The sequence below is a fragment of the Coregonus clupeaformis genome, chromosome 7 (genome assembly GCF_020615455.1).
Source record: "Coregonus clupeaformis isolate EN_2021a chromosome 7, ASM2061545v1, whole genome shotgun sequence".
NCBI lineage: Eukaryota > Metazoa > Chordata > Actinopteri > Salmoniformes > Salmonidae > Coregonus > Coregonus clupeaformis.
The window spans coordinates 72,315,291-72,454,513 of NC_059198.1; the positions used below are offsets into that span (position 1 = coordinate 72,315,291).

Below are 139,223 nucleotides of genomic sequence, written 5' to 3' on the forward strand. Positions count from 1 at the left end.
TCTCCTCTTCCATCCTGTCATCTCTTCCCTCTGCTAAATCCTTCTCCCTCCGATCTCCTGAATCTGCCTCCTCAACCCTCCTCTCCTCCCTTTCTGCATCTTTTGACTCTCTATGTCCCCTATCCTCCCGGCCGGCCGGCTCGGTCCTCCCCTCCTGCTCCGTGGCTTGACGATTCATTGCGAGCTCAAAGAAGAGGGCTCCGGGCAGCCAAGTGGAAATGGAGGAAAACTAGACTCCCTGCGGACCTGTCATCTTTTCACTCCCTCCTCTCTACATTATCTTCCTCTGTTTCCGCTGCTAAAGCCACTTTCTACCACTCTACATTTCAAGCCTCTGCCTCTAACCCTAGGAAGCTCTTTGCCACCTTCTCCTCCCTGCTGAATCCTCCTCCTCCTCCCCCTCCCTCGTCCCTCTCTGTGGATGACTTCGTCAACCATTTTGAAAAGAAGGTTGACGACATCCGATCCTCATTTATTAAGTCAAATGACACCGCTGGTCCTGCTCACACTGCCCTACCTTATTCTTTGACTTCTTTCTCCCCTCTCTCTCCAGATGAAATCTTGCGACTTGTGACGGCCGGCCGCCCAACAACCTGCCTGCTTGACCCTATCCCCTCCTCTCTTCTCCAGACCATTTCCGGAGACCTTCTCCCTTACCTCACCTCGCTCATCAACTCATCCTTGACCGCTGGCCATGTCCCTTCCGTCTTCAAGAGAGCGAGAGTTGCACCCCCTCTTAAAAAACCTACACTCGATCCCTCCAATGTCAACAACTACAGACCAGTATCCCTTCTTTCTTTTCTCTCCAAAACTCTTGAGCGTGCCGTCTCTAGCCAACTCTCCTGCTATCTCTCTCAGAATGACCTTCTTGATCCAAACCAGTCAGGTTTCAAGACTGGTCATTCAACTGAGACTGCTCTTCTCTGTGTCACAGAGGCTCTCCGCACTGCTAAAGCTAACTCTCTCTCCTCTGCTCTTATCCTTCTAGACCTATCCGCTGCCTTTGATACTGTGAACCATCAGATCCTCCTCTCCACCCTCTCCGAGTTGGGCATCTCCGGCGCTGCTCACTCTTGGATTGCGTCCTACCTGACAGGTGGCTCCTACCAGGTGGCGTGGCGAGAATCTGTCTCCGCACCACGTGCTCTCACCACTGGTGTCCCCCAGGGCTCAGTTCTAGGCCCTCTCCTATTCTCTCTATACACCAAGTCACTTGGCTCTGTCATATGCTCACATGGTCTATCCTATCATTGCTACGCAGACGACACACAATTAATTTTCTCCTTTCCCCCTTCTGATAACCAGGTGGTGAATCGCATCTCTGCATGTCTGGCAGACATATCAGTGTGGAACGTCGGATCACCACCTCAAGCTGAACCTCGGCAAGACGGAGCTGCTCTTCCTCCCTGGGAAGGACTGCCCGCTCCATGATCTCGCCATCACGGTTGACAACTCCATTGTGTCCTCCTCCCAGAGTGCAAAGAGCCTTGGCGTGACCCTGGACAACACCCTGTCGTTCTCTGCTAACATCAAAGCGGTGACCCGATCCGGCAGGTTCATGCTCTACAACATTCGCAGAGTACGACCCTACCTTACACAGAAAGCGGCACAGGTCCTAATCCAGGCACTTGTCATCTCCCGTCTGGATTACTGCAACTCGCTGTTGGCTCGGCTCCCTGCCTGTGCCATTAACAACTCAACTCATCCCTACAACTCATCCAGAACGCTGCAGCCCGTCTGGTGTTCGACCTTCCCAAGTTCTCTCATGTCACCCCGCTCCTCCGCACACTCCACTGGCTTCCAGTTGAGGCTCGCATCTACTACAAGACCATGGTGCTTGCCTACTGAGCTGTGAGGGGAACGGCACCTCCTTACCTTCAGGCTCTGGTCAGACCCTACACCCAAACGAGGGCACTACGTTCATCCACCTCTGGCCTGCTAGCTCCCCTACCTCTACAGAAGCACAGTTCCCGCTCAGCCCAGTCAAAGCTATTTGCTGCTCTGGCACCCCAATGGTGGAACAAGCTCCCCCACGACGCCAGGACAGCGGAGTCACTGACCACCTTCCGGAGACACTTGAAACCCTACCTCTTTAAGGAATACCTGGAATAGTATAAAGCAATCCTTCTACCCCCCCACCAAAAAAAAAGTAATAAAAAAAAAGAAGAAAAAAAGTGGTTGTCCCACTTGCTATCATAAGTTGAATGCACCAATTTGTAAGTCACTCGTCTAAATGATGTAAATATAGTGCATCTAACTTGGAAACACAAATGGTTGTAGTCCATTTGCTTTCTCTGACGTCAGATAGGTTTACATTATGTTTGTTGAAAATGTATCACTGCCTTTCTATGTCACCTAATGGCAGTTTACTACCGTGGGTCAGAGCATCATTCCTACAGCGTGAGCCTGAGGCGTTGTGGGAACATTAGGGAACATTAGGGTTAAGGGCCTGATGCCACTAATTGCTCCTCTGGTGTGGAGCGGGCCAGTACCCTAGATGGCCTGCCCTCTAATGAGGCACCCAGGGGTGAGAGAGTAGGTGAAGGATGAGCAGCTTCTGGAGAGTGGTGCACTGCCAGCCAGAGGGATGGAGGGGGCAGAGCTTCAGGGAAATGTCCAGGAGAAAATAGTGAATTAGGGGGGGTTTTGTGTTTCACATACTGCACATTGCTAGAACATTGTGTCACTAGACCTCTTGATGATGATTATTATACCCAAGGCTCAGTCGGGTCTTTCTTGTCACTTCACTGAAAGTATCAAGGCCGCAGAGCTTGTATCAGCAGATGTGAATAGACTAATAGGCTCTCTCTCATCTCTAGCTCTGGGTGCCTGTGCTATGGTGAATTAGCTGTGTCCACCCCTCAGGCTGCCATGTCTGTGTGTACAACCCAGAGCTGCTCAGTGTCTAATGCAGCAGGACAGGCAGGCTGGCCTTCCACACTCTCACGGCCATGTTTTACTAGACAACCATACTTTACTAGGCAAGCAAAGCATCATAACAAATTTGCAGTGACCAAAGGGTCTTTATAAACTACTGCCACTTGTTCTCTGTAGAGTCTGTTCTGGCTTTACTCAGAACACTTCAAGATACAGTATGGTTGGTAGGATGAGTTCAAAGCGACACTATGTAGTAATGCAATATGTAGCCCAAATTAAATTGAAGTAGTTTGTGTTTTTGTTGTGTGCCGGTATATGTGGATCTGCGTTGGTGTGTTGGTGTATGCGTACATGTCTCTGGAATGCAAAAGAGTGTGTGCATTTGTCTGCCTGACTGTCGGTCTGTCTGCCTGACTGTCGGTCTGTCTGCCTGACTGTCGGTCTGTGTAGACAATATTGAGAGATGGTCATGGTCATGGTTTTTCATCAGCTCTGTCGGTTGGTTGATTGCCAGGGTCAATGGCCATCTCTAAATAATGCTTCGCCCACAGGATAATTCCACTCCAGCCTTCCTGTGTGTCCCCAAATGTAATTAGCCCGAGCTACTGTTGATTCATTCCATTATCAAAGGTGATTCACTTGTTCAAACTTCAGCAGAGATTGATCTTTGCATGCCTTTGAGCATGACCTTGGGACTATAGGATATTGTACGTGTGTTTGTATAGTGGTTTATCACTTAAAATGACATTAATGTCATCCAGTTTGGTCACTGCCCTGTCTGTGGTGGTACTTGAGGTCAGCAAGGCATTTGGTTCTTTGTATTGACAATGATTTCATTCACATGATTGGTATGGTTCTAAAATATGTTTGCTCTCTCTCACACAGTCAAATCAGAGAAGATGGACAAACCAGAGAAAGAGGAGATGATGGACAACTTCGAGAAGTTGGACCAATTTGACATGTTGGATAAGCTAGACAAAGTGGAGAAGAAGGATACGACTGCGAAGACTGAGGCGTCAGTGAAGGTGCAGTATGCAGACCCACTGGACAAAGACGAGAAGATGGATCAAATGGACAAGGCAGAGAAAACAGAAAAGCTGGAGCCAACAGAAAAGGTAGACAAAGAAGAAAAACCAGAGAAGGTGGAAAAAATGGACAAGGGTGACAACACTGACAAAGTAGAGAAGATGGACAAGGTGGAAAAGCCTGAGAAGACAGAACAGAATATTGAAAAAGTGGAGAAGACCCCAGAGAAACCGGAGACAGCGGTGAAGTTGGACACATTTGACAAGATGGAAACACAGCCTGACAAGGAGAAGACAGACCATGTTGGAAAGGTAACAGTAACAGCTGAGAAAGAAACAGAAAACGTAGAGAAGCCCACAGACAAAGTGGAAAAGGAGGATAAGAAGCCGGAGAAAACAGAGCTGGCTGAGAAATTAGACAAGCAGGTTAAGGTGGAGAAATCTGAGAAAAAAGAGCTGAAAAGTCCTGAGAAAAAGACGGACAAGAAAGCAGAGACCGCTGATAAGGCCAAAAAACCTGCAAGTAAACCCTCGACCAATGGGAGCAGTGCCACACCAAGCAAGGACCTGCCCAGTCCAGACAAGAAGACCAAGGTAGGCCACAGTCGAGATTTAAAGAGGAACGTTATCAAATCATACATCACTCATGCTGCTAACGCTTTTGCTACTGCTACATTTATATCCATGTATAGCAGTGAGCTAGGACTATAAGTGGTCCATTGAAGTCAATTTAATGAAGTAATATCTGTCATAATCAGCAATATGAAGAAAAATGAAAGGATGTTGGTCTTCATTGCTTCATTGTTTCATGAGTTTTTGGTTTTGTCAAGCTGGCAGTTCCATTTGTTGGTATTCTGTTGATTATGATTAAGGCTGCTTCTGCTGCTTTCTCCTGCTGCTATCATGTGTTTTGTTCTTTTCTTTTGCTATTTGTCTGGTGTGCCGTCCATCTCGCAGCCGGTTGCCGGGGCAACCAAACAGAGCGCCGCTAAGCCACGGCCGAGCTCGGCAGCATCCACTGGTGCTGCCGCCCCCAAACGCCCCACCCCTTCCTCCACCTCCACCACCACCTCAGCCACCCTCAACAAAAAAACACCTGTGCCCAAGGCCCCTACCCCCACCGCTGGCCCCAAGCGGCCCTCGTCCACAGTCAGCCGACCCACATCCGCAGCCACCACCTCCACCACTGCGCCACGTGAGGTCAAGCCCAAGGTGAGTGCCCCTGCCCTGCTTTAGCCGCAGTCTCCTCCACCTCCATAGCCACCCCTGTGTGGTGTCTCTCTGTGTAGGGAAAACGACCTACCACCTACTTCTTCTCTCATTGCATTTCTTTCAATCTCCTACTCATCATCTTGCTGATCAGAAGAAGGAGCATGTTCAGTTCTGTTTAGCATAGGTGTTAGTTTAGCTACTATGTTAATTTCCACAGGAGCTATAGTCAAAGGCTCTGTCTGACTGCAGTGGTGCTGCTCGGAGCCTAATCTGCCTGTAATGGATCCACGTTCTAAACTTGTCTTGGCCCTGGTGCTGAGTGGCCGTCCACAGGATTACTCAGAGCAGGGTTCATAGAGGGAAGGTCGGGCTTTAGGGTAGGGGGCCAGAGGAGGGGCAGCCAGCATTCATCACTCCTCCCCTGGCATTTACTAGAGAGACCCAGGGGCAACCATCAGTCGCTCACCTTCAGCCGTCAGCGCAGCAGATACACACTACAATGTACTGTACATGATGTACAGCCACTTCTCTAACCTGCTGGTGTATTTGCCTTTAATGACATATTAAGTAGCCTTGCACGGGTCTTGGAGCCTATCTCCTGTTTCTGTAGCGTAAGGCAGCTTGATGCACAAGTACACCCCCTGGACAGGACACTAGTCTATCGCAGAGCCTTACCCCAAATCTATCTTAGTGCCAAGTAGTGATGCATCGGGTCCCATTTTTGTCAGTCTTTGGTATGTCCCAGCCGAGGATCGCACTCCCAACCTTCAAATCTCAGGGTGGACATTCTAATCACAGCTACATATTACACTGCTGTTTAATATTGGAGTAGTGTAATAAAGTCTAGGTCAAAAGGGCGGGCGACTCGAGAGATCGTAAGACACATTTGAATGAGAGAGGGAATGAATGAGGAGGCGGTGCAGAAATCAAAGCTATTTTCCAAGCAAAGCCTCCCTCGGGCGGTGTATCTATGCATGGGGATATCAGACAAACACCGCATTGGCATTCTTTTTATATCCCTGGTTCCTAGTGCAATCCTTACATCAGCGCCAAGGCAAAACACACCATATTGTGAAACCAGAGACCTATCAACAGTGGACCTCCTGTGTATTGAGGATTCTGTCGCATGCTCGTTGCTGCCTTCCAGTTTCGATGCAACACATTCCAGATGCTTCCTTGACAAAATTGTCTGGAGCCTTCATTCCTAATACTTTGATAATACTAATCTGAACTGTGCTCTCTGAGGTTATATATGGTGTTGATTCAGAACCATATCATGCCATATACTGTATATAAGGGGTGTCGAAACTCCACAATGGGCCGGTGCAGTAACACACCTGCTTTAGTTTGACTTTGAATAGTTCAATTAATCAGGTGTGTTACTGGTTGGTTGGAATAAAGGTCTGGACTAACACCAGCCCCGTACGTATGATAATGGCCACCCCTGTTGTACACCGGTTTGTGTCAAGAACTGCAACGCTGCTGAGTTTTTCACGCTCAACAGTTTCCCGTGTGTATCAAGAATGGTCCACCACCCAAAGGACATCCAACCAACTTGACACAACTGTGGGAAGCATTGGAGTCAACATGGGCCAGCATCCCTGTGGAACGCTTTAGACACCTTTTGGAGTCCATGCCCCGGCGAATTGAAACTGTTCTGAGGGCAAAAGAGGGGGTGCAACTCAATATTAGGAAGGTGTTCCTAATGTTTGGTATACTCAGTGTATGTGATTGCCCATAGTTGTTAGCGTGAACTTGGAGTTCCATATACGCTCCAGGCAGGAATGATCTGCTATTGCCCTCTAGTGGTTGCCTGATTTACTACAGGCAGCTTTTTTGGCTAAACAACACACGAGGGGAGAGGCAATCTAGTGTGCACACTCTGTTGTGAAAATACCCTATAGAGCAGTGCATTGAGGGAATGCTCTTAAACATCATGGGACCTGGCTCGGATATGATTGCAGAGGATTCTGTACAGGCTAGCCAGATGGCAGTGGCAATGAGAGCGATATCATGATAGCAATTACATTATGAGGATTTGTTGATGTTTTTGTTGTACAACGAATACTAGATAGGTAAGTGGTTTTATAAATATAACATTATCCTGCAACAAAGAGGTTCTTTGCCACAGCTTCAATTTATGAGAGCACTATGGTGCACCTTCAACCTTTTATTTGTTATTAAACTCCATTACTCCATTATTTGTAACTGAAGAGTGTAGCTCCATCCTTCCTTCCCTTATGTATCTGTTTACCACACGTCTCCCATTCCCTGTCTCTCTCTCTCTCTCTCTCCAGACGACCATAGAGAGGCGTCCTCTAGTGCCAAAGGCCACCACCGCCTCCACGGCTCGAACTGCTGCCCCCAAAAACGGCACTGCTACCATGGCAACCAGTAAACCAGCCACGGCGACCCGCACTGCCACCAGCGCACCCGCAACCAGACGCCCTCTGGGTGAGTCACTATGCTACACACTTACACATTTTTTAACACGCGTACACACAAAAACAACACACACACACACCGTGACCAATTGTTTTGGTGATTCAAAGTGTCTGACGTCTAGCCAGCAGGGTACCAAACTGTTTCTGCATTCCACAACCTGACTTCACTGCTTTGCCAAACAAACTTTGACAAGGCAATAACAGGGATCAATAGGCTGAGCTATGTTCTCTTCTGTTTTGCCTCTCAGCATCAAAGACTGACAGCAAGCCAGGAGAGGAAAAGAAGCCCAGCACTCTGAAGTCAACAACAGGTACAGAAACACTCCTCCTCTCTTCGCTTCGTCTCCATCCCTCCCTCTCTCTCTCTCTCTCTCTGCTCTCCTCCTTTGAAAGGCAGCACCAGTCCTTCAGCCAGACATCCACAGTACTGTAACTCCAGCTGAGGGATTAGGGGCAGCTGTTGCACAGAGAGAGGGAAATAAAATGAAGAGTGACAGTGTCATGCAGGAACACACAGATGAAGCATGCAGGCCGTGACAAAGAGGTGGTGAAGTTGACGAGAAAAAAATAGTATTGCTAAAAGCCGCAAAGAGTAAAAGCCTCATCACAGCACTCTGAGGATTACACTCCCCTACTGTTGACATGAGCTGCTGACACTGGCACTACATCTCAACGTTGCATAACCAGCAACGCAGGCAGAAGCCGTTCCCATATGCATAAAGAGGGGATGATTTTCTGATCCTAGCATTTCTTTCTGCTCAGAAATAAGATTTAAGTCTCAGCAGGCAGGGCACATTTAGTTCATCCTGCGATGTCAGACATTTGGGAAGTGTGGCGGTGCATATTGGGGTTTATGTAGCTCCAGAGCAGAAAGTATACCTGCCTGATTTATGTTCCCAAAAAGTTTTTCAAAGTGTTGCTGACAGCATATTAACCATTACCTGATCTTAAATTCATAGAATCGTAAGAGTATCGAAGAGAGCAGATCTATATACACTGCTCAAAAAAATAAAGGGAACACTTAAACAACTTAGGAAGCAACACTGATTGACAATAAATTTCACATGCTGTTGTGCAATTGGAATAGACAACAGGTGGAAATTATAGGCAATTAGCAAGACACCCCCAATAAAGAAGTGGTTCTGCAGTTCCTATGCTTCCTGGCTGATGTTTTGGTCACTTTTGAATGCTGGCGGTGCTTTCACTCTAGTGGTAGCATGAGATGGAGTCTACAACCCACACAAGTGGCTCAGGTAGTGCAGCTCATCCAGGATGGCACATCAATGCGAGCTGTGGCAAGAAGGTTTGCTGTGTCTGTCAGCGTAGTGTCCAGAGCATGGAGGCACTACCAGGAGACAGGCCAGTACATCAGGAGACGTGGAGGAGGCCGTAGGAGGGCAACAACCCAGCAGCAGGACCGCTACCTCCGCCTTTGTGCAAGGAGGAGCAGGAGGAGCACTGCCAGAGCCCTGCAAAATGACCTCCAGCAGGCCACAAATGTGCATGTGTCTGCTCAAACGGTCAGAAACAGACTCCATGAGGGTGGTATGAGGGCCCGACGTCCACAGGTGGGGGTTGTGCTTACAGCCCAACACCGTGTAGGACGTTTGGCATTTGCCAGAGAACACCAAGATTGGCAAATTTGCCACTGGCGCCCTGTGCTCTTCACAGATGAAAGCAGGTTCACACTGAGCACATGTGACAGACGTGACAGAGTCTGGAGACGCCGTGGAGAACGTTCTGCTGCCTGCAACATCCTCCAGCATGACCGGTTTGGCGGTGGGTCAGTCATGGTGTGGGGTGGCATTTCTTTGGGGGCCGCACAGCCCTCCATGTGCTCGCCAGAGGTAGCCTGACTGCCATTAGGTACCGAGATGAGATCCTCAGACCCCTTGTGAGACCATATGCTGGTGCGGTTGGCCCTGGGTTCCTCCTAATGCCAGACAATGCTAGACCTCATGTGGCTGGAGTGTGTCAGCAGTTCCTGCAAGAGGAAGGCATTGATGCTATGGACTGGCCCGCCCGTTCCCCAGACCTGAATCCAATTGAGCACATCTGGGACATCATGTCTCGCTCCATCCACCAACGCCACGTTGTACCACAGACTGTCCAGGAGTTGGCGGATGCTTTAGTCCAGGTCTGGGAGGAGATCCCTCAGGAGACCATCCGCCACCTCATCAGGAGCATGCCCAGGCGTTGTAGGGAGGTCATACAGGCACGTGGAGGCCACACACACTACTGAGCCTCATTTTGACTTGTTTTAATGACATTACATCAAAGTTGGATCAGCCTGTAGTGTGGTTTTCCACTTGAATTTTGAGGGTGACTCCAAATCCAGACCTCCATGGGTTGATACATTTGATTTCCATTGATCATTTTTGTGTGATTTTGTTGTCAGCACATTCAACTATGTAAAGAAAAAAAGTATTTAATAAGATTATTTCATTCATTCAGATCTAGGATGTGTTGTTTAAGTGTTCCCATTATTTTTTTGAGCAGTGTATAATTTCTCTGAACTGAGTTGAAGTATTTTTGCATTTAAACGGCTTCATTACCTGGTTGTTTATTGTGCTATTTTCTCCTCCTCCTCCCTCCGTTCTAGCGGACTCCACCCGGCCCCGGACCAGCACCACCCGCAGCTCTATAGCTAGCACCACCAGCACCACCCCCCGTGTCCGCCCCTCCACCACCAAACCAGCCCCCCCCTCCTCCTCCACAGTACCAGAGAAGAAGCCCCCTGTTCCCCGCGTCCCCCGTCCCACCTCGGGCAGTGCCAGTACCACGCGTACCACCTCCCGCCCTGGCACAGCCCCCGCACCAGACATCCGCAATGTACGCTCCAAGATCGGCTCCACGGAGAACATGAAGTACCAGCCCGGAGGGGGGAAGGTAAGGGGTCGTGCATCAGTGATGGATGGGGTGCTTTTAGGGGTTTGGGGGGTGGGGATAGTGGGTTGGACTGATATTATTTATTCTTATGCGGATACCCACTTTAATATTTCCAAGGCTTATTGGCCAGGTTGTGTTTTATACATGAGTTCTTACATGAATAAAATAGATATTCTGTTTCACAGATGGGCTTGGTTTACAGACAGTGTCATTATGATATTGTGTAGGGCTTTGTAGTCTTAGTGTTCACAGTCTAATGCAGGGGTGTCAAACATACGGCCTGGGGGTCCAATCCAGCCCTCGGGTGGTTTGAGTAAAAAAATAGTTTTTTGGGGGGGAAACTAACTCAAAATACTTTAAATTGACTGAAATGTGTAGAAATGAGAATGGACCTACATTCATACAGTTTCTTGACTGTAACCAGCTCGCCAATAATCACCATAATGAAAGCTAGACTGTGACCCTCCAGATCTGATTGAAGACCGAATGCTGCCCCCGGGGCAAAATGAGTTTGACACCCCCGATCTAATAATGGCTTCCTCAGACAGGTTATGTTCAGTAGATGAAGCCCCAGCTAACACACTATTTTCCCATAGTGCACTCCTCCTAATGCCCCATTCCATATCATAGCTTTCCCTATTAACAACCTCTCCTAGTTTCTTCCAACCTAGTAACTGGTCCCAGCTTGTCTCATATTTTACCCTTTACGATCCAAAATGGTTCCCAGTTAACTCAGTAACTACCTCCATAAATTTCCATTTGATTCAAATCACCATCTTGCATCCATGCTGACATCTCACCCCATACTCTACATCCACCTCTGCACTACTTTACCTCTCACTTCCTTTTTCCTGGCTGAGACCCCTTATAGAGTACAGGTCCTCCTAACATTATTTTTAGCCAGATATACTATGCCTTCACTTCTACTGTCAAGTGTCAACATGGTGGAATAACCAAAAAATATGGTGCCACATGTTGAGCGATGGACCCCAAACTGCATGTCAAAGAAAATTCAGAATTTCTTTGTTCTCTGAAATAAACAGAGCCTTGCTGTTTTGGAGGTAGTTCTGCATACTCCTGCTGCCCTGTGTCCTGTGTGTTGTATTGACCCAGGGTGGGGCTTGTCTCCCCAGGTCTCTGGCAGGAGCGACGCCCTGGCCAAAGGCTCCTCCTCCAAAGAGACCAGCGAGGCCAAAGTGAGTTCACCCCCATACCTCACCCTATCTCATCCAATTTCTCTCTCTTCAAATATCTGTCTCTCTCTTCCTCACCCTCTGTTTACTACTCTCACTTCCTGTCTCCCTCTTCCTCACCCTCTGTTTACTACTCTCACTTCCTGTCTCCCTCTTCCTCACCCTCTGTTTACTACTCTCACTTCCTGTCTCCCTCTTCCACACCCCCTGTTTACTACTCTCACTTCCTGTCTCCCTCTTCCTCACCCTCTGTTTACTACTCTCACTTTCTGTCTTTCTCTGTGTATATTTCTCATTATGTTGTCTCTCACCCGGTCTTTCTCTGTCAACCTCTCTCTTTCTTCTCTTCCCCTTTCTCTCTCATTCTTTGTCTCTCTATCTTCTTGTCATTTTCTTCTAAAGTGAGATACATTTCCTCCAAGCTGTTCATCTTTCCGACCTCTGTTTGTAGGTTAAAATATTGTGGTTGGACCGTTTTTTTTTTATTGCCACATTTCATTGTTCACAAAAACATACACTCACTTGTCTCTGGTTATCCCTCATTCACTGCATGGACTGACTGACAGACAGCTGTATAAAGTAGATGTTCAGGTGACTGACTGACCGACCAACCGACACCATACTGTTCCTGGGTTTTTCCATTGTGAGAATGCAGCCTGAAAAGAGCGGAATGATGACTCACTCAGGAGGAATGCACAGTGGACTGCGCTCCGGTGACTGTGTTTACAGCCAGACCGTTCTGGAGTTTCCAACATCAACGTGCGGTTTTGTGGAAGCGGACCACACCCGATGAAGAAACATGCGTTTGAAATACAATCGTTCTGATTTATGTTGTGTTTTAGGTTTCACCTCAAAAACGCTTAGTTAGGTTATTTTTTACAGTAGATATAGAAGAACGGTCAATGAGATACCAGATCGGATGGCATACCCTTGGAGGGGAGGCACACATCCGTGGTAGAGCGCTAAGCATACTAACACACTGCCTTGCTACAATCTCTCTCCTCATAGGACTTCATACAGTAACACAAGGCTAAAGCCAGACCCAGAGAGCCGGGAGTCCATGTTGTTTGACAGCAATACGAATACTGTATATCCCTGGTTTTAAAATTGGCCTGCCCTAAAGAAAAGTATTAAAGTTGGCCTACCCTGTGGCAAAGTAGTGGCTGGAGGGCTGTGATAAGTAATTGTACAGTAGTATATGTCTGCACTGTAGACGGAGGATCCAGAGGGAGAGGCTTTCTGAGTTCTGCTCCGTCACACCCTCTCCCTAATTACCAGCACATAATGATTCCCAGAGGACTCCTATGGCTGTCAAGGATCTGAGCTTAACCCTGCTACTGCCTTGTGTCTGTGTGTGTGTAAGTGTGTGTGTGTCCTTTGCTTAACTGTCAGCACAACAGTAAGGTGCAGTGATTCCTAACTAAAATGTCTAATGGACTGGATCAAGTTTTGTCATTTTCTAAATCTAACTACTGGGTTTGTGGGTTCATGGTACTAATGTCATATTGTCACTGTGTGATTGTCCGTCTATGTGCCAACAAGTATGATTGTCTCAATATGGCAGGATATCACCAAAGTTAATATTAAACGGACAGTAACTTCAGCCATTCACTTAAGCCCATTAAAAGGGCATATGCTTAGCAATATCATCATTGATGCAGTCAGACACAGTTATAGTAATTATCACTGTAACAACACAAGTTAGCACCAACATACAATACTTTACAGGTGAAACCATCTCCATGATATTACATTCACATGCCTGTTTCAATAACCTATTTTAATACCGCAGCAATTGAACATCCTCAAAGGGCAGGTGTGGATGTGGGACCCGCATGTGTGTGTCAATAGACCTCTGTGTGTGGCCTCTAGATGCATCTGCACTATTCTCTTCCTTCCTCGTCACACCCCACCCCCACCCTGACCCTCCCGCTAACCCTAACCCCCACAGTGACCCTACTCTTCCTCTCTGCCTGCTATGCTGTGTTTGTAGGTTCAGATAGTCTCCAAAAAGCTGGACTTCAGCCACGTCACCTCACGCTTGGGTTCCAAGGACAATATCAAGCATGTTCCTGGTGGAGGGAAGGTTAGTACCGGATTGCGGCTTAGCTTGAATGGCCCCCAACCCCACACGGTTGACCGCACGTCATGACCACTAAAGAGCTTGGGCGGGGGAGGGGGGTTTATTAGATATCTTCTGAAGACTCCACTGGAACAGGTCTGAGACAGGCTGAACCTCACTCATTCATAACTTCCGCACGTTTATTGTAGACTTTTCGGTCTGAGACCTTTTTCAAGACTCCGAGTGACTCGGTTCTATCATTGACAATTATGGCCAGGATTCGGTTCTAGTCTAGGAAATGCTACAGTGCTGCTCCCTTTTGGCACTGGCACGGTCATTGCCTGAAAGCATCGCTCCTGCCGAATGACACCACCGAACGCTTTTAAGACGTCACTCTTAATCACCGATTGTTTTTTTTGGGGGGGGGGGGACCTTGAAACAAGAGGCTGTTGTGTGATGTGGTTTTCGGACAGCATGGTATCTCTAGCTAACCCTCCTCCGTAGTGCTTGCTACTGCCCATGGCTTAGACCAGTGTTTTCCAACTCCAGTCCTCCAGTACCCCCAACAGCACACATTTGAATTGTAGCCCCAGAAAAACTCACCTAATGTAACTCATTGAGAGCTTGATGATTAGTTGACAAGTTAAATCAGGTGTGCTTTTCCGGGGCTACAGGAGAACTGGAGCTGGGAAACACTGGCTTAGACTCTCCCTGTCTCTGTCTCTAACTCACTCAACACCAATCAAACACCACCCTTACCTTTCTGACCTCTGACCTGCCCAGACACTCAACTCTGATTGGCTCTCCATGCAGACTTCCTCCTTTGATTGGTTGTGCTGTTGTTGCTACTGTATGCGGTGGACACATTAGTACAAGGGGCAGTACATGAGTTTTCCCAAGAACAGATGGCTAATGATAAAGCTGAATAGGTTCAACTGCATGGCGAAGAAGATGGCTGTCATGGCTCTTTGACCAGTTGTCATTCATTTCCTCTTCAGTGTGTGTAACTGGGTCTACTGTATATTTGCAGGTTCAGATACTCAACAAAAAGGTGGATCTAAGCAAAGTGACATCGAAGTGTGGCTCCAAGGCCAACATCAAACACAAGCCTGGTAAGGCCCTCTTGGGTAGACCTGTTGAGTTGCCATACTGAATGTACACAGTAAATGCATGTGTTGTGTATGTTTCTATGTGTTTTATTGACCATAGCACCTTACTGTCATTATATACTCAAGATGTTATTAAGGACCATTCAAATGTGACTACCAAAGATTATTATAAAGATTAAGCAAAACATCGGTCCATAGCTCAGTTTATCACCAACTGATCTCTGTTCTGTGGACCTGTGCAGTGTGTATTGTTTATGCTGTCCCACTGACTGTGTGTGTCCTTTAGGGGGCAGCGATGTGAAGATTGAGTCCCAGAAAGTGAACTACAAGGATCAGGCTAAGTCCAAAGTGGGCTCAATGGACAACCTCTGTCACGAGCCCGGCGGTGGCAACATCAAGGTGAGGTCACTGGACAAAGGACCTACTTGCACACACATTTCACTGTCAGACAGTGCATATGAAATGGTATAGTCCAGAAAACACACACACACAGAGAGAGAGAGAGAGAGAGAGAGAGAGAGAGAGAGAGAGAGAGAGAGAGAGAGAGAGAGAGAGAGAGAGAGAGAGAGAGAGAGAGAGAGAGAGAGAGAGAGAGAGAGAGAGAGAGAGAGAGAGAGAGAGAGAGAGAGAGAGAGAGAGAGAGAGAGAGAGAGAGAGAGAGAGAGAGAGAGAGAGAGAGAGAGAGAGAGAGAGAGAGAGAGAGAGAGAGAGAGAGAGAGAGAGAGAACCTTTCAGCTTGCACAAGCAGCATACACACACATTTAACAAAACTATCTAGCTTCCTCTGGATTTAGTCAGCTGTTTATGTACCCAGAGCTACCGTACACCTAAGCCCCTGTCTAAAGATTACTATTATTATTTTTCAGATTATTAAATATAGCTGAAGAATATATTCCACATCTAAATCTAGCTCTCATCTAATATGTTTGAGTACATATAGCTCTTTATTTTCCACTTGATTTGATACCATCAGACCACTGGTCCTGTTTTAGCTTTTATGATTTTCTACCATTTTTATTTCCAGCTTTGAAGACATCCTCAGCGCCTGCTATGTTTTGTTTCAATACGCGTGTTGTTGTTATCCCATCTGTCCTACTGTACACACGGCAACCCCTTTTTCCATTCCATTGCAATCTCCCCCCCTCCCACCCAATTGACACCCTGTTACTGTATGTGTTCTTAGGCTGAGGGGGCCCAGGAGATAGCAGAGGGAAATGGGGCTCCCCCCAGTGATACCCCAGCCACGGTGCCAGGGCAGGCAAGCAGCCCCACCCAGGAGAATGGGGTGAAGGAGGGTGCCCCCTGCGGAAGCCAGGGCCTCCATGACCCCCAGGGCTTTGACTCACGCATCCCTGAGACAAGTAAGTGTGCCCTCCAACCCGACCAGTAACCCGCCTATCCTCTCTCCCCCAGGGCTGGGTCCCACTCCTCCTCCTCCTCCTTCTCAGACTCCTATCCCTTGATGTGAGCTGATATGAGGCCTCCCAAATACTGTCTGTCCCCATGACCACCCAGCTTTCAACCCAAATATGCTTTATGAATGTCTGGTCTGGAGAGGGGCCTTATGAAGGGGCAAGTTTGGATACAAAAGGAGCAGAGAAGGGTCTCTTATCTAAATGACTTTGAGACTTTCATATTTATTTTGTGAATTATTCTTTCTTTTTTTCTCCATGAAGTCCCTGACCACCCCATTACCTTTGACTTCTTATTTTACAGGCTTCTAATTCTTCTTTGTGCTATCCCTCTACCCTCTTCATCTTAACCCCCTCAACATATCCTATGTCCACCACTCCTCTTTCTCTCTCCTTCTCTCCTCTTTCCCTTTCTTTCTGTCCCATTTCCACCCTTCCTGCTGCAGATTGAGTCTTTCAAGCTCAACTTCCGCGAGAACGCCCACTTTCGCACGGACCATGGCGCCGACATCATAACCTGGCCAGCCCCGGGCGACAGCCCCTCACCCGCAACGCAGCGTCTCTCTCAACGACTCCCTGACTTCTGCCGGCTACCGCCGCTGCCCCCCGGCTGGGACAGGGGGGCAACGGCACGCTAGCAGGACTCGGGTCATGACCCTCAATCCCACTCCCCACATCCAAACACCTCACTCATCCTATGACCTCACTCATGTATCATTGTCTTACTACGCCTGTACCTGCGCTACCTACCTACCGCTGTCCTGTGTTCCCATTGGATGAGCTGACATTGTACATACAGTAGACCAAGCTTCAGGCAGGTTGGGATAACATTGGGAGGGGAACGGAGGCTTGCCATGTTCACTGTGATTTCTCTGGTTGTGTTAACCTTGTATTAACGTACTCTGATGGCTCTCCGGAGATCATGGTTTCCATTGCTACCTCTGGTCAGGTGATGGGAGGGGCGATGGGCTGTGTTGTATATGAACCTTTCCCTTCCGCGCCTCTGACAACAGCGATAATTTTAGATCATGTTTCCTCACCTCTCCAAGAGCATAGCATGGCAGTTGCAGTGTACAGTAGCAAAAGTTAGTCTTAACCAGTATTACAGTACGTCCTAGTGCCGTTTTAGTGAGAGTAATCTACCAGGCAACGTCAGCTCTGAACACACCTGTTTGCTTCACACAGACACCCCCATAGACACTACCCAATGGGAAACCCTCCTAGACTCACCTGTGGGTTATGTACGCAGACTAATATGTGTGTAGAACCCTTTTACTTGTGAGCATGTAGGGCTGTGGTGTGTTCCCAATAACCATTGATTAATTTACTCACTATTCACTAACCATCGACTCACTCACTGCCTCAACTCCCTCCTCTCTCATATCCATGTACCCAGAGTCCAGACCCCTCTTTTTCACTGTCCAAGGGTTAAATATTTTTTTTTTTAAAGAGCACTCACTAAATAATAGGAAACTAGTAGACTGTACTTGAACAGTAGGCTATTTAACTCTCTTTAAACTGTGTGTTTGTGATGGTGTGTTTGAGTGAATAATACTGTAACAATGAGCTGTGGTGTTCTGTTTACTTTTACATTAGTTTATTTTCCTCATCGGCTTCGTTTTAAGGTTTGTTTCATTGTTTTCTTCTTTAGTTTAATTTCTCATGCAACCAATACGGTGGATGGTCTCTTTGCCAATAGGGCTCAGAAATCCTCTTGAATACACGCACACATATTTTTCTCGAAACAAAGGCACACAGTCATGAAGATGCAACTCCGTTTAGGGCTTTGAGTCTGAGAAAGCATGTCAGGGGTGTGACAAGGGAGATGAAGACAAAAACAGATCAACAGGGAGACGTAGTGACGTAAAGACCTGTCCCCTTCAGTATGTTAAGACAACAATGTGATGTGTCAGAATAGTACTGTCTGGGAAAGTTCAAGAGAGTAATAGAGTGTGAAGATGAATTATGTGAAGGAAAGTGTCTTGGAGGTTGGTGGAGCTGTGTGTCTTGTACTGTACGTGCCTCCTGTCCTGCTTACCTGAAACCGGAATGGGACTCGGGCTGGAAGCTCAAGCTGATGGACCCTTGTCCCTGGAGCGACACAGACAGAATGGCATAGTTGAAAATGATACCGCCAAGCTGCGTGGTGGCACTGTAGTTTGAATAGGATTTAGAATCATTGTATTTTGTGACCGGTCCTGCTTGTTGTCCCATTTCAGCTGTTTTCTGAGGGTTCTGGTAAAGTGTTATTGACAGTTATAAGAGGACTTGCTGAAGGACTTGTTGGAACATTATTAGAGGTTCTGCTGAAGGACTTGTTTTGTCAGGCTGTTGGCAGTGGAACATTCGATGTGGCTTATTTTACTCGTAGCAATGTATCCAACAATTGCCTCCAATTGCCTTTTTAGTGCATGGCCAGGTAATATCATGCCCAGAGCAGAAAGCCTATGTGCATTATGACTTGCAGTGTTGTGGTTCAGTATATTTGTCCTTTGGGGCAAATAGTCAGTGGTGTATCTTTCTTAATTTTTTTAATAGTGGGCTGGAATAAAATTGGGGGCTGTCATTTTGATTCTAAATTCTATTGCAGTTTGGTATGTTATATAATTCAGTTTGTCGTGTTTTTTTAATGTGTTGTACTCAAAATGAGGACAGTACACCAGGTACTCTTTTTGAGGAATGATCCGTTCCCCAGAGATATGGAAACTATTTAAATTACCTTAAATGTTTGAAAATATTAAAGCGGGTTCACCGTGATGGAAATTTGTATTTCATAAAAGGTAGAGCTATCTCTGCACACACTGATGGCCTCCCATTTTGTTCCTAGGATATTAATGAAATATTGTTTGAGGTTGTAATAATGTTTTTAAATTAAATTAATCACAATCTATTGAGATGTGAGTAATAGGCCTAATCCCCAGAGCCAATAAAAGTAGATTAAAATGTTTTAAGAAAATGTCCAATACATTCTATTGTTATCAACAAGATGTTATTTTAAAATTGGAGAGGTTTGTAGATATTGATATTTGAGCGGTTTTGTAGTGCAGCAGTGAATGTTGTGAGAGGAGCGGCTGCTGAGATGGATCGTCGCCTCTGGTGCCACGGTCCTCATCTGATGGTGAAATTTCTCCTTGTGCCTGTCCACAGCCACTTTTAACTATCAATATTCCCCCTGATCTTGACTTACCACACTCACTGATATGTTCTCTCTGAGATTGCATACGGTTGGATATAAATAGATCTTTCACTGTTTATACACTTTCGCCACAGAAAAAAAAAACAATAAGGGGGTAATAAGGATGTTAAGTACAGATTTTATGTTAATCTACCTTTAACGATTTTAATGGTAAAGGGTATCATTATCATTATTGTTATTGAGCAAGTCTGCCTTTTTTCCAAGAAAAGGGCTGCTGAAGTGAACAAATGTTATTGAGATATAATGTGCTATAGATGCAACACTTTTGTTTTTCTATTTATCTTGTGTTCCCGTAGCGACATGGTGGTTGTGTCAGTGGGGAGTGTTTGAGGGGTTATATGCATGGGAGACATAATGAGGTCTGGTCCAGTTTGTGGATTGCTGTCTATTGAACAGTCTTTCTTTCACAAATTGTAAGAGTTTTGTTAACTTTCACATAACCTTTGTCCATCCCCACAACCCCAGTCTTAAGAAATTAAAATAGTGTTATTTACAGGAAGACATTTAGATGTGATTTTGACATTGTAGGATACAGTGAACTTCTTGCGTTGATTTGAAAACAAGATACATGTAACATGGAAGGGATTGAAACTAAAGTGTAGAATTGCACTGTATAACACCCCATTGTGGTGCAGGGGCATCCTGTTAAAGCAGGAAGTGGGATTAGAAGTCAGGTCATATCTGTCATTTAGGTATATTGTTGCCCTCGCCCTCCACGCACACACACACACACAGTCCTGGAGTGTCATGGAGACGTCCGCACCCTAACACACCCTTGTGGAAGACTAACAGTAGCTGTCAGGTTTGGCTTGTGTTACTTAGAGCGCTCCAGTAATGCTACAATGAGCTCCATAGATCTGCTTCTACTGCTAGCGTACACCCAATGTGCAAGTGTACTCATAGAAAACACCTATTTAAGAGCATGCAGAAACAAATGGAATGTGTTCGGTAGACTTGTCATTCGCAGAATTAGTTTTTTGTTTTTCATTCATTTTGAATTTAAATTTTTGGTTTGAAATAAGTGTTTATTGTGGTTAATTGTTAATTAGTGATGTGATTATTAAACATGAAAAAAAAAAAGTGTGCTAGTCTTGATTAATTACGTTATCCTCTCTGTCCTCTTTTAGACATAATATAAGCCACATAGCCTATAAGCCAGGTAACTGCCAAAATAACTGAATCACTTGAGTAAATGAGGTATACAAAGTATACTGAACAAAAATATAAACACAACATGTAAAGTGTTGGTCCCATGTTTCATGAGCTGAAATAAAAGATCCCAGAAATGTTCCATATGCACAAAAAGCTTATTTCTCTCAAATTCTGCACACACATTTGTTTACATCCCTGTTAGTGAGCATTTCTCCTTTGCCAAGATAATCCATTCACCTGACAGGTGTGGCATCTCAAGAAGCTGATTAAACAGCATGATCATTACGCAGGTGCACCTTGTGCTGGGGACAATAAAATACCAGTTGTGCAGTTTTGTCACACAACACAATGCCATAGATGTCTGATGTGTTGAGGGAGTGTGCAATTGGCATGCTGACTGTAGGAATGTTCACCAGAGCTGTTGCCAGATAAACTTCGTTTTAGAGAATTTGGCAGTATGTCCAAAAGGCCTCACAACCGCAGACCACGTGTAACCACGCCTGCCCAGGACCTCCACATCCGGCTGCTTCACCTGCGGGATCGTCTGCGACCAAGCCACCCGGACAGCTGATGAAACTGAGGAGTATTTCTGTCTGTAATAAAGCCCTTTTGTGGGGAAAAACTCATTCTGATTGGCTGGGCCTGGCTTCCAAGTGGGTGGACCTATGCCCTCCCAGGCCAAACCATGGCTGTGCCCTTGCCTAGTCATGTGAAATCCATAGATTAGGTCGTAATTTATTTATTTCAATTTTATTTCAAATCAGTCAATTGAAATTTATTTATTTCAATTGACTGATTTCCTTATATGAACTGTAACATTTTTGTTCAGTATAAATCAAATCAAATCAAATCAAATTTTATTGGCCACATGCGCCGAATACAACAGGTGCAGACATTACAGTGAAATGCTTACTTACAGCCCTTAACCAACAGTGCATTTATTTTTAATAAAAAAGTAAAATAAAACAACAAAAAAGTGTTGAGAAAAAAAGAGCAGAAGTAAAATAAAATAACAGTAGGGAGGCTATATATACAGGGGGGTACCGGTGCAGAGTCAATGTGCGGGGGCACCGGCTAGTTGAGGTAGTTGAAGTAATATGTACATGTGGGTAGAGTTAAAGTGACTATGCATAAATAATGAACAGAGTAGCAGCAGCGTAAAAAGATGGGGTGGGGGGGCAGTGCAAATAGTCCGGGTAGCCATGATTAGCTGTTCAGGAGTCTTATGGCTTGGGGGTAGAAGCTGTTGAGAAGTCTTTTGGACCTAGACTTGGCACTCCGGTACCGCTTGCCGTGCGGTAGCAGAGAGAACAGTCTATGACTAGGGTGGCTGGAGTCTTTGACAATTTTGAGGGCCTTCCTCTGACACCGCCTGGTATAGAGGTCCTGGATGGCAGGAAGCTTGGCCCCAGTATATATTGAAAGCAGGTGCTTCCACACAGGCGTGGTTCCTGAGCAGTGGCGATTTTAGCATGTAAATCTTGGTGGGGCAAACTCAACTTAAATGCATGCCAGCAAAGCCCCTACACAACATTTTATTAATTTATTAGGCCAATGTGGTCTAAAAAGGAAGGAAAATACAATCATGAGGATCCACTTTTATAGACAATATACCAATGCACAGACAGCGTATTGCGCAAACAAAACAACCCTCGCAATGTCAACTGGAATTACATGGGTATATTACTGAACTTTTTGTTGACAAAACATATTTGAATGGGAAGGGCTGTCACTGGCAAACACGGTTACAGACACAACAACATTATATAGTATCCCCTCCTCGTGAAGAAAAGCACATGAGCTAATTATAATACACAAAGCAAAACAATGAAATCATTCCAACATTGCCTAAAATGATTAATAAGATACTAATGAGATAGACCTATATAACAATTGAGATGTACAAACTATGGCATAAGGGAATGATGAGCAGATAAGAGGCAAACCTTAATTTAGATTAAGGCATTAATGAGCGAGTAGTCGATAACTATTTGTTCAGCACTTTTGAAATGTACAGCGACAGAATTCAGAACATGGGCCGTTCTTCCAGTATTCTCCCTGTACACCAAGTCAGAACCGTAGGATAAATAATGGGGGCAAATAAGCAGACAATGAAAGCTCTTACAATATTCGATAATGACATTTCTCTAAAACAGGCTATAGGCTACATGTGCACCACCAAGAACAGTAGGCTATGTTCTGAGGGGGAGAGGGACCACATTTTTAGGGCTACTAACAGCTACACAATATACATTCAGTATAACTTTCTTAGCTACTGTATACATATTTTCCTGCCATATTACATAATTTATGCAGCAGTATACAATACATATTTTTGGACTCGCCATTGTTGTGCTGTGCTCACGTGAAAGTGGCGCAGCGGCAGTGCTGGAAAAAGTACCCACTTGTCATACTTGAGTAAAAGTAAAGATACATTAATTGAAAATGACTCAAGTGAAAGTAACCCAGTAAAATACTACTTGAGTAAAAGTCTAAAAGTATTTGGTTAAATATACTTAAGTATCAAAAGTAAATGTAGTTGCTAAAATATACTTAAGTATCAAAAGTAAAAGTATGAATAATTAAAAATTCCTTATATTAAGCAAACCAGACGGCACAATTGTCTTGTTTTTTTTATTTACATTTAGCCAGGGTCACACTCCAACACTCAGACATAATTTACAAACAAAGCATTTGTGTTTAGTGAGTCCGCCAGATCAGAGGCAGTAGGGATGACCTGGGATGTTTTCATGATAAGTGTGTGAATTGGACCATTTTCTGTCCTGCTAAGCATTCAAAATGTAACAAGTACTTTTGGGTAACAGAGAAAATGTATGGAGTAAAAAGTACATAATTTTCTTTAGGAATGTAGTGAAGTAAAAGTAACAGTTGTCAAAAATATCAATAGTAAAGTAAAGTACAGATACCCCCCCAAAAAACTACTTAAGTAGTACTTTAAAGTATTTTTACTTAAGTACTTTACACCACTGCACGGCGGTCCTCCTTGTGGGCAAGCTTTGTCATCAAACTTTGTCATCAAAGTCTGGCATTCTCTGGATTTATGGTGCTTTCAAGACAACTGGAAACTCTGAAAAAAACAAGGTGGAATCATGGCGTCAGTGATCGTCAGGTCGGAGCTCTAAAAAGAGGCCTGAGTTCTCGACTTGGAATTCCGAGTTGGCTCATCATTCAGAACGTATTTTCCCAGTCCGAGCTCGTTTTTTTCACGTGTTCCCAGTTGTCTTGAACCACTGAAGTCTGAGATTTCACAGTTCCAAGTTTACAGTTGTTTTGAAAGCGGCAGAAGTCATGCTGGATTGACAGCATGGCCAATGTATTAAATCTTTTGAATTCCTGCCCTGAATGACGGGTCGTCACTGTTCCTGAGGTAATTAAGCAATTAACATCCATAATGCTTAGGGTAATGTATAAAAATGCTGGGCAGGCCATTATTTTAGCTATCATGGCTATGCCCCCATAGGATGACAATGCCCCCATCCACAGAGTGGTCACTGAATGGTTTGATGAGCATGAAAACAATGTAAACCATTTGCCACGGCCGTCTCAGTCACCAGATCTCAACCCAGCTGAACATTTATGGGAGATTCTAGAGCAGTGCCTGAGACAGCGTTTTCCACCACCATCAACAAAACACAAAATTATGGAATTTATCGTGGAAGAATGGTGTCGCATCCCTCCAATAGAGTTCCAGACACTTGTAGAATCTATGACAAGGTCTATTGAAGCTGTTCTGTAAATTTAATCTTGGGGGAATTTGGCTTGTTTTCATCATGTCTGAGGCATTTCTAGGACAGTGAGATGTGTTTCACACATAATTGCCCTGGGGGAAGGCAGGTCAGGGCTTTTAATGCTGAATGATACACCATATGACGGCTTCCGGTGTATTGATGGGGGGTTCCAGTGTATTGATGCTTTGTGGCATTTTGTTAAGGCTCTATGTTATACTGATCGCACTATACGTTTTTGTGTATAGTATGGTTGTCCTTGTTCAATAGAGCCATTGGACATCTTTCAGCTATGTTCCTATTGGCTGATTAATTGCTAAATATACAAGCAGACATTTTTTCCAGTCCCTTAAAGACTACAACTTGTGTTGGGTGGTGCTTTGTGCTCTGGCACCTGTCCCTCCCCCAAGGTGGGCTTTTTGAAAAGGAGGCGGACACTAACAACAATCCTTTGGGCAAAACTGAAAGAACTGATCAGACACAATGGCTTCAAGTGATTGCTCTCATCAACATGAATTTGACGATGGAGCATCTATTAGCTACATGGTGACATTCAACCATAGATGTGTCAACCGGAATATAGCAAAGAGGATTCGAAACAAAGTGTTGGATTTAGCTAACGTTAGAATCTTGGCTACAGTCGATGTCAGCACCAAGAGGGCAGATGACAAATATGGTGCCTAGCTAAGTTATTTTTTCCTGCAAGCCACCTAGCTAGCTAGCTAACTACTGAAACTCATATTGTGTAATACTGGTTAACATACTACTGTGTTACAGTGGGGGGAAATATAATAATTGTTCTGTTTGCTAACTAAGTTAGCTAGCTAAACAACTACCGGTAGCCATATCTATGACAAAAAATAGAAGAGGTTTTACAATTGGAGATCTTTTGTATCTCGATTGTAAATCCTCTTCTCTTCTTAGTCGTAGCTATGGCTAGCTGCTAAACAGCAAGCTACAATGTTACAACCAACCACCTAAAGCTAGGTTTACCAGCAAACATTGGCACATGACTGGAGTTGGATAGCTAGTTAGCCTGGTGCCTGCTAACTTGTTATGCGCCATGTCTCACATTTGTAACTTGTTAGCAAACGTGTAACATCAGCAACTGTAAATAATTTTACTAGCTAGCTATGTAACATAATTGACGAGGGTTGACATTGGTTATGATTATGACCATGGATGCATTTCATTCTCACAAAATTATAGGCATGACGCAAAATAGGATTCCAAACAGATGTAAATAACAAGTATTGCTTATCAAGCAAGCTAGCTAGCTCAGTCTACTAGCAAACAGTGAGGAGAAACAATAATACAACAATTTACTGTTGTAAATCTCTAAAACTGAAGCTGGTTTTACTATAAAAATATTTTGCCTAAGCATGCCTGATAGACATGGATGTAGGTAGATACTGTCTGCCTACCTACCAAGGCTAATTTGTACGGTCTGGTCACTGTGCAAAGGTTGAGGGTTATAACATATGTATTTCTATTAGGCTGGATATTGTTGTAAATGTAATCTCTGTGCATGTGCACATGTATGCATGTTCAACTAGTCTACCCAAATGTTGATGTTATGCTGGCACAGTTCAACTATTGTTCAAACTGTACAATAGAGTATAATTTATTTCGTTTTTTATCTTACAGAAAATACCATGTGGTGCCTGGGCTTCTTCCTGGAGTGATACAGAAACATAATTCCTTTTGCCTGCATGTGTCAATGTAGCAGAACTGTATCCTGTGAACTGTATCCCTCTCCAGGGATTAGACATTATGCTGGATTTCAAGCAGATGACTCATGAGGAGCTGACTGGCAGTTTGATCATGACAACACTCCTCCCACAGCTTTACAAGTATTCCCTGACCTTACTGTACTTACTGTATGACCACCTCTCCCATCATCTGCTGATCACCAGTTCTCTTAGCTACAGATTGTTACACCAGATAATGTGATTTAACCAAAGATTGTTGGTATCCATTACTGGGAGTTACAGGATAGGTACTGTTTGGTGTAGAAAATAGAATTTTCGACCAACATTAGCGATGCCGTCTTTGTTCTCGATTCGGGGAAACAGGAGTCTCATAAAATGTCCGTGTCCAGTTGCAGGGGGTCAAGTTTGAATTTAAAAAATGCTCTGTTTTTTTACTCCATAAAGTAATATGTGCACCGCTATTGTGTCTATTTCAAGTCTTGATCGAGACAGGTCTCTGTCATCATGACATGCAGCACTTTGGGGTGGACACCCACCTTTCTCGATCAATGAGAGAAGACTTGAAATAGACAAGATGTTGGCAAAAATCTTTGGGTAAATCACATGATCTGGTGTAACAATCTGTAGCTACAGTTCTCCGCACTTGTGTGTCTCTACACCTGATACACACTCAGACACATTGAACTGTACTACACTGTTCATACTTTTTTTTAATGTTACTTTTACCATATAACAAATAAACAAACATTCTTTGGATATCTGAATGTCTAGCATCTGTTTGATGCTACAGAGCCCTGTAAAGCATATACATATATTCTGTGAATCCATAAGGGCAGACACATTTTGAAGATTGATAGAAAATATCCATATTTATTTTATGGTGGTTCTACATCAGGGATCTCTAACCCTGTTCCTGGAGAGCTAACGTCCTGTAGGTTTTCACTCCACCCTAATCTAGCACACCTGATTCTAATAACTAGCTGGTTGATAAGCTAAACCAGGTTAGTTACAACTTGGGTTGGAGTGAAAACCTACAGAAGGGTAGCTCTCCAGGAACAGGGTTGGAGACCCCTGTTTTTCATGGTCTTATGCTGAGCCACACTGGCTGCATTTACACAGGCAGCCCAATTCTGATAATTTTTAAACACATCACATCTTTTTCAGAACTGATCTGATTGATCAAAAGACCAATTAGTCCTTTATCCGACTTCGGTACACTGGCAATGGTGTTCGGCAAAGTGGGCTGGGGAAGCGGAGACTCTTTGTGCTGATGGCGATGGGCTTGTTCTGTCTGCGGTTAACGGCCAGCTGGATAAGACTCTGCCGAAAGTGGTGTAGGGTTTCTTAACCACTAACTGTTTGGTCCTCTTGCAGAAGATTTGCTGGTACTCCAGGTCTCCTGGAAAGACATGGTTGTGGTGTTAGCATGTTATACTTTTTGTGGAAGGGACATAGGGCAACATGCCTTTGTTGGTAAAGGTATCAACCGAATAAGACCGGCTAGCGTATTGTTCAGGGACAATGAGGGGACATTGTGAGCAGCTTTTGAGACTAAAGATCAGTCAACAAAGTGAATAGGCTGGGGGGCTAAAGAAGGTGTGAAAAGTCTTAGGAAGGCAGTTCTAACGCAGTATGAATTGTTGTGTATAGGAGATTGAGGAGAAATCGCACCTCAATCGCTCTCATACACAACAATACATTTACTGTCTAAGCACAAACAAAACCCCCTTCATCTCAAATTACTGTCTGTAAACCTCCCCCAGCCCATTGACTTTGACAGATCATTTTTGTCAATAGTAGCCCTTTGCAGGGGCTTTTTGTAGACATGTCTTTGTATTGTGTTTTGAGAATCTGCAGAGAGAATAATGAGGTGGTTGTGTCATTACTGTTGTAGTCTTGATTTCATACCTTTCAGTGTCCCTTGCCGGTTTCTGTCCCACAATCTTGTTGTGCTCCATAACTGCAAGGTGTGTCCACTCCCTTATGCTTGTGTACCCAAATGCCCCCGCTTTGGGTTATTTTTCAGCAGGGCACTGTAGAATGACTCCAGATAACCTTTTACAAAAATAAAAGGTAAAAAGAGAAGAGGGGTAGACTAAAGCGATTACATGGTCTGGAAGGTACTCCGTGGTCCTCAGGCTACCTCTAACCACTTGTAATCCCATAACACAAACACAAACACCACCCATTTCATGTTTCTACCATGCTTACTGTAAATGCAGCTATCTTAGCTGTCAGCTTGTAAATATTTTGCTAACTTACAGAGATAGGGGTTGGAGGCGCATGGTGGAATCACTAACACTTATCACCTGATCTCTATTAGACTGGCTAGCTAAGCATACCTAACATGGACATTTCAATATTTGTCAGCTTGCTGTTAGCTAACTAAGTCACTAAATTGGCAGCAAGATTTCTAGCCAGCTGAGAATCAACTAACCAACCATAGACAATTTACAGTGCATTCTGAAAGTTTCAGACCCCTTCACTTTTTCCACATTTTATTACATTACAGCCTTATTTGAACATTTTTTTTATGTTTTATCCTCATCAGTCTACCATAATGACGAAGCAAAAACAGGTTAAATATCACATTTACATAAGTATTCAGACCCTTTACTCAGTATTTTGTTGATGCACCTTTGGCAGCGATTACAGCCTCGAGGCTTCTTTGGTATGAAGCTACAAGGTTGGCACACCTGTATTTGGGGAGTTTCTCCCATTCTTCTCTGCAGATCCTCTCAAGCTCTGTCAGGTTGGTGGGGAGCGTCGCTGCATAGCTGTTTTCAGGTCTCTCCAGAGATGTTCGATCGGGTTCAAGTCTGGGCTCTGGCTGGGCCACTCAAGGACATTCAGAGACTTGTCTCGAAGGCACTCCTTTGTTGTCTTGGCTGTGTGCTTAGGGTCGTTGTCTTGTTGGAAAGTGAACCTTCGCCCCAGTCTGAGGTCCTGAGCGCTCTGGAGCAGGTTTTCATAAAGGATCTCTCTGTCCTTTGCTCCATTCATCTTTCCCTCGATCCTGACTAGTCTCCTAGTTCCTGTCGCTGAAAAACATCCCCACAGCATGATGCTGCCACCACCATGCTTCACCGTAGGGTTACATTGGTGTCAGAAGTGGGATGGAGCCTGTGAGGCCATCGGAGAGGCATGTACACGTGAGGGACTTCGTATTGAAAAGCATTTGGACATGCTCTCCCGAAGTAAGGGGGTACAGTAGTGACCTTAACCCAACACCTAGAAATTCCATACAATGGTTAAGGTGTTGGCTTGACATTCGGTGGACCCGGGTTCGAGTCCCTAACCTATCATTTTTTCTGTCATCAACATGAGGACCTTTTTGAATGTTGCATGCATGAAACATTCATTGTCGGATCAACCAATCTGAGCTTCGCTTAGCCAAATTATTTAAACGAGAAGCAGCCGTTCTGGAACCAAGAGATCCCGGACTCCCATATCTGGTTAAGAGAAGCCAGATATGTTCAGGGAATTGTGAATTTGTTAAACCATCTTTCTGGAATACCCCCCTGTAGTTGTCTTCATCAGTCGCATGTTTTCGTCGTCAGACATATTTGTAAGTTATTGTTTACTTTGTAAAACTAATGTGTAACATTGTCTTTAGTTCTCAGCCGAAAATAAACGTACATAGCAGCGATTCCCCCGATGGTGCACAAGCGCAGTTGTTACCCATCTCATAAAACAATGATATAAAATAATCGCAAATGTTTTAAGTGGAAAAGTACACATTTCCTGACTCAAAACTGATACTTTTGACAAAAATAGTTCATTCGGCCGTACGCTTTCAATAAAACAACAAATTTGTCCACACTATTTCTGAATCATGAATTCACTGGCAACGGAGCAGAGTGAGGCCTTCATCCAGCAACGTCATGAGTCACTTGACCCGTTTTTGCAACTTTTTCAGTACAGCACTACAGGGAGAGGGCAAACTCCACTGAACTAGTTTCAATGTATGGAATCACTTAGGAGTTTCTGGAGTTTTCATTGAAGTACCTTACTGTAATAGTTTTCCATTAAAATTGTACAACTTTCTCAAGCAAGAATTTTGCTAGGACTGACTGGGAGTGGTCTGTGGGGTGGGGAAAACATAAAACTAGCTGTTATTGGCAGAGAGGTTTAGAAGTCTCTTTGTTATTGGTCTATTAACCAATTTACCGCCTGGTGATGTCATCAGGCAAGCCGAAACTCCCACCCATGCAAACAGGCTGATTAGAAGGTCCTGTGTAGATTGTATTTTCAACTAGCAACTATGAGGAAATAACACAGATCAAATGTTTTCACACTTTTACAGTGTTGGTTTCATCAGCTGTTAAAATGAACACCAAAACTAGCTGCAACTGAGCTGCCACCAACTTCAAGATGAAAACTTTGCTGGAGTGTTGAAACACATCATCCTGAGACGTTTTGAAACATTACATGGTGTGTTGTAACACCACTTAATCAAGTATTGTGCAACACCTTGCCAGGGACTGGGAGCACTTACAGTTTAGTGCATAATTAGATACCTTCTCTTTTGGTGTTGTTTCCTCACTTCTAAAGCTTCTAAACACCATTATGGAATATGTCAATGTTTAACATATTTGATAATTTGCCATTATATACAGTTTTGGCAGACATTGTCAAGCACAGTGTCTTCCATTAATAATACTGAATGTGGGGATGTGTGCTGTCCTCATTGAACATCAATTTGATATCCGTTCATCATGATCCATTACACCTCATGGCACAACAAGCTTAATACTAATATAGAAATATAATTTTCTTTCTTCAAACATGCATAAAACATTGTGTGAAAGAATCATAAAGTCCAAACATTTTGAATTACCCACAATCGTTTAAAAACAGAATCACGTGACGAGATAGGAAATGCAAGGAGATTAAAACCAAACCAATCACTCCATTGTCTCTCTCTTTTGTTATCCTCGTGAAATATACTTACATTTTGAGCAACATATTAAGCTGGATTTACGTTCTTTTTGGTAAAATGAAATTAACAAATCATTGAAACAGCTAGCATACATATTTTTAAAGATATTTTGGGGGTATTTTCACACTTTATTGACATAATTATGAAATGACAGAGGGGATACAGATAGGTGGGAGAAACAGATTGAATGGTTGGAGTGGGAAATGTAACCCTGGTCTTCGGTGGGGAGAGGGGTGACCTGTCTAAACCGGGTGTGTTACCGCTAGACCACAGGCTCTGCAAAACTTGCATTCATTTTTATTAAGTATATGCTGGTTGTTCTTTTTTTGTGTCAATTTCAATTCACCGCAGAGTAATTTCTTAATGTGTGGTTGAGTGGGTACAATGTATATGAAATGTACCATCTTACTGCTTTGAACCATTTGCATTTCTAAACCATTGATTGTATGAGAAACACAGTTTTTGTGTTTTGATGCTGCCTTTTACATGCACTGAACCCCCAAAAAGTGTTTTCACAACGCTCTCTTAAAACACCAATATTCAGGTTGAAGAACCAGGTGTTTCAGAGTACTACATTTCTGTCTTAAAACACATTCTGTGTATTAAAATACTTACATTGGGTTTACATTCAAACGCCCTCCAACTAGTGATCTAGTTGTGACCTGCCTGGTGACATCCCCAGGTGGTAAATTAGTTAATAGACCAATAAGAAAGAGAGTTCCAAACCTCTCAGCTAGTTTTCAGTTTTCCCCTCCACATTCAGACAGTCCTAGCAAAATTCTTGCTTGAGAAATTGCTCTTTGCTAAGAAGCTATTTTTGTTTATTTTTGACCATTTTAATTCAATCACAGTAACGTACTTAATTGTTACCCAGAAATGATTTGATATTGAGATAAAAACAGCTGAATTGGACCTTTAACTAAAACCATTACATGGTTGTTCATTTTTGTCCAGGTATAGGCTAACGACTACAGTTTGTAGTGTTTTAGAGACCACCCTAGAAGAGATCTGGTAGTCAACATTTACATAAGAAGAATTGATTCAAGTCACACGCCGACATTGAACAAATGCATCCTCCAATTGCAACGTCTGCTTATACCCACACATATTGTCTCAAGAAATGTTTATATTTTTTATATCCTCAAATCACCAAGTTAGGAATACCTCATTTCAAAATAAGCCATCATAACTGTAAATCGTAAATTATAATTATTCACGTTTTACTAGTGAAAGGTCGAAACTGCATCTGCATGCCAATCATTTGATTGATCTCAATCATTTCATGGGAAAATCAATATGCATTTAGATCTTCTTGAATTAGAGCAGATACAGTGGGGAGAACAAGTATTTGATACACTGCCGATTTTGCAGGTATTCCTACTTACAAAGCATGTAGAGGTCTGTAATTTTTATCATAGGTACACTTAAACTGTGAGAGACGGAATCTAAAACAAAAATCCAGAAAATCACATTGTATAATTTTTAAGTAATTAATTTGCATTTTATTGCATGACATAAGTATTTGATCACCTACCAACCAGTAAGAATTCCAGCTCTCACAGACCTGTTAGTTTTTCTTTAAGAAGCCCTCCTGTTCTCCACTCATTACCTGTATTAACTGCACCTGTTTGAACTCATTACCTGTATAAAAGACACCTATCCACACACTCAATCAAACAGACTCCAACCTCTCCACAATGGCCAAGACCAGAGAGCTGTGTAAGGACATCAGGGATAACATTGTAGACCTGCACAAGGCTGGGATGGGCTACAGGACAATAGGCAAGCAGCTTGGTGAGAAGGCAACAACTGTTGGCGCAATTATTAGAAAATGGAAGAAGTTCAAGATGATGGTCAATCACCCTCGGTCTGGGGCTCCATGCAAGATCTCACCTCGTGGGGCATCAATGATCATGGGGAAGGTGAGGATCAGCCCAGAACTACACGGCAGGACCTGGTCAATGACCTGAAGAGAGCTGGGACCACAGTCTCAAAGAAAACCATTAGTAACACACTACGCCGTCATGGATTAAAATCCTGCAGCGCACACAAAGTCCCCCTGCTCAAGCCAGCGCATGTCCAGGCCCGTCTGAAGTTTGCCAATGACCATCTGGATGATCCAGAGGAGGAATGGGAGAAGGTCATGTGGTCTGATGAGACAAAAATACAGCTTTTTTGTCTAAACTCCACTCTCCGTGTTTGGAGGAAGAAGAAGGATGAGTACAACCCCAAGAACACCATCCCAACTGTGAAGCATGGAGGTGGAAACATCATTCTTTGGGGATGCTTTTCTGCAAAGGGGACAGGACGACTGCACCGTATTGAGGGGAGGATGGATGGGACCATGTATCGCGAGATCTTGGCCAACAACCTCCTTCCCTCAGTAAGAGCATTGAAGATGGGTGGTGGCTGGGTCTTCCAGCATGACAACGACCCGAAACACACAGCCAGGGCAACTAAGGAGTGGCTCTGTAAGAAGCATCTCAAGGTCCTGGAGTGGCCTAGCCAGTCTCCAGACCTGAACCCAATAGAAAATCTTTGGAGGGAGCTGAAAGTCCGTATTGCCCAGCGACAGCCCAGAAACCTGAAGGATCTCGATAAGGTCTGTATGGAGGAGTGGGCCAAAATCCCTGCTGCAGTGTGTGCAAACCTGGTCAAGACCTACAGGAAACATATGATCTCTGTAATTGCAAACAAAGGTTTCTGTACCAAATATTAAGTTCTGCTTTTCTGATGTATCAAATACTTATGTCATGCAATAAAATGGAAATTAATTACTTTAAAATCATACAATGTGATTTTCTGGATTTTTGTTTTAGATTCCGTCTCTCACAGTTGAAGTGTACCTATGATAAAAAATTACAGACCTCTACATGCTATGTAAGTAGGAAAACCTGCAAAATCGGCAGTGTATCAAATAATTGTTCTCCCCACTGTATATAGGCCTCCTTGTAGCTCAGTTGGTAGAGCATGGTGTTTGCAACGCCAGGGTTGTGGGTTCGATTCCCACGGGGGGCCAGTATGAAAAAAATTATGCATTCACTAACTGTAAGTCGCTCTGGATAAGAGCGTCTGCTAAATGACTGAAATGTAAATGTGTTAACAAACTATTTTAAGCGCTTGGAGCCCCCTCCATGGTGCTGAAAGGAGCCCCAGGATCGTGCAATTATGTTAAAAAAGTTTAACCAACTTGGTGCTGAAGGATAGCTCTACCATTCGGCTAGTTCAGGAACAAACAACAATAATTTGCAGTATAGCCAAATAGGCCTACGACTAAGTGGTATATAGCTATTTGCCTAATGTAACTATAAATAGGCTTAATATCATTGCACTGATTGCGAGGAGAGCTTTAGTTGTGAGTGGGCATTTCATTGTATTGTGTAGCTTCCGCTATACTGTATCATAAATAGGCTAAACTTTGATTTGATTAACTTGAACACATGGTTAAAATATACCCTACTACAGAATAAAATGAAACAGAGGTGAAGTACCAATTCATATAATTTATTTGCATAGATTAAACATGCTATCAAATCAATTGACCAAGTAGTGAACATAAATCATTACTACGTAAAATTGCAGGAAATTCGTTTTAAAATAGACATAAAATCAAGCTTTTGGTGTGGTGTATTCATGCATCTCAATAAACTATAACCTTAATGCGGATAAGAGGCAATCCGTAATTTCGATTAAGACATTAACGAGCGAGCTAGGACGGACATAGTCAATATAACTATTTGTTCAGCACTTTTGAAATGTACAGCAACAGAATTCAGGACATGGGCCGTTCTTACAGTATTCTCCCTGTACACCAAGTCAGAAACGTAGGATAAATAAAGGGGGGATATAAGCAGATAATGAAAGCTCTTACAATATTCGATGATTACATTTCTCTAAAACAGGCTATAGGCTACATGTGCACCACCATGTCAGAACATTAGGCTAAATTATGAGGGGGAAAGGGACCAAATTATTAGGGTGAGGCACATGGGCTACTAACAGCTTACTACACAACATACACTTAGTATTACTTTCTTAGCTACAGTATACATATCTCCCTGGCATATTACATCATGTATGCAGCAGCATACAATACATTTTTGGACTCACCTTGTTGTGCTGTGCTCACTTGAACAGGAAGGTGGCGCGGCGGTCCTTGTGGGCAAATTTTGTCATCAAGCTTTGTCATCAAAGTCTGGCATTCTCTGGATTTATGGTGCTTTCAAGACAACTGGGAACTCTGAAAAAAACAAGGTCGAATCATGACGTCAGTGATCTTCAGGTCGGAGCTCTAGAAAGAGGCCAGAGTTCCCGACTTGGAATTCTGAGTTGGATTACCGTTCAAAACGTCAGAGCTAGTTTTTTTCAGTTCCCAGTTGTCTTGAACTCACTGAAGTCTCAGATTTCCCAGTTTCCAGTTGTTTTGAACGCGGCAGAAGTCATGCTGGATTGACAGCGTGAATGTTTATTTTTTTACATTTTAGTCATTTAGCAGACGCTCTTATCCAGAGCAACTTACAAGTGAGTGCATACATTTTTCATACTGGCCTTTCGTGGGAAATTAACCCACAACCCTGGCATTGCAAGCGCAATGCTCTACCAACTGAGCTACACAGGGTTTATCCTTTTAAGCTTGGAAAAGAGACCCTTAAACCCAGACTTGGACCACACACCCACTTCACTGAATAGCAGGCTAGAGATTGCTTTGCAATGCTTGCAGTTAGCCACTGATTGCTTCCAAACCACTCATTGTTGAATTTGCGATTTCCAACTTGTTGTGTAATGTTTATGTCCAATGGCCGATGAGCACCGATATGTTTTTTCTATAATTTCTCTTCATATGACAAGGATTGAAAAGGATTTGCCAATAGATTGTCCACGTGATTCATGATGACTGCTTGTCTAGCTTGCTAGCTAAGATTTAGAAAGTATGATGTTGACATGATCAGTCCAATCAAAGCTACGGTAGATATAATGTGATTTGACGTCATTTTATCTGTGGCCAATGACCTTGAGCCTTCTTGGATGGGCACTTCTAATGTAACTCTATGGCAGCACCCAAGGGGCTTGAATTTTCAAGCTCTCCCCGTAGATTTTGCGGTGACGTAGTGTCCCCATGAGTGACAGAACACTGAGACAATCACAGTGCTACTAGAGAACATTACCAACCCCTACGCTCCGTATTTTTTGCTGACTGCCCCACCACTACAGAAAAAACTGAGCTAGACTGAAACACCTGCATTTTGGAGCTGCCTTACTCAAGAAATCAAAAAAGAGACCATGTTTGTATGCGGCTTTATTCACTTTTTTTGACATTGTTTGTAAACTTAGCTCTGCCCCACCTGCCCTGAATGACGGGTCGCCACGGCACATGATAAGTCCTTTGTAGTTTTTCGCCTCAGTGTAGGCCTAACCCATACTGGGAAAATATTGGAAAAGGCTATATTTCAATAAAATAGAACCACAGCCACAAAGTCATAATTATGACTAAACCATGCATATTTCTAAAATGTATCTTCTTAAAATTTGTTTTAAAACCTACTGTAACCCTAACCTTAACTTTAACCACACTGCCCACTGGGCACACACTGGTTGAATCAAAGTTGTTTCCACGTCATTTCAACGTTAAACCAACATGGAATAGACATTGAATTGACATCTATGCCCAGTGGATGCTAACCTTATGCCTAACCCTAACCTTAAATTAAGACCAACAAGCTACTGTTTGTAAATACATTTGTACAATATTGATTTTGTGGCTGTGGTATGTCACCAGTGACAACTGTGATTTTTGCATGCTAAAGTTGGATCAGAAAATGAATTATGCAGCTAGCCTATTTATTACCCTATTCCATTCTTTCTGCCACTTATTAAACATAGAAAGATTACATGAAATGTTTATTTTGAAAAGAGACAAGTGAACATCTGTAACTATATTCGTGAGCTGTCAATCACAATTTGAAACGTTCCCGATCCCCGCCCCGCCTCCAACTGACAGAGCGGCTGTTACAATTTCGATGTTTTTTTTCAACAGTGTAGCGTACTAGTGTAGAAGAGCAGCTGTCACCGCCAAAAAGTGTTATTGTGGATAATGGCATTTTATTTAATTACATATTCATAACATTGATTTAAAATGTTTTCCACCTATGGGGGTGACAGAGGAAGAAGATAAATTGTTCAGAACTGCCTGCAAGCAAGAGTTTTCATCGAGCTAACGTTAGCTAACTAGCTACCGTAGCTAGCTAGTTAGCTAGCTAAGCACCCAAAGGTTCAGTGAAGCTAACGTTAGCTAGCTAACACAGCTAGCTTTAGCTTGCCACCAACGTGCAGTGTGACTGTGTAATGTGGAAAATTTCGTGGTGGGAAGTCTTGTGTAGTCTAATGACAGTCCACTGTCTAACTCAACAGGAATATGGTGCTGTTCGCACAACAGTTGGATTCAGACGTTTATTTGATTTATTTGAGGGACGCATTTCACTTTACATCTGGTAAATAGAGTTCCTAGAGATTATACATATGCCTTTGTTGACTGGAAATGTTTTTTTGGTGAAGCCGGCTATATTGTGGTAGGGCTATTTTCCATCGCCAGCCACCAGAACGATGCACAACTCAGCAACTCTGGTAGTCCAACCAATACACAGACTCCCGATGTTGTGTCCCAAAGCTGTTTACCATTAACTTGTCCAGTGATTTTTTTAAAACATTTAGACAGTTTGAAGGGAAAATTGCTTGCTAGGGTGCGTTTTCCATTTAAATATCTTATGTCGATAAAAACAGCTGGACGTAATGACATCACACCTACAAAAAAAAGTTTACCAAAAAAAATTGTGTCAAATTGTAGTTGTTGAAGTTTTTCCATGACCCATTTAGACAAATTATGCATTAATAAATTGGCAACAGCCTGTATGCCATCCCACTGATCAGTTATGTTTCAATGAAAAGCCAGCTTTGATAGAATGCAATAATTAACTAATATTTGCCATATTCTAATCATTCTCATGCAAGCAGTAGACATAAAATTAAATGTGGAGTGGAGCTTTATAGTTACCCAGTGACATCACGTTGTCAGAGCGGGCGTAGGTGTGGTGTGGAAATCAGATGCAGGATGCAGATGCTAGTCCAAAATACTTTAATAAAGTCCACAGAATGAACGGCTACAAAACAGAGCCGGAGGCACAAGAAAAAATACGCACTCAGCGTAAAATTACAAACACACGCACAACAGTGCGGACTCTCTACCTAGAGCACAAATTGACTGGAAACACCTGCTGACACGGAACAACTACACACAACCACAAGACAGAAACAACGAGAACTTAAAGGACACATAATCAAGACAAAATGAGAAACAGGTGTACCAAAACAGACCAAACCAAACAAACACAGAAACAACGAACGGTGGCAGCTAGTACTCCGGAGACGACGACCGCCGAAGCCTGCCCGAACAAGGAGAAGGAGCAGCCTCGGCAGAAACCGTGACAGTACCCCCCCCTTGACGCGCGGCTCCAGCCGTGCGCCGACCCCGGCCTCGGGGACGACCAGGAGGACGCGGAGCAGGGCGCGTGGGATGACCACGATGGAACTCATTCAGAAGGGACGGGTCTAAGATATCTCTCCTCGGCACCCAGCACCGCTCCTCCGGACCGTACCCCTCCCACTCCACGAGATATTGGAGACCCCCCATCCGGCGTCTCGAATCCAGGATGGACCGAACTGTGTGCGCCGGAGCCCCCTCGATGTCCAGCGGGGGCGGAGGAGTCTCTGCTATCTCACAGTCCTGGAGTGGACCAGCTACCACCGGCCTGAGGAGAGACACATGGAACGAGGGGTTAATATTCTTATAATCAATAGGAAGTTGTAATCTGTAACACACCTCGTTCAACCTCCTCAGGACTTTAAAAGGCCCCACAAACCGCCGACCCAGCTTCCGGCAGGGCAGGCGGAGGGGCAGGTTTCTGGTCGAGAGCCAGACTCGATCTCCCGGTGCGTACACCGGTCCCTCACTGCGGTGGAGATCGGCGCTCACCTTGTGTCGACGGATGGCCCGCTGCAGATGTACGTGAGCAGCGTTCCACGTCTCCGCCGAGCGCCGCACCCACTCATCCACCGCAGGGGCCTCGATCTGGCTCTGATGCCAAGGTGCCAGAGCCGGCTGGTACCCTAATACACATTGGAAAGGAGTGAGTCTGGTGGAGGAGTGGCGAAGGGAGTTCTGGGCCATCTCGGCCCAGGGAACATACCTCGCCCACTCCTCCGGCCGGCCCTGGCAATACGACCTCAGAAACCTACCCACATCCTGGTTTACCCGTTCAACCTGCCCATTGCTCTCCTGGTGGTACCCCGAGGTAAGGCTCACCGAGACCCCCAAGCGCTCCATGAACGCTCTCCAGACTCGAGAGGTAAACTGGGGGCCTCGATCAGACACTATATCCTCGGGTACCCCGTAATGCCGGAAGACGTGAGTGAATAGTGCCTCAGCGGTCTGTAGGGCAGTGGGGAGACCCGGCATGGGAAGGAGACGACAGGCCTTCGAGAACCGATCCACAACGACCAGGATGGTGGTATTTCCCTGGGAGGGGGGAAGGTCAGTAACGAAATCCACCGAGAGGTGAGACCAGGGTCGTTGTGGAACGGGCAGGGGTTGTAACTTACCCCGGGGCAGGTGTCTGGGTGCCTTACACTGGGCACACACCGAGCAGGAGGAAACATAATCCCTCACATCCCTGGCTAACGTTGGCCACCAGTACTTAGTGCTAAGGCAGTGCACCGTCCGGCCACTCCCTGGATGTCCAGAGGAGGGTGACGTGTGAGCCCAATATATAAGTCGATCCCGAACCTCGAGCGGAACGTACGTCCGACTCACAGGACACTGTGGAGGGCTAGGATCGGTACGCAACGCCCGCTCGATCTCGGAATCGACCTCCCACACCACCGGTGCCACCAGGCAAGACGGCGGGAGTATGGGCATGGGCTCAACGGACCTCTCCTCCGTGTCATACCACCGGGACAGGGCATCTGCCTTACCGTTCTGGGACCCAGGGATGTACGTGATCTTAAAAACGAACCGGGCCAGAAACATGTTCCACCTAGCCTGGCGAGGGTTCAGTCTCCTAGCTGCCCGGATGTACTCCAGGTTTCGGTGGTCAGTCAAAATGAGGAAAGGGTGTTGAGCCCCCTCAAGCCAATGCCTCCACACCTTTAGGGCCTGGACCACGGCTAGCAGCTCCCTGTCCCCCACGTCATAATTTAGCTCCGCTGGACTGAGCTTTTTAGAGTAAAAAGCACAGGGGCGGAGTTTCAGTGGCGTGCCAGACCGTTGCGAGAGCACGGCCCCTATACCGGCTTCAGACGCGTCTACCTCGACCTGGAATGGTAGCGCGGGATCCGGATGCGCCAGCACCGGCGCCGAGGTAAACAGGTCCTTCAGTCTCCCAAAAGCCCTATCAGCCTCAGCAGACCACTGCAAGCGCACCGGACCTCCCTTTAGAAGAGACGTTATGGGAGCTGCCACCTGTCCAAAAACCCCGGATAAACCTCCTGTAGTAATTTGCAAAGCCCAAGAACCGCTGCACCTCTTTAACAGTGGTTGGAGTTTGCCAATTACGCACGGCCGGCTACACGGTCAACCTCCATCTTTACCCCTGACGCAGACAACTGATAACCCAAAAAGGAGACAGACTCCTGGAAAAACAGACATTTCTCTGCCTTGACATATAGGTCATGCTCCAACAATCTCCTCAACACTCGGCGCACCAGGGCTACATGCTCGGCTCGGGTAGAAGAATACACCAGAATGTCGTCAATGTACACGACCACTCCTTGCCCCTGCATATCCCGGAAGATCTCATCTACGAAGGATTGGAAAACTGAAGGAGCATTCATTAACCCGTATGGCATGACGAGATACTCGTAATGACCCGAGGTGGTACTAAATGCTGTCTTCCATTCGTCTCCCTCCCTAATACGCACCAAGTTGTATGCGCTCCTGAGGTCCAATTTTGTGAAGAACCGCGCCCCGTGTAAAGACTCCGTCATAGTCGCAATCAGAGGGAGTGGATAACTGTATTTCACAGTAATCTGATTGAGACTGCGGTAATCAATACACGGGCGCAAACCTCCATCCTTTTTCTTCACAAAACAGAAACTCGAGGACGCAGGGGAAGTGGAGGGCCGTATGTATCCCTGTCTCAGAGACTCGGCTATGTAAGTCTCCATAGATCTCTTCTCCTCTTGAGACAAAGGATACACATGGCTCCGCGGAAGTGCAACTCCTACCTGGAGGTCTATCGCACAATCCCCCTGTCTATGTGGTGGCAATTGCGTCGCCTTCGCCTTACTAAACACAAGTGCTAAATCCTCATACTCGGGGGGAATGTGCAATGCGGGCACTTGGTTTGGACTCTCCACCGACGTCGCCCCTACGGAAACGTCCAGACATCGACCTACACACTGGGCAGACCACTCCTTAAGAGCCCTCTGTTGCCACGAAATAGAGGGATTATGGGTAATCAACCAGGGAAGCCCCAGCACCACCGGATACGCAGGAGAGTCAATAAGATATAGCTGAATAGTCTCCTCATGACCCTCCTGCGTCCCCATCCTAAGTGGAGCTGTGACCTCCCTGATCAACCCCGATCCCAACGGACGGCTATCTAGAGCATGTACAGGGAAAGGATTCTTGACAGGAAGGAGGGGAATCCCTAACTCTGCACAAAATCTCCGATCTATAAAATTCCCGGCTGCGCCTGAATCTACTAGCGCCTTATGCTGGGAACGAGGTGCAACCTGTGGGAAACAAACAGGTATGGTTAGGTGCACAACAGAGAGCTCTGGGTAAGTGGGGCGCCTACTCACCTGGAAGGACTCCCCAGTGCGTGGCCTGCCGTCTCGTCCCCTAGGAGACCCCCCCCAGCACCTCGCCGCAGTGTGTCCTCCACGGCCACAGCTGGTACAGGGGGTGGTCCCCTTGGGGCTCCTTCTCCTCTCCTCTCTAGCGCCAGCACCCCCGAGCTCCATAGGACTAGGCTCGGAGGTGCTGGAGGGTGGAATGGACGACCCCCACTCAGGACGTCCGCGGGTAGCCAGCAAGGTGTCTAGGCAAATGGCCATGTCCACCAACTGGTCAAACGTGAGGGTGGTGTCCCTGCAGGCCAACTCACGACGGACGTCCTCCCGTAGGCTGCAGCGGAAGTGGTCTATGAGGGCCCGCTCATTCCACCCTGCGTCTGCCGCTAGAGTCCGGAACTCCAGTGCAAACTCCTGGGCGCTCCTCTTCCCCTGTCGGAGGTAGAATAGACGTTCTCCCGCCGCCTTCCCCTCAGGTGGATGGTCGAATACAGCCCTGAAGCGACGGGAGAACTCCGCATAGGTGATCGTCGCGGGGTCTATTCTCCTCCATTCGGCGTTGGCCCACTCCAACGCCTTGCCGGTGAGACAGGAGATGAGGGCGGAAACGATCTCGTGTCCCGAGGGCACCGGGTGTACGGTGGCGAGGTAGAGTTCAACTTGTAGGAGGAAACCTTGACACCCGGCAGCGGTACCATCATACGCCCTCGGGAGCGAGAGCCGAATCCCACTGGGTTCCGGAGCGTGGACAAAGGGACTGACCGGTGCTGGTGTAATGTGGGAGGAGGCGTGGGTGCCCAACTGGTCTCCAGGCGATGCAGGGTATTCATGACTCCCTGTAGAGCGTTGGTGATTTGGGCTATCCTGTCATCCTGTCCGCGGACGCGCTCCTCCCATGACTCGGTCGCTGCTGCTGCTCCTGCTGATTCCATGACTGGTGTGTAGTTCTGTCAGAGCGGGCGTAGGTGTGGTGTGGAAATCAGATGCAGGATGCAGATGCTAGTCCAAAATACTTTAATAAAGTCCACAGAATGAACGGCTACAAAACAGAGCCGGAGGCACAAGAAAAAATACGCACTCAGCGTAAAATTACAAACACACGCACAACAGTGCGGACTCTCTACCTAGAGCACAAACTGACTGGAAACACCTGCTGACACGGAACAACTACACACAACCACAAGACAGAAACAACGAGAACTTAAAGGACACATAATCAAGACAAAATGAGAAACAGGTGTACCAAAACAGACCAAACCAAACAAACACAGAAACAACGAACGGTGGCAGCTAGTACTCCGGAGACGACGACCGCCGAAGCCTGCCCGAACAAGGAGAAGGAGCAGCCTCGGCAGAAACCGTGACAGACGTGCCCATTGTACATTCAAAATGATTGGGCAATCATAATTTATTCCATCATAATTTGTCACAAAAGAAAAATCCACCCGTCGCAACGGATAAAAATGTTGTCAAGCTTTAGAAAATGTCTTATATCTGCCATTTCCATTACACGTCGCAATCATTTTTTTTGCGACATTGCTTTTGTCAAATAAACCTGGGTCAATGGAAACCTGCCTAGTCAGTACGTTTACATACAAGGGTTTTATCTGGATCAAAAAAGGGCTTAGGTGGTGGGCGTGGCAATGGGTGCGGTCTGCGCCACAGAATTATAGAGAACATTATTTTTATTTTTAGCATTTTTACGCCAATTTCCTGCAATTCTCCATAGAGCCAAGATAGCATTTTGCAGTTTTAAAGACAATTTTAAAGTACAAGTTCATTTCAGTTCTACACATTTTGCCATGGAGCTGAGAGAAAATGTTGCAGTTTTAAAGCTAATTTCCAGGGATTCTACAAATAAAATAAATAAAAAATTGTCACATGCGCCGAATACAACTGGTGTAGACTTTACCGTGAAATGCTTGCTTACGAGCCCTTCCCAACAATGCAGAGTTTAAAAGTAAAATGGTAACACGAGGAATTAAATAAAATACACAAGAATGGAGCTATACTGAACAAAAATATAAACGCAACATGCAACAATTTCAAAGATTGTACTGAGTTACAGTTCATATAAGGAAATCAGTCAATTGAAATAAATTCATTAGGCCCTAATCTATGGATTTCACAAGACTGGGAATACAGATATGCATCAGTTGGTCACAGATACCTTAAAAAAAAGGTATCTGTGACCCAAGGGTGGCAACACATACATTCCATCCTGATTGCTTTATACTGTTCAATTAAACTTCAACCCCACAAAAATGTCTGCATTTTCATCCATTTCTGCATAAAAAAAAAAATATGTTTTATTAGAATGGCGCCGGAGAAGATGGCTGCCGTTTTACAGCCCTCTAACCAATTGTACTATTATGTGTGTTTTTCCGCGTTATTTGTAATTTATTTTGTACATAATGTTTCTGCCATTGTCTCTTATAACAAAAAAGAGCTTCTGGATATCAGGACAGCGATTACTCACCTCGTATTGGACGAGGATTTTTTCTTCAACAAGTCGGATGCGAAGGATATCCTACAGACACCCGACATGGCCCAAATCCCCGTCATTCGCATGAGAAAGAGACGGAGATATCGTGAACGTAGGTCGGGGTGCCTTGTAAGGATCCGACGGTGAGCGAGTAAACTGCCTTTTCCATCAATCCTATTAGCCAATGTTCAATCATTTGAAAATAAATTAGATGACCTAAGATTACGGTTATCCTACCAACGGGACATTAAAAACTGTAATATATTATGTTTCACCGAGTCGTGGCTGAACGACGACATGGACAACATACAGCTAGCGGGCTATACGCTACATCGGCAGGATAGAACGGCTGACTCCGGTAAGACAAGGGGTGGCGGTCTGTGTATATTTGTAAACAACAGCTGGTGCACAAAATCAAATACTAAGGAAGTCTTGAGGTTTTGCTCACCTGAGGTAGAGTATCTTATGATAAGCTATAGACCACACTATTTACCAAGAGAGTTTTCATCTATATTTTTCATAGCTGTCTATTTACCACCACAAACCAATGCTGGCATTAAGATTGCACTGAATGAGCTGTATAAGGCCATAAATGAACAGGAAAACGCTCATCCAGAGGCAGCGCTCCTAGTGGCCGGGGACTTTAATGCAGGGAAACTTAAATCAGTTCTAACTAATTTCTACCAGCATGTTAAATGTGCAACCAGAGGAAAAAAATACTCTAGACCACCTTTACTCCACACATAGAGACGCATACAAAGCTCTCCCTCGCCCTCCATTTGGCAAATCTGACCATAACTCTATCCTCCTGATTCCTGCTTATAAGCAAAAAAGTGGTCAGATGACGCAGATGCTAAGCTACAGGACTGTTTTGCTAGCACAGACTGGAACATGTTCCAGGATTCTTCAGATAGCATTGAGGAGTACACCACATCAGTCACTGGCTTCATCAATAAGTGCATCGATGACGTCATCCCCACAGTGACCGTACATACATACCCCAACCAGAAGCCATGGATTACAGGCAACATCCGCACTGAGCTAAAGGGTAGCAGGACTCTAACCTGGACGCTTATAAGAAATCCCGCTATGCCCTCCGACGAACCATCAAACAGGCAAAGAGTCAGTACAGGACTAAGATTGAATCGTACTACACCGGCTCTGACGCTCGTCGGATGTGGCAGGGCTTGAAAACTATTACAGACTACAAAGGGAAGCACAGCCACGAGCTACCCAGTGACACAAGACTTCCAGACGAGCTAAACCACTTCTATGCTCGCTTCGAGGCAAGCAACACTGAAGCATGCATGAGAGCACCAGCTGTTCCGGATGACTGTGATCACGCTCTCTGTAACCAATGTGAGTAAGACTTTTAAGCAGGTCAACATTCACAAGGCCGCAGGGCCAGACGGATTACCAGGACGTGTACTCCGAGCATGTGCTGACCAACTGGCAAGTGTCTTCACTGACATTTTCAACATGTCCCTGACTGAGTCTGTAATACCAACATGTTTCAAGCAGACCACCATAGTCCCCGTGCCCAAGGACACTAAGATAACCTGCCTAAATGACTACCGACCTGTAGCACTGACGTCTGTAGCCATGAAGTGCTTTGAAAGGCTGGTCATGGCTCACATCAACACCATTATCCCAGAAACCCTAGACCCACTCCAATTTGCATACCGCCCAACAGATCCACAGATGATGCAATCTCTATTGCACTCCACACTGCCCTTTCCCACCTGGACAAGAGGAACACCTACGTGAGAATGCTATTCATTGACTACAGCTCAGCATTCAACAACATAGTGCCCTCAAAGCTCATCACTAAGCTAAGGATCCTGGGACTAAACACCTCCCTCTGTAACTGGATCCTGGACTTCCTGACGGGCCGCCCCCAGGTGGTAAGGGTAGGTAACAACACATCTGCCACACTGATCCTCAACACGGGGGCCCCTCAGGGGTGCGTGCTCAGTTCCATCCTGTACTCCCTGTTCACCCATGACTGCATGGCCAGGCACGATTCCAACACCATCATTAAGTTTGCCGACGACACAACAGTGGTAGTCCTGATCACCGAAAACGATGACACAGCCTATAGACACCACTAACTTTAAGCATCAGTTGTCAGAGCACCTTACCGATCACTGCACATGTACACAGCCCATCTGAAATTAGCCCACCCAACTACCTCATCCCTATATTGTTATTTATTTTGCTCTTTTGCACCCCAGTATCTCTATTTGAACATAATCTCTTGCACATCTAGCATTCCAGTGTTAATATTTTGCACTTGTAGTGTATCGCGTCGCTGCTGGTGCTCATTGCTGTCAAACAAAGGAGTCTGCTCATACTGAACCTTTGATCATAAGTTTATTCATATCACAAGATTTCAGCATGAGTTACAGGTGTCATGCCCACCCGGAGAGCGACGCCCCAGATTGCAATGGTCACTCTAACCTCTTCTTCGTTTTCCCCCCAGTACATATAATCTCCCCAAGATGTGGGTGGCTCCCTCTACTGTCCAATCCCCTGTCTACAACACACAGACTTCTCTGTCCTATCCGGGTGTCACATTAAAACCATTCCCTCTGACACTGAAATAAACGTCCTCTCCGGTTCCACTTAAAAACATTAACGTCATAATCTTCATATACGACATTCCCCCCTTCGAGACTAAACAGTCTCGAAAACAAACAGAATAGGATTATGACAAGTAACAATTTATCTTATTGAGTATCTTTAACATTAAACCAAAAACATTTCCCTCTGGAGTGTAAATACCTTTCTATGAAATATGAATAAATGTTTATGAAGTGTGAATACATTACTATGAAATATGAACAAATCTTTATGGAGTGTGAGAGCGAAAAACTGTCTGGCAACCTTCGTTCCAAATCCATCCATCAATCAAGACAGTAAAATTCTCTCACGGTCCCTCTGCCCCAGGCAACCACCTAGGTACTCCCGATGAATTCATAAATCTTTATCAATGCATTTGAAACGATGATGCAATTAAATACACATGTAAGCCCCTGCAAACAAAATACTATCCAAAATGTCCACTCTAAGGCTGGTCAACCCATCGGACCCTACCGTGGACCTCTATCCCTGCCTAGACTCCCTGTCCCTAAGCATTCACGAAATAAACAAAAACATCTAAGTTCCCCACATGTATCCAATAACATCAAATATCATTCTACAAAAATTAATACCTAAGAAAATGACACACATTATGTATTACCCATGCAAATATGTCTATATTTCATTGCAGACACTGGAATGTAGTCCACTACACATCCTCTCCTCCGTAGTCTCGACTTCCAATGCATTGTTGATGATGGAATCGGAATCTTTCCACACCTTCCTTGCTCCATCTCCTCCAGTCATTCTCCTTTCATATTGTCCCTTCATATTGTCCTTGTTTGAGTATTTCAATCTCTACCTTTTCCCCCAAATGCTTCTGGAAGAAAAGAAAAGACCAAACAGTATCTTTTGCAAAACAACACTTTCAAATTAAACATCAATATCAACTAAGAATATAAAAATTATATATAAATGATGTATGAATCACATTATCCTATTCCCCCCTTTGATTCATAAAATCATACTAAAATCACACTAATATTGGAAAAAAAAATATGAAAAATGATCAAATAATCAAAAAGGATATTTATCCATCCAGTCCCACTTGTCCATCTTCATCCAGATCAGGAACAGTCAACAACTGCATCTGAGTGTTGTCTCCAGGCATCACTACTCCAACCTATCTCAATATCATAGCTTTCTCAAAGGCCAGTAATAAATCACAAACATCACACACAGTGCTATCAAAGCTGCCATTAAAATCTAATCCATCACTGCTCCTACTGGGCCTAACTGATCTTGCAACCAAGACTTCGCTGACCATCCAGCTCCTTCAGATCTACCAAACGCATCCCTTATATTCTTCAATGCATCTATAACACTCGTGATATTATCGGAACTATCTGGGATCAAAGTATAACAATCATCCCCCGTCAGATTCATAGCCAAACATAAGCCACCTTGTTTTGCTAAAATATAGTCAAGAGCCATGTCATGTTTCAACAGCGTCAGTCTGTGACTTCTTTAAAGATTTGACAGAAGGTTAAACCCTCTTATTGTTTCATTCGCAAACCCCTGCAAAGTATAGGTAATATTATCAATATGATCTGCCAAAAATGTTACCCCATACCATGGAAAAAGTCCCCCCTTCTCTCTTGGACTTATCCTCCAATGATAGGCTTCCCAGACTATGAAATGTCGCCATGTCCCTTTCCACCCTACTTCCAAACCTAGATTCAGATTTATCTGTGTCCGGTGCTACCCCTCTTTTAATGGTAGAAACCTCATATGGAAGCTTCAACGTTGACATGTAACAACATCCTATCCATCCATAGGGTAAGAATATATATGCTTCATCACCACAAACCCTCCAAATATCCCTAAAATTCCCAATAGTCACATTGTCAGGCAAAAGTTAATCTTTCACCATCAAAGTCCTGCTCTTCTTACTAACTGGAACATAAAAAGTAACATTATATTTCTCATTACTACCCTTAAGGTCATGCTTACCCAAAGTCATCATATAATCCTCACAATCTGATATTCCCATAAACATACCCCTTACATCATATGTTTTATTAGAACAAAAACAACTTTTAGCCCTCAATGGTTTCACCTCCAATGCTTCAGGGTTCGCTGTTAACTGATTTTCCTTCCCATCTAACAAATTCCCATAGGGTAATTAATTTAACCAAGAACACTTAAACCTAGGCTTAAACAAATGTTTTGACAACGACATTATTTTATCTGTTACTGATTGTTGCTGATACAACAGCCATGACAAAGCATAAGATTGACACATACTCGATAGAGGTCGAACCCCACGTGTCTGGTGCTGGAATTCTCAACAGACATGGACCCTCAAGATTCCTCACTGATCTTACAGAATGAGCTAGCTGCTGGAACCAAAGATTCCTACCTGCCCATCCATCTTTAATTTTCACAACAGAAGAATCAAACCACATGCCTCCCATTTAGTTTCTCTCTTCCCTAACGAGCGGTACTGATCAGATACCTCTCCTTGTCTGTCATTAAAATCAAAGACCTCATCCTGTACCTCCATGATAGTATCCTTCACTATTTCAGATGAATCTATATTATTCTCTACCACCATCTGCTCTCCTATTTTAACCCTATCCTTACTATCATTGACAGCACTCTCTATCCGTACCCTAAACCCCTCGAGTCCCTCTTGCTACCCCCTTTAATTTCAGAAAAGTTGTTGTCGGTGTCTGTGTCATACTTCCTACATTTGTCATTGCCGTCGCATCATTAATCCCTTCCAAAGTTACCATTAAAGTAGTTGATTTAGTTGATGTATTACACCCTTGACTACTTCTAGTGGGAAAGCTACCAATATCCTCTGTGTATTATTTACTGTTGGAGTGGCTACTGTAATATACTTCTCCTGAACTCCTTTGGTGACTGTGGAAGCTTCAACAGATTTCAAATCTTCCATTATAAGCGTCACTTTACGAATTACATAGCCTTTTAACCAATAATTCTTAACCGGAACAAATTTTAATGCTTTTACTAGATAAGTACACATATATTCTCCCTGATCTTTCTCTGTAACATTACGCAAAATAAATGAACAATCACTCATAACCCTCTTCCACTTCATATCGTTGTACAAACTATACCTCCTTTGACTAGGTGCAACAGCTTCTACTTCTGGTCCTGATAACAATACTTCTTCTCCATAATTATCTCTCCATGTGGGAGGAACGTCCCCTCTCCACTCCATCTCTCACATCTACAATGAAGATGAGCTGGATCACTCATCCTAACCCTAATAACAGTCTTTTCCTCTAAAATTGGTGCTGGAGCTATTGGTTCCCTTATAATCAAATGTAATATATTTATGGCTTTAATAACTATCAATGTTGAAAGAGTTAAATTGCTTCTCACTGTTGTTTTAATAGACTGACGTGTTAATGTCCTTATTGTTACTTCATCTAGTTTCCCCAAAGCTTTGAACTCTTTGCTTGTACTTCCATCTATCACCACTAGTGTCAAATGACGTAAATGTAACTTACATTCACTCTCTCTTCCTACTCTAAACCCTCACTTTCAAACTTTTGATTATAAAAATACACCTACAATTACCTTGATCTTCCTGCTGGGAATTGTAAATATAGATACTCAATCACCCTCAATCTTCTCTTATCATTCAGCAACGCATACTTTCTCAATGCATCTGCTCCTAACAGATCTAAACTCCTACCATATCTATCTTCCCACTAAACTCTAAAATGCCCTTCACCACTGTTCTCTCTCTCTTACTACTAACTAACATTGAAACTTAGCTTACTGTCTTAGAGTTCCTTCAACCCTAGTTCTCCTAACTTTTTAATCTAATCTTTTCTCCTAACTTTTAAAAACCTTTTCCACTGATCTATTCACAAAATCCTTTACCACCAAATTTTTAGAATATGTGATTGGGAAGTCCCCACCTGCTTCTGACTTCTTTACACACAGACTTGGCAAACGACTAAACATCCCCTAGCCTAGCCTGAAATCTCTTGGTGTAGGAATGTAACCCAAAATAACAGTCACCCCTTTTAACTTTATTTTTCAGACAGATTGTCTAATAGGCAGTCTAATAGATTATCATCCTTCCTATGATATTATCTTTTTAAGCAAATATGATTCCCAAACCCCTACTTTTTTTAAATCCTCTACCAGACAGTCGTCTAGTGTACATCTTATTGTACAGTTCAATTTACACAATGCATCTCTTTCCAACAATGCAATAGGTATATGTTCTAATATTAGTATGTCTATTTTAATTTCTCTTTGATTTTTATAGAAGAGCTCAATTGGTTCCTTAAGAGTAATTAGCTGTTTTACTCCCTCAAATCCTATACCAATTAGTTAATGTTACATAGTGAGATGTTTAACCTCTTTAGGCTCAACACAGATAAAAGCTTTTCCACTATTCACCTCTCCTAGTCCTTTGTTTTTACTTCAATTGTTAGATATTTTCTCTTCTTCTCTAATCGGTGCTATCAGCTGACACCCCCCTTCGTATCTTCTAGGCACTCTAGAATCCTTGAAGGGTTCACCTAGAGAACAGGTGATCTTCACTTGCTCCTTTATCTTCCTCAGAAATTTCCTCTGTTGTTTCCTCCTGGCGCATTGCACTCACAGGTAAAGTGACCAACCTGTCCATAATTATAACACTCTTCTGAAAGTTGCTGGAAGTGTAGCTGAAATCTTCCTCCTCCTTCTAAGCCTTCTCGTCCTCTTCCTCTCCAATTCTGTGTCTGCCCAGAAACTGGCTGTGGATATGGATAACTGGTACCCCCCTTGGTGGCTGGTACAATTGCATTTGACCTTGTTCAGTTGAAGCTGTAACAGTGATTGTTGATTTGGTTCTCTCTGATTCTTCATAACCAAAGCTTCTCTTCTCCACCAGTTGTATGATTGAGTTTTCTGAGAGTTTCTTGGTCCTGTTCCTTCTTGTTGTTGACATATCAGTATTCTTCAAAAGCTTATATTCTAAGTTCTGTCCTCGAAATATCATCTTCCATCATCTTCTTACTATTGGCCTTTCCTTGACCTCAATGTATTCTTCTCCTCCAATTCTTGGGATTCTTTTCTCAGCAGTTTTTCTTCTCTTCTGTATCTTCATCCTCATCTTTCCGAACCTCATTCTTCTCTTAGTTTCCAGACATCTCGTTTTTTCCTTACTTCTGGAGTTTTGGATTCATTTTTATTGTCGTTTCTGCTTGTCCTCTATCTATTATTCGTTCATCTTCATCTCTGATGCAATAATCACCCTCCTGGATGATCACTGGAAGCTGAGGATAAACATCCCTAAGCTCTACTTCCTTCTCATAAGGTGGGGGTCTTTTTGCTGAATCCGTATGTGAGAAAGGTGTACTAACTTCTGCCATTAGTTTTTCTGTTGCCTTTTCTTCCTTTAGCCTTTTCTCTATACCTTTGTTTATCTTATCGCTGGAATCTTTTATCAGTTTTTGTTTGAGAATGAAGGGCAACTTTTGTTTCATTTGCCGGATAACCTAGCAATACTTTAGTTAAAGGATTACTATTTTGTACTATATCAACAGGTGTAATTACCTTCATAGCCTTGCTGTCCTTTCTCCCCATTGTAACAACCCTTTTATATTCCTTTATTGTGAATTATTTTATTTTAGACTATATAGCCTATGGCTTCCCCCCTTTAATTATTAATATAAACCAATCAACAAAAATATGAATGTAAAAAAAAATCAATTAAACATTTTATTCAAAAAATATTTTTTATTAAAATACAAAATCAATTAAAAAATCAATTAAAAATTATGAATAATTAAAACCAATTTTTTATTTCTATATCCTATCTTACCAATTTATCAATTAGTGGCTATCTTACCACAACCCATCAGGAAAGTAAATGCAAGTAGTCAACTTCACAGCAATCCTAAAAACAAAGCCCTCCAACCCTACAATCACTACAATACCCATAAACCCCCTTGCTCTATAAGCACCTAATTATCTTAATTTTACAGAATAATGTCAAGTACTCGATTTCCAACACAACTGTAATCAAACCCAAGTGATGCACAGAGACTCCAAAATGCTAATTTTATTCAAATGATCAGTCTGTTGCCAAGCCTCTGTGAAATTGTCATAACATCAAATATCCCGTAGGGGAAGATTTTGTAAACAGACCAGCACCACAGAAACCTTTTGACTCGATCCTCTGTCGCGTCACGTGATGTACACGCCAGCACCTCCCTTTCTTTCTCTCTCTGTCCTCTCGTCCCATCGTTCCTCTCATATGACAAAAGAACAGAGACACAGAAAAAGATTTTAGTAGTTTATGCAATCACTGAGTTACTTCCAGCATTCAATATTCCTTCGTTCACATTCGCTCTAAGAATCAACTCAGGAATAAATATAGATAGCTCAATAACATTATTTTATTTTAATCCGTCATTTTATTTTATTTATTTTAATTAGTCAACATATATCTCTCTCATTTATCAATTCAATAGGCCACAAAACCAGTTTCATCTTTAACCAACAGCCGATGTAACAACTAGAAGATTCCATTCGTGTTAAAATCTCTCCTCTTTGTTCCCTCGTCTGTGTCTCTGTCTCCCCCTGCAGTGTAACAGAAGTATGACCCATTTACCCAAAATTCCCCTTGTTGTAGTTTTAGTAAACAACGTGTTGTAGTTTAGTACCATAAAACAAACGTGTCATAATCTAGTGCCGTAAACTCCCCCGTTTTGTAGTGTAGTGTCGTAAAATTAAATGCATGCGCAAATACATTTAACGATACGATTTCCAGACAATAGAACGTTAGCATTCTGCTACAGCTCCTCTCTTTTCCCCTTATAGTCAAACAATAACACTTAACAGAGCTCACAATCGCATAGAACCCTGAATTCTACACACACAAACATAATTTAAGAGGCTTTATTCCATCGCAATGGCCCTCTAAGGTCACACGTTAGCATGTAGCACGCGCAACACAATTAGCATTTAGCATTAGCCTTTATGTACAATGTGGCATGAAACACAATCAGCATTTAGCATTAGCATTTAGCATTAGCATTAGCCTTTATGTACAATGTGGCATGAAACACAACCAGTATTTAGCATTAGCATTAGCATTTAGCATTAGCCTGTGGCTTGCAACACGTAACAAGTAACCTGCACTGCCCTTTCCTTTGTCTTATTCTCTACCGTTTATGCTGCCGTGAGTTCAATGGCTATCTACTGAGAGATTACCCCCACGCAGATATCCCGTCGGACAAAAGATGAGCAGTAACCACAATCAAATAAATCCCATCAACCCGAGTTTTTAGAACCCACCTAATACACATCTAACTGCGCAAGAGGATTTTCGGCCCACCCTGGATGGCCCCCCTGGGGTCTTACACAGTGCAGTGCCCTAATGTATACGTATATCTGCCTTGTATATCTGCCTTTATTCACTACCAATCAATTGTTCTAGACTTCCTATTATTTGCGCCGTTTACCAATGCAACCAAATTTTAGAATAATTATTACAGACCCTTAGTCGACAGCAATAACACCACATCAGCACAAACCCAAGTAATTTACACGGTACACCCTTCAATGCCCTCTCATAAGCCAGCGGAACAACTAATGCCCAAATTTTGTGAGAAATCTCACCTTATAGCCGGCTTGAGCGGTAGTCACCTCGCGACCCAGGAATGGGACAAAGAACGATGCATACAGATCCCGGACGAGCCCCCATTTGTAGTGTATCGCGTCGCTGCTGGTGCTTATTGCTGTCAAACAAAGGAGTCTGCTCATACTGAACCTTTGATCATAAGTTTATTCATATCACAAGATTTCAGCATGAGTTACAGGTGTCATGCCCACCCGGAGAGCGACGCCCCAGATTGCAATGGTCGCTCTAACCTCTTCTTCGTTTTTCCCCCAGTATATATAATTTCCCCAAGATGTGGGTGGCTCCCTCTACTGTCCAATCCCCTGTCTACAACACACAGACTTCTCTGTCCTATCCGGGGTGTCACATTAAAACCATTCCCTCTGACACTAAAATAAACGTCCTCTCCGGTTCCACTTAAAAACATTAACAACGTCATAATCTTCATATACGACACACTATAGCCTGTTTATTGCCTTACCTCCATAACTTGCTACATTTGCACACACTGTATATATATTTTCTGTTGTATTTTTTGACTTTATGTTTTTTTGACCCCATATGTAACTCTGTGTTGTTGTTTTTATCGCACTGCTTTGCTTTATCTTGGCCAGGTCGCAGTTGTAAATGAGAACTTGTTCTCAACTGGCTTACCTGGTTAAATAAAGGTGAAATATATATATATTTTTAAAAATAGGGAGGTCAGAGACCTGGCCGTGTGGTGCCAGGATAACAACCTCTCCCTCAACGTGACCAAGACAAAATGAGATGATTGTGGAATACAGGGAAAAAAAGAGGACTGAGCACGCCCCCATTCTCATCGACGGGGCTGTAGTGGAACAGGTTGAGAGCTTCAAGTTCCTTGGTGTCCACATCACCAACAAACTATCATTGTCCAAACACACCAAGACAGTCGTGAAGAGGGCATGACAAAGCCTATTCCCCCTCAGGAGACTGAAAATATTTGGCATGGGTCCTCAGATCCTCAAAATATTCTACAGCTGCACCATCGAGAGCATCCTGACTGGTTGCATCACCGCCTGGTATGGCAACTGCTCGGCCTTCGACCGCAAGGCACTACAAAGGGTAGTGCGTACGGCCCAGTACATCACTGGGGCCAAGCTTTCTGCCATCCAGGACCTCTATACCAGGCGGTGTCAGAGGAAGGCCCTCAAAATTGTCAAAGACTCCAGCCACCCTAGTCATAGACTGTTCTCTCTGCTACCCGCACGCGGCAGCGGTACCGGAGTGCCAAGTCTAGGTCAAAAGACTTCTCAACAGCTTCTACCCCCAAGCCATAAGACTCCTGAACAGCTAATCATGGCTACCCGAACTATTTGCTAATGATTATTCTATAGTTAGAAGATAATAGTGGGCACTTTGAATATAGTGTTGTTTTGACATGACAACGAATGAAAATGCCAGGGAGCAGTTATTGTGACTGGGTATGATGCTTATGTTTCTGCCTTAACAATGGGAGTCGTCACAAGGCGGGAAGGCAGGCGACAAATTTAGGCCCAAAATAAGCCCATAGAAACGCATTGGACTTATTTTGGACAGATTTTGGCGAGAGTGAACCTCTCGCTTCGCCTCTTCCTCTCTGATACTATGCATGCATACAAGGACCGGACCTTTTTTTATTTATTAATAAGAGCATAATGGAAACATGCAACAATAGCAAGCCTATCGTCTTACAGTCAAAAGGCCTATTATTGAACATGCAATTCCTGTAATGAAGCAGCTAATAAAACGTCATTTTCAAACATTTGGCAAAATGCAATCCGCGGAAAACACAGTTCCATATGTGACAGAGATGAAAATCTCGGTTAGAAACTTAGAAAGAGGGAGAATCTAATAGCAACTAAATTACTATGATGGGTTGCTTATATGACTAGGATTGTGCCTTTGGCTTCTGGACAACGAAAGAAAGTTGATATGAAAACCAACAGAACAGAAATGCTGGTTAATGGCATTACATTTACATTTTAGTCATTTAGAGCGTCTTACAGTTAGTGAGTGCATACATTTTTCATACTGGCCCCCCGTGGGAAAAGAACCCACAACCCTGGCGTTGCAAGCGCCATGCTCTACCAACTGAGCTACAGGAGGCCCATGAGGAAGTCTTTAAAATAATTGCCTTCACATTTCTATGGATGGATTTTCGCAAGGCTACTTTGAAGCAAGGTAAGGCATGCCTCATTATTTGAAGTAATGTAAAATGTTCAGGTTTCAAACAATTATACTGCCTCAGGCTCACATTGCAAAGTGGTGGGTGACGCGCTGAAAGTCAACGGTAGGCAGGCTATAGCCTATGCATTCGAATGGCAAATGGGAGTTGAGTTGAGATTGAGAAATAAAAATAGCTCCTTTTTAATCGTGGCCACCAAAGTTTTTAACATGCTATTGCATTTAGAATTGTTATTGTTGTGGAAAATTATCACTATACTTTATTAAAAAATCTAAGTTCTTCCAGAGTTTTTGTAGAATTAAGAATGACTTTATTACAATTTCAACAAAGCCAGGCTAATCTGCAGATTAGGCCCCCCTCTCTCTTTTTGCTCCCCATCTATATAGTCCCATTCTCATCCCTTCTAGCGCAAAACCCCTCCCTCTTCAGTTTCCTGCTCTTTATTGCTCCGCCCACTTCCTTTGTCTGTGATGGCGGCTAAATTCGACTTTCATTCAGTTCAGAATCAATAATAATACAATCAATCAAACCCTTATCTTACAAAAACACTCATGTTTAGTTTAAACTCGGTTCAACCCCAGCTCTCAGAACTTTTGTTTGAGGAGAGATGCATTAGGCCACAGTCTGGTTTCAGTCTCTGATAAGGTAGGACAGCCATGGATTTAACTAAGAGCGAGCAATTCGACCCTAGGTCAGATTCCCACTTCACCCACACACACACAGTGAAATGACACAATTACGTTCTTTGCCTAGCAACAAAGAATTCTAACTCTATGTTCGTGATTAACCCAGTTTTATCTCATAGTCCACAAAAAAATATCTGTCATTATTTGTTGTGCAATGACTGGGCTTACAAAAGCAGGTTTCACTCCAGTAGCCTACAGCTTTTTTAAGGAGCTACTCTAGCGCTGTCTGACAGGTGGTAGACTATTCCGCTCTTCAAACTAGGCTCTGTATGCTGTGCGCATGTTATGAATAAAATGCATGATGACTAACGAAAATACAAACGTGACAATTGAACTCCACAAAATTATGCAAATCAACCTATAGACCGATAAGCATGACAGGTCAAATGTATTTTCGGTGGCTAACCGATTAACGGTTAACCATTAACATCCCTAGTAGGAACCAAAGTGTTGGTTAGTGTTTCCTAGGGGACCCTATAATCTTTGGCTACATTAAATGTTTTCTCTCTTAGCTACTTCATGTTGCTAACATGTTCATGCTTCACCTATTCCTCTTCGATTTAGAAGATACTGTTGCACAAATAACATGCTGATTTAGGCCTACACCATTACTGGTATCAGGCTGTTTAGCTAGCTACATTTGCTCTGACTCAGTACATTTATTTGAAGCAAGGTAAGGCATGCCTCATTATTTGAAGTAATGTAAAATGTTTTTTTTTGCGTGACCCTGGACAACACCCTGTCGTTCTCCGCTAACATCAAGGCGGTGACCCGATCCTGTAGGTTCATGCTCTACAACATTCGGAGAGTACGACCCTGCCTTACACAGGAAGCGGCACAGGTCCCAATCCAGGCACTTGTCATCTCCCGTCTGGATTACTGCAACTCGCTGTTGGCTGGGCTCCCTGCCTGTGCCATTAAACCCCTACAACTCATCCAGAATGCCGCAGCCCGTCTGGTGTTCAACCTTCCCAAGTTCTCTCACGTCACCCCCCTCCTCCGCACACTCCACTGGCTTCCAGTTGAAGCTCGCATCTGTTACAAGACGATGGTGCTTGCCTATGGAGCTGTGAGGGAAACGGCACCTCCGTACCTTCAGGCTCTGATCAGTCCCTACACCCAAACGAGGGCATTGCGTTCATCCACCTCTGGCCTGCTGGCTCCCCTTCCTCTGCGGAAGCATAGTTCCCGCTCAGCCCAGTCAAAACTGTTCGCTGCTCTGCCACCCCAATGGTGGAACAAGCTCCCTCACGACGCCAGGACAGCGGAGTCACTCGCCACCTTTCGGAGACATTTGAAACCCCACCTCTTTAAGGAATACCTGGGATAGGATAAAGTAATCCTTCTACCCCTCCCTTACCCCAACCCCCCCAAACAAAAATAAAATAAACACATTATAAAGTGGTTATCCCACTGGCTATAAGGTGAATGCACCAATTTGTAAGTCGCTCTGGATAAGAGCGTCCGCTAAATGACGTAAATGTAAATGTATGTATTACCTAGCCAGCTAACTAGCATTAGCGGCTAACACGACTTAGCCAAATACAAACTAGCTGTTTGCAGATGTAAGAAACACAAACTAATAGTGTAATTATAGAACGCTTGTGGATTTATATTAAGAAGTAAAGTGGAAACAGCATCGTAGTCATCAACATTGTTGCATGTGCTGCATTGACCATGCAGACTGAACGCAAGTGTCTCCTGGTTGAGCAACAACACTTTCCTGTTTCAGCATGACAATGCCCCCGTGCATAAAACGAGGTCCATACAGAAATGGTTTGACGAGATCGGTGTGGAAGAACTTGACTGGCCTGCACAGAACCCTGACCTCAACCCCATCGAACACCTTTTGGGATGAATTGGAACACCGACTGCGGGCCAGGCCTAATCGCCCAACATCAGTGCCCGACCTCACTAATGCTCTTGTGGCTGAATGGAAGCAAGTCCCCGCAGCAATGTTCCAACATCTAGTGGAAAGCCTTCCCAGAAGAGTGGATGCTTTTATAGCAAGCAAAGGGGGGACTAACTCCATATTAATGCCCATGATTTTGGAATGAGATGTTCGATGAGCAGGTGTCCACATACTTTTGGTCATGTAGTGTACCAATCAATAGATGAGAACCTCTAGTAGCCATTTATCAACTCATATCTCTGTGAGAAAATGTTTACGGCAGACAGCCAATATGAAGAAGATGACAACTCTTTTTTGACTGGATAATTTTAACGATTTTAAGATGATAGTAAATTAAGCACACTCACAGTTTTTTACAACATGACATCTATTTCTTACTACTTTAACCATGGAGAGAGTTTAAAAATGATCCAAAAACAATTTAACCGGGCGGTCTAGACTAGAGTTTCCATGGTGACTGTGCAGCAGGCTAAACGTTTGACGTCTCTACCTAGATTCAAATAAAGGTCATATCTATCAAATTACTATAGGTGGAATAAGGTGTTTTTGGCTAGGGCCAAAATGAGCCTCTAGGGTCAAAATGACCCCATTCGGTAGTTTGAGGGTTACAATTTCTCATGAAACCACACAAATCCTTAATGTTAGGCAAACAAAATATGCTATTGCTCATGGGTGTGGGTAAGTGTTTCTGATTCTGTCTAATGAGGTCTTTTCAGAACAATATTTCTGTCCATTTAAGGGACCCAATTTGGCTCAGGAGCACCCCAGATGCAAAAGTGAGAGACATTTGTCTATTTTCATAATTCTCTGTGAGTTAAGTTTCATATCATTGTATGAAAACCAGTGTTTACTTAATTTTCTTAAATAATAGTGAATTTCATTCTTCCAAAATCTAGTCTAGAATTCCTGTTTGTAATAGAATCAAGCAATACACAGAGGGGCTATTTGAATGTACTTTATTCTTTATTCTGCTCATGTTACATGGAGAATAGAGATAAACTAAAGCACTACAGTCAGGAGATTTTCAGAAAGGTCCATCCGAGAGCTTCACTCTTCATCATGTCCTTTCTGTGACAGAAGATGGATGCAGGTTAAAATGTAATAAACCACTGTAAACACTAAAAACATTCTTACAATATTCTGTGCATTGTCAACTATATACAGTGGGGGAAAAAAGTATTTAGTCAGCCACCAATTGTGCAAGTTCTCCCACTTAAAAAGATGAGAGAGGCCTGTAATTTTCATCATAGGTACACGTCAACTATGACAGACAAAATGAGAAAAAAAATCCAGAAAATCACATTATAGGATTTTTAATGAATTTATTTGCAAATTAGTGAAAAATAAATATTTGGTCAATAACTAAAGTTTCTCAATACTTTGTTATATACCCTTTGTTGGCAATAACACAGGTCAAACGTTTTCTGTAAGTCTTCACAAGGTTTTCACACACTGTTGCTGGTATTTTGGCCCATTCCTCCATGCAGATCTCCTCTAGAGCAGTGATGTTTTGGGGCTGTCGCTGGGCAACAGGGACTTTCAACTCCCTCCAAAGATTTTCTATGAGATCTGGAGACTGGCTAGGCCACTCCAGGTCCTTGAAATGCTTCTTACGAAGCCACTCCTTCGTTGCCCGGGCGGTGTGTTTGGGATCATTGTCATGCTGAAAGACCCAGCCACGTTTCATCTTCAATGCCCTTGCTGATGGAAGGAGGTTTTCACTCAAAATCTCACGATACATGGCCCCATTCATTCTTTCCTTTACACGGATCAGTCGTCCTGGTCCCTTTGCAGAAAAACAGCCCCAAAGCATGATGTTTCCACCCACATGCTTCACAGTAGGTATGGTGTTCTTTGGATGCAACTCAGCATTCTTTGTTCTTGTGATCATTTTGACCCCACGGGGTGAGATCTTGCATGGAGCCCCAGATCGAGGGAGATTATCAGTGGTCTTGTATGTCTTCCATTTCCTAATAATTGCTCCCACAGTTGATTTCTTCAAACCAAGCTGCTTACCTATTGCAGATTCAGTCTTCCCAGCCTGGTGCAGTTCTACAATTTTGTTTCTGGTGTCCTTTGACAGCTCTTTGGTCTTGGCCATAGTGGAGTTTGGAGTACATTTAGTAACGAGTACATTTATGTCATTTAGCAGACGCTCTTATCCAGAGCGACTTACAGTTAGTGCATACATTATTCTTTTTTATTTTCATACTGGCCCCCCATGGGAATCGAACCCACAACCCTGGCGTTGCAAACACCATGCTCTACCAACTGAGCTACCTCCCTGCCGGCCATTCCCTCCCCTACCCTGGACGACGCTGGGCCAATTGTGCGCCGCCCCATTGGTCTCCCGGTTGCGGCCGGCTACAGCAGAGCCTGGATTCGGACCAGGATCTCTAGTGGCACAGCTAGCACTGCGATGCAGTGCCTTAGACCACTGCGCCACTCGGGAGGTTGTGGACAGGTGTCTTTTATACTGATAACAAGTTCAAACAGGTGCCATTAATACAGGTAACGAGTGGAGGACAGAGGAGCCTCTTAAAGAAGAAGTTACAGGTCTGTGAGAGCCAGAAATCTTGCTTGTTTGTAGGTGACCAAATACTTATTTTCCACCATAATTTGCAAATAAATTCATTAAAAATCCTACAATGTGATTTTCTGGATTTTCTTTCTCTCAATTTGTCTGTCATAGTTGACGTGTACCTATGATGAAAATTACAGGCCTCTCTCATCTTTTTAAGTGGGAGAACTTGCACAATTGGTGGCTGACTAAATACTTTTTCCCCCCACTGTATTAAACTATGGGTCTCCTTGTTTGAGTGTATAGAATACACTATAAATATCATGAATTACACCAACTGTGTCTACTAGTAAATGATAGATTTCACTAAATATTTAAACAAGCAACAATGTCCAGTATTTATTACAATAAATCAAAATGTGTTGCATGCCATCACATTGTAAGAGACCACTGAAACATATACAGTGCATTCGGAAAATATTCAGACCCTTTGACCTTTTCCACATTCTGTTACGTTACAACCTTATTCTAAAATGTATTTTTTTCCCTCATCAATCTACACACGATAACCCATAATGGCAAAGCGAAAACAGGTTTTTAGAAATTTTTGGAAATGTATGAAAAATAAAAAACAGAAATACCTTATTTACATAAGTATTCAGACCCTTTAGTATGAGACTCAAAATTGAGCTCAGGTGCATCCTGTTTCCATTGATCATCCTTGATTGGAGCCTTCCTGTGGTAAATTCAATTGATTGGACATGATTTGGAAAGGCACACCTGTCTATATAAGGTCCCACAGTTAGCAGTGCATGTCAGAGCAAAAACCAAGCCATGAGGTCGAAGGAATTGTCCGTAGAGCTCCGAGACAGGATTGTGTCGAGGCACAGACCTGGGGAAGGGTTCACTTTCCAACAGGACAACGACCCTAAGCACACAGCCAAGACAACGCAGGAGTGGCTTCGGGACAAGTCTCTGCATGTCCTTGAGTGGCCCAGCCAGAGCCCGGACTTGAACCCGATCTAACATCTCTGGAGAGACCTGAAAATAGCTGTGCAGCGACGCTCCCCATCCAACCTGACAGAGCTTGAGAGGATCTGCAGATAAGAATGGGGGAAACTCCTCAAATACAGGTGTGCCAAGCTTGTAGCGTCATACCCAAGAAGACTTGAGGCTGTAATTGCTGCCAAAGGTGCTTCAACAAAGTACTGAGTAAAGGGTCTGAATACTTAAATAAATGTGATATTTCAGTTGTTTATTTTTGTAAATAAATGTGCTAAAATTTCTAAAAACCTGTTTTTGTTTTGTCATTATGGGGTATTTTGTGTAGATTGATGAGGGGGAAAAAACAATTTAATCAATTTTAGAATAAGGCTGTAACGTAACAAAATGTGGTAAAAGTCAAGCGGTCTGAATACTTTCCGAATGCACTGTATATCATGCTTCTGAACCAAAATGTTTAAACCCATGACAGGGAACAATATTTCAATGTATAGTTACAGTTGAAGTCGGAAGTTTACATACACCTTAGCCAAATACATTAAAACTCAGTTTTTCACAATTCCTGACATTTAATCCTAGTAAAACATCCCTGTTTCCCAGTGGGTCAGAAGTTTACATACACTCAATTAGTATTTGGTAGCATTGCCTTTTAATTGTTTAACTTGGGTCAAACATTTCGGGTAGCCTTCCACAAGCTTCCCACAATAAGTTTGGTGAATTTTGGCCCATTACTCCTGACAGAGCTGGTGTAATTGAGTCAGGTTTGTAGGCCTCCTTGCTCGCACACGCTTTTTCAGTTCTGCCCACAAATGTTCTATAGGATTGAGGTCAGGGCTTTGTGATGGCCACTCCAATCCCTTGACTTTGTTGTCCTTAAGCCATTTTGCCACAACTTTGGAGTATGCTTGGGGTCATTGTCCATTTGGAAGACCCATTTGTGACCAAGCTTTAACTTCCTGACTGATGTCTTGAGATGTTGATTCAATATATCCACATAATTTTTCTTCCTCATGATGCCATCTATTTTGTGAAGTGCACCAGTCCCTCCTGCAGCAAAGCACCCACACAGCATGATGCTGCCACCCCCGTGCTTCACGTTTGGGATGGTGTTCTTTGGCTTGCAAGCAATCCCCTTTTTCCTCCAAACATAACGATGGTCATTATGGCCAAACAGTTCTATTTTTGTTTCATCAGACCAGAGGACATTTCTCCAAAAAGTACGATCTTTGTCCCCATGTGCAGTTGCAAACCGTAGTCTGGCTTTTTTATGGCGGTTTTGGAGCAGTGGCTTCTTCCTTGCTGAGCGGCCTTTCAGGTTATGTTGATATAGGACTTGTTTTACTGTAGATACTTTTGTACCTGTTTCCTCCAGCATCTTCACAAGGTCCTTTGCTGTTGTTCTGGGATTGATTTGCACTTTTCGCACCAAAGTACGTTCATCTCTAGGAGACAGAACGCGTCTCCTTCCTGAGTGGTATGACGGCTGCGTGGTCCCATGGTGTTTATACTTGCGTACTATTGTTTGTACAGATGATCGTGGTACCTTCAGGCATGAACCAGACTTGTGGAGGTCTACAATTTTTTTTCTGAGGTCTTGGCTGATTTCTTTAGATTTTCCCATGATGTCAAGCAAAGAGGCACTGAGTTTGAAGGTAGGCCTTGAAATACATCCACAGGTACACCTCCAATTGACTCAAATGATGTCAATTAGCCTATCAGAAGCTTCTAAAGCCATGACATCATTTTCTGGAATTTTCCAAGCTGTTTAAAAGGCACAGTCAACTTCTGACCCACTGGAATTGTGATACAGTGAATTATAAGTGAAATAATCTGTCTGTAAACAATTGTTGGAAAAATTACTTGTGTCATGCAAAAAGTAGATGTCCTAACCGACTTGCCAAAACTATAGTTTGTTAACAAGAAATTTGTGGAGTGGTTGAAAAACGAGTGTTAATGACTCCAACCTAAGTGTATGTAAACTTCCGACTTCAACTGTATATGAATGATAGTATGGTTATTGGACATCATGGGTCATTTGCAACGAGCATTGGTCAAGCGTACACAAGGTAATGTATCGTTAAACCATCAATACAGCTGCAGAAGGTAACCCATACAAACGACTGGAAGTATGGAGGTAGTTTTGTGGGCCAAAAAATATGGGGTTAAACATGTGAAAAATGATTATGATTTATTTTTTTACTCTTTACCATTTATTAATGTGTTATTCAATGCGTTTCTATGGGCTGTAGCAGTAAAGGATAAACTCAATATTTTATCAAATTATTTATTTTTTTATTTTTGGGGGATACCTAAAGGGGTCCTAACATTCAAAATCAAATAGCTAAATAATTGATGGTATAACCATCTTAATTTTTTTTTTAGATTTTGTTGTTCTTGATGTTACTTATTTCGGGTGGGAGTAGTGAACACAGGCAATGGCCATTTCCGCAGTCTAGTATCAAGCTGGCTTGGTGCCGTAACAACATCATATCAGCTGGTCTGCTAGTTTATTTTGGTGTTCTTTTCGTTGCAACCATGGTTATTTTGTTTTGAGGAAACCAGCGCTAACACAGTGGTACCTGAGAAGTTCAGCTTGTTCGTTGCAATCAACCCTTTATACTTACAAAGCAATTGAGGTTGGGTCTGTCATCATACATGACATAAGGGAGTTTGCAAATTATAACCAATGTAATTATGTTAATTGAAAGAACTGACCTGGGAACCGGCATCACAACTCTATACCTCACTCCTCATCCTTTCCTTTCTGTGACAGAGAAGATAGATGAATTATGAGAACATTTTAATTTTACTGTGTACTGTAAAACGTTTTATGCTGCCATATATTGTGTACTCTGGTTGAAATTAAAAAATGGGGAACTTATACCGGTATGTATAGTTACTTGGTAACAATGTAATAAATTATGCATTTATTACTTATTTTCTTAAGGAATCAATGGGTGAATATCGGAAATTGAAATTACTATTAAACAGTGTCCCAGACACCAGGTTGAGGCTTTTGCCATGGGAATCTTCAAAATTATAACCATTACAACTTTGTACATTGACAGCAAATTCACTGACCTTGGAACCGGCATCACGACTCTTGGCTCTCATCTTGTTGACCTGAGACTCAGCAATATCAGCCCTCTCTTCTGCCTCATCCAGTTCATGCTGAATCTTACGGAACTTGCCCAAATTGGCATTGGCTTGTTCCTCCTGTGAAAAATGTTAAATGTGATTAAATTTTCCAGCAAACACAACAATTCGATAATTACAGATGCACCAGTTGGATGATGGAAGGTTTTCTACTTACGGCCTCCTCTGAAGTTCTCTTGTAGGATTTGACCTTCAGCTGCAGTTTGTCCACCAGGTCCTGCAGACGGCTCAAATTCTTACGATCTTCCTCAGTCTGCACCCAAAAATAATGGAAAAAATAGAGTCATACTGAATACAGTATACATTTTACATTTCATTCTGAACATGTTAATAGTGCACTTTCAACTTAAAGTTTATGATGTACCTGGTAGGTGAGCTCTTTAATGCGTCTCTCATATTTACGGACTCCTTTCACAGAATCACTGCTCCTCCTTTGCTCCATTTCCACTTCAGTCTCTAGCTCTCTCACCTAAAAATACATGATCGATGTTAACACACCATTTCCAATTATTTTGTTAGTTACCACTACTTTCAATATTGAAGGTAGAAATATGACTAGAAATATGAAATGTGACTTGAATTAATAGAAGAGAATGTAGCTTAGACACATACTCTGGCCTCCAGCTTCTGGATCTGCTTCTTGCCACCCTTCATGGCGATTTGTTCAGCTTCATCCAGGCGGTGCTGCAGGTCCTTGATGGTCTGCTCCATGTTCTTTTTCATGCGCTCCAGGTGAGAACTGGTGTCCTGCTCCTTCTTCAGCTCCTCTGCCATCATGGCAGCATCAGTAATGGCCTTCTTGGCCTTTTCCTCAGCATTCCTGCACTCCTGCACAGCCTCCTCCACTTCATTCTGAAGCTGGGATGTGTCCCCCTCCAGCTTCTTCTTCTGGCTCAGTAGGCTGGTGTTCTACACATATATATGCAACGTTATTTGTATATTACCTATACATACTTCAAGTAGCAGACATTTAAGGAGAACCCTAATTGTTATCTATTATTGTCTTACCTGTGAGTGCAGCAGCTGAACTCTCTCACTAACATCCAGCAGTTCCTGCTCAGCCAGTTTGCGGCCTCTCTCAGTCTGCTCCACCAGGGCTCTCAGCTCATCCAGTTCAGCCTGAATCAGGTTGTTGCGTCTCTCCACAATGGCAATGTTCTCCTTCAAGTCATCACTGACACGAAGAGCATCATCCAGCTGCAGTTGAGAATCCTATAGAGAATTTATGATTTTATTATATTTATTTTATTGTTACACAGTGTGGCATTTTTTGAAGGCAAAAGCAATGTTTTTAATTCAATGGTGTGGAAATATTACCTTCAGATGGGAATGGAGACCCTTAAGTTGCTTCTGGGCCTCGGATGCCTGCCTGTTGGCCTGGCTGAGCTGGATCTCCATCTCATTGAGATCTCCCTCCATCTTCTTCTTCAGCCTGAGAGCTTCATTCCTGCTGCGAGTCTCTGACTCCAGGGAGCTTTGCAGGGTATCCACAACTCTCTGCTGGTTCCTCTTATTCATCTCCATTTCCTCATCCTTCTCCACCAGTTTCCGTTCAATGTCAGCTTTCACCTGATTAAACTCCAGCTGAGCTCTCATGATCTTGCCCTCCTCATGCTCCAGGGAGCCCTATGAGAACACAGCCACCCATAGTTTGTAAAATCTTAAAACTAAAATTTCACCACCAGTAAATATATTAAAGTCTCACCTCAGCTTCCTCTAGAGCAGATTGTATCTCAGCCTTCTCCTGCTCCAGCTGTTTACGGATCTTCTCCAGTTCATGGATGCTCTTTCCTCCCTCACCAAGCTGCTCAGTCAGGTCAGAAATTTCCTCTGTGGAAAGACATAATTGTACATCAAAATCTTTTTGTGATAACTGATCTCTATAACATATCAATCTTTAATTGACTAAGATATATAGGCCATTAATTCTTATGCTCTGACCTTGGAGGTTCTTGTTCTCCCTCTTCATGGTCTCCAGATGATCCAGAGACTCCTCATAAGAGTTCTTGAGTTTGAAGAGCTCAGTGCTAAGAGATCTGGCCTCTTTCTGGGAGCTCTCCAACTCAGTCTGAGACTCCTCAAACTTCTGCTTCCACTCAGCCAGGACCTGGAAGTCATACATGTATTGTAGGTAGTTGGAATACAGTGTATGATTAAGATAAGATATACTTTATTGTCCATTAACTTACAGAGAACCGAAATGTGTCTTTATGCTCACAACCCAACCCCCCGTGACACACAGGGGCTGGAAGCAATGGGTCAGCTGCAGTGCAGCGCCCTTGGAGCAATTATTGGGTGTTAAGTAACTTGCTCAAGGGAACAACAGCAGGCGGTGGTACTGTAGGATGTAGTAACTCCGCACCAGGTTTTCCCATCTGAGGGTGTTGGCCCACATCTCTAACCACTAGGCTCCCTGCCACCCCTATCATGTACTATAATTAAGGCTAATATTACTTTTTTCTTACCTTGTCAAAGTTCCTTTGCTTCTTGTCCAGAGAGGCAGCAGCTGCATTGGATCTCTCCACATCCACCATGAGATCTTCAATCTCATTCTGGAGTCTGTGTTTAGTCTTCTCCAGGGATGAGCATTTAGCATTTACAGCTTCCACAGCTTCCTCTGCATCCTGCAGACGCTGAGCCAGCTTCTTCCTAGATTGACATAGATGAGAAACACATTTCAGAACGTCTTTTCTGGCTGATATACAATATAATGGTTGATTAACAGCTAATCAATGTATTATTTATTCATCATGTACTTTTGTGTATCGCTCATTCACCCAATATTCAACAGCCTGAAAAGTAAGAGAAAGTAAGAAAACATCCTTACTTTGCATCCTCAAGCTCCTCAGTCTTCTGGATGGCATCAGTTTCATACTTGGTTCTCCACTGAGCCACCTCAGCATTAGCCTTGGACATGCCACGCTGCAGCTCAGCCTTGGCCTCCTGCTCCTCCTCATACTGCTCCCTCAGCAGATCTGAGTCATGGCGAGCAGACTGCACTGCATGGGCAAGTGCATTCTTTGCCTGGTAATGACATTAAAAAAATATATAAATGTGACTTGTTTCAGGAAACTAGGTGTATGTCGCGCGTCACTACTTCACAGGACAGGCATTTTAACCTAAAAGTTTTTTGTGTTTTTATCAAAATGTGTTTTTTGACAGAAATGCCTTCTGGAACATGTGAACTTTCATGTGCCTTAATAACAAAGTTGTATGCCATCTGTAAATGCGAGTAAAGTTGTTAAATTACGAGCCTTGTTGATTTAGCCACGGAAAAAGACCGGAACCTTCCCGCTAGCCATGATTGGCTGAGATAATGGATGTGCACGACATGTCGAGAGATGAGTTTGGATTGGTCTGCCATGTAGCATGCTTCTGTCTATAACAAAAGGCTGTTCAGTATGTGTAGGTAATCATTTCTAACACTGCTTTTTTTTTTAAGATATCACGAATAACTGCAAAAGTGTTGCTAATGCTCTTGACTTTCTGGAGGACCAAGTTTTGAAATCAGTGTAATGCCCGGTGGAAGCAGAGTATGATAGCTAAGGAGATGGAGAAATTTCTGGCATTTGATTGCAAATATGCGGATGGAGTCGAAAAGAGAACACCCAGATGGCTGTTGTATAAAACACCTGTCTGGATTATATCTTCAAACTAAGCGCTGCCATGGCATCCGTGACAGAGAGGGAGAAGCGTTCATCCATTTATACGGGTAAGATAATCTAGCTGGCTACATTTTCAGATATTAGACGTTTCTAATTTTGTCAGAAAGCTGTTGTCATTGGAAGTTAAAGCGTACTGTTAACTTGCTAGCTAACGTTACATGTATGAACTGTGTCGTAATATTATTCGTATCTCAGAGCCATTTTTATTGGTAGTTATAGCCTAATGTTAGCTAGCTAGCTAACATTGAATCTAGTTGGTTAGCTACCTGCAGATTCATTCCAGGGTGGTAACGTTATGAGTTGGGATTATGGTTAATTGTTTAGCTAGCTAGCTACATGTCTAAACAAAAGACTCCACTATGCAAGGTACCATTTCGCTGTACCGTTTACACCTTCCGTATCCCGTGCATGTGACGAAGAAACTTTGATTTTATTTGATATAGTGTGTGTTTAGCAGAGACCGTAATGTGAAGAACAACATGACCTGCAAGTCAAATTAGGATACAACGTTAGGCCAACGAGACAGTGTCCAAGTTCAAAAATTCTCTTGTAGAATGCCCTGCTTTTAAAGTTTTATTTCGTCACACTCACAACCGTAAGCTATTTTCTGTAATTAGCTTGCCATTAACTTGTAAATAGTGATCTTGTTGTGGGTTTATTTTCAATAATGAATAAAATTAGCTAAAGTTAAGACGATGTTAGCTATATGATGTGGTCATTATTTGAACTGGCTAGCCAGCTAACTTAACATGAGCTACCTAGCTAACAAGCTAGAAACTAACCAAAACATTGTTTAGAAAGTTGCTTTTAGTTGCCTAGTTTGCTCATGTTTAAACAGATGGGTTTATTGGTGTTAAAATACCCCAGTTATGCTATTGTGGACCACCAGGCTGCTGATGTCATGCATGTGAATCCTTAAAGAGATGGGTGGGGTTAAGGCTTAAGAGGGTGTGAACGATTCTGAATGGGTGTAGACAAAGAAGCGCTCTCCAGTACGTGTACCAAAACATTCAAGGGCCATTTCCTCACAGGTTTTCAACTTTCAAAATATAATTACTTTCCCATTGTTCCTCAACTGTAGTGTATGATACGCCATTTTCTAGCTCTGAGTCTCTACTTTTATCCAATGTAGACAACACAATTTCAAATTTTGCTACATAAACCCGAATCGAGCCGGTTGGTCACAAATGTAGTTAGATAAGGAACACGGCATTATTTGTCTAAATACCTTGACTTCCTCCTCCAGTTGTCTCTTGAGGTCTTCAATCTGCTGAACGTTGGACTGCTTACCTCTGGTCAGTTGGGATACCAGAGAGTCCTTCTCCTCCAACTGTCTGGCAAGTTCACCTGTTTTCATGCAATTCAAATTATTTTAAATTATATTACTTAATCTGGTTATTTATTGTGGCTGTTCATGTGAATGTCCAGGTTTGTTTTTAAAATACCATTCTCAGTTTGAAGCTTTGCTTTCTGCATGGTGAAATCATTGATGGATCGCTGTCCTTCCTCAGCTTTCGTCCTGTATTCACTCATCTGGTCCTCTAGAGTGCGGCACATTTTCTCCAAGTTTGTCTAAAAGCATATTTGTTTTTGAATGACAGAACAGCGTCACTAGATTGTATCTTTAAAAAGCATGTATAGAAAACATTTTATTTAGATTTACCAATGATACCACATACTTTGGACTTGACAATCTGCTCCATGTTGGAGACCACATCATCCAGCTCCAGCCTGAGCTCACTCTTCTCTTTCTCGAGCTTCTGCTTCACTCTCTGAAGGTTGTCAATCTGTTCTCCCAGGTCAGCTACACTGTCAGCATTTTTCTTCCTCAGAGTTGCAGCTGTAGCTTCATGCTGCAGAGTAGCTTCTTCAAGGTCTCTGCGTACCTTCTGGAACTCAGCCTCCCTCTTCTTGTTCATCTCAATCTGGGCAGCAGTGGCTCCACCAGCCTCCTCCAGCCTCTCACTGATCTCTTCTAGTTCTCTGGCCAAGTCTGCCCTCTGTTTCTCCACCTTGGCACGGGCAGCTCTCTCAGCCTCCAGCTCTTCTTCTAATTCCTCAATGCGGGCCTGAAATGGTAGGAATTCAGTTTGTCTAGTTCAAATGTAACTTTCATGAATAAAATGTTTTAACAATTGTCTTGAATTACCTGCAGCTCCTTCAGTTTTTTCTGAAGCTGGGCACCCAAAGCCTGCTCATCTTCAATCTTGCTGTTGAGTTGGCTCATCTCAAAGTCCTTCCTGTTGAGAAGAATATGCATTTATAGTGTTTTCTATTGAATAATACTTTGTAAAAACTTTTTGATCTGTGATCTTACTTCTTCATTCTCTCCTCCAGCTGCTGCTTGTCATTCTCCAGGTCCATTAGGCTCTCCTGGGTCAACTTCAAGTCTCCCTCCAGCTTTCTCTTGGCTCTCTCAAGGTCCATTCTCACCTTCTTCTCTTGCTCCAGAGATCCTTCAAGCTGATAGAATATTTATTAAACCAATATTCGGAGTAACCAATTATTTCACTGTAGCCTGTTTTTAGGATATTACTAATTTTGTTTTACTTTTTATGAATTCCTATTTCATACTCACGTCATCAACTTGCTGTTCCAGTTTGGCTTTGGCCTTGGTCAGCGTGTTGACTTTGTCCTCCTCACTTTGCAAGTCATCCAGCGTTTGCTGATGAGCCTCCTGCAGAGCCTTCTTCTCCTTGGTCAGCTTGGCAATGATTTCGTCCAGAGCTGCCATCTCCTCAGTAAGGTTTTTAACCTAAGGAAACAGAACAGTGTCATTACACTTTTATCCAAACAATTTAATTGTAGTTTTAACATCACAAGAAATAATCCTTTATTTTACCTTGTTCTCTGTGGCATGCTTTTCCTTCTCCACTTTAGCCAGAGTGAGCTCTAGATCATCAATGTCCTTCTTGAGTTCTGAGCACTCATCCTCCAGCTTCCTCTTCTTTGCAGTTAGCTCTGAATTCATCTCCTCCTCATCCTCCAGTCTTTCTGTCAGCTCTTTGGCTTTGGCCTCTAGCTGGATTTTGCTCTTGATCAGACCCTCACATCTCTCTTCAGCATCAACAATAGTGTCTTCTTGCTATCAATGAGTCAATATATTGTAAGTATATAAAATTATCCCATGCTTAGACGTTTGTTTGGTGGCAAGATATTTGGACACTACAAATGACCGACAAATGCTCTCCTGATTGTATGTATCTATTTAGCAAATCATGTCTCTTTTCTCTCTGTTTTTCCATTTCTCTTGTTAGCTCTTAGCTAAAAGATAACTAGAAAGGCAATTTTGACCAAAGATGTGACTGCAAAATAACTGTAGTGCAGTTAAAGTTACTCACAGTTTGGACAGCGAGCTGCAGGTCATTCTTCTCTTGGAGAAGGGACACCATCTTTTCTTCCAGCTCCTTTTTACGAGCTTCAGATTTAGCATAAGCCTCTTTAAGCTTCAGGAATTCTTCCTTCATGTTGGCCATTTCCTTCTCAGTCTCTGCTGACTTCAACAGAGGTTTGATCTTGAAGTACATCTTCATCCAGGGCCAATTCTTGACACCCATGAAGGCACGAATGTTCCATTGGATCACAAGCAAGGCATCCCTGTGAAATTTTAATAAAATATAGTTAAATACAACCTTTCCTCACCCCTAACATATTGTCTGCAAAAGTTTAAGCTATTCTCATTCCTACCTGCGGTCAACAATTTTCTGGAACTCAATTCTGGCAAGTAGACCACGTGATCTGGCCTGGATGCCAGTGATGATAAGAGCGAGACGATCGTCTCTCATCTCCTCAAGTAGACCCAGGAGACCAGCCTTGAAGAACACCTAAAGATACACAAAGGACATAATGTGGTGCTTAGATGTTCTTGTATTTGGTAGGATTGTATCTTTCTGCCAAATGACCATAAATAACTTGAATGTGGTATCCCCCAGTTTCCCAAAACTTTCTTGCCTCTAGGAAAATGGCACAAATTGACAACAAGGTGGCCCTGTATTGAACAACTGATTTTACAACTTCCGACCCAGCATGTTGACCAAGAGTTGCTAGATTTGGCAAGGTCTTTAAAAACATGTACAGGAAGTCTATCTCAAAAAGTATGGCCACTATGCTTTTAATTGCTCACTGTATATCTGGATCTACTACAGTATGGCGCTATAGCAAGTATTTATTTTTATCTTTTGACTTTACCCATTTGCCCTAGAGACAGATGAAATGAGATAAGCATGATCAGTGGTACATCAGCAGTTATTTCAAAAGGCATTGCTCAGGTTGGCCGGCTGGTGATGTATTGTTAATGTAATGCTTGGACCCCGTAATTGCTGCTACTTTTCCATCCTGGAATTTATGCTAAGTTCATAACCAAGTGGTAGGTCGCAATTTACCATTTGAATACATTCACATGCTTTGAACATGTTGAGAAACGCTGATTGGCTAATGGCCATAAACTAAAAGTACAGCTATCATTGCTTGTAAACAAATTATAGTGTTCAAAAACCATATTAATAGATTGCTTTTTATGAATCATATTTTGTCCGATAATGCTGTTATCGAGGTAATTTCCTTAGTAAGGGACGTCAGAGGTCAGCATGTGGGAGAAGTGGGATTTCAGGATGATAGACGAGTTTCCCACTAGTAATTACCAGTTGAAGGGGAGTTCAAGTGGATTATTTGGTAAATGTGGTAAATTCCTACTTGCTACTTGGTTACGAACGCACCATTAGATAATTTACCTTAGTGTGTCCTAATCTGTACTGGGTGTGGTCAATGTCCAAAGTGCCCAGCAATTTTTCTGATGCCTTCATGTTGTCCATGAACTGACCCTCAGGGATAGCATTTGGATTGAGGATGCGGTATCTGAATTTAAATCAGAAAGCAATTATCTTCAAAAATGGAAGACTTGAATAGGTAAAGAGTTGAATTTATTTTGGAAAGGAAATGAAAGACTATTTTTACCTTTGTTTGAAGTCAGCATACAGGATCCTGTTGGGGAAGCCCTTTCTGCAGATCCTGATGCCTTCCAGCACACCGTTACAGCGCAGCTGGTGCATGACCAGAGGATTCTCCATGGCCCCAGGAGTCTTGGTCTCGTTGGGGATGATGCAACGCACAAAGTGGGGGTGAGTAGACCTCAAGTTGGTCATGAGTTTACCCAAGTTCTCCTGTGAGTATGACAAATGTTGAATTTTCCATCAGTGAATGAGTCTCCAAATACCTCTCGAGTCACAACGGCATTTAATACTAACATACCAATACACAACATACTGGTATTTTAAATTTAGTGCAAATATAATACATTTGTTAATTATCTTCCATGTGAAAACATCAGAAATATATTGATTTAAGCTCAGATTTACCCTGTGCAATGCAGACACAGTCTGGAAGGAAGAGCCTTTCTTCTTTTTTCCTCCAGCTGCTTTTTCTTCAGGTGCTGTATGATAATGAAATAACAATTCAAATATACTATTATTACTACTATCATGTAGATCAGGGGTCTCCTACACGTCGATAGCTAGCTACCAGTCGCTCGCAGCCAACCTATGAGTTGCTCGCCAAACAATTCTGAAAGTATACGCAATTTTCATATTCCACCGCAAGGTGTCATAAACAAATCTCACAAGTAGGCCTATCAGACACCGCAAGCTCCCAGCTACTACCTAATCAATGGAACATTATCCCACCCCTGGTTAGCCACTATAGGCTTAAAAAGCCAAACCTGACACAATATCTGCCAATTAATTTCCAGCAATATTACCTGTCTGTTTGTGTGGTGCGCGTGTTTGTTTGTCATTCCGTGTGTAGCCAGTTGATGATTACGGTCTTGTGGGTTGACAGAAATACTTTCCCCAAAACCTTCTCAATTAAACATTAACTGCAAAGTAGGCTTACCTGGCAGAAGTATACAGTGTCATGATTAAGTATATAATTTGTATCTATTATTTGCAAACTTTGCTATGAAATGAGCAGCAGCATTGCTAGACCGGCACATTACACTGTACATTCTTCACATGCTAGATGCGCAATTAAAGGGGCCAGATGCGCAATTAAAGGGGAATTAAACTCAAAAATAAAAAATGGTCTTCTGATGTGATATAAGCATTGACATCGACTCAGAACATCCCATTTCGTTGTTTCTCTATGAACATTTTTAATTTTGAGAGTAAAAAAAGTACAAAATCTAAAACCAGGAAAAATAAAACTGAGAAAACAATTTCAGAAAATATAAAACATAATTAGGGATAAAAACTGATTTTATAGGGCCCCCCTTATAGTTGTTTTATGAACCATTATTTTACCAGGTATATTGACAGGAAACATAGTGCACTACTTTCTCTTATACACTAAGGACTCGAGGAAGAGTTGCAGGGGAGAGGAGAAGAGTGCCTATTTGAAAGCTAGAAAAAAATGATTAGCTCAAAACATGTTTCATTTTTAAAAAGTAGCTCTCATAGTAGAAAAGGTTGGAGAGACTCCTGATATAGATTGTTATGTATTTTAGTGGTTTGTAGTGTTTGCAGATAGAAACATATAGTACCTCCTTCTGCACCAGCATAGTTTGCAAAGAGGTTGGCCAGGAACTTAAGACTTGACTTCTGGAACAGTCCGACCACAGTCTCATTCAGCGGATCCTTGTTCTTCACCAGCCAGTTACCAATGTTGTAGTCAACAATGCCAGCATAGTGAACCATGGAGAAATGGGCCTCTGGTTTACCCTTAACAATCCTAGGCTTCTGGAAGCATGCATTTTTGCCCAGATGGTTTTCATACAGCTTAGCTTTGAATGTATTATCACTGGCCTTGGGGAACATGCACTCCTCTTCAAGGATGGACATGATACCCATGGGCTAGTGGAAGGAATGAATTAAAATAAATTAATGCTAAGGGAAAAGCATAGTGAATAAATAAAATAATAATTTGTCATTGAAGCACATTTATAAAGATTGCCCTTGTAATGTTTGAAATCTCAAAGAATACTCTGTACACATCATATAAACTACTGCACAACTGAAGACACCAACCCTTTCAATGAGGTCAATGCAGGCAGCCAAGTCCATGCCAAAGTCAATGAACTCCCAGACGATGCCCTCTTTCTTATACTCTTCCTGCTCCAGCACAAACATGTGGTGGTTGAAGAACTGCTGCAGCTTCTCATTAGTGAAGTTGATGCACAGCTGCTCAAAGGTGTTGAACTGGAAGGGAAGTTCAGTTACTTTATTTTGTCAGCTGTAATGTTCTAGATGACATGTTATAAAATGTACATCAAACACTCACATCAAAGATCTCAAAGCCAGCAATGTCCAGCACACCAATGTAGTGCTGACGAGCGTTCTTAGTGTCCAATGTAAGGTTGATTCTTATCACCATCCAGAGGAACATGTTCTCGTAAATTTTCTTTGCCAGTGCACCAATAGAGTAGTACACCTACAAAATATTAAGAAAATAAAATACCAAAACATAGCCTCAACATAAACACCTAGAAACAGATTAGGCCTAGTCCTGGACTAAAAAGCATGCTCAATGGGGAATGACAGGTATGAACATCTTAGCAACTTTATAGACAAGTTTTATGCTGAATATTAATTACTTTTTTGGGAGACTCACCTGGTTGACATTCTGACCTTTGGTGACCCACTCATTTCCAACTTTGACCCTTGGGTTACACAAGCCCTTGACCATGTCAGCAGAGTTCAGGCCCATCAGATATGCAGCTTTGTCAAGATCTAGAAAGGCCAAGTTTTATGATTGAAAGAGGCAATCTAACAGATTTTTCAGATACTAATTTATAATGAAGTGAGAGGTTTTAAATCCTCAGCACTCACCCTCAGTGCCATCTGCCTCTGCTTGCTCCTCCCGCTGCTTATTCTTGAACTTCATGTTGCCGTAGTGCATGATGGCACCAGTCAGCTTATAAATGCCATTCTTCTCCTCTTGGGAGAAGCCCAGCACATCAAAGGCATCCTAGTTCCAAAAAGGCCATTGTTTTGTATTGGAGAAAGAGTTGGATACAAGTGGAAAATTATTGTATGTACAGTATGTACATATTTTACTCACATCAGTAGCCATTAGCTCATCTGCATCATTAATGGAAGTTACAGCAATCTCTCCTTGGGAGATGAAGGCATAGTCATAGGGATTGCTAGTGATGAGTAGCATCTCTGAAAAGAATTGAACAGCACACTTTAATCTGTGTTCGTGCTGTGGTATAGGTCATAACATAATCTACTCAGTATTAGGGTTGGGGTCAATTAGAAAATTGGCATTGTGTTATATTATAAGTAGACAGGAAGGCAAATTAGTCAGAGGTGATTGTTTTGTGTGCATTGAATTTCAATGTTGTGTGCTTAAATGGCATTTAAATAATTGCACATTTCTGATGGACAAAGGAAATGTTCCAACATAAATCACGCTATATTGTGTTGTGAGTTTTACGTTGGGGGATGGGGGTAGCACACTGCCTGGGCTGGTTACATCATAAGAATTTAATTGATTTCATCAGAAATCTTTAGTTTAATCCAGAATTGATCTCAACCCTACTCAGTTTGATGATTCAATACTCACCCAGCAGTTCTGGTTTCTGTTGGGACAGGATCTGGTAGAAGATGTGATAGTCTCTCTCAGCCTTGAGCTGGAAAGTTACACGTGACTTCTCCAGAAGATCTGATCAGTATGGAAAGTGCTTTTGGTATTAATGTGTTTCCTGTCAAAGAGATCTGTTCAAACCTGGGCAAATTGAGTATTGTACTCACAAGTCTCAATGTCAGCAGACGAAAGCTTCCCAGTGACTCCAAAATGAATTCGGATGAATTTACCCTGGAAGTTATTGTCAAAGCAGAAATTAATAATCACATTAGATCTGGGTTCAAGTAGTATTTGTTTTCTTTTTTGAATACCTTAGTAGGTGCGCATGATTGAGCTTGCATGGTGTAATGGAACTGATGGAATAGTCCTAAAAGTTTTAATTCCACCTATCTGGTTCTCAATCAGACACTGAAAATATTTTAAAGAAAACAAATACTATTTAAACCCAGCTCTGTTGCACACATACAGTCCCAAAAGGGAAGATTAGTTGATGGACACGAGGAAGATTAGCTGACGTCATGACATCAACTAATTGTATCCTAATAAATTTCAACCACAGAATATAACAGATAAATTAACATTAACGCATTTAGAGACGTCTTATCCAGAGCAACTTACAGTTAGTGCACACATTTTTTATTTATTTTTATACTGGCCCCCGTGGAAACGAACCCACAACCCTGGCGTTGCAAACGCCATGCTCTAACAACTGAGCTACTAGACGCGCTGGGCCAATGCGGCATTGGTCTCCGGGCCGGCTCGACAAGTGGATTCGAACCAGATCTCTAGTGGCACAGCTAGCACTGCGATGCATGCCGACCACTGCGCCACTCGGGAGACTTGGAGTGATTAACATGTCTGATAAGATTTAAATGATATTTGACTGCAAACAAAGACCAAACGTACAAATCGGGAGGAGTTGTCATTCCTGATGGTCTTGGCATTACCAAAAGCCTCCAGGGCAGGATTGGCCTGGATGATTTGATCCTCCAGGGTCCCCTACAAACCAACAACCATACAGTGTTAAAATGCTGCAATAAAGATCTGTAGTCAACATATGCTTATCCAGCCATGAAGAATGTTTAATTTAGGAGAAATAATGATGCAGTGATGCTTTTAGGACTTTTTTCCCACAGCAGTTGCAGAAACGTTTTTATTTTGGTGATTGTTAGTTCTCAAAGATTATCTTATTAAGAAATATATTGGTCCATTATATTTTCAACATACTTATATCTGGTTTTAATTTATCCCAAAATTATTATTTTTATTACAATTTTTAATAGTGGCGGCCACAATTTAGCAGCAGCGGTGCACCGCTGCTAAATGCATATTGGGAAACGCTGAATGATGAACATTTGCATTCTATTTTACCTTTTTTTCTTCTGATGCACTTTTCTTTCCGCTAACAGCAGCAATACTGGCGAAGTACTGGATGACTCTCTTGGTGTTAACAGTCTTTCCAGCACCGGATTCTCCACTGGGATTTAAAAATACAAATGTTGATGTCTCAGAATTTCTCTTAACTTTAAATAGCCTCAAATCGATATAACCTTTGGTTGATGTACTTACGTGATAAGGACAGACTGATTTTCCCTGTCTGTTGAAAGAGAAGTATCAGTAAGTACATAAAGTGTCATAAAAAAATATATATATGTCACTGTAGACTAGTGCTGAGAGATTAGTGCTTTTTGAGGTCAGTTCGGTTTTGGTTCAATTATTACATTTGTATTTTATTTTTAAACATTAAATGCATTATGAAATAATGACATAAAAATAATTATAGGTTTTTAATGGAAATTCCAAAGCCAAATAATGATAATTCAGTTGCAAAAACATTGAAAGTATTCCATGTCAGGTCCACATTGGGTAGACATCAATAGAAAAATAGAAAATTGCTATAAAACATATTTCAGTTGTGTAAATTACATTTACACTTTAGTCATTTAGCAGACGCTCTTATCCAGAGCGACTTACAGAATGACTTAGTTTTTATTTAATGAATTTATTATTAATGTATTATTCCTTAAAAGTCATCATCTCATCTCTGCTCAGGCAGTAGCAGCCAACCAGCCAGACAAAGTTCTCTCTGCTCCCAGTACTGTACTGTCTTTAGTCATCCTATTCAGCTAGGATACCCTGCCTAAGCATGGTGAGAGCTGTCTGACGTAATACAACTTTCACAAACTCTCTCTTTCCCCCGCTATTATCATTGTGTTGTTTACATTCCTCTCTCATGCGGTCTATGCGGTCTGTGTGTATCTAACCTAACGTAACAGGCGCAATGGATGAAGGTCATTGTAGTTAATTACCATGTTTCTGCGCTGAACGAGGTTGAATATTTTCTTAATGAAAATCACAACTCCCTTCAGTCCAGCGTCCCACTCTCTCGTTTTGATTTGATTTCTTTAGAGAAACGGCGCGTTGGGCTCACAAAAAAAGAACGATGGTCAATTAGTTATTTAATAACCCCCCCCCCACAAAAAAAAAAATAATAATAATAATGTTGGTTAATCGCTCAGCACTAATGTAGATGACAAGATGACAAGTTATATTTTACCTGACAACATGTACTGGTAGGCATTGTCAGAGATGGAGAAAATGTGAGGTGGAGCTTCACTCCTCTTCTTGCCTCTGTAAGCATTTACAACCGACTGATCGTACACTGGCAGCCACTTGTATGGGTTGACAGTGACACAGAACAGCCCTGAGTAGGTCTGTGAAAGACGAGGATGCCGCAAATTCATTGAATGAATTATTGATGAAATGGAGATTTCAGCAGATTGGTTATTACTTACGTAGATCATCCAGGCTGCGTAACGCTCTTTGAGGTTAAACAGCACAGCGGGCTCGTGCAGGAAGGTGAACATCGCCATGTCCTCAATTTTATCAAATTTTGGCGGGTTCTGGGGGTGGACATCGTCCTCCTTCACAGTAACAGTCTGAAAGAAGAGCAAATTAAATAGTTTTTTTACATTTTCAATGTGCAGAAGTATTCCATTTGAGACAAATCTTAACTTGAGATTAAACACAGTGTAACATTTTCACAAATCAAACATTTACATGTAATGCCTGATTTGCATGAAAGTTAAAGATCTCACGTTAAGATTCTGCTCTTTGTTGTCTCTTGTTAGAAGGATTTTAATAGTAAACATTAAAGCGCATAACTCAATTCAGTTTGTAACTAATTGTTAATCAATCGTATAGTTATTCTAGTAGAAAAAAGTATTATCTTGTGATTTTCCAGGTCATATATTTTCAGAAATGTTTTTCACCAAAATATTTACCTTTCCAAACTCCGTATCAGCGGTGACTTTAGCCCCATCTCTGCTGGTGATTGTGGCCTTGACGTACTCAACCTCAGGGTCAGGTACATAGCACTCTCTTTTTATGTCAAAGGGTCTAGTCTGGCATTCCATGCGCTCCTTGTCTGATTTACGCAGAAAGGAAGCTGCAGCGCCAAACTCTGCCATCAAACTGTCCCCCATTCTTAAACCTGTAAAGGTATGTATCTATTATTATTAGGTTGAATTTGCTAAACTTCCCGATTTACATGTGCCAGTTCTCTCTGTTGCCGTGGTTTGTTGAATGCTAGGATTCTCATGACAAACATTTCTCAAACTTAAGAAAGAACAACTATTTAGATATTCATACTTTACAGTATTTTTTAAAATATCAACCATATTTTGATAGTTTTACATTTTATTCTGTTAGTGACAAAGGGAACCATGCATATTGTGGTAATAATCTTATATCAGTGTAAAGCATTAATATTAAATAACATTAAATACATCAACAACTTTAGGGCTCCTGGGCTGTATTAGTGTTCTCTATGGAACCAGTTTTGGAATGCATAATGTAAATAAAAATGTGGTCCCAAACATTTTCCACTAAAGACCTAAGTTAATTGGAGAATGGTATACTAGTATCACTATGTATACATGTGTACTGTATATGAGTAGTATATTGTACCATAGCATAATGGTCATGGCAGAACAAAATAACTTAAATATACGCCTAAAATAGACACGAGCGTCGAGGCAGGACAGCAGTAAACTACCAGATTTAGAGTCATAGATTAATAAGAGTTTATCTGAACAATATGAAGGTCAGCCAACCAATAGCACATTCGAAATAAAACAAAACATGTGAGGTTCACAGCAGACCAAAAGTAGCTAGGTCCACTGTAGCTGAAATATACCGCTTGTGTTAGTGATGTCACTGACAACATGTAATTACTGTACAGGAGAGATGTGTTATGCAACATATACAGATCTTAATTTGACCTATATTGTCACCGCAAAATAATCCTACAGTAAAAGGATTTAATCGTCCATAATGTTGCTTGATCGGTGGTTAGGCTATTATTAGCTGGCCAAAGGTAGGCTACATGAAAAGTGCAATACCTTTTATATAAACCGTGTGTTAGTATTGGTTTTCAGTGAATTCATGTAACTCACAAAGCTCATCTGCATTTCCTGCGTTGCAGAAAAATTGTCATCAACAAAAGAGTGTGTACATCTGTACAAGTTGACTACATTGATGTGTACAGACACTCAAATGTTTGCATTAGTATGCAAATTTGGCAAGCTGTTATAGTTTTCATGAAACACATTTAAAGACTTCACGCAAACCACTAGGAGGCGTGTTGTAGAACCTCTATTTTAGAAGATTATGATCCTTACCTGTTGGTCACCCCTGGGATACGTTTGGTGGAAAGGATCTCGACTGAAAATGAAACTGACATACAAATACCAATATCAGTCAACTGACCAGCTATGTGTGGTTATGAATATTGTTAGATCCTATAATGATTATCTTTGCCCTCCTCAGCAGACTGACTCTATATGTTTACCTTCAGGATGTCCGGTGCCTTGTGTCTCCCCCTGGTCTGTCTCCCCCTGGTCTCCGACACTCTTTATGAAGAGAGTTGCTCTGCCCTATATGGAGATGGTCCATCTATTATAATAAATTAGTCTGATTATTTTAGAAGATCTGTATTTGGGGTAGAGGTGTATACCTCTTTGACCTATCAGGCTGGTTGTAACAACAGGCTATTCCAGGGTGGAAAGAGGATGCTTTGAAATGCATTGAAAGCATTACCCATGTTGTTTTACTTCTGAGATTCTCATTGTGAGGTAGCTTTGGATCGACAATAGCAAGCAGCAGGTCTTTACGGCTCCATTTTTGCCACTTCGATCAAATTGCAATCTTAGGCAATGTAGTCATCTAAAAATGCCAACATAAAGTTAAGTAATGGAAATTCTTAAAATTATGTATTTTTGTGCAATGACAAATTGCTAGTTAAAAAACATTTGGAAATGTTATAACATGTACATTTTTAAAAGATTTATTTAGTTGTTCTTGTGCTCATTTGTGAACACTTGGGCTTTTGTGATGTTACTGCTTAACACCATTATGTTGGTTTATTAAGGTGACATGAGAAGGTGTTCTTGCCGTGTGTAAGCTCATTTCATAATTGAGTTATTATGATGTAGACAACTGCAGCTGTCCTCCTTTGTTCACCATGGCAAGGTCACTCCCCAATCCATTGTCACCAAGAGTAATAACCCTAGGCCCTGTTGACCCGGCATTGTTTCCTTTCCTTTATTGTTGATGACAAAAATAATCTTGTGAAATTGTTCTTGGATGTGTCTAACATTAGTCCCAAAATGTTTTTTATTTTTATTTTTTAAAGTTGAAACATCCTTATTTAATTTCATAACCGGTATTCAGCTGGTTATTTCAGTTTTTATGGATGTTAATGGTGTGTAATTGGATGTACAGCATAATGCAGTATGATTATCATTGACATATGTCATCACATTATTTATTCATCAGAGATGTTTGGAATAAAGTTTGACTCCTCTAATGTTCACTGAAGGTGAGCATAGAGAAGCTCAAGGACATTCTGTCACGATCGTCGAACAGAGATGAGGACCAAGGCGCAGCGTTGCAGGCAAACATACTCTTTATTAGAGACACGATCAAAAACAACAAAACGAAAACGTGACAGTTCACGGTCTAACACAACCGACTAGAAACAAAATCCCACAAACACGAATGAAAAACAGACTGTTTAAATATGGCTCCCAATCAGAGACAACCAGCAACACCCGAAACTCGTTGCCTCTGATTGGGAGCCACTCTGGCCAACATAGAAATAGCACCCATAGAAACAAAACACATGATCTACACACCCTGGCTCAACATAACAGTGTCCCCAGAGCCAGGGCGTGACAGTACCCCCCCCTAAAGGCGCGGACTCCGACCGCGTCAACCAAATACCACAGGGGAGGGACCGGGTGGGCACTCCGCCTAGGCGGCGGATCCGGCTCGGGCCTGATCCCCGCTCCCTCTCCAACCCCCCAAAGTACCCCTGGTCCGGTCTGGCCCCGCTGGCCGGAGCTGGACTGCACACTGATGGAGCGGATTGCTCTAGCTCCGGCGTAAAACATCTGACCAGTGCCGAACCAGGCACCAGTGGAACAGGCACGGGCCGTGCCGGACTGACGACGCCCACCACTGGCCTGGTGTGGAGAACAGGCACGGGCCGTGCTGGACTGACAACGCACACCACTGGCTTGGTGTGAGGAGCAGGAGTGAGCCGAACCGGGCTGACGAAACGCACCACTGACTTGGTGCGGGGAGCAGGAACGGGCCGAGCCGGGCTGACGAAGCGCACCACTGACTTGGTGCGGGGAGCAGGAACGGGCCGAGCCGGGCTGACGGGCGCACCACTGACTTGGTGCGGGGAGCAGGAACGGGCCGAGCCGGGCTGACGAAGCGCACCACTGACTTGGTGCGGGGAGCAGGAACGGGCCGAGCCGGGCTGACGAAGCGCACCACTGACTTGGTGCGGGGAGCAGGAACGGGCCGAGCCGGGCTGACGAAGCGCACCACTGACTTGGTGCGGGGAGCAGGAACGGGCCGAGCCGGGCTGACGAGGCGCACCACTGACTTGGTGCGGGGAGCAGGAACGGGCCGAGCCGGGCTGACGAAACGCACCACTGACTTGGTGCGGGGAGCAGGAACGGGCCGAGCCGGGATGACGAAGCGCACCACTGACTTGGTGCGGGGAGCAGGAACGGGCCGAGCCGGGCTGACGAAGCGCACCACTGACTTGGTGCGGGGAGCAGGAACAGACCGGACCGTACTGGGGACACACACCACTGGCCCTACACCGGGATCTGGAACGGGCCGGACCGGACTGGTAACACACCCCAGTACCTCTCGCCGTGCCTCTACACCTTCCATCCCCTCTTCGACCAGTGGCCCCCGTAACCTGGCGGCCTCCTCTGCCAACCCGCTGGACCGCTCTATCGCGGCCTCCTGCTGCCCCGACGTCGTGAGCCCCCCCCTAAAAATGTTCTGGGGGTCTCTCCTCCCCGTGGGCCAGGCCTCTATAGTTCTCGCCCAACTCTCGCTCTTCTGCCTCCAACTCCCGCTATTCAGCTCCTCAATTGGCTTGACCCAGTCGAAGCTCTTCCTCCATTGTTCCCAAGTCCACTCTCTCTGCTCTTCACTCGGCTTGACCCAGTCGAGGCTGCCACGGAGATCTGCTAGGGATTTCCCTGGCGATGGCTCCTCGACTCGCTGCTTGGTCCAGTTGTGGTGGGATTTTCTGTCACGATCGTCGAACAGAGATGAGGACCAAGGCGCAGCGTTGCAGGCAAACATACTCTTTATTAGAGACACGATCAAAAACAACAAAACGAAAACGTGACAGTTCACGGTCTAACACAACCGACTAGAAACAAAATCCCACAAACACGAATGAAAAACAGACTGTTTAAATATGGCTCCCAATCAGAGACAACCAGCAACACCTGAAACTCGTTGCCTCTGATTGGGAGCCACTCTGGCCAACATAGAAATAGCACCCATAGAAACAAAACACATGATCTACACACCCTGGCTCAACATAACAGTGTCCCCAGAGCCAGGGCGTGACACATTCGTACAGTAATAGAGACATGTGATTACATTTCCTGAGTACTTTCCTCTTGAAAAAGTTATAATAACCTGTGTAATGTGATGGCTAATGTGTTTAGAGTAACCTGTGTAGAATACTTAAAGCTGCAATATGTAACTTTTTGGGCGACCTGACTAAATTCGGGATAGAAATATGTGTTATAAATCTGTCATTCTCATTGAAAGCAAGTCTAAGAAGTGGTAGATCTGTTCTATGGGCACTAAATCTATGCTTCCTGTTCTTAAGTAAAGGTTTTGTGTCTTTTACTTTCAGTTTTGTACACCAGCTACAAACAGCTGTAAAGCAATTTCACAGCAGTTTAGATGGTACGATGATTATCACATTGCTTGTTTTTTCACTAAACTGAAATTAGGCAAACTATTAGAATTTTAGATACCAGGAAATGGCAGAGCGATTTCTGTATATTGCAGTTGAGCCAAGGGGCATAATGTCTTTGATTTGCAACACTCTCTTAAAGGTCGAGGTAACTGTCAATGCATTAGTGTGAAGCTGTCTACAAGCTGTCTACAAGGTGATAATATAGTGTTTGTCATCGCCAAAAAGAGTTCCCCTCCTTAAAGACCTGTGCAGGGGGCATAGAGGTGCCTTACAACTTAACACCTTGGGTCTCCCTTCAGCTGTGATGTTACCTAATTAGCTTCCAGAGCTGAATATATCACATGCTACTCAATGACACTGTTAGGGGTCTAATTCCCAGCTGTCGTGTGTGCGTGCATTAATATGTGATTTGAGGGGAAACATTTGTAGATTTTAATTTAAAAACACGTGTGTGAACCTACACTTCCCTACATATTTATTTGGACAATGAAGCAAAAACGTTTCGTTTGGCTCTATACTCCAGCATTTTGGATTTGAGATCAAACGTTTCATATGAGGCGACAGTACAGAATGTCACCTTTTATTTGACGGTATTTTCATACCTATCTGTTTTACCGTTTAGAAATTAAAGCACTTTATGTACATTATAAATGCAAAAGTATGTGGACACCCCTTCAAATGAGTGGATTCGGCTATTTCAGACACACTTGTTGGTGACAGGTGTATAAAATCGAGCACACAGCCATGCAATCTCCATAGACAAACATTGGCAGTAGAATGACTTTACTAAAGAGCTCAGTGACTTTCAACGTGGCACCATCATAGGATGCACATTTCCAACAAGTCAGTTCGTCAACGAGAATTTGCCAGTACGTTCAACTGTACTAAAAAGCGCAGACCACATGTAACCACGCCAGCCAAGGACCTTCACATCGGCTTCTTCACCTGTGGGATCATCTGAGACCAGCCACCCGGACAGTTGACGAAACTGAGGATTATTTCTGTCTGTAATAAAGTCCTTTAGTGGGGTAAAACTCATTCTGATTGGCTGGGCCTGGCACCCCAGTGGGTGGGTCTATGCCCTCCCAGTCGCCTGGCGGGTGGTCCCTATAACACAACGCGACGACAGCAAGCGAACAAACGATGAACGAACGGACCCCAACTATGCAGACCGACATTCTGTCTGGTGATTTTTCTCTTTTACAGATGCGGTAAAATATACTAGCACCCTTGTATGATTCACTATTTATTCTAAAATAAGTTGAAATATTATTTTTGGGGGGTGTTTACATCTTTATTTGTTTGATTTACAACTGCACAGGACCATTAAAAAAAATAGCCTGGACTAAATTATTTAAAATTCAATGATTCTTGTTTACTGTGTAATTTCTCACCTGTGGTAAGTAGCAGGTGCCTACAGGGTAAAAATAGCCATTCAACCAGTTTTGAAAAAACATAACATTATTCTCCATTGCACTCCTTTGAAAAGTGCAAGGGTGTAGTTAGCTGATGTTATACTACATCTAAACAAATGAATACTTCTATTCACTTGAACAGTCTATTCTAGGCTCAACCTTTCTTTATAGGTCCTCATTCTCAGCTGTCCAGTTTGCTTGTGTTATGAGCACAGACTGAAGGAATGATGGCTGGACACCTTACCACTGTTCTGCTGTTGAAGCGTGTAACCTGACCCTCCTATGTGATTTAAAGATGGTACTATCATTAGGATATCCATGCACCTGTTCTGACTGGAAGTTCATAGAGAACTCAACTCATGTCAGCTGATGACAATTCCGTAGTCATAAGCATGACTTGATTAAGGACACAGAGAGCAAGTCAGAGTCCCCTGCTCTACGCTGAAATATTTTACAAGGAGTACATGTGCTCCTAAGTAAAATGAATATAGGAGCACACAAAGACATTTAGGAGCACAATGAAAAGTATTCAAGGTAGTGTTTTAATGATAAGAATTGTCAGCAATTACAAAATACAGGGTTAAGGAGCACCAGAAAAATATACAGTGAGGGAAAAAGTATTTGATCCCCTGCTGATTTTGTACGTTTGCCCACTGACAAAGACATGATCAGTCTACAATTTTAATGGTAGGTTTATTTGAACAGTGAGAGACAGAATAACAACAAAAAAATCCAGAAAAATGCATGTCAAAAATGTTATAAATTGATTTGCATTTTAATGAGGGAAATACGTATTTGACCCCTCTGCAAAACATGACTTAGTACTTGGTGGCAAAACCCTTGTTGGCAATCACAGAGGTGAGACGTTTCTTGTAGTTGGCCACCAGGTTTGCACACATCTCAGGAGGGATTTTGTCCCACTCTTTGCAGATCTTCTCCAAGTCATTAAGGTTTCGAGGCTGACGTTTGGCAACTCGAACCTTCAGCTCTCTCCACAGATTGTCTATGGGATTAAGGTCTGGAGACTGGCTAGGCCACTCCAGGACCTTAATGTGCTTCTTCTTGAGCCACTCCTTTGTTGCCTTGGCCGTGTGTTTTGGGTCATTGTCATGCTGGAATACCCATCCACGACCCATTTTCAATGCCCTGGCTGAGGGAAGGAGGTTCTCACCCAAGATTTGACGGTACATGGCCCCGTCCATCGTCCCTTTGATGCGGTGAAGTTGTCCTGTCCCCTTAGCAGAAAAACACCCCCAAAGCATAATGTTTCCCACCTCCATGTTTGACGGTGGGGATGGTGTTCTTGGGGTCATAGGCAGCATTCCTCCTCCTCCAAACATGGCGAGTTGAGTTGATGGCAAAGAGCTCGATTTCGGTCTCATCTGACCACAACACTTTCACCCAGTTCTCCTCTGAATCATTCAGATGTTCATTGGTAAACTTCAGACGGGCCTGTATATGTGCTTTCTTGAGCAGGGGGACCTTGCGGGCGCTGCAGGATTTCAGTCCTTTACGGCGTAGTGAGTTACCAATTGTTTTCTTGGTGACTATGGTCCCAGCTGCCTTGAGATCATTGACAAGATCCTCCCGTGTAGTTCTGGGCTGATTCCTCACCGTTCTCATGATCATTGCAACTCCACGAGGTGAGATCTTGCATGGAGCCCCAGGCCGAGGGAGATTGACAGTTATTTTGTGTTTCTTCCATTTGCGAATAATCGCAGCAACTGTTGTCACCTTCTCACCAAGCTGCTTGGTGATGGTCTTGTAGCCCATTCCAGCCTTATTTCCCTCATTAAAATGGAAATCAATTTATAACATTTTTGAAATGCGTTTTTCTAGATTTTGTTGTTGTTATTCTGTCTCTCACTGTTCAAATAAACCTACCATTAAAATTATAGACTGATCATTTCTTTGTCAGTGGGCAAACGTACAAAATCAGCAGGGGATGAAATACTTTTTCCCTCACTGTATTTTTAATATTGATAATATAGCCTACATTGGGCCTCTATGAATCCTAGCTACTTTTGAAGCATATGTCTTGAAGAAGCTATCTCTTTTATTTTTGTTCCACCACATTTTCTCATACAGTACTACTGGTAAAGTTACCAGGTTATTAACTAGCTAAATGCTTTAACATGACTGAACAAGGTTGTTTAAGTTAAGCGGCTCGCAAGTAGTTTTAGAACGTTTATGAATGTAAAATGCGTCCCGCCAATCCGCAATAGAAAGAAAAAAAACGTTGTGCCTGTAATATGGGTCATAACTTTTGAACGGTTTGGCCTTGAAACAAGCCATTTTCGCTGTAGTAATTGTGCAACCATGACGGTCGCGAATCTGCTCTCGATTTATTCTCTATACTAATCAGAGGCTGAGGTACAGCGAAGCCTAATAATTTTATAGGCACACTGATGCTCCCAAATTAATATTCCATGTCTCACTGTACATTTTTTGGGATAACATACAATCATTTGCAATGTAAATCCTTGGTATCTGTCTATAGAAAGTGGAGAACATTATTACTACCTTCACTTAACAATTATGATCTACACACAACAGACCATTCATTGTATTTTGATTCCAAGATATGTTTTACAAATTTACAAACTGACAAAATAGGAATTTGCAGACCATCTAAAGATGCGCTGGGTCAAAGGTTACTTTTCAAAATGGCTTTGCTGCAGAAAAAAATGTTTGCGAAAAACTCTTGTAGGGTGATGCCAAGCGACAAGTTTGTTTGCAGTCTTGTTTTGTTTTGTGCTGCAGCGCAGGGCGACTTAAATCAGCCCAACTGTAGCTATCTACAGGCCAGGCGGGCTACATTTGTTTATTGACAGGCTAATTGTTTACTCTGTCCCACTGATATTTGCAGATATTGAATATTAGACAGTTATGCAGAATTATATCAATCACACTCTTAGTTTTTTAGGGAGGATAACATGCAACCTACACAGAATATTTTTTGTTTGTTATGTTTGCTTTTCCTTTAGTGTTTCTGACTGAAAGTGCTGCACTATGGCTTACTTACAATTAACAGGATGACAGAAGTGTTCTGTTTGGACATAGGCAATTACTGTGTGGTATTTACCTTATTTGTATCAATCATCAATCTCTCCTGCATGTGACTCACAGATGCAGGTCCAGCCTCTTGCATTGGGAGAATTCCTGTCAGGCACAGCAAGCATGACCACACACAAGAGATGGTAAGAAGGTAATAATCTTTGCTAGCATTACATTGTACACTATTAAAATATCTATTGGATTTACAGTGCATTCAGAAAGTATTCAGACCCCTTGCCTTTTTCCACATTTTGTTACGTTAGAGCCTTATTCTAAAATTGATTAAATAGTTGTTTTCCCCTCATCAATCTACACACAATAACCCATAATGACAAATCAAAAACAGGTTTTTTAGATTTTTTTTCAAATGTATTAAAAATGAATACATAAGTATTCAGACCCTTTACTCAGTACTTTGTTGAAGCACCTTTGGCAGCAATTACAGTCTCGAGTCTTCTTGGGTATGACGCATCAAGCTTGGCCCACCTGTATTTGGGGAGTTTCTCACATTCTTATCTGCAGATAAGCTCTGTCAGGTTGGATGGGGAGCGTCGCTACACAGCTATTTCCAGGTCTCTCCAGAGATGTTCGATCGGATTCAAGTCCGGGCTCTGGCTGGGCCACTCAAGGACATTCAGAGACTTGTCCCGAAGCCACTCCTGAGTTGTCTTGGTTGTGTGCTTTGGGTCGTTGTCCTGTTGGAAGGTGAACCTTCGCCCCAGTCCGAGGTCCTGAGCGCTCTGGAGCAAAATTTCATCAAGGATCTCTCTGTACTTTGCTCCATTCATCTTTCCCTCGATCCTGACTAGTCTCCCAGTCCCTGCCGCTGAAAAACATCCCCACAGCATGATGCTACCACCAACATTCTTCACCGTAGGGATGGTGCCAGGTTTCCTCTAGACGTGACGCTTGGCATTCAGGCCGAACAGTTCAATCTCGGTTTCATCAGACCAGAGAATCTTGTTTCTCATGGTCTGAGAGACCTTTAGGAGCCTTTTGGCAAACTCCAAGCGGGATGTCATGTGTCTTTTACTGAGGAGTGGCTTCTGTCTGGCCACTCTACCATAAAGGCCTGATTGGTGGAGTGCTGCAGAGATGGTTTTCCTTCTGGAAGGTTCTCCCATCTCCACAGAGGAACTCTGGAACTCTGAGAGTGACTATCGGGTTCTTGGTCACCTCCCTGACCAAGGCCCTTCTCCCCTGATTGCTCAGTTTGGCCGCGCAGCCAGCTCTAGGAAGAGTCTTGGTGGTTCCAAACTTCTTCCATTTAAGAATGATGGAGGCCACTGTGTTCTTGGGGACCTTCAATGCTGCAGACATTTTTTTCTACGGACAATTCCTTCGACCTCATGGCTTGGTTTTTGCTCTGACATGCACTGTCAACTGTGTGACCTTCTATAGACAGGTGTGTGCCTTTCCAAATCATGTCCAATCAATTGAATTTACCACAGGTGGACTCCAATCAAGTTGTAGCAACATCTCAAGGATGATCAATGGAAACAGGATGCACCTGAGCTTAATTTTGAGTCTCATAGCAAAGGGTCTGAATACTTGTGTAAATAAAGGTATTTCTGTTATTTCTTTTTAATACATTTGCAAAAAAATTAAAAATAAACTGTTTTTGCTTTATCATTATGGGGTATTGTGTGTAGATTCACGAGGACATTTGTTTATTTAATCAATTTTAGAACAAGGCTGTAACGTAACTAAATGTGGAAAAAGTCAAGGTGTCTGAATACTTTCCGAATGCACTGTATTTACCACAAATCAAATTTAATGTTTTACTCTGGACAGCAAGTGTTTTGTTTTAGAATTTTTATCTTTACAGTATGGCTCGGTGTACAGTCGGAGACTCTGTGATGTAATGGAGGATAAACACAGTTTACACACTTTTATTTGGTGAATAGGGTTTATGCACCTTTATTTTATTTTTGTTAGTCTCATTGAGATAACAATTAGGCAATATCTGCAATCAGAATCAGGGTTACTGTGCAAAGTCAAGTGCAGTGCAATAGTTGTTTATTTGCTTTTATACAATGGGTGGGTCTAATCCTGGATGCTAATTGGTTAAAACCGAATTCCAGACAGTGTCTTTTCCACAAGTTACCACCAGTTAAAGCTATGATGTTGAAATGCCTATTAACTCTATTCCATCTCAATGCGCAATCCACTGTCTCATCAGCCCAGCCAGGCAATTTATAAACTTGATCTCCACTATAAAAGCAGCATTATCTCCCATTTCTTTTAGACTATAGCATTTGGTTTTAACAGCGGAGATTTGTTAAAAACCAACATTTGCAACATTGTTTCAATATTGAAATTTGATCTCCAGCTGTCGCATAGTAATGAACGTGTTGGGAGTCGGTATGAGTGACAGGCAGGCAGCTTTTCTCAGCCAGTCGAAATCATGAATCAGCATCATTGTTATGGACATATACAAAGAAATGTCAATAGAAAACAGGTCAAATGAAACGAAATGCAGCTAGTTTGCAATCTTTCCAGCTTCAGTTTGAAGTGATTGTCTTAGCTGTGTTGTTGGCTAGTTCCTCTAAACAACAGTGTCCTAACGAGAGCGCACATGTTCTATGCCAGGTGAAATTGCGCATCATTAGCTCATTCTTATGAATGTATCCAAATAAATGTCACTAGAAAACAGCTTAAACAAATGCTGTTATTCTGGCTGCACTGTTTGACGTGACTGTAAGTTAGCCGTAGTTGGCTAGCTAGTGAGCAGGGATAAGAACGTTGCAGGCCAGCATGGCAATAGAACATTTAGAAAGAACGACTGGGTCACGTCCGTAGATACAGAATGAAAATACTTAAAGACTGGGTCGTGTCTCTGGCAACCGAACAGATAGAACGAACGACCAGCCGGCATGGATAGCAACCCTAGATTTGTGTTGGGAAAATGTCTTGTGGAAGAATGAAATAGTATGAATAAAATGGAGGATATATTGGCACACCCGAAAGCAGACTGAACCAGGTTTTCTTCTAGGATTTTGCCTGTGCTTAGCTCTATTCTGTTTATTTTTATCCTAAAAACTCCTTAGTCCTTGCCGGTGACAAGTATACCCATAACATGATGCAGCCCCCACCATGCTTGAAAATATGAAGAGTGGTACTCAGTGATGTGTTGTGTTGAATTTACTTCAAACATTTGTATTCAGGATTCAGCTTTGTATTCAGGACAAAAAGTTCATTTGTTTGCCACATTTTTTTGCAGTATTACTTTAGTGTGTTTCTTTAGTGCCCTATGGACATTTATCCTATCATTGTTACAGTTGTAAATATTAATATATTATTATTTTATTATTGTTTCATTGACTTCTCACTTCCCCCAATGCTGCTCCCCCTATTGACATTCTACCCCCCCATGGCATTTACCCTGCCCCTGCCCCAACCCCCCAATAGACTTTTATAATTGTTACAGTTGTAAATATGTATCTATTGTTATTATTTTATTATTGTTTCATTCACTTCTCATTTTGACCTACACTGTTGGAGCTCGGAGCTTAAGAATTTCACTGCACCCTGCAATTACATCTGCGACCCTGTGCATGTGACTAATAAACTCATCTAATCTAAACTATAGAAGTACCTGCCCTGAGACCACCTACATCAAATACTTGGATGAAACTTTTATTCTTGACACATCCAATTCTGGAATGTTTGACCTCCGGTGTAAGAAGAACTTCCTTGAACATCCAAAGACCTCATCATCAACTTTAGGAAGGTACCTTCAGCTCCAGAGACCAGAGCATAAAATAGGTGGAGGAGTACAAACAAGTACCTCGGCTCAATAACAAACTTGGGACCCAAAGGTGGGCGAGTGTAGTAAAACATTTCAATCCATACTGTATTTGCACAAGCTAAGAAGGTTAAATGTGAATCAATCCGTTTTGCAGTCCTTTTTATAAATGTCTGATTGAGCTTGTCATCACATTTAGTATAGTTGTCTGGTTTGGCTCGCTCACATGGGCAAGTCAAAATATCTTGAGAGATGTGCAGGTCAGTGGAAAGATTGTAGGAGGAAAAGCGCTCGCAAGAGGGGGAAAGAAATAGCTTTGGATTTTTACCGGCATCAGTATGGCTGTTACTGTACATCTGTTATATATTTACTATAGTTTTGCTACAACTGAAGTTCCTTCTGCGAAACTTAAAGTGATTCTATTTAATCTGTCTTTTTATTCCTTGTAGGCCTAAGTTTTTCCTCAATTTGATGTTACATTTTACTTTACTCATCTCTTGCTTATTCCTTTTGCTTTCTTCCCTCTGCACAGCAGCATATTTCAAAGTATCTTGTCTGATAGTTCTCTCCATGTGTCCTTAACTTTGAATTGAACCAAGTATACTTTTAGTAACTGCATACAGATCAGGTACCTGCTTTTATTGGGTATAGGCATCTATGCATGTAAAACATTTCTCCTTGTTTTTGACATCATTGCCATGGGACATTGTATTGGCCAATAATTGTCTATTTGCAATCTGGTTAAGGTAAAGACAGATCAACCAAATTACAACCAGCTGAAGATGTCTTTTTCATGACTACATCAAGACTGGACCTCTATACCAGGCGGTGTCAGAGGAAGGCCCTCAAAATTGTCAAAGACTCCAGCCACCCTAGTCATAGACTGTTCTCTCTGCTACCGCACGGCAAGCGGTACCGGAGTGCCAAGTCTAGGTCCAAAAGACTTCTCAACAGCTTCTACCCCCAAGCCATAAGACTCCTGAACAGCTAATCATGGCTACCCGGACTATTTGCACTGCCCCCCCACCCCATCCTTTTTACGCTGCTGCTACTCTGTTCATTATTTATGCATAGTCACTTTAACTCTACCCACATGTACATATTACCTCAACTACCTCAACTAGCCGGTGCCCCCGCACATTGACTCTGCAACGGTACCCCCCTGTATATATAGCCTCCCTACTGTCACTTTATTTTACTGTATATATAGCCTCCCTACTGTCACTTTATTTTACTTCTGCTCTTTTTTTCTCAACACTTTTTTTGTTGTTGTTTATTCTTACTTTTTTTGTTTAAAATAAATGCACTGTTGGTTAAGGGCTGTAAGTAAGCATTTCACTGCAATGTCTGCACCTGTTGTATTCGGCGCATGTGACCAATCAAATTTTATTTGATTTGATTTGATTTGATTTGACTCCCGGGATACGGGAGTCATATTTTGATTGTTATCTGGGTTGTTTTGTCCACTGTTCAGAATCAAATAATTAAAAACATCTTTCTAGAAATGTATAAAAATGACTTATTTTCTATATATCCTGACTATGATGGCATTAACTCCCAATTAGGCCTAGGGACAACTAATACTCACAGCACTGAAATGATGAAAGATCCCTTTCAGTAAGTATGTCAACAGATACGCAATTTGATATGATGCAGGTACTAGTGGGCAAGTCACTTTCTGTCCAGCATGCCTCTGGGCCAGGTGATTATTAGTCAATTTGAGATAAATAACCAATTTAGATTATGGAACATTAAATGTCCTTTTCGTTATGTAGTTCCTGTTTGTAATGGAATCAACAACAACCCTGACGTCTATACCAGACATGGAAAAAACTTTGGCATACAGGTAACATGTTACAAGCAATACACAGAGTGGCAATTTAAATTGACTTTATTCTTCTCATGTTGCATGGAGAATAAAGAAAGGCTAAAGCACTACAGTCAATAGATTTTCAGAAAGGTCCATCCGAGAGCTTCACTCTTCATCATGTCCTTTCTGTGACAAAGAAGATAAATAAAGGTTGAGAAAATGTTCTTCTGTATTTTCTGAAAAATGTCTGATTAAATACTGTTCTTCATGTAAATCTTACCATCAACTATTCCAATAAATCATTTATAAAAAACAATTTTGCTTGCCATAGTACAGAAAGTGACCACTGAAACCAAGATATGCTTTTGAAATTATGTTTCTGAACAATAATCCAATTCATATTTGATCCTGTCCTATACAATATTCAAAATATATATATAGAATGTGAATAATAGTATGGCTGTTGGACATCAAATACTTACAGAGCTATTGAGGTAGAGGCGGTTGTCATACCGAGGGAATTTACAAATTATGAATATTTTCATTAAAATAACTGACCTGGGAGTCAGCATCACAACTCTTGGCCTCACTCCTCATCCTTTCCCTTCTGTGACAGAGAAGATAGATGGATTATTAGAAGATTTGAATACTACTGTGTAAAGGAAAATATTTTATCCTGCCATATACTGTGTCCTTAAAATATATAATAATAATAATAATAATAATAATAATATGCCATTTAGCAGACGCTTTTATCCAAAGCGACTTACAGTCATGCGTGCATACATTTTTTTTTTTTGTGTATGGGTGGTCCCGGGGATCGAACCCACTACCTTGGCGTTACAAGCGCCGTGCTCTACCAGCTGAGCTACAGAGGACCATGATGGGAAACTTCAACAGGTATGTGTATTATGGTATGGAATACACTATGAACATCATGCTGTCCCCATACAGATACTAAACATGTATTCGCTGCTCTGGCACCCCAGTGGTGGAACAAGCTACCCCATGACGCCAGGACAGCGGAGTCACTGACCACCTTCCGGAGACACTTGAAAACCTACCTCTTTAAGGAATACCTGGAATAGTATAAAAGTAATCCTTCTACCCCCCCATTAAAAAAAGTAATAATAATAATTATTATTATTATTATTTGGGTGGTTGTCCCACTGGCAATCATAAGTTGAATGCACCAATTTGTAAGTTGCTCAGGATAAGAGCGTCTGCTAAATGACGTAAATGTAAATGTATCTGATTCTCTTTACTGTGTAATAGCCAACTCTAAGAGTTTACCAAATGTTTAAAAGGAGCAATAACGTCCAATTAAAGAATAAAAAAAACACTAATACATTTTGCTCTTCAACTACAGTATTACAGAAATGAGTTACAACTGTTAAAGCTGTTTGCCGCACAGATTCAAGGAGTGATCTAAAACAATTCTAGATTTAGCCACAATTAAAAGGGAACTCCTCTCAAAAAACATTATCAGCTATGTTGGTCCTCGTCCGGAGGTATTATTGATATCATTTTTCTATATTTTAAATACAACGATTTAGCCAAAATGTTCATGGAAAATAAATCCATGACACCATTCTGACTATTAGCATTCAATGAAAATGTCCCTTGATCTTGTCCTGTATAGTTTTAGAACACAATATATGGCAGCAAATGAATAAACATGCATTGTTATCAATTATGAATAACAATATATATAATGATAATATGAATAGCTAGTTGATGAAATATGCCTTAATGCTTATCAAAGTTAAGGCTTTTTTCGTGTACAGTGCCTTGCGAAAGTATTCATACCCCTTGGATTTCTTCACATTTTATTGTGTTACAAAGTGGGATCAAATTTGATTGTTTATTAATACAAATTGTTTACTAAAATATAGTTGTGGCATTAATATTCAGCCCCTTTGTTTAGGCACGCCTAAATCATTTCAGGAGTAACATTTGGCTTAACAAATCACATAATATGTTACATCGACTCACTCTGTGTGAAATAGGGGTTGACATGACGTTTTTTAAGACTAACCCTTCCTCTATCCCCCATACATACATCTGCAAGGTCCCTCAGTCAACTATTGAATTTCAAGCACAGATTTAACTACACAGACCAGGGAGCTTTTCGAAAGCCTGCTAAAGAGGTGCAGTAATTGGTAGATGGGTAACAATAACAAATCAGACATTGAATATCTTTTCAAGCATGGTCAAGTTAATATTTTATGCTGTGGATTATGTATTAAACCATCCAGACACATCAAAGTCGTCCTTCTGAACTGAGCTGCAGGACAGGAATGAAACAGCTCAGGGGTGTCAACATTTGGCCATAGGTGATTTAAAACAAGTTACAGAGTTCAATGGCTGTGATGGGAGAAAACTGAGGATGGATCAACAACATTGTAGTGACTCCACAATAATTACATAAAAGAAAAATACAAATATACAGAACAAAATGAATACTACAAAAATAAAAAACACAGCAAAGGAATATACTTTTTTTGCCTAAATGCAAAGCTGTATGATTGGGGCAAGTTACAGTTTTGACTTAAATCGGCTTGAAAATGTATTGCAAGACTTGAAAATTGCTGTCTAGCCATGATCCCTAACATCTTGACAGAGCTTGAATAATTATGAACAGAATAATGGGCTAATATTGCACAATCCAGGTGTATAAAGCTCTTAAAGACTTACCCAAGAAGACTGACAGCTATAATCCCTGCCAAAGATGTATTGACTCAGGGAGCTGAACACTTCCATTTCTATTCATCTTTGACATTACAGAGTATGCATAGATTGTGTGTGTATTTTGTGTAGATCCTTGACAAAAAATTACAGTTAAATCTATTTTAATTCCACTTTGTAACACAATAAAATGTGAAGAAATCCAAGGGGTATCAATACTTTTCCAAGGCACTGTACATTGGGACACTACAGTACAAGGGAAGTCTGCAAATGATCCTTTAGAACTCTTGAAAAAGTAACTTTACTGACCTTGGAGCCGGCATCACGACTCTTGGCTCTCATCTTATTGACCTGAGACTCAGCAATATCAGCCCTCTCTTCTGCCTCATCCAGTTCATGCTGAATCTTACGGAACTTGCCCAAATTGGCATTGGCTTGTTCCTCCTGTGAAAAATGTTAAATATAATTAAAGTTTCTAGAATACAAAATTTTTTTGAAATTTACAGATGCATCGGTTGGATGATAGAAGGTTACTTACAGCCTCCTCTGAAGTTCTCTTGTAGGATTTGACCTTCAGCTGCAGTTTGTCCACCAGGTCCTGCAGACGGCTCAAATTCTTACGGTCTTCCTCAGTCTGCACACAAAAAGAAGGGAAAAAATAGTAATACTGTATATGTATCTTACATGTGATTCTGAGCATCTTAAAGTTAATTGTGCACTGTCAACTTAAAGTTTATGATGTACCTGGTATGTGAGCTCCTTGATGCGTCTCTCATATTTACGGACTCCTTTCACAGAATCACTGCTCCTCCTTTGCTCCATTTCCACTTCACTCTCTAGCTCTCTCACCTAGAAAGATATGATCAACGTTAACACACCATTTCCAATTACATTGTTAGTTACCAGTACTTTCAATATTGAAGCTAGAAATATGACTAGAAATATGAAATGTGACATTGAATTAATAGAAGAGAATGTAGCTTAGACACATACTCTGGCCTCCAGCTTCTGGATCTGCTTCTTGCCACCCTTCATGGCGATTTGTTCAGCTTCATCCAGGCGGTGCTGCAGGTCCTTGATGGTCTGCTCCATGTTCTTTTTCATGCGCTCCAGGTGAGCACTGGTGTCCTGCTCCTTCTTCAGCTCCTCTGCCATCATGGCAGCATCAGTAATGGCCTTCTTGGCCTTTTCCTCAGCATTTCTGCACTCCTGCACAGCCTCCTCCACTTCATTCTGAAGCTGGGATGTGTCCCCCTCCAGCTTCTTCTTCTGGCTCAGTAGGCTGGTGTTCTACACATGTTTATGACAAATTATTTGTATATTACCTCTACATACCTCAAGTAGCAGACATTTAAAGATGGAATCCGTAGTAGGGGAAACAGCGGCAACCGCCATGGTTATTGTTTTTGTTTTGTTGACAAAGCAGAGTAGAGGAGCATCACACAACATGTTACAGTACATTTTCTGCTGTTTTATCGTGCTTGCAATGATATCCAAACGGAAAAAAACAGTGTTTGTCATTTGCAGTAACTTTTGTTGTTGTAATATCGCAAACAGACGTGGCAGTTTCACCATTAAGGATTCCAGCTTTAAGGAGAACACTAATTGTTCTATGTTACTGTCTTACCTGCGAGTGGAGCAGCTGAACTCTCTCACTAACATCCAGCAGTTCCTGCTCAGCAAGTTTGCGGCCTCTTTCAGTCTGCTCCACCAGGGCTCTCAGCTCATCCAGTTCAGCCTGAATCAGGTTGTTGCGTCTCTCCACAATGGCAATGTTCTCCTTCAGGTCATCATTGTTACGAAGAGCATCATCCAGCTGCAGTTGAGAATCCTGTAGAGAGAATTGATTTTACTATATTTATTGTATTGTTTCACAGTGTGGTTTGGCTTTTTCTGAATGCACAAGCAATGTTTTTAATTCAATGGTGTGTAAGTAATACCTTCAGATGGGAATGGAGACCCTTAAGTTGCTTCTGGGCCTCGGATGCCTGCCTGTTGGCCTGGCTGAGCTGAATCTCCATCTCATTGAGATCTCCCTCCATCTTTTTCTTCAGCCTGAGAGCTTCGTTCCTGCTGCGAGTTTCTGACTCCAGGGAGCTTTGCAGGGTATCCACAACTCTCTGCTGGTTCCTCTTATTCATCTCCATTTCTTCATCCTTCTCCACCATCTTCCGTTCAATGTCAGCTTTCACCTGACTGAACTCCAGCTGAGCTCTCAGGATCTTGCCCTCCTCATGTTCTAGGGAGGCCTATGAGAACACAGCCACCCATAGTTTGTAAAATCTTGGTTAAATTCTGGTACTTTCACAATCTGTAAATGTTTTCTATTCTCACCTCAGCTTCCTCTAGAGCAGACTGTATCTCAGCCTTCTCCTGCTCTAGCTGTTTACGGATCTTCTCCAGCTCATGGATGCTCTTTCCTCCCTCACCAAGCTGCTCAGTCAGGTCAGAAATTTCCTCTGTGGAAAAATATAGTTGTACATCAGAATATTTTTGGGATAACTGATCTCTATAACATATAAATATTTTATTGACTAAGTTATATAGGCCATTAATTATTATGCTCTAACCTTGGAGGTTCTTGTTCTCCCTCTTCAGGGTCTCCAGATGATCCAGAGACTCCTCATAAGAGTTCTTGAGTTTGAAGAGTTCAGTGTTGAGAGATCTGGCCTCTTTCTGGGAGCTCTCCAGCTCAGTCTGAGACTCCTCAAACTTCTGCTTCCACTCAGCCAGGACCTGAAAATCATACAGGTATTTTAAGTAGTTTGAATACAGTGTATGATTAAGTACTTTATTGTCCATTAACTTACAGAGAACGAAAATGTGTCTTTATGCTCCCAAGCCAACCCCCTGAGACACACAAGGGCTGGAAGCAATGGGTTATGGGGTTAAGTGCCTTGCTCAAGGCCACAACGGCAGGTGATGGTAGGATGTAGGATGATGCCAGCAATCCTACGGCTGCCAGCTCACTCCGCACCAGGTTTTCTGGCTAGATTCTCTAACCACTGGGCCAGTGGTTCCCAACCTTTTTTGAATCATGGCACACTTTGACGGGATAAAACATTCTGCAGCCTCCCGAGTGGCTCAGCGGACTAAGGCACTGCTTCGCAGTGTTGTGGCATCACTACAGCCTTGGGGTTCGATCCCAGGCTGTGTCACAACCTGCCGTGATGGGAGTCCCATAGGGCGGTGCACAATTGGCCCAGCGTCATCCGAGTTAGGGGAGGGATTGGCCGGGGGGGATTTACTTGGTCATCGTGCTCTAGCGACTCCTTGTGGCGGGCCGTTTCTTGTAGTTGGCCACCAGGTTTGCACACATCTCAGGAGGGATTTTGTTCCACTCCTCTTTGCAGATCTTCTCCAAGTCATTAAGGTTTCGAGGCTGACGTTTGGCAACTCGAACCTTCAGCTCCCTCCACAGACGTTCTATGGGATTAAGGTCTGGAGACTGGCTAGGCCACTCCAGGAACTTAATGTGCTTCTTCTTGAGCCACTCCTTTGTTGCCTTGGCCATGTGTTTTGGGTCATTGTCATGTTGGAATACCCATCCACGACCCATTTTCAATGCCCTGGCTGAGGGAAGGTGATTCTCACCCAAGATTTGATGGTACATGGCCCCGTCCATCGTCCCTTTGATGCGGTGAAGTTGTCCTGTCCCCTTAGCAGAAAAACACCCCCAAAGCATAATGTTTCCACCTCCATGTTTGACGGTGGGGATGGTGTTCTTGGAGTCATAGGCAGCATTCCTCCTCCTCCAAACACGGCGAGTTGAGTTGATGCCAAAGAGCTCGATTTTGGTCTCATCTGACCACAACACTTTCACCCAGTTCTCCTCTGAATCATTCAGATGTTCATTGGCAAACTTCAGACGGCCCTGTATATGTGCTTTCTTGAGCAGGGGGACCTTGCGGGCGCTGCAGGATTTCAGTCCTTTACGGCGTAGTGAGTTACCTATTGTTTTCTTGGTGACTATGGTCCCAGCTGCCTTGAGATCATTGACAAGATCCTCCCGTGTAGTTCTGGGCTGATTCCTCACCGTTCTCATGATCATTGCAACTCCACGAGGTGAGATCTTGCATGGAGCCCCAGGCCGAGGGAGATTTACAGTTCTTTTGTGTTTCTTCCATTTGCGAATAATCGCAGCAACTGTTGTCACCTTCTCACCAAGCTGCTTGGTGATGGTCTTGTAGCCCATTCCAGCCTTTTGTAGGTCTACAATCTTGTCCCTGACATCCTTGGAGAGCTCTTTGGTCTTGGCCATGGTGGAGAGTTTGGAATCTGATTGATTGATTGCTTCTGTTGAAAGGTGTCTTTTATACATTAACAAGCTGAGATTAGGAGCACTCCCTTTAAGAGTGTGCTCCTAATCTCAGCTCGTTACCTGTATAAAAGACACCTGGGAGCCAGAAATCTTTCTGATTGAGAGGGGGTCAAATACTAATTTCCCTCATTAAAATGAAAATAAATTTATAACATTTTTACATGCGTTTTTCTGGATTTTGTTGTTGTTATTCTGTCTCTCACTGTTCAAATAAACCTACCATTAAAATTATAGACTGATCATTTCTTTGTCAGTGGGCAATCGTACAAAATCAGCAGGGGATCAAATACTTTCCTCCCTCACTGTACTCATTCAAGGGTTTTTCTTTATTGTTACTATTTTCTACATTGTACAATAATAGTGATGACATCAAAACTATGAAATAACACATATTGAATCATGTAGTAACCAAAAAAGTGTTAAACAAATCAAAATATATTTTAGATTTGACATTCTTCAAAGTAGCCACCCTTTGTCTTGATGACAGCTTTGCACACTCTTGGCATTCTCTCAACCAGCTTCATCAGGTCGTCACCTTGAATGCATTTCAATTAACAGGTGTGCCTTGTTAAAAGTTAATTTGTGGAATTTCTTCTTTCTTAATGCGGTTGAGCCCATCAGTTGTGTTGTGACAAGGTAGGGTTGGTATACAGAAGATAGCCCAATTTGGTAAAAGACCAAGTCCATATTATGGCAAGAACAGCTCAAATAAGCAAAGAGAAATGACAGTCCATCATTACGTTAAGACATGAAGTTCAGTCAATCCGGAGAATTTCAAGAACTTTGAAAGTTTCTTCAAGTGCAGTCGCAAAAACCATCAAGCGCTATGATGAAACGATTAGTTACCGGAGTGTAACTCCAGTTCTATGAGTGGAGCGGAGCCCCATAGGACTTAAGGCCCTGCCGACCCTCTCTAGTCTCGCTGAAGATAAATATCTCGGGAGGCTGATTGAGGGGAGGCATCCCCTCTTATAGGGACACCTGTACTCCTATTGGCTGCAGGTGTGTGCATAATTTTGTCTCAGGCTGATGCTGCCTTAGGGCAGTGGGTAAACCAATAGGAGCAGAGCTCCCCTATGGGGCTCCGCTCCACTCATAGAACTGGAGTTACACTCCGGTAACTAATCGTTCTATATCGTGGAGCTCCGCCCCATAGGGGGAGCTCTGCTCCTATTGGTTTAAGGCGGAGCGTAGCGCTCCAAAATGTACTCCCTGCCGAGCCCAACACTTCCCATCGAAATGAAAAGGTCAGGCCTAGCAATGGCTGCAAACCAAGTCCCGCAGTACTGTGACCACTGTAACCTTACAAGTGTCACCATATACTGCGTCATCGGTTAAAAACCCGCCCCACCTAGTCCAATGGCAACACCAATGACTAGTGGGCAGATCACCAGAATATAAGCCATACTAATCTGTACTAGCAGATAGATGGTACCTCATATCCTGTTACAATACTACCGACCACTAATGGAATGACACAACGTGTCACTCTACATTGTGTATACGTTAGGCCGCCTCACTCAATCAATGGAACTCCAGAAATTAGTGGGCAGTTCCCAGAACATGATTCATACTAATCTGAACCAGCAGATAGATGACATCACATTCCGTCAAATAAACATGACCGGTCTAATAGCATCGTAACCAAGTTACTACTATTATCCCTCATCATGCCGCCCCACTCCAGTGAATCACTGGTGGGCAGATCAATACATGCCCTCTACTGTACTGAAACCTGTCAGTCAGGAGTCATGCCAAAAATATGTCCTTCTATCAGAAGCGGACCTGATAGAGACCTTGTCTCTACAGTCCTGCATTCCTCTCCATTTAGCTCAAAGTCTCCCTTCAGCCACGCTGAGTACAGACTGAGCCAAAGAGTTAGAAGACATATCCAAGAGATAGAAACTGATAAATGGAGACGGTGTTGACCATGACGCCGCTCTACATATATCCTCTACCCCTGTTCCTCTGAAAAGGGCAGTAGAAGCTGCTACTTCACGAGTGGAGTGAGCTCTGATACCCTGAGGCAATTGTCGCCCCGCTGCCTCGTAAGCTGTCTTAATGCCCTCACAAAGCCAATGAGACAGACGCTGTTTCGAAAGTGGTCTCCCTAGTGCAGCCGCACCGTGACACACAAACAGCTGAGGCGATGACCTAATCGCTGCTGTGCGCTCAACGTAACACGCCAAGGCGCGTACCGGGCACAGGGCGATGGAGCCTTTTCCTCACTCCTCTCTCTATGAGGAGGAGGAGAAAAGGCCCACAGCTCCACGGTCTGTGATCTATATGAACTCCTAATAACCTTCGGCACAAATGCCGGGTTAGGACGTAACACCGCTCTGCTCAGATCGCCATTAATGGCTAGGCAGTCGGGTCTCGTCGAAAGAGCACACAAATCACTAACACGCTTAGCCGTAGTCAAAGCGAGCAACAGTGCTGTCTTAATAGACAGCATCTTGAGGGGTATTTGATTCAATGGCTCGAACGGCGACTTACATAGCGCTTCGAGTACCAAAGCCAAATCCCACTGAGGAAGCGTGGCTCTAGGTGTTGGCCTAAGCCGCCGCGTTCCTAAAAGGAAACGTTTCACTAGAGGGTGGCTAAAGACATTGTCTCTGCCAAACCCCTCATGACAAGCTGAAATCGCCGCGAATAGATCCACCTCGGCTCTCCCGAACTGTTCCCAAATTTGGAGAAGGTTGATGTGGCGACTCGAAGGAGGCCACACACCTCCTATCGCTTGGGTCTGACATGTCCCTCCCCATACACTGGGATGTAGGAGGACACTTTGCCTATCGGGACTCCGTGCGTGAGAACGCGCGAGTTTCTCCAATAGTTCAGATCTGCACTGAGCGAGAGGGGAACCACCACCAACCGATGACGTTGATGCACTGGGTCTAGTCTTAGTTGGGCGAACCATCGCTGTATCCTGCGCATGTGCAGGAGTCCCAGCAGAACCACAGAGTGGGCTGACGACATGAGACCCAAGAGTGACATGATCGACAGCGCCGTCACCGTGTGATTCGGACGACACTTCCTCAGGGCTAGCAACAAGGCTACCCTTCGAGGGTCCGAAATTCGAGCCCTCATCGTTACAGTGTCTAGCTGTATCCCCAGGTAGACAATCTGATGACTGGGCCAGGGGGCGCTCTTTTTCCAATTCACAGCGAACCCCAGACGTGTGAGATGAATCACTGTCTGTGTTGTGTGAGTGAACGCCAGCTCTGCTGACGGGGCGAGAACCAGTAGGTCGTCTAGGTAGGCTAATAGCCGTATTCCCTGACGACGCAACGGTTCCAATGCCGCCTCCACACACTTGGAAAATGTGCGAGGTGCCAGGGCGTACCCAAATGGCATCCTCGTGTATTCGTACGCCACCCCTTGAAAGGCGAATCGCAGAAACTTCCTGTGACGCGGCTGTACCGGCACATGAAAGTACGCGTCCTTTAGGTCTATGCTCGTACAAAAGTCTCCCTTCTGGACACATTCCAGTAGACGTTTTGTCGTTAGCATTCGAAAGGGCATTTTGGTTACGCTCTCGTTGAGAATGCGTAAATCCAATATCGGCCTCATTCCCCCCGTCTTTTTGGGCACCAGGAAGTAGGGCGAATATAGCCCCTTGTTCCTTTGCTCATGGGGAACCACTGTGACCGCCTCCTTCGCCAAAAGTTCCGTAATCTCTGAAACCAGAGCGGCCACTTTTTCTGGCGTTTTCATCACCGTCTCCACCACTCCCCTGAACGGGGGTGAGGTCCGATGGAATTGGAGAGCATAACCCTTCTGCAACGTCTGTTCTAGCCAGCGTGAGAGGGTGCAGCTTCGCTGCCACTGCCAGCAATGCAGAGAAAGTGGCCGAGCGCGAAGCTGTGGTACATTCAGTAGGAAGGACCTGTATTCCTCTATGGCCCTTGCCGCCGCTGTTCCTCGACACTGAGGAGGTGGAACAGCCCAAGGCGGGCCTCCCATGAAAGGGAGAGGAAACATTGGTGCGTTCTGAACCCAAAGGGGGGGCAGAAACGTCGGTTAATCTCGTAACCGTCGAATTCCTGCCCTCCGTGAACGCAGCACGGGTCTGAATTGCACTGACCGAGGCCACAGCCTGCGACAGGGCACCATCCCCAGTAAGCGATTGCGTCATCGTAGATGTCTGCAATTCGCTATTAGAGCCCCTCACTACAACACTCCTAGGAGTCTGTAATATGAGGTCTCTATGAGGTAACCCAAGGCGGCGCCTTGATACCTTCTTAGTCTTCACCTTCTGTGTGTGTTCAACTCTGCACCTCTGGTGGGTTGAATCACTCTCAGTGTGAGTATTAGCGCGTTCTGTGAGAAGTGGGGGCTCAGATACGTCAGTTATTCCCGTAACCTTCGAAATCCGGCCCTCCGTGAACGCAGCGTGGGTCTGAATCGCACTAACCGAGACCCTAGTCTGCGATAGTGCGCCATCCCCAAACCGTGGCTGTGTCCTCATGTCAACTGACTGAGGCTGTAGCCTGCTATGAGAGGCACTCACTACAACACTCCTTGGAGTCTGTAATGTGAGGTCTCTTTGAGATATACCAAGACAGCGTCTCGGTATCTTTTCTCCTTTCACCTCCTGTGTGCGTTCAGCTCTGCACCTTCGGTGGGCTGAACTACGCTCAGTGTGGTGAGTGATGGCGCGTTCAGAGAGAAGTGGGGGCGCCGATACACTGGGCACCGTCGTGACCGTGGTAATCGGGCCCTCCGTGAACGCAGCATGGGTCTGAATCGCACTAACAGAGACCTTGGTCTGTGATAGTGCGCCATCCCCAAATAGCGACTGCGTCATCATGTCAGAATCTGACAGAGACTGCTGTCTGCTCTGTGACGCACTTCTTATTGAAGTGTTATGTGTACCTACTCTAACTGCCTGTTCAGCAACGCACCCCTGGTGGGCTAAACGGCGTTTAGAGTGGTAGGTGAGAGAGGGTGAGATTTGAACGCTCTCGGACGTATTATGGAAAAGGGGCTCTTTTTGACAAAGTCAGGTGGAGCCAACTCTTTATTACATACATCAACAACAGCATAAGCATCATCACCCATCCCTTCAACCGAAGGGGTGGGGGAAACAGTGGTCGCGTTCAAAGATGACGTGACCTCCATCCGCTCCCCGCGTCCCATCATGTGCGCCTCCTCTTGTGGCCTCCCTTTGGGGGCCCAGGTCGGCGTCTTCACCACCTCCCTTGCCGGCTGCAACGGGGCCACCGTGGCTACTGGGGGGCTGGGCCCGCTCTCCTGCCTCCTGTGGCCGCCGACTGGTGCCGGATACGCCGCCTCGCCGTAGACCCTTGTCTACTCTGGGGGCGGAAGTCGATGGTCCTTGTGACGGCGCAGGGCCTCAACCTCCTTGCCAATGGCAAGTGTCTGGCCAACTGCTTCTTCTCCTCGTCCAGTCTTGAAAACCTCTCCGTCGCCTCCTTGACGGCGACTCCGAAAAGTCCGTCGTCAGAGAGGGGGCGTTCAAGAGGGACGCCCTGTCTGCTTCCTTCATGGTCGTCAAAGACAACCAGAGGTGTCACTCCGCGACCACCGAGGTGGCCATGGACCTCCCCGAGCAGACGGCCGATGCCTGTGTTAGGTGTAGGATGGCGCCAGAAATCCTGGACGCCTCCTCCACCTCCTCTGGCTCCAGCTCTGTCTTACCCGTGGTTAAACGGGACAGAGCGGCTGCCAAGAGGGCAATATTGTTAGCTGCTGCTACAGCTTGGGCTCCCAAATTAAAGGACTTCTCTAACAGCTGCGCTGTGAGGCGGTCCTTTTGAGATGGCAACATGGCTTTTTGGAAGAGGGCCAAGGACTCGAACCCGGTACGAGATAGGCTGCCATGGCGCTCTCTAACCTGGGGATTCCTTTGTTTTGGCCCTGGAACCTTCCCTCCACTCTAGTGAATGGGAGGTACGTTTTAGCCAGCGAACGCACCGCTAAAGGTGCCTCCCATGAGCCCTCGACGTATTTGGCCAATGAAGGCATGGCAGGAGCCAATGGCTCTGCCGCTCTTCTTGGCCTGGAGTACGGGCCGCCCTCCATTAAATCAACCTCCGGGGCGGAGGGAATAGGGGGCAGCGGTATCTCCAACCGTCTGGCAGCTCTCTCTATGAGACCCGGAAAATCCGCTCTCAGAGATGCTGCAGCGAAGGACAGGGCTTCTGATTTCTCAGAGCCCGTGTCGTCATCGCCATAGGAACTACCAGCCCTCTCTCTATCCAAAGGATAGGGGGGCTTGAAGGTATGAGGGACGGGGTCTGACTGTTGCATTAGAATGTCAGCCTCATCCTCAAAGTCCCTATCGTCCCCTGAGTCTGCGCGGTCAGATGACGCCTCTGAAGCAGAGGCTAAAATCGACAGCACGTCCTCTAGGGGGATATCCTCCCTAAAAAACGCCCAACGCTGCTTCCTCTCCTTTACAGAAAGGAGGGCGCAGGAGGCGCAATTAGGGGGACTGCAGACGCCCTCTTTGGCATGCAGGGACCCTAAACACATGAAACATAAGTCGTGGGAGTCACCGGCCGCCATGGAGGAGCATCTGCATTGAGCTCTGTAAAGAGCTTTTGGGGGTGGAAAATCTCCTGGTGTGCTCATTCTAGGACGACGTCGATGAACTGGAAAATCGACGGCGTATCTTTGTCCTGAGTCTTTTCTTCGTGTCTTCTTGGCTTCTTCAGTCTAGTCCAGTCGCTGAAGATAAAGGGGAGGCTGATTGAGGGGAGGCATCCCTCTTATAGGGACACCTGTACTCCTATTGGCTGCAGGTGTGTGCATAATTTTGTCTCAGGCTGATGCTGCCTTAGGGCAGTGGGTAAACCAATAGGGAGCAGAGCTCCCCTATAGGGGCGGAGCTCCACGATATAGAACTGGCTCTCATGAGGACCGCCACAGGAAAGGAAGAAGCCGAGTTACATCTGCTGCAGAGGATAAATTCATTAGAGTTAACTGCACCTCAAATTGCAGCCCAAATAAATGCTTCACAGAGTTCAAGTAACAGACACATCTCAACATCAACTGTTCAGAGGAGACTGCGTGAATCAGGCCTTCATGGTCGAATTTCTGCAAAGAAACCAACACTAAAGCACACCTATAAGAAGAAGAGACTTGCTTGGGCCAAGAAACACGAGCAATGGACATTAGACCGGTGGAAATCTGATGAGTCCAAATTTGAGATTTTTGGTTCCAACTGCCGTGTCTTTGTGAGACGCAGAGTAGGTGAACGGATGATCTCCGCATGTGTGGTTCCCACTATGAAGCATGGAGGAGGAGGTGTGATGGTGTGGGGGTGCTTTACTGGTGACCACACTCAATGAACTGTATAAGGCCATAAGCAAACAGGAAAACGCTTATCCAGAGTGGCCAGGGACTTTAATCGACGGGGCTGTAGTGGAGCAAGTTGAAAGCTTCAAGTTGTGGTCCTCTGTAGCTCAGCTGGTAGAGCACGGCGCTTGTAACGCCAAGGTAGTGGGGTCGAACCCCGGGACCACCCATATACAAAAAAAAAAATGTATGCACGCATGACTGTAAGTCGCTTTGGATAAAAGCGTCTGCTAAATGGCATATTATTATTATTTAAGTTCTTTGGTGTCAACATCACCAACAAACTATCATGGTCCAAACACACCAAGACAGTCGTGAAGGGGCACGGCAAAGCCTATTCCCCTTCAGGAGACTGAAAAGATTTGGCATGGGTCCTCAGATCCTCAAAAGGTTCTACAGCTGCATCCTGACTGGTTGCATCACTGACTGGTATTGCAACCGCACATTGACTCTGTACCGGTACCCCCTGTATATAGCCTCGCTACTGTTATTTTACTGCTGCTCTTTCATTATTTATTATTTGTAATTTTTACTTAACTATTTTTGACTTAACACTTATTTTGTAAGTAAGCATTTCACTGTAAGGTCTACACCTGTTGTATTCGGCGCATGTGACGAATAACATTTGATTTGATTTGAAATCTACGGTGGAGTTGCTTACCAAGAAGACAGTGAATGTTCCAGAGTGGCAGAGTTACAGTTTTGACTTAAATCTACTTGAACATCCTGAAAATTGTTGTCTCACAATGATCAACTACGAATTGAAAGACCTTGAATAATTTTGAAAACAGTAATGGGCAATGTTGCACAATCCAGGTATGGAAAGCTTTTACACTTACCCAGAAAGACTCACAGCTGTAATCCCTGCCAAAGGTGCTTCTACAAAGTAGTGACTCAGGGGTCTTAAAACTCATTTAAAGGAGATCATTCTGTATTTAATTTTCAATAAATGTGCAAACATTTCTAAAAACAAGCTTTCACTTTATTATTATGGGGTATTGTGTGTAGATGGGTGAGAAAAAAAATGTAATTCATCCATTTTGAATTCAGGCTGTAACACAACTAAATGTGGAATAAGTCAAGGGGTATGAATACATTCTGGAAGCACTGTACTCCCAAGCCAAAATTCCATGTGCATTCCAAAGGACACGTTTATAAGTGAGTGTTCCAAAAACGTACCAGTTGAAAACCACTGCACTAGGCTACCTGCCGCCCCTCATGTACTATAACGAAGGCTAATAGGACTTGTGTATTACATATGTTTTTTTCTTACCTTGTCAAAGTTCCTTTGCTTCTTGTCCAGAGAGGCAGCAGCTGCATTGGATCTCTCCACATCCACCATGAGATCTTCAATCTCATTCTGGAGTCTGTGTTTAGTCTTCTCCAGGGATGAACATTTAGCATTTACAGCTTCCACAGCTTCCTCTGCATCCTGCAGACGCTGAGCCAGCTTCTTCCTAGATTGGCATAGATGAGAAACACATTTCAGAACAGCTGACTTTTTTTCTGTCCAAATGGTTGTATAACAGGTAATCCATGTATTATTCATCATGTACATTTGTGTATCGCTCTTTCAGCCAAGGTTCAATAGCCTGAAAAATAAGAGAAAGTAAGAAAACATCCTTACTTTGCGTCCTCAAGCTCTTCAGTCTTCTGGATGGCATCAGTTTCATACTTGGTTCTCCACTGAGCCACCTCAGCATTAGCCTTCGACATGCCACGCTGCAGCTCAGCCTTGGCCTCCTGCTCCTCCTCATACTGCTCCCTCAGCAGATCTGAGTCATGGCGAGCAGACTGCACTGCATGGGCAAGTGCGTTCTTTGCCTGGTAAGGAAATTTGAAAAAGGATCTGTAATTATGCTGGAAGATAAATGTGGTTAGATAAAGGACACTGCATTCTTTGTCTAAATACCTTGACTTCCTCCTCCAATTGTCTCTTGAGGTCTTCAATCTGCTGAATGTTGGACTGCTTACCTCTGGTCAGTTGGGAGACCAGAGAATCCTTCTCCTCCAACTGTCTGGCAAGTTCACCTGTTTTCATGCAATTTAAATTATTTTAAATTATATTACTTAATCTGGTTATTTATTGTGGCTGTTCATGTGAATGTCCAGGTTTTTTGTTAATATACCATTCTCAGTTTGAAGCTTTGCTTTCTGCATGGTGAAATCATTGATGGATCGCTGTCCTTCCTCAGCTTTCGTCCTGTATTCACTCATCTGGTCCTCTAGAGTGCGGCACATTTTCTCCAAGTTTGTCTAAAAGCAGATTTGTTTTTGAATGACAGAACAGCATCACAAGATTAAAAAGCATGTTGAGAAAAAGCATACATTTTCTAGATTGTTCAATGATACCACATACTTTGGACTTCACAATCTGCTCCATGTTGGAGACCACATCGTCCAGCTCCAGTCTGAGCTCACTCTTCTCCTTCTCCAGCTTCTGCTTCACTCTCTGAAGGTTGTCAATCTGTTCTCCCAGGTCAGCTACACTGTCAGCATTTTTCTTTCTCAGAGTGGCAGCTGTAGCCTCATGCTGCAGAGTAGCCTCTTCAAGGTCTCTGCGCATCTTCTGGAAGTCAGCCTCCCTCTTCTTGTTCATCTCAATCTGGGCAGCAGTAGCACCACCAGCCTCCTCCAACCTCTCACTGATCTCTTCTAGTTCTCTGGCCAAGTCTGCCCTCTGTTTCTCCACCTTGGCACGGGCAGCTCTCTCAGCCTCCAGCTCTTCCTCTAATTCCTCAATGCGGGCCTGAAATGGTAGGAATTCAATTTATCTATTCAAAATGTAACTTTAACAAGTACATTTTTTCAACAATTGTCTTGAATTACCTGCAGCTCCTTCAGTTTTTTCTGAAGCTGGGCACCCAAGGCCTGCTCATCCTCAATCTTGCTGTTGAGTTGGCTCATCTCAAAGTCCTTCCTGTTGAGAAGAATATGTATTTTTAGTGTTTTTTATTGAATAATACTTTGTAAAAACTTTTTGATCTGTGATCTTACTTCTTCATTCTCTCCTCCAGCTGCTGCTTGTCATTCTCCAGGTCCATTAGGCTCTCCTGGGTCAACTTCAAGTCTCCCTCCAGCTTTCTCTTGGCTCTCTCAAGGTCCATTCTCACCTTCTTCTCTTGCTCCAGAGACCCTTCAAGCTGATAAAATATATATTGAACAATATTCAGAGTAACCAATTTACTGTAGCCTATTTTGAGGATATAACTAATTTTGTTGTAATTTTTATGAATTCCTATTTGATACTCACATCATCAACTTGCTGTTCCAGTTTGGCTTTGGCCTTGGTCAGCGTGTTGACTTTGTCCTCCTCACTTTGCAAGTCATCCAGCGTTTGCTGATGAGCCTCCTGCAGCGCCTTCTTCTCCTTGGTCAGCTTGGCAATGATTTCGTCCAGAGCTGCCATCTCCTCAGTCAGGTTTTTAACCTAAGGACACAGAACATTGTCATTACACTTTCTAAAACTAATTAATTTGAGTTTTAACAACACAAGAAAGCGTTTACCTTGTTCTCTGTGGCATGCTTTTCCTTCTCCACTTTAGCCAGAGTGAGCTCCAGATCATCAATGTCCTTCTTGAGTTCTGAGCACTCATCCTCCAGCTTCCTCTTCTTAGCAGTTAGCTCTGAATTCATCTCCTCCTCATCCTCCAGTCTTTCTGTCAGCTCTTTGGCTTTGGCCTCAAGCTGGATTTTGCTTTTGATCAGACCCTCACATCTCTCTTCAGCATCAACAATTGTGTCTTCTTGCTGTCAATGTGTCAATATATTGTAAGTATGTCGAATTCTCCAATGCTCAGAAGTTTGTTTGGTGACACTACAAATGATCGACAAATGCTCTACTGATTGTATGTATCTATTTAGCAAATCATGTCTCTTCTCTCTCTTGTTAGCTCTTAGCTAAAAGCTAACTAGAAAGGCCATTTTGACCAAAGATGTGACTGTAGCAAAATAACTGTAGTGCAGTTAAAGTTACTCACAGTTTGGACAGCGAGCTGCAGGTCATTCTTCTCTTGGAGAAGGGACACCATCTTTTCTTCCAGCTCCTTTTTACGGGCTTCAGATTTAGCATAAGCCTCTTTAAGCTTCAGGAATTCTTCTTTCATGTTGGCCATCTCCTTCTCAGTCTCTGCTGACTTCAGCAGAGGTTTGATCTTGAAGTACAGCTTCATCCAGGGCCAATTCTTGACACCCATGAAGGCACGAATGTTCCATTGGATCACAAGCAAGGCATCCCTACAAAATTGTAATAAAATATAGTTAATATAGCCATTCCTCACCCATAACATATTCTCTGCAAAAGTTTAAGCTATTCTCATTTCTACCTGCGGTCAACCATTTTCTGGAACTCAATTCTGGCAAGTAGACCACGTGATCTGGCCTGGAACGCAGTGATTATAAGAGCGAGACGATCGTCTCTCATCTCCTCAAGTAGACCCAGGAGACCAGCCTTGAAGAACACCTAAAGATACACAAAGGAGATAATGTGGTGCTTGGATCGTCTTGTATTTAGTAGGATTGTATTTTTCTGACAGTTGACCATAAATAATTTGAATGTGGTATCCCCCAGATTTACAAATCTTGGCAGTCATGTTTAGATTGCTGATTTCTTGCTTCTGTAAGAAAATGGCACATATTGACCACTATTTTCCCTGTACTGAGCAATTGATTTTACAACTTCAGACCCAGCATGTTGACCAAGAGTTACTAAATTTGGCAAGGTCTTTAAAAGCAGAAAGTCCATCTCAAACAGGATGGCCACTAGGCTTTTAATTGCTACTGTAGATCTGGATCTACGACGTTGAGGCCCTATACCAAGTATAAATGTATATATCTTGACTTGACCCATTTGCCCTAGAGACAGATGACATGAGATAAGCATGATCAGTCATATAGCAGCAGTTATTTCAAGAGGCATTGCTCAGGTTGGCTGGATGGTGGAGTATTGGTAATATACTGCTTAGACCCCATAATTACTGCTACTTTTCCATCCTGCAATTTATGCTGCTTTCGTAACCAAGTGGGAGGTGTGAATTTACCAGTTGTGAAGTCGTAAATACCAGCAGTTGGATGCACGTGCTTTGAACTCATTTAGAAACGCCAAGTGATTAATGGCCTACAAGCTGCGTAATCCATAAACTAAAAGTAACATCCATATTATTAGATTGTTTTTTATAAGTAATGTTTTGTCCGAAAATGCTGTTTTCGAGGTCATTTCCTTAGTAGGTGACGTCAAGAGGTCAGCATATGCAAGAAGTGGGAGCTCAGAATGATAGACGAGTTTCCCACTAGTAATTACCAGTTGGAGGGGAGTTCAAGTGGGTTATTTAGAGTCGTATGTGGTAAATTCCCACTTCCCAGTTGGTTACGAACGCACCATTAGATAATTTACCTTAGTGTGTCCTAATCTGTACTGGGTGTGGTCAATATCCAAAGAGCCCAGCAGTTTTTCTGATGCCTTCATGTTGTCCATGAACTGACCCTCAGGGATAGCTTTTGGATTGAGGATGCGGTATCTGAATTTAAATTAGAAAGCAATTATCTTCAAAATGGAACACCTGAATAGGTAAGCAGTTGAATTTATTTTGGAATGGAAATGAATAATTATTTCTACCTTTGTTTGAAGTCAGCATACAGGATTCTGTTGGGGAAGCCCTTTCTGCAGATCCTGATGCCTTCCAGAACACCATTGCAGCGCAGCTGGTGCATGACCAGAGGATTCTCCATGGCCCCAGGAGTCTTGGTCTCGTTGGGGATGATGCAACGTACAAAGTGGGGGTGAGTAGACCTCAAGTTGGTCATGAGTTTACCCAAGTTCTCCTGTGAGTATGACAAATGTTGAATTTTCCATCAGTGAAGGAGTCTCCAAGTACCTTACAAGTCACAGTGGCATTTAATGCTAACATGCCAATCCACAACATACTGTCATCTCAAATATAGTGCAAATATAATACATTTGTTAATAATCTTCTATGTGAAAACATCCGAAATATATTGATTTAAGCTCAGATTTACCCTGTGCAATGCAGACACAGTCTGGAAGGAAGAGCCTTTCTTCTTTTTTCCTCCAGCCGCTTTTTCTTCAGGTGCTGTATGATAATGAAATAACAATTCAAATATACTATTATTGCTACTATCATATACTGTGGATTGCTATTTATTTTAGTGTGTTGTAGTCTTTGCAGATAGAAACACATAGTACCTGCTTCTGCACCAGCATAGTTTGCAAAGAGGTTGGCCAGGAACTTAAGACTTGACTTCTGGAACAGTCCGACCACAGTCTCATTCAGGGGGTCCTTGTTCTTCACCAGCCAGTTACCAATGTTGTAGTCAACAATGCCAGCATAGTGAACCATGGAGAAATGGGCCTCTGGTTTACCCTTAACAATCCTAGGCTTCTGGAAGCATGCATTTTTGCCCAGATGGTTTTCATACAGCTTAGCTTTGAATGTATTATCACTGGCCTTGGGGAACATGCACTCCTCTTCAAGGATGGACATGATACCCATGGGCTAGTGGAAGGAATGAATGAAAATAAATTAATACTAAGGGAAAAGCATTGTGAATAAATAAAATAATAATTTGTCATTGAAGCACATTTATAAAGATTGCCCTTGTAATGTTTGAAATCTCAAAGAATACTCTGTACACATCATATAAACTACTGCACAACTGAAGCCACCAACCCTTTCAATGAGGTCAATGCAGGCAGCCAAGTCCATGCCAAAGTCAATGAACTCCCAGACGATGCCCTCTTTCTTATACTCTTCCTGCTCCAGCACAAACATGTGGTGGTTGAAGAACTGCTGCAGCTTCTCATTAGTGAAGTTGATGCACAGCTGCTCAAAGGTGTTGAACTGGAAGGGAAGTTCAGTTACTTTATTTTGTCAGCTGTAATGTTTTAGTTAAATCATTTCATGATGTGTCCTTTAAAAAAATCAAATTTACATCAAACACTCACCTCAAAGATCTCAAAGCCAGCAATGTCCAGCACACCAATGTAGTGCTGGCGAGCGTTCTTAGTGTCCAATGTAAGGTTGATTCTTATCACCATCCAGAGGAACATGTTCTCGTAAATTTTCTTTGCCAGTGCACCAATAGAGTAGTACACCTACAAAATATTAAGAAAATAAAATACCAAAACATAGCCTCAACATAAACACATAGGGACAGTTTCCTAGAAACAGATTAGGCCTAGTCCTGGACTATGTCATGAGCACTCTCTCTCAGTGCCATCTGCCTCTGCTTGCCCTCCCGCTGCTTATTCTTAAACTTCATGTTGCCGTAGTGCATGATGGCACCAGTCAATTTATACATGCCATTCTTCTCCTCTTGGGAGAAGCCCAGCACATCAAAGGCATCCTAGTTCCGAATTAAAGGTAATTGTTTTGAATTGGAGAAGGGGTTGGAATATTATTGGATATACAGTATATAGTATGTACATATTTTACTCACATCAGTAGCCATTAGCTCATCTGCATCATTAATGGAAGTTACAGCAATCTCTCCTTGGGAGATGAAGGCATAGTCATAGGGATTGCTGGTGATGAGTAGCATCTCTGAGAAAATAATTGAACAGCTCGAGTTTAATTTGTGTTCATTGGCATTGTGTTATATTATACATAGGCAGGTCGACAAATTAGTCCTAATCGAGTTTAGAAAAACTGCAGCTGGAGATTGTTTTGTGTGCATTGAATTTCAGTGTTGTGTGCTTAAACGACATTTAAATAATTGCACCTTTCTGATGGACAAAGGAAATGTTACGACATAAATCACCAATATTGTGTTGTGAGTTTTACAGTGGAGGGATGGGGGTAGCACACTGCCTGGGCTGGTTACATCATAAGAATTTAATTGGATTTAATCAGAAATATTCAGTTTAATCCAGAATTGACCTCAACCCTACTCAGTTTGATGATTCAATACTCACCCAGCAGTTCTGGTTTCTGTTGGGACAGGATCTGGTAGAAGATGTGATAGTCTCTCTCAGCCTTGAGCTGGAAAGTTACACGTGACTTCTCCAGAAGATCTGATCAGTATGGAAAGTGCTTTTGGTATTAATGTTTTTCCTGTCAAAGAGATCTGTTCAAACCTGGGCAAATTGAGTATTGTACTCACAAGTCTCAATGTCAGCAGACGAAAGCTTCCCAGTGACTCCAAAATGAATTCGGATGAATTTACCCGGAAGTATTGTAAAAGCAGAAATTAATGAGCACATTACATCTGGGTTCAAGTAGTATTTGTTTTCTTTTTGAATACCTTATAACACATAATTGATCTTGCATGGTGTAATGGAACTGATGGAATAGTCCTAAAAGTTTAAATCCCACCTATCTGGTGCACTATGCATGCTCAATCAAACACTGAAAGTATTTAAAAGTAAATAAATAATATTTAAACCCAGCTCTGTTGTACACATACAGTCCCAAAAGGGAAGATTAGCTGATGGACCCTGAGCCAGATTAGTGACGTCATGACATCAAGTAATTATATTGAAATAAAATCCAGATCCTAATAAAATTCAAACACAGAAGATAACAGATAAGTTGAACATGTTTGATAAGATTTAAATGATATTTAAATGCAAACAAAGACCAAACTTACAAATCGGGAGGAGTTGTCATTCCTGATGGTCTTGGCATTACCAAAAGCCTCCAGTGCAGGATTGGCCTGGATGATTTGATCCTCCAGGGTCCCCTACAAACCAACAACCATATAGTGTTAAAATGATGCAATAAAAATCTGTATGAACAAATGTTTTTATTTTGTCAACATATGCTCATTCAGCCATGAAGAATGTTGGGGGAGTGGCAAATGGCGTGGTTTTAGAGATTCAAAGCAAATTTTCTGCAATTCTATACATTTTGCCATGGGGCTGAGATTATTATTTATTCAGTTTTAAAGGTAATTTCCTTCAACAATTCTACACATTATGCCATGGCTTATGCCTTGTTCTTATGCTATCTGAGTGACTCAAACATTATTTTAAAAAATCAATGAGGGCCCCATGACATGACATTTTGGGAATTTTAGATTCTCCCTGATTATTTCGTTTTTATTTTAGTGATTGTTAGTTAAAAAGTCAACAAAAGAAATTGTGGTGGCCACGATTTAGCAGCAGCGGTGCACACATTTGCATTCTATTTTACCTTTTTTCATCTGATGCACTTTTCTTTCCACTAACAGCAGCAATGCTGGCAAAGTACTGGATGACTCTCTTGGTGTTAACAGTCTTTCCAGCACCGGATTCTCCACTGGGATTGAAAATACAAATGTTGATGTCTCAGAAATCCTCTTAATTTGAAATAGCCTCAAATGGATATAACCTTTGGTTGATGTACTTACGTGATAAGAACAGACTGATTTTCCCTGTCTGTTGAAAGAGAAGTATCAGTAAATGTGTCATTTATAAATGTCATTTTTGATGTCAATGTAAATGGAAAGTATATTCTACCTGACAACATGTACTGGTAGGCATTGTCAGAGATGGAGAAGATGTGAGGTGGAGCTTCACTCCTCTTCTTGCCTCTGTATGCATTGACAACAGACTGATCGTACACTGGCAGCCATTTGTATGGGTTGACAGTGACACAGAACAGCCCTGAGTAGGTCTGTGGAAGACGAGGGGGATGCTGCAGATTTAGTTTCATGCATTGAATGAAGGTTTGATTTAATGGAGATATTAGCAGACTGGTCATTACTTACGTAGATCATCCAGGCTGCGTAACGCTCTTTGAGGTTAAACAGCACAGCGGGCGTGCAGGAAGGTGAACATCGCCATGTCCTCAATTTTATCAAACTTTGGCGGGTTCTGGGGGTGGACGTCGCCCTCCTTCACAGTAACAGTCTAAAGGAAAATAAAATGAAATTGTTTTGTTACATTTTCAAGGTGTAGAGGTATTCCATTTGAGACAAATCCTAACTTGAGATTGATTACACACAGTGTTGAATTTTCACAAATTATTCATTTACATGTAATGTCTGATTTGCATGAAAGTTAAAGATCTCAAGTTAGGATTCTGCTTTTTATTATCTCTTGTGAGAATAATTTGAATAGTAAACATTAAAGCGCATAACTCAATTCAGTTAATAAATAAAAGTTCATCAAAACATAGAGTTATCCTAATAGCAAAAATGTATTATCTTATGATTTCCAGAAATGTTTTTTCACCAAAATATTTACCTTTCCAAACTCAGTATCAGCAGTGACTTTAGCCCCATCTCTGCTGGTGATTGTGGCCTTGACGTACTCAACCTCAGGGTCAGGCACATAGCACCTCTCTTATGTCAAAGGGTCTAGTCTGGCATTCCATACGCTCCTTGTCTGACTTACGCAGATAGGACGCTGCGGCGCCAAACTCTGCCATCAAACTGTCCCCCCATTCTTAAACCTGTAAAGGCAGGAACAGAGCATTGAATACATACATATGTACATATTACATACAGTACAGGGATTGAGTTAACGCAGCCCCAAACCTACCATCAACGCGTCCCCCATTCTTAAATCTGTGCAGGTATGTATCTATTATTATTAGGTTGAATTTGCTAAACTTCCCGATTTACATGTGGCTGTCCTCTCACTGTTGCCATGGTTTGTTGTATACTAGGATTCTCATGACAAATATTTCTCAAACTTAAGAAAGCACAACCATTTAGATATTCATACTTTACAGTATTTTTTACAATATCAACCACATTTTGATAGTTTTATATTTTTATTCGTTAATGACAAAGGGAACCATGCATTATTGTGGTAATAATCTTATATCAGTGTAAAGCATTAATATTAAATAACATTAAATACATCAACAACTTTAGGGCTCCTGGGCTGTATTAGTGTTCTCTATGGAACCAGTTTTGGAATGCATAATGTAAATAAAAAATGTGGTCCCAAACATTTTTCCACTAAAGACCTAAGTTAATTGTAAAATGGTATGCTAGTATCACTAAGTATACATATATATTGTATATGAGTAGTATATTGTACCATAGGATAATGGTTATGGACCAAACAATAGAACTTTTAAAATATAAGCCTAAAATAGTGATGACACTGACAACATGTAATTACTGTACAGGAGAGATGTGTTATGCAACATATACAGATGGAGGATTTAATTTGACCTATATTGTCAAAGCAAAACAATCCTGTAGCAACAGGATTGTAACGCTTAGTCCATAATGTTGCTTGATCGGTGGTAGGCTGTTAGCTGGCCAAAAGTAGGCTACATGAAAAGTGAATACTGTTAATATAACCGCCTGTTAGTGTGGGCTTTCAGTTAAATTATGTAAATCACGAAGCTCTTCAGCATTTCGGGCATTGCAGGAAAACTCATCAACAAAAGAGTAGTACATCTGTGCAAGTTGACTAGATTGATGTGTACAGATAAAAATGTTTGCATTACAAATTTGGCAAACTGTTATAATTTTCATGAAACACATTTAAAGACTTCACTCAAACATTATGAGGCATGTTGTAGAACTTATTTTTTTAGAAGATTATGATTTTACCAGTTGTTGGTTACCCCTTGAATACGTATGGTAGAAATAATTTATACTGAAAATGAAACTGACATACAAATACCAATATCAGTCAACTGACCAGTTATGTGTGGTTATAAATATTTTTAGGTCTATAATGATTATCTTTGGCCTCCTCTGCCTATAGCTTACCTCCAGGATGTCGGTGCCTTGTATCTCCCCCTGGTCTGTCTCCCCTGGTCTCCATCACTCTTTATAAAGACTATTATCAGCCGTATATGGAGATGGGCTATGTCATGACATAAATTAGACAGCTTATTTCAAAATATCGTATTTGGGGCTGGAGAGGTGTATACCTCTTTGACCTATCAGGCTGGTTGTAACAACAGGCTATTCAGGGTGGACAGAGGATGCATTGAAAGCATTCCCCATGTTGTTTTACTTGAGTTTTTATTTTGAGGTAGATTTGGATTGACAATAGCAAGCAGAGGTCTTTACAGCTTCTTGGATGTACTTTTCCTAGTGTAACATAGTCCCAAAATGCTGAAAGATAAGTTACAATATTGATTTAATTTCATAACCTGTATTCAGATAGTTATTTCAGTTTTTATGGACTTGAATGGTGTGTAATTGGATGTACAGATAATGCAGTATGATTATATTGAATATGTATCACATATTATTTATTCATCAGAGATGTTTGGAATAAAGTTTGACCTCTAATGTTCACTGAAGGTGAGCATAGAGAAGCTCAAGGACATTGGACAGAATAGAGACATGTGATTACATTTCCTGAGTACTTTCCTCTTGAAAAAGGTATAATAACCGTGTAATGTGATGGCAATGTGTTTAGAGTAACCCATGTAGAATACTTAATAAGGAGTTGAGCCTAAGGGCATAAGGTCTTTGATTTGTAGTAACACTTTAAAGGTCGAGATAGCTGTCAATGCATTAGTGTAAAGCTGTCTACAAGCTGTCAACAAGGTGGTAATAAGTAGTTGTCATCGCCAGAGAGAGTTCCCCTCCTAAAGACCTGTGCAGGGGGGCATAGAGGTGCCTTACAACTTAACACCCGGATCTACCTTCAGCCGTGGTGTTACCTAATTAGCTTCCAGAGCTGAATATATCAATGCTACTAATGACACTGTAGGGGTCAACACGGTGTGTGTGTGTGTGTGTGTGTGTGTGTGGGGTAATAGTGATTGGAGGGGAAACATTTGTAGATTTGAATAAAAAAAATGCCTGCATGAACCTACACTCCACCACGAAATTTGGACAGTGAAGCTAAAACTTTTCATGGCTCTATATCAAGCATTTTGGATTTGAGATAAATGTTCATATGAGGCGACAGTACAGAATGTCACCTTTTATTTGATGGTATTTTCATAAATATCTCTATTACCGCTTAGAAAAGAAAGTATTTATGTGTCTAGTCTCCCGTTTGAAGGTGTCATAAGTATTTGGTCAAATTCACTTAATGTTATTAAAGTAGTAAAGTTTAGTATTTGGTCCTAAAAATAGCATTCAACCAGTTTAGAAAAAACTGAACATTCTTCTCCATTGCACTCCTTTGTACCGGTCAAGGGTGCCAATATATTTGACCGCATCAGTAGTAGTTAGCGTGTTATTCTACATCTAAACATATGAATATTCTATTCACTTCTATAACACTTCTATAACAGTCTATTTTAGGCTTAACCTTTGTTTATAGCGTCAGTCTGCTTGTGTTATGAGCACTGTCTGTCAGACTGAAGGAAGATGGCTGGGCAACTTACCACTGTTCTGCTGTTGAAACATGTAATCGACCCTCCGAGGGGATTTAAAGACTGTACTATCATTAGAATATCCATGCACCTGTTCTGACTGGAAGGTCATAGAGAACTCAACTCATGTAGCTGATGACAATTTCCAAATTCATAAGCATGACCTGATGTGTCTCCTAAGTTTAACATTTTAGGAGCACACAAATACATTTAGGAGCACAATGAAAATTATTAGAGGTAGTGTTTTAATGCTAAGAATTGTCGGCAATTACAAAATACAGGGTTAAGGAGCACCAGAAATAAACATTGTTAAGATTGATAATATAGCCTACATTAGGCCTATATGAATCCTAGCTTTTTTGAAGCAAAGTCCTGAATAAGCGAGTAGTTTTAGAACGCCCATGACATGGTTTATGAATGTAAAATGCGTCCTGTCAATAGAAAGAAAAAGAAAACGCTATGGCTCATAACTTTGGAACGGTTTGAGCTAGAAACAAGCCGCTTTTCTGTAGAATTTTTATATACACTCAGAGGTTGAGGTACAACGAAGCAATCATTACAACAATCATTATCTGGGTGGGGGGTTAGGCGCACTGGTGCTCCCAAATAACAATTCCAGGTCGCAGAGTAAAATATTTAGGAACATATGTGACCATTTGCAATATAAAGCCTTGGTATCTGTCTATAGAAAGTGGAGAACATTATTACTACCTTCACTGAACCAAATAATAAAAACCAAATATCTACACACGACAGACCGCTCAGTGTATTTTGATTTCAAGATATATTTTACACATTTTCAAGCTGACAGAATTAGGAATTTGCAGACTAGCTAAAGATGCGCTGGGTAAAGGTTACTTTTCAAAATGCCTGTGCGGCTGAAAATAAAAATGGTTTATGTGAAAAACCTCGCAGGGTGACGCTAAGTGGCAAGTTTGTTTGCAGTATCTAAAAAATAAGCTATAAAATGAAAATGCATAGTTTTGAAATATGCCCCTGACAGTGTAGTTGTGTCCACTTTGCAGCACTTAAAAAATCCTGTGTGGAGCGCAGGGAGACCAATCAGCCCAACTGTAGCTTTACAGGACATGTGGCTAGCTACATGTGTTTATTGACAGGCCAGGTGGTAGCTACATTTGTTATTGACATGCTAATTGTTTACTCTGTCCACTGATATTTTCAGATTTTGAATAGTAGACAGTTATGCAGAATTAATCAATCACACTGTGTTACTTTTGTAGGGGGTCAAACATGCAAACTACACAATATAGTTTGCTTTCCTTTAGTGTTCCTGACTGTTGGAAAGTGCTGCACTATGCCTTACTAAAATTAACAGGATGACATAAGTGTCCTGTTTGGACGCAGGCAGTTATGTGTGGTATTTAATTTGTATCAATCATCAATCCCTCCCCCATGTGACTCACTGATGCAGGTCCAGCCTCTTGCATTGGGAGAATTCCTGTCAGGGACAGCAAGCATGACCACACACAAGAGATGGTAAGAAGTTAACACCTTTGGTAGCATTAAATTTAACACAATTAAAATATTTATTGGATTCATTTACCACAAATAAAATAATTTTTTTGACTGTGCAAGTTTTTAGTATTAGAACTGTCATCTTTACAGTATGGCATGGTCTCTGTGATGTAATGGAGGATAAACACAGTTTACACACTTATTTTGTGAATAGGGTTTCAGCAACTTTATTTTATTGTCTAGGTTAGTCTCATTTAGATAAAATAGGCAAATCTGATATATTGCAATATCTGCAATCAGAACTCAGGGTCGAAGTGAAGTCGAAGTGCAGTGCAATAGTTTTTATTTGCTTATGTTTTAATCCTGACTGAAGTGTTTGTAAGATTTTTGATGACACTTTAAAATGTATGTTTCTACTGTACCTCATTAAACTGTTCGTTGAATTTTCTTTATCTGATGTTGATAGGGTTTTCAAACGAATATCAGTGAACCAAGCTATAGCCCAGACAACATCATTAACCATGATCTGAAATCATGTCATAAGGAATTATCAGGTGTGTTCTGTGAGCTGTGCAATCCCTCCCCGAGTACCAGCTTTGTGGCAATTTTGTAATTATAATTATTTTGGCAATTCAAGTTTTATCTCATTGCTGCCAGGTGGGGTGGATGCCCGAGCGCCCTTTAGAACAAGGTTTGAGACATACAGTGCTTTCAGAAAGTATTCACATCCCTTGACCACATTTTGTTGTGAGATTCCACTACAACTCCACTGTGCTGACCGCAAGGCTCTACAGAGGGAGGTATGCTCAGCCAAACACACCATTGGGGGAACACTGTCTGCCCTCAGGACACCTACACTCCACGAAAAAATAGAGTTCCAAAAGGGTTCTTGGCAGTCCCCATAGGAGAAACCCCTGGTTCCAGGGAGATTTATTTTTGGTTCCATGTTGAACCCTCTGGGGAATGGGATCTACATGGTACCCAATAGGGTTCTACCTGGAACCGAAAAGGGTTTCAAAGGGTTCTCTATGGGGACAGCAGAAGAACCCTTTAAGGTCTAGATAGCACCTTTTTCTAAGAGTGTACAACACAGGTGTTGCAGGAAGGCCAAGCAGATAAAGGGCCTCAGCCACTGAGCCAAGGCCTGTTCCCACGGCCGTTTACAGTTGTAAATATGTATATATTATTATTTTAATTATTGTTTTCATTCACTCTCTTTTGACCTGCACTGTTGGAGTCATAGATAGGAATTTACTTAGCCTGCAATTACATCTGCGACCCGTGCATGTGATTAAAAAAACTCTAATCTAATATAAACTATAGAAGTACCTGCCCTGAGACCACCTTCATCAAATACTTGGATGACAGCTTATTCTTGAACATTCAATTTGGAAAGTTGACCTCTGTGTAAGAAGAACATCCTTGAACATCCAAAGACCTCTTGCAAGAGGGGAGAAATACATGAATTTGGATCAAGTACACATCTACTGAATAATCAATATGTAATAGTACCCTAAGGGTGTAGTTTTCAGGTTTACCTTAAAACCAAGAGAGCCACTAACAGTTTTTTTACCGGATAGTTTGGCTGTTACTGTACATCTGTTATATGTTTACTATAGTTTTGCTAAATGAAGTTTGAAAAAAAATTCTATATGTTTTATTTGTAGGCCTAAGTTTTCCTCAATTTGATGTTACATTTACTCTCATCCTTGCTTATTCCTTTTGCTTTCTTCTGCACAGCAGCAGATCAAAGTATCGGATGATAGTTGTCTCCATGTGTCCTTAACTTGAATTGAACCAAATATAGGCCTTATGTATGTAAAACAATTCCTGTTACATCATTGCATGGACATCAATGGCAAAATGTATATTTGGTTAAGGTAAAGACAGATCAACCAAATTAAACCAGCTGAAGATGTACACACCATTCAAAAGTTTGGGGTACTTAGAAATGTCCTTGTTTTTGAAAGAAAAGCATTTTTTGTATTAAAATAAAATCAAATTGATCAGAAATAAGTGTAGACATGGTTAATGTTGTAAATGGATATTGTAGTGGAAACGCGATTTTTATGGATATATTACATAGGCGTACAGAGCCCATATCAGCAACCATCAGTCCTGTGATCCAATGGCACATTGTGTTTGCTAATCCAAGTTTATCATTTTAAAAGGCTAATTGATCATTAGAAAACCCTTTTGCTATTATGTTAGCACAGCTGAAAATGTTGTGCGATTAAAGAAGCAAAAAACGGTTGAGACTAGTTGAGTATCTGGAGAAACAGCAATTGTGGGTTCGACACAGGTCAAAATGGCCAGAAACAATTTCTTCTGAAACCGTCAGTCCATGTGAGAAATTGCCAAAAAACGAAAGATCTCGCACAACGCTGTGTACACACCTTCACAGAACAGCGCAGACTGGCTCAACCAGAATAGAAAGAGGAGTGGGAGGCCCGGTGCACAACTGAGCAAAAGGACAAATACATTAGAATGTCTAGTTTGAGAAACAGATGCCTCACAGGTACTCAACTGGCAGCTTATCAAATAGTACCCGCAAAACAGTGAAGGGGCGACTCCCTCTAGGCAGAGTTGCAAAGAAAAAGCCATATCTCAGACTGGCCAACAAAAGGAAAAAGATTAAGATGGGCAAAAGAACACAGACACTGGAAGATTGGAAAAAAGTGTTATGGACAGACGAATAAGGTTGAGGTGTTGGATTACAAAGAAGAACATTTGAAAAGATGATGGAGGAGTGCTTGATGCTATCTGGTCAAGCATGGTGGAGGCAAGGATGGTCTGGTGGGGGGGGTAAAGAGATTTGACAGGTAAAGGGATTGAAGAAGGAAGGATCAATTTGCAACACCATACCATTTTTTTATTTCACCTTTATTGAACAGGTAAGCAGTTGAGAACAAGTTTCATTTACAATGCAACCTGGCCAAGATAAAGCAAAGAGTGTGATAAAAACAATAACACAGAGTTACATATGGGGTAAACAAAACATAAAGTCAAAAATAAACAGAAAATATATATAAGTGTGGGAATGTAGTAAGTTATGGAGGTAAGGAATAAAAGGCATAGTACAAAATAGTTACAATCTCGGATTAACACTGGAATGATAGATGTGAAAAAGATGATGTGCAAATAGAGATACTGGGGTGCAAATTAGCAAAATAAATAACAATATGGGGATGAGGTAGTTGGGTGGGCTAATTTCAGAAAGGCTGTGTACAGGTGCAGTGATCGGTAAGTTGCTCTTGACAACTGACGCTAGTTAGTGAGGGAGATAAGAGTTCAGCTTCAGAGATTTTTGCAGTCCGCTCCAGTCATTGGCAGCAGAGAACTGGAAGGAATGGCGGTCAAAGGAGGTGTTGGCTTTGGGGATGACCAGTGAGATATACCTGCTGGAGCGCAGACTACGGGTGGGGGTTGCTATGGTGACCAGTGAGCCAAGATAAGACAGGGATTTGCCTAGCAGTGATTTATAGATGACCTGGAGCCAGTGGGTTTGGCGATGAATATGTAGTGAGGGCCAGCCAACAAGAGCGACAGGTGACAAAACAGATGGCACTGGATAGATACATCCAATTTGCTGAGGGAGTGTTGGAGGCTATTTTGTAAATGAATCGCCGAAGTCAAGGATAGTAGTTTTACGAGGGCATGTTTGGCAGCATGAGTGAAGGAGGTTTTTTTGCGAAATAGGAAGCCGATTCTAGATCTAACTTTTGATTGGAGATGCTTAATGTGAGTCTGGAAGGAGAGTTTACAGTCTAACCAGACACCAGGTATTTGTAGTTGTCACATACTTAGGTCAGACCGACAAGAGTAGTGATTCTAGTCGGGTGGGGGGTGCAAGAGCGTCAGTTGAAGAGCATGCATTTAGTTTTACTAGTGTTTAAGAGTAGTTGGAGGCTACGGAAGGAGTGTTGGATGACGTTGAAGCTCCTTTGGAGGTTTGTTAACACAGTGTCCAATGAAGGGCCAGATGTATTGGGCGCCCGCATAGAGGTGGATCCGAAGGTCACCAGCAGAAGAGGACATATTGATATACACAGAGAATAGAGTCAACCCAAGAATTGAACCCTGTGGCACCCCCCATAGAGACGGCAGAGGTCAGACAACAGGCCCTCCGATTTGACACATTGAACTCTATCTGAGAAGTAGTTGGTGAACCAGGCGAGGCAGTCATTAGGAGAAACCAAGGCTATTTAGTCTGCCAATAAGAATGCGGTGGTTGACAGAGTCGAAAGCCGGCCAGGTCGAGGTGAAGACGGCTGCGCAGTACTGTCTTTTATAATCGCGTTATAATATCGCTAGGACCGAGGTGGCTGAGGTGCACCCATGACCAGCTCGAAACGGATTGCATAGAGAAGGAAGTGGGATTCGAAATGGTGGGTGATCTGTTTGTTAACTTGGCTTTCAAATATTTCGAAAGGCAGGGAGGATGAATATAAAGTGGGGAGAACAAGTATTTGATACACCGCGATTTGGAGGTTTTCCTATTTACAAAGCATGTAGAGGTAATTTTAAGGAAATTGTTAAAGAGATAAGAAACCAAATGGAAGACGAGAGTAGACCTGCACAAGGCTGATGGGCTACAGGACAATTGGCAAGCAGCTTGGTGAGAAGGAAACAACTGTTGGCGCAATTATTAGAAAATGGAAGAAGTTCAAGATGACGGTAATCACCCTCGGTCTGGGGCTCCATGCAAGATCTCACCTTTTGGGGCATCAATGATCATGAGGAAGGTGAGGGATCAGCCCAGAACTACACGGCAGGACCGGTCAATGACCTGTAGAGAGCTGGGACCACAGTTAAAGAAAACCATTAGTAACACACTAGGTCATGGATTAAAATCCTGCAGAGCATGGCAAGGTCCCCCTGCTAAAGCAGTGCATGTCAGGCCCATTGAAGTTTGACAATGACCATCTGGATGATCAGAGGAGGAATGGGAGAAGGTCATGGGTCTGATGAGACAAAAAATAGAGTTTTTGGTCTAAACTCCACTCGCCGTGTTTGGAGGAAGAAGAAGGATGAGTACAACCCCAAGAACACCATCCCAACCGTGAAGCATGGAGGTGGGAAACATCATTTTTTGGGGATGCTTTTTCTGCAAAGAGGAAGGAGACTAAGATTGAGGGGGAGGATGGAGGGGCCATGACAAGATCTTGGCAACAACCCCTCCGTCAGTAAGAGCATGAAGATGGGCGGCTGGGTCTTCAGCATGACAACGACCCAATCCTGGGGATCTCAGACGACGAAAGAGAGGTTAAAGAGGTAGTAATAGGGGTGCGAGCAATCGCGGCTAATTTAGAAAGAAAGGGTCAGATTGTCTAGCCCAGCTGATTTGTAGTGGTCAGATTTTTTCAGCTCTTCAGAAATAGTGTTGAATTTGTGTGAAGGAAGGGGGGGCATGGGAAGTTGAGGGAGGGGAAGAGCTGGTGGCTGGGGTAGTGGTAGCCAGGTGGAAAGCAGGGCCAGCAAGCAAAATGCTTGTTGAAATTTCGATTATTGTGATTTATGGTGGTGACAGTGTTCAGCGCAGTGCAGTGGGCAGTTGGGAGGAGGTGCTCTTATTTTCCATGGACTTTACAGTGTCCCAAAACTTTTTGGAGTTAGTGCTACAGGATGCAAATTTCTGTTTGAAAAAAGCTTAGCCTTTGTTTCCTAACTGATTGTGTATATTGGTTCTGACTTCCCTAAAAAGTTGCATATCAGGGGCGTTGATGCAATGCAGTACGCCACAGGATATTTTTGTGTGGTCAAGGGCAGTCAAGTCTGAGAGAACCAGGGGCACATCTGTCTTAGTTCTGCATTTTTTGAATGGGGCATAATATTTAAGATTGAGAGGAAAGCACTTTTAAAGAACAACCAGCATCCTCTACTGACGGAATGAGGTCAATATCCATCCAGGATACCCGGGCCAGGTCAATTAGGAAAGGCCTGCTCGCAAAGTGTTTTAGGGAGCGTTGACAGGATGAGGGGTGGTCGCTTGATCGCGGACCCAATACGGAGAGGAATAAGGATGACGCTGAGATCCTGGTTGAAGACGGCGGAGGTGTATTTAGACGGTACATTGTCAGGATGAATCTATGAGGGTGCCCATGTTTACAGATTTAGGGTTGTATGGTAGGTTCGTGGATAATTTGTGTGAGATTGAGGGCATCTAGTTTAGATTGTAGGTTGGCGGGGAGTTAAACAATCCCAGTTTAGGTACCAAGCAGTACGAACTCTGAGGATAGATGGGGGAAATCATTCACATATGGAGGGCACAGACATAGGGACGGGGATTGGACCAATTCTCCACAACTGGACAATGTCCAAAGCACAGCTCAAACTATGCAAGAACTATTTAGGGAAGAAGCAGTCAGCTGGTATTCTTCTATAATAGAGTGGCAGCAGAGTCACCGGATCTAACCATTGAGCGTTGTGGGAGCACCTGAGTATGGTAGTAAGAAGTGCCCATCAAGCCAATCCAACTTGTGGGAGGAAGCGTCAGGAAGCATGGGGGTGAAATCTCTTCAGATTACCTCAACAAATTGACAACTAAAAGGAAAAGGTCTGCAAGGCTGTAATTGCTGCAAATGGAGGATTTTTGACGAAAGCAAAGTTGAAGACACAATTGTTATTTCAATTAAAAAATAATTATTTAGAACCTTGTAATGACTACATTTCTATGCATTTTGCTATATTTCCTATTCAAACTCATTTCATGTATGTTTTATGGAAAACAAGGACATTTCTAAGTGACAAACTTTTGAACGGTAGTGTATTTTTATGATGCCCGGAAAATGTATATTTTGATGTTACCTGGGTTGTTTTTGTAGTCAGAATCACATAAAACTGTAATTAAAAACAAGTCACTTTCTGTCCAGCATTCCACTGATTATAAGTAAATTTGAGATAAATAACCAATTTAGATTATGGAACATTAAATGTTTTTTGTTATGTAATTTCTGTTTGTTTGGAATCAACAACAACCCTGATGTTATACAGAATGGAAAACCTTGTCATACAGGTAATGTTAAACCAACACAAATTAAGACCTGGGATAAACACCTCCCTTTGCAAGATCCTGGACTTCCGACGGGCCGCCCAGGTGGAAGGGTAGGTAACAACAAATCTGCCACGTGATCCTAAACACGGGGTCACTCAGGGGTGCATCCAGTCCCCTCCTGACTCCCTGTTCACCCATGATGCAGGGAGGCACGACTCAAAATCATAAGTTTGGACGACACAAAGGGTAGACCCAAGACTAACCACGATGAGACAGCCTAAGGGAGGAGGCAGGACCTGGGGTGGTGCCAGGATAACAACCTCTCCTCAACGTGATCAAGACAAAGGAGATGATTGTGGACTAAGGGGAAAAACAGTGAGCACGACCCCATTCATCGAGAGATGAACAGGTTGAGAGCTTCAAGTTCCCTGGTGTCCACATCACCAACAAACTATCATGGTCCAAACACACCAAGACAGACGGAAGAGGGCATGAAAAAACCTATTCCCCCTCAGGAGACTGGAAAAGATTTGGATGGGTCCTCAGATCCTCGAAAAGGTTCTACAGCTGCACATTGAGAGCATCCTGACTGGTTGCAGTCACCGCCTGGTATGGCAACTGCCACCCCCACCCAAGACACACATAGGGTAGTGGTACAGCCCAGACATCACTGGGGCCAAGCTTCCTGCCATCCAGGACCTCTATACCAGGAGGTGTCAGAGGAAGGCCCTAAAAATTGTAAGACTCCAGCCACCTAGTAAGACTCTTCTCTCTGCTACTGATACCGGACGGTAAGCGGTACGAGCACCAAGTCTAGGTCCAAAATGCTTCTGAACAGCTTTTAACCCCCAAGCCATAAGACTCCGAACAACTAATAATGGTACGGACTATTTGCATTGCCCCCAACCCCCCTACGCTGCTTTTATCTGTTTATTATTTATGCATAGTCACTTTAACTCTACCCACATGTACATATTACCTAAATTACCTCGACTAACCGGGTGCCCCCGCAAATTGACTCTGTACTGGTAACCCTGCATAAGCTCCTAGTATTTTATTTTTATCTTTAATTATAGCTTTTTTTTTTTTTTTTTTTTATATTTTTTTACTTATACTTTTACTTTTTTTCTTAAAAACTCATTGTTGGTTAAGGGTTTGTAAGTAAGCATATCACTGTAAGGTTTACACCTGTTGTATTCGGCGCATGTGGCAAATAAAATGTATTTGATTTGGAGAATAGAGATAAACTAAAGCACTACAGTCAGGAGATTTTCATTGAGAGCTTCACTCTTCATCATGTCTTTCTGTGACAAAGAAGATAGATAAAGGTTGAGAAAATGTATTCTGTGTATTCTGGAAACATTTTTTATTAAATACTGTTCTTATTTTAAAGAGAATTATAAGGGCTGTATTCAATAGATAGAAGGGTACAGATTGCACAATAGAAATGTAAAGAATTGAGATCGAATATGCAGTAGTGAATGAAGTCTCCGCTAACACTGGAACATGTTTAAATTTCAACTCCCGAGGTAAGCGATTGAATACAGCCCAATTTTACAATCACATTTACGATAAATCATTTATAAAAACAGTTTGGTTTGCATTGCGCAATTAGTGACCTTTGAAATGAAGATATTATTTTGAAATAATGTTTGTGAACAATAATCCAATTCATATTTGATCCTGTCCTATTCAATATTCTTTTATAAAAAAAAGATCTCATGTCAATAATAGTATGGCTGTTGGACATAAATACTTGCAAAGCTATTGAGGTAGAGGCTGTGTCATAATGAAATGAAGGAATTTGCTAATTACTGTGTCCTTAAAATATATGATGGGAAATCAACATATGTGATTATGGTATGGAATAACATGAACATATAATGTCCATACAGATACAAACATGTATCTGATTCTATTTACTGTGTAATAGCCAACACTAAGAGCAATATTGTCCAATGAACACTAAAAACATTTTCTCTTAGTAAGTGTATAAGAAATTAGTTAGAACTGTTAAAGCTTAGGGAAATTCAAGAGAATAAAATCTAGGTTTAGCACAAAAAGGGGAAGCTCTCAAAAAACATTATCAGCATGTTGATCTATCCTATTATTGACATCATTTGACTATATTTTTAAATACAATGATTTTTCCACACTTTTTCGGATATAAATATGAAGCCATTCTGACTATAAGCAGTAAAAAAAATTACTGGATTTGTTGTACAGTTTTAGAACACATTGATGGTGCAAATGAATAAACATGCATTGATATTATTATAAATAATCAAATATTATTTCCGAATGAAAACCATGCTCATAATTATCCTTAAGGCCTATATGTTGGAGTTAGGATTTATTTGAAATGTGTAAGTAGGAAATTGTATGAATTTTGACCATTACAGAGTAGGATGCCAAGTCTTAAAAAAAGGCTTTATAGTCAACGTATTTCATGGTTTTAGAAAGAGTACAGACCTGTTTTTCACTCACAGCTGTCCCCAGGTCATACGAAGATGACATGTAGGGAAGCAGAACAAATTGAAGTGTTGATTTGATTGAGGGGGTGACGATAGGAAATGTAACATCATACTGTTTTTAGGAAAAGGTTTGTACAAATGCAACTTACATGGGATCATCTGAAAAGTTATTGTACAGGTAACTTTCATCAAGGTTAAATGGTTATAATTTAAGAGTTTATTTTCAAAACATATATATAATTTTCAGAAATGTTGGTAAATTAGTTTTTATTGTTTTAAGAAATTATGAAAGGATTGTTGTGTTTTTTAATGGCATGGGGTAGTTCAATGACAGACATGTATTTGTTTAAAATTATCACTTGATGGTTTCAGTTTTTAAATATATATACCTCACTCTCAGAGAAATAAGTAGTACTGCTAGGTTTTACACAAAATGTAACAAAAACTACATTTTTAATAAAGAACTGTTTAATGAAAATTTGGACATAATATACAATTACACTAACGGTAAAAGTTTTAGAACACACTCATTCAAGGGTTTTTTATTTATTTTAATTTTTAATAGAATATAGTAAAGACATCAAAACATGAAATAAACAAGAACATAGAAACAAAAGATAAATATATTGAATTAAAAACCCGGATGAAGTTTGCACACCTGGCATTCCTCAACCAGCTTATGAGGTAGTACTGGAAACGTTTCAAGAATAGATGTGTTTAAAAGTTAATTGTGGAAATTTTTCTTATTAATGCGTTTGAGCCAATCAGTTGTGTTGAGAAGTAGGGGGAAAAAAATACCAAGTCCATATATGGCAAGAAAGCCAAATAAGCAAAGAGAAAAAGTCCATATACGAAGACATGAAAGACACGAAAATTTCAAGAACTTCAAAGCTTTTCAAGTGCAGGCAAACCATCAACGCTATGATGAAACTGACCTCATGAGGACTGCACAGGAATGGAAGACCCAGAGTTACCTCTGCTGCAGAGGGTAAGTTCATTAGAGTTACCCGCTCAGAAATTGAGCCAAAAAATATTTAGAGTTAAGGAACAGATGTTAGAGGAGGGGGTCGCAGTTGGAGTGACCCACTAGGTGTAACACAACCGACCTCCTCACCACAGACAGACAAGTGGGAAAAAATCATTATCCATTGGGTTACTGTGCTACCTGTTAACCGGTATTACCTCACTTCCCGGTTCCCGTGCTCTGTTTGCAGTCTGGATGCCAAACAGTAAATCAGTGTCTGATCGAGAGATGTATGTACAGACTTGAGAAGTGTTCTTGTTTATGTGTTAGTCATAGTTAGTATTTGTAGTGTTTGCTGTAGCTGTTTTTTGGACATTTGTCTATATAGAAGTCGATTGTATCTATACTGTTTACATCTCTGCCTACTGCCTACTGTTACGCACGACCTGGGTCACATCAACTAACCGATACAAACAGATACATCCTAAATCAACTGGTACAGGAGACTTGTGAATCAGGCCCTTCATGGTCAAATCTGCTGCAAAGAAACCACTACTAAAGGACACCAATAAGAAGAAGAGGCTTGTGGGCCAAGAAACATGAGAAAAGGAATAAAGGTAAGTGCTTTATGGAGTAAATCGAGATTTGGTTCAAAGTGTTTGTGAGAGAGGGTGAACGGATGATCCAGGATTTCCCACCGCGAAAGCATGGAGGAGGAGAGGTTTGGGGGTGAGTGATGGTGAGCACTGTCTGTGATTTATTTAGAATTCAAGGTACAAAAGATGGCTACATAGGATTAGATAATATCTGGTTTGGGCTTAGTGGGAATAGTTTTAAAAGGAAAGATAAACACCCAGGGTAAGGGTATTTTACAAGAAGGAGAGGAGGAGTGATAGATGAGTGCCTAAACCCCGACCAACAAATTGAGATGGTTTGGGATGAGTCAGAGCAGAGTGAAGGAAAAGAACAAAAAGTGTAGCAATGAGGAACTCTTTAAAGATTGGAAAAGATTAGGTGAAGCTGGTAAGAGAATACCAATAGTGTGCAAAGCTGTATCAAGGTAAATGGTGGCTATTTGAAGAATTTCAAATATAAAATATATTTTGACTTGTTTAACACTTTTTTATAAGATTATATGTGTTATTTTAGTTTTGATGTTTATATATTCTAAATGTAGGAAAATAGTAAAAATAAAGAAAAACCTTAATGGGAGGTGAAAGTGAAGTGGAATTTATGTTAAACACAGTAGTATGAGATCTGTATGTAAAAGATTACATTGACATTATAGTTTTAGATGCTCTTATCAGATCGACTTAGACTTCCATTCATTCAGCTAAAAATGGATATACAGTAAGTATAATGCAGCAAAAAAAAAAAATTTAATAATAAAATGTTTGAATTAAAAATGTGAGAACAGTAATATTTACAACACATGAAGGTAAGCAATATGGCGATGAGAAAAACACAAATGGGAAAAAAGTATATTTGAAAATAAACTCTTCAATTGGTTTTTTTATTGTAGTATCTTTTCTAGTCGCTAGGATATCATTAAATATAACGTGGTGGATGTGATGGATAAAAAGGGACTGATATGTTAGCTTCAGAAGGGATATTACACATTTATTGTGCTGAGATGTATTTAGATTCACGAAAGTGATTTTATGATGAAAGGATTTATACATGGGAGTACATTTTCAGATAGATAGATGAGAAAGTATTATCAACAAGTGAATAGTCTGAGAAGTTTTTTTTTTCTCATTCAGTGTCCAGAAAAGTGGAGATCTGGCAGTATAGGCACATGTATATTATCTCATTTGCATATTTTGGAAATTGTGAATAAATGATAAAAAATATATATATTTTTTAATAACGATAGAGTTATTTTGAGTATTATAAAGATTTTTGAGAATGAAAATAGGGTGTGGAGTGATAATACATCTCAGGCTACGTAATTAGGAATCCATGTATATGCTTGTGCCGACATTTTTAAAAAAAAAAAATGTTGATAGATTTTGATCAAGACATATTTTAAGATTTGAATGTATTAGACTAGAACTGAAGGTTTAGGTGAAACATGGTAAGGGGTTTTGTAAAGTAGAAATTGAAATGATAACCTTTTTTAAAAAATATTAGTTTCTTTCTGAAACTCATAGACATTTGCTTGCAAAACTCACAGACATTTGTTAATATTTTCACCCACAAACTGTATTTATGCAACATCGAAACACTAATTTGCTTGATTATTAACATGCCAATATATTAGAGAAGTGTCTGCGGGGTATAGCATCTCCCATCAAGAGGTATTAAGACACAAAATTCAAAATATGTATTCTGTGAGATGAAAGGGAAATTTGAGGAAAGTAATGTCTAGGAGACGCTGTATCATATAATATTATAAATTACAAAGTTGAAATTTAACATCTGCACGAAAAAAAGTTATGGGAAGTTGCAAATGATCCTTTAGGGTACTGGAAAAGTGTTTGATTGACATTGAGCCGTAATCACAACTGGCTCTATCTTGCTGACCTGAGACTCAGTAATATCAGCCTCTGCCTCTCGCCCAGTTCATGTTAGATCTTTGCGGAACTTGTACCCAAATAGGCGTTCCTGGGAATTTGGTTTTTATATAAATGATTTTAGCAAAGAAACAATTTGAGAGAATAAGCACCGTACCATTTATGATTTGAGTGTACCGTACTGCAGGCAGCTAATTTTAGTTCTAGTTCAAGAATAAACATTTATGTATTAATGATTGAATTAATTGTGCCTGTCAAACTAAAAAGTATATAATGTACTAGAGTAGGAGCTCCTTGAATCACAGACTCCTTTCACAGAATCACTGCTCCTCCTTTGCTCCATTTCCACTTCACTTCTCTATAGCTTCTCACCTAGAAAGATATGATTGATGTTAATATATGGCAGCATCAGTAATGGCCTTCTTGGCCTTTTCCTCAGCATTTCTGCACTCCCTGCACAGTCTCTTCACTTGTCTCTGAAGTTGGGATGTGTGCTCTCTAGCTTCTTCTTCTGTCTCAACAGGCTGGTGTGCTTCTACACATAAGTGACAACATTGACAAAAACTCACATACCTGTGGTAGCAGAGATGTATTGTATTTAATTGTTACTTATAGAGCTGCCAGTTTG

The 139,223-nt window shown here is 42.4% G+C and overlaps 2 protein-coding genes and 1 pseudogene across 10 annotated transcripts in view; 1 reads left to right on the top strand and 2 right to left on the bottom strand.

Moving 5' to 3' along the window:
- LOC121569141 (microtubule-associated protein 4) overlaps positions 1–20,502 on the top strand; it is a 143,914-nt gene extending 123,412 nt beyond the window's left edge. For 4 of the 9 annotated variants that reach the window (XM_045221515.1, XM_041879813.2, XM_041879818.2 and 1 more), the window contains 11 exons: positions 3,763–4,496; positions 4,860–5,114; positions 7,412–7,568; positions 7,807–7,869; positions 10,161–10,447; positions 11,581–11,643; positions 13,634–13,726; positions 14,733–14,814; positions 15,098–15,210; positions 15,995–16,172; positions 16,528–20,502. In XM_045221515.1, coding sequence (XP_045077450.1) covers positions 3,763–4,496; positions 4,860–5,114; positions 7,412–7,568; positions 7,807–7,869; positions 10,161–10,447; positions 11,581–11,643; positions 13,634–13,726; positions 14,733–14,814; positions 15,098–15,210; positions 15,995–16,172; positions 16,528–16,535 — 2,033 coding nt within the window. In that variant the 3' untranslated portion in view covers positions 16,536–20,502. The remainder of the gene's footprint in view (positions 1–3,762; positions 4,497–4,859; positions 5,115–7,411; positions 7,569–7,806; positions 7,870–10,160; positions 10,448–11,580; positions 11,644–13,633; positions 13,727–14,732; positions 14,815–15,097; positions 15,211–15,994; positions 16,173–16,527) is intronic. The other 5 variants (XM_041879812.2, XM_041879817.2, XM_041879814.2 and 2 more) reach the window with 5 other exon arrangements.
- Positions 20,503–60,280: 39,778 nt separating this feature from the next.
- Positions 60,281–83,171, bottom strand: LOC121561116 (myosin-7-like). The gene is made up of 40 exons (XM_045221516.1): positions 83,104–83,171; positions 82,934–82,988; positions 81,536–81,744; positions 81,047–81,190; positions 80,809–80,965; positions 79,821–79,848; positions 79,623–79,728; positions 79,158–79,250; positions 78,419–78,482; positions 78,231–78,329; positions 77,724–77,827; positions 77,492–77,630; positions 77,274–77,392; positions 76,944–77,093; positions 76,691–76,861; positions 76,207–76,516; positions 75,029–75,102; positions 74,628–74,833; positions 74,405–74,528; positions 73,362–73,498; positions 73,016–73,271; positions 72,517–72,759; positions 72,253–72,429; positions 71,992–72,137; positions 71,824–71,914; positions 71,354–71,743; positions 71,120–71,246; positions 70,903–71,021; positions 68,837–69,033; positions 68,475–68,658; positions 67,951–68,116; positions 67,715–67,839; positions 67,327–67,635; positions 67,018–67,221; positions 66,622–66,918; positions 66,374–66,478; positions 66,167–66,262; positions 65,935–66,069; positions 65,569–65,617; positions 60,281–60,398 (listed from the first exon to the last, which is right to left on the bottom strand). The coding sequence occupies exons 3-39, from the start codon at positions 81,734–81,736 to the stop codon at positions 65,597–65,599; spliced, it is 5,814 nt and encodes a 1,937-aa protein (XP_045077451.1). The 5' UTR covers positions 81,737–81,744; positions 82,934–82,988; positions 83,104–83,171; the 3' UTR covers positions 60,281–60,398; positions 65,569–65,596.
- A 13,488-nt stretch (positions 83,172–96,659) lies between these two features.
- Positions 96,660–120,460, bottom strand: LOC121561115 (annotated as a pseudogene).
- Positions 120,461–139,223: the final 18,763 nt, after the last annotated feature.

Coding starts and splice junctions, on each gene's coding strand:
- LOC121561116 (XM_045221516.1), bottom strand. CDS start 81,736: ATGGGGGACAGTTTGATGGCAGAGTTTGGCGCTGCAGCTTCCTTTCTG. Junction 71,915..71,991: donor CTGGAGGAGAGAATGAAGAA/GTAAGATCACAG, acceptor TCTTCTCAACAG/GAAGGACTTTGAGATGAGCC. Junction 66,263..66,373: donor TTAAAGAGCTCACCTACCAG/GTACATCATAAA, acceptor TTTTGGGTGCAG/ACTGAGGAAGATCGTAAGAA.